General features: G+C 42.5%; 5 protein-coding genes and 8 non-coding genes across 18 annotated transcripts; 8 read left to right on the top strand and 5 right to left on the bottom strand.

Moving 5' to 3' along the window:
• Window positions 1-12,610: 12,610 nt before the first annotated feature.
• Window positions 12,611-19,075, top strand: skor1b (SKI family transcriptional corepressor 1b). Of its 2 annotated transcripts, none has more exons than XM_010864052.3 (8): window positions 12,611-12,863; window positions 13,673-15,475; window positions 15,787-15,883; window positions 15,983-16,090; window positions 16,261-16,323; window positions 16,604-16,678; window positions 16,990-17,064; window positions 18,311-19,075. In XM_010864052.3, exons 2-8 carry the CDS (start codon window positions 13,682-13,684, stop codon window positions 18,403-18,405), a joined length of 2,307 nt encoding a protein of 768 aa, XP_010862354.1. In that variant the 5' UTR covers window positions 12,611-12,863; window positions 13,673-13,681; the 3' UTR covers window positions 18,406-19,075. The 2 variants fall into 2 exon arrangements, with proteins under 2 accessions (XP_010862354.1, XP_010862352.1); XM_010864050.3 differs by having other exon boundaries at window positions 18,308-19,075.
• A 4,990-nt stretch (window positions 19,076-24,065) lies between these two features.
• Window positions 24,066-42,240, top strand: pias1b (protein inhibitor of activated STAT, 1b). Of its 5 annotated transcripts, none has more exons than XM_010864048.4 (14): window positions 24,067-24,276; window positions 27,414-27,477; window positions 28,123-28,558; window positions 28,799-28,883; window positions 29,242-29,289; window positions 29,565-29,655; window positions 29,897-30,031; window positions 30,598-30,703; window positions 31,853-31,926; window positions 32,779-32,939; window positions 33,325-33,455; window positions 35,062-35,251; window positions 39,833-40,010; window positions 40,247-42,240. In XM_010864048.4, the coding sequence occupies exons 3-14, from the start codon at window positions 28,126-28,128 to the stop codon at window positions 40,556-40,558; spliced, it is 1,944 nt and encodes a 647-aa protein (XP_010862350.1). In that variant the 5' UTR covers window positions 24,067-24,276; window positions 27,414-27,477; window positions 28,123-28,125; the 3' UTR covers window positions 40,559-42,240. The 5 variants fall into 5 exon arrangements, with proteins under 5 accessions (XP_010862346.1, XP_010862350.1, XP_010862349.1 ...); XM_010864047.4 differs by having other exon boundaries at window positions 27,395-27,477; XM_010864044.4 differs by lacking the exon at window positions 27,414-27,477 and having other exon boundaries at window positions 24,066-24,276.
• Window positions 42,241-42,436: 196 nt separating this feature from the next.
• Window positions 42,437-52,093, top strand: morf4l1 (mortality factor 4 like 1). Its single transcript, XM_013138734.4, has 12 exons — window positions 42,437-42,578; window positions 43,743-43,789; window positions 43,945-44,012; window positions 44,240-44,326; window positions 44,656-44,754; window positions 47,482-47,507; window positions 47,599-47,690; window positions 47,894-47,995; window positions 50,347-50,435; window positions 50,617-50,789; window positions 50,963-51,047; window positions 51,345-52,093. The coding sequence occupies exons 1-12, from the start codon at window positions 42,539-42,541 to the stop codon at window positions 51,427-51,429; spliced, it is 993 nt and encodes a 330-aa protein (XP_012994188.1). The 5' UTR covers window positions 42,437-42,538; the 3' UTR covers window positions 51,430-52,093.
• Window positions 52,094-57,723: 5,630 nt separating this feature from the next.
• LOC117593436 lies at window positions 57,724-57,842 on the bottom strand. The gene has a single exon (XR_004574839.1). It is a non-coding gene; the product is annotated as a 5S ribosomal RNA (ribosomal RNA).
• A 378-nt stretch (window positions 57,843-58,220) lies between these two features.
• LOC117593435 lies at window positions 58,221-58,411 on the bottom strand. The gene has a single exon (XR_004574838.1). It is a non-coding gene; the product is annotated as a U2 spliceosomal RNA (small nuclear RNA).
• Window positions 58,412-63,193: 4,782 nt separating this feature from the next.
• LOC114829608 lies at window positions 63,194-63,312 on the bottom strand. The gene has a single exon (XR_003777494.1). It is a non-coding gene; the product is annotated as a 5S ribosomal RNA (ribosomal RNA).
• Window positions 63,313-63,687: 375 nt separating this feature from the next.
• Window positions 63,688-63,878, bottom strand: LOC114829643. The gene has a single exon (XR_003777523.1). It is a non-coding gene; the product is annotated as a U2 spliceosomal RNA (small nuclear RNA).
• Window positions 63,879-65,345: 1,467 nt separating this feature from the next.
• Window positions 65,346-76,248, top strand: LOC105005842 (zinc finger protein 436-like). The gene is made up of 5 exons (XM_010864043.4): window positions 65,346-65,424; window positions 65,619-65,736; window positions 70,781-70,866; window positions 72,054-72,590; window positions 73,830-76,248. The coding sequence occupies exons 4-5, from the start codon at window positions 72,080-72,082 to the stop codon at window positions 74,885-74,887; spliced, it is 1,569 nt and encodes a 522-aa protein (XP_010862345.1). The 5' UTR covers window positions 65,346-65,424; window positions 65,619-65,736; window positions 70,781-70,866; window positions 72,054-72,079; the 3' UTR covers window positions 74,888-76,248.
• A 3,011-nt stretch (window positions 76,249-79,259) lies between these two features.
• On the top strand, window positions 79,260-79,450 carry LOC114829645. The gene has a single exon (XR_003777525.1). It is a non-coding gene; the product is annotated as a U2 spliceosomal RNA (small nuclear RNA).
• A 375-nt stretch (window positions 79,451-79,825) lies between these two features.
• Window positions 79,826-79,944, top strand: LOC114829637. Its single transcript, XR_003777519.1, has one exon. It is a non-coding gene; the product is annotated as a 5S ribosomal RNA (ribosomal RNA).
• Window positions 79,945-84,730: 4,786 nt separating this feature from the next.
• On the top strand, window positions 84,731-84,921 carry LOC114829646. The gene has a single exon (XR_003777526.1). It is a non-coding gene; the product is annotated as a U2 spliceosomal RNA (small nuclear RNA).
• Window positions 84,922-85,300: 379 nt separating this feature from the next.
• On the top strand, window positions 85,301-85,419 carry LOC114829633. The gene has a single exon (XR_004574836.1). It is a non-coding gene; the product is annotated as a 5S ribosomal RNA (ribosomal RNA).
• Window positions 85,420-106,515: 21,096 nt separating this feature from the next.
• On the bottom strand, window positions 106,516-107,943 carry LOC114829522 (extensin-like). The gene has a single exon (XM_029114997.2). It carries the CDS (start codon window positions 107,941-107,943, stop codon window positions 106,516-106,518), a length of 1,428 nt encoding a protein of 475 aa, XP_028970830.2.
• Between the last annotated feature and the right edge of the window lie 36,236 nt (window positions 107,944-144,179).

Here is a 144,179-nt window from a genome sequence, read left to right as displayed (position 1 = left end):
TTGCAACGTAAAGTTTATTGAAGAAAAGTTGGGACGCTGCGTAATATGCAAATAAAAACAAAATGCAATGATGTGCAAATCATTTATCCCTACATTTATTTGAAAACAGTAGAAAGACAACATATCAAATGTTGAAACTGCGAAATGTTATTGTTTTTGGTAAAATATATGCCCATTTTGATTTTGATGCCAGCTACACATTTCAAAAAATTGGGACGGGGCATCTTTACCACTGTGTTGCATCACTTCTTCTTTTAACAACACTCAGTAAGCGCTTGGGAACTGAGGAGACTAATTGCTGTTGGTTTTGAAAGTGAAATGTTTTCCCATTCTTGATTGATATAGTTCAGCTGCTCAACAGTTCGAGGTCTCCTTTGTCGTATTATTTGTGTCATAATGTGCTAAATGTTTTCAGTGGGTGACAGGTCTGGACTGCAGGCAGGCCAGTTTAACACCCAGACTCTTTTACTATGGAGCCATGCTGTTGTAATACGTGCAGAATGTGGTTTGGCATTGTCTTGCTGAAATAAGCCTTCCTTGAAAAATACGTCATCTGGATGGCAGCTCTAAAACCTGCATATATTGGTCAACATTAATGTGCCTTCACAGATTAGTGCCATGTGCACTAATGCACCCCCATACCATCATGGGTGTTGGCTTTTGAACTGTGCGCTGATAACAAGCTGGATGGTCCCTCTCCTCTTTAGTCTGCAAGACGCGGCATCCATGATTCTAAGAAATAATTTAACATTTTAACTTGTTAGACCACATGACAGTTTTCCACTTTGCCTCAGTCCGTCTTAAATGTGCTTGCGCCCGGAGAAGCGGTAGCGTTTCTGGATCGTGTTTATATGGTTTCTTCTTTGCATGGTAGAGTTGCACCGACGTACTGTGTTCACAGTGGTTTTTGAAAGTGTTCCTGAGCCCATTCAGTGATGTCCACTACAGAATCAAGTCTGTTTTTAATGCAGTGGTGCCTGAGGGTCCGAAGATCACAACCATCTAATATCGATTTTTGGCCATGTCCCTTGCATACCGAGATTTCTCCAGATTATCTGAATCTTTTAATTATATTATGTTCCATAGATGATGAGATCCCCAAACATTATTCTTAAATTGTTGCACTATTTGCTTGCGCAGTCTTTCACAGAGTGATGAACCCCTACCCATCTTTACTTCTGAAAGACTCATCCTTTCTGGGATGCTCTTTTTATACCCAATCATGTTACTGACCTGTTGCCAATTAACCTGTTTAGTTGTGGGATGTTTCACCAGGTTTTTTCACTACACACATTTTCCATGAATTTTTTTGTCTTTGTTGAAAATGTTGTAAGTCAATCTGTAGCTCTTAATATTAATTAATCACCTACAAGCCTGGTTGTGTTAGCCAGTTCATTAGATAATGTGGGGTTAAGTTCTCAAACCTGCTGGTTTGCAGTGTAATGAAACTGTAAACTTTTTTTCTTTTATTGACATTGAATTGAAAGCCCTAAAAGCACAATGAGGGACTCTTCATGTGCTGAGAAACTTGAGACTTGACCATCATTATGTTATTTATTATTAAATTCATCCAGGACCCGTAGGCCAATACTTGCTAATTGCTTGCATAATTGGGACAGTCCTATATTTGTCAATTTGTATGTTTTAAAATATTCTGTTCTTGTACATTATTTTGTAGGAACATTTATTTGGACCGCCTTAAAACACTCAGTATATTGTGGTTTGACTATTTCTGAAAATGAGTTTGTCTGCAGGGCAGTGGCAGCATCATGCTATGGGGATGCTTCTCTGTTCCAGAGCCTGGAAAGCTTGTGAAGATTGTGCAGAGAAATCCTGGAAGAAAACCTGCTGAAGTTTGCCAATGGTCTGGGACGATACAACTTCCAGCAGGAAAATAACCCCAAACATAAAGATTTACTTGCAGTAACTGTCCAATTGGAATACACTGATCCTGTATAATGGGATATGTTGATCATGCCATAGGTTTCAATTTGTTACCATCAGGCCATTCTAAAATGCCCAAGTAGAATTCTTTTTTGTTCCGCTTAGAACACCTAAGAGTGCATAAATCATCCATTGAGAGAAGGTAGATGAAGATATAGAACATATTGAAGTTGTCTTATTGTTAATAGATGTATGTAATTAACGATGAACACTGAGGTTGTAATGGTTTGAACTATGACCCTGATCATTAGTCAAAGGAGAGGGTAGAAGATGAATCCATCAAAGCAGGTTTTAATGTGTGTGTGTGTGTGTGTTATTCAGAGGATTGTAGAGGCATCAGTCACACAGGGTTTTCTAGTGTCTATCTCCATAAGCCCCTCAGGGACTCATCCTCTAGCCAGTCATCCATACATGGCCGATGAAGAACTGGCAGGCATAGAGAAAGACAGAGAGAGATGGGGGAGGGAGGAGTGTTGAGGGAGAGGAGTGTTGAGGGAGGGGAGTGTTGAGGGAGAGGAGTGTTGAGGGAGAGGAGTGTTGAGGGAGAGGAGTGTTGAGGGAGAGGAGTGTTTGAGGGAGTGTTGAGGGAGAGACAGAGAGTCCATTCAGTAGACCTGTAAAAGCGTCACCTTCTCTGGCTATTGTTAGACTTGCCTGTGCATAATTCATCAACGTTTATTTTCCTCCCTCTGCCCCTCTCTCACCCAAATCTCTCTCACCCCAAATCTCTCTCACCCCAAATCTCTCTCACCCCAAACCTCTCTTACCCCAAATCTCTCTCATACCATTTCTGGGTCAGAATGAGACAAAGGAACTCACAGAGAGCGAATGGAGTACCAAGTGAATATAAACTCTATAATATTGCCTGTAATCTTTTCTGTTCACAAACAGCCACAGCTATTCTCAGCTCCACCAGATAACTGTTAACTGAGCGTGTTGTTTCAGAACAGAGTTGTTCTGAGTTGTTACAGCAGCCTGGACAGTGACACCATCATTTCAGAACACAGCATTGTTTCAGGAACATGAACAGAGTATCAGTGGGTTGTTACAGGACATTGTATCAGGAACATGAACAGAGTATCAGCGGGTTGTTAGAGGACATTGTTTCAGGAACATGAACAGAGTATCAGCGGGTTGTTAGAGGACATTGTATCAGGAACATGAACAGAGTATCAGCGGGTTGTTACAGGACATTGTATCAGGAACATGAACAGAGTATCAGCGGGTTGTTACAGGACATTGTATCAGGAACATGAACAGAGTATCAGTTGGTTGTTACAGGACATTGTATCAGGAACATGAACAGAGTATCAGTGGGTTGTTACAGGACATTGTTTCAGGAACATGAACAGAGAGAGACATGTTTACATTGACTATCTTTAATATTTTTACATTTCAGCAATTTAGCATACGCGATCAAGAACAACTTATACCAGTAAATACATACATTCTCATACTTACTAATACTGGTCCCACATGGGAATCAAACCAACAACCTCTTCTAACTAAGCCACACGGGACCACAAGTGCCTCTCACTGACCCTTTGAAACGACCGCACCAATCAGTCTGCAACCAAACTCTGCTGGCTCGATTCTCACCCAGGTCAGGTCAGCACCTACTCATTTGATGTGGCTCTGTTCAGCAAGAAATGGTGTCATGCTGATCCACACACACATCTCTCTGAACAACAAACACATCTCTCTGAACAACACACACATCTCTCTGAACAACACACACACATCTATCTATGAACCACACACACATCTCTCTGAACCACACACACATCTCTCTGAACAACACACACATATCTCTGAACCACACACACACATCTATCTATGAACCACACACACATCTCTCTGAACAACACACACACATACATATATGACCCACACACACACACACATCTCTCTGACCCACACACGCACATACATCAATAAACCACACACACATTTCTCTGAACCTCTCACACACACACACACACATCTCTCTGACCCACACACGCACGTACATCAATAAACCACACACACATTTCTCTGAACCTCTCTCACACACACACACATCTCTCTGAACCACACACACACATACATGACCAACACACACACACATCTCTCCAACCCACACACACACACACATCTCTCTGAACCTCTCACACACACACACAGACACCTCTCTGAACCACACACACACATACATGACCCACACACACACACACACATCTCTCTGAACCACACACACACATATATGACCCAAACACACACACACATCTTTCTGACCCACACACACACATCAATGAACCACACACACATCTCTCTGTGGACATATTAACCATCCAAATCCATTCCATCAGTATGGAAATACAGGCTCCTCCACAGCAGGAAGCCCACCAAGCGATGTCATCCACTAATAGTTATTATCTCTTTGGCCGTGTTCCTCTCAACACACACACACACACACACACAGAATATCACATCTCTATGGTAATGCCCTACCATACCGCCCCAAGCTACACAACATAGATCGACGGTTGTCATTACCAGGCTATAATTCTCATTCGCCCTCGTGTAGTTCTCATTCTAGAATTGGACCGTCTGGCCGGCGTGCTGGATTCAAACACAGAGGGATGGAGTCTTGGAATCTCAGTCCCAAAAACGGACAACTTAATCTACGTAGAGAAATGAGGAAGTTGTATTAAATTGTATAGTAATGCATTTTATGTATAGTTTTATTGTGTCATATTATTATTAACATATGTTCAGTTGGGTTTTAATATAGTTTGTTACCTGCATTATATTTGAATTTCTCAGTCTGTCTGACATGGAGTCAAAGAATGGGCAAACTAGATATTTTAATGTATCTAATACTTACTAATGTACTCTTTCCTCGTTGGTCATTTTCCATGTGCCAAACATTGTTTGAAACAAACCCCCTTACAGAACTACCTAATGTACAAAAAATTACAAAATTGTATCCACTAATTGCTCTTTTGACAAACCAGATCAGCTAAACAAAATAAAGATCTGCTGTAAAATTATCCGATATGATTGACTGAAACACCAATTAGCGGAGAGGTTAAAACATAATTGGGCTCCCTGTGCTAAAACGGGCATGTCAGTATATGCTATAACCGGTGCCGAGATCCGGGACGTGTTGACTACAGCAGCCCCTTGCTTCAATGAACTAGATTCTTGTGAACCAGACACCGTGGTACGAGAACACAGGAATCTGCCGTCAAGCTAACCGATGAAGCCGGCGGAATCAGACGGAAAGCCACGTGTCCCAGTAGAGGACTCCCAAAGCAGCTCGGGGTGACTGTTGTCATGACGAATGATCCTGGAGGAAGACGGCGAGCACGGTGGAAGCCGCCTGTGTAATTGAGCATGACTGTATGTGTGTTAATGTTTCTGTCAGACGTGTGCAAACATAATGATCTACGTGTCCGGTTCCTTAGGAGTGCAGGCGGAGGACGTATCACTGAGGAGACGAACTACTCACATAATGAATGTGGTGACCCAGTAAACCTCTTCTGAACTGGTTTATTGTCTTTCAGGGATTCAATGCTTTTTGAAAGGAAAAATATGCACAATAAGTAGCATGTGAGAGATAACAAAAGGCTTTCGGCCTAAACAAATATTGGTCAAGAATCTCTAATTTTCTTTGGTAATCCTTCTGCACTTTGTGTTCTTTTTGGGTTTCTCTGTATAGAGAATCGTTCCCTTCCCAGAGAATCTGCTGCTGATATAGTCCAAGGTTACAAATCAAACCCAACACTGAGCAGTTCAAGGAATAGTTTTTATTGATTTTATTTTAGTTATACAGGGAAACCCAGCTGAGACCATGGTCTCATTTACACTGGTGCCCTGGATTACAACAACAAACAATAAAAACATGGAAAAAACATTTTAAAAATGATATAAAACACAATTCAAGTACAATTCACTGTAAAGTTTTCAATCAGACCCTTTTTAAAGTGTGCAGTGAACACTGTTTCCTTAATATCAGAAAATGTCCTTGATGTGAATCACTAGCTGTTGAGTCACACTTGCTGACTCAAGGGATTACTATTGAGCACAATTGCATATGGTGACTTGATAAAGGGCTTAGAGAACAAGTGTTGAGGTTTTAGATTCCAGTAGGTGATTGGACGACACCTCAGGACTACCTGGCCAGTTGACTCCTAGCCGTACCTATCCAAAGTCCTCCTGGTTGTGTTGCAGATCTAGTTACTGCCTTATGGTTTCTACTGTCACTCCCCACAGCCCACCTGGTTGATCCACTGTTCATCTGAATATTAAAAAACATGGATGTGACACAATATGGTCATGTACTCGTGTAACCTTCACCCGACACAGCCAAAAGAGGACAGGTCATCACTCAGAGTCTGGCTCCTCTCTATGTTTCTTCCTAGGTTTCAACCCGACTAGGGAGTTCTTCTGAGCCACAACAACTCATGTTGTTGTATAAGCACTGTGTGACTTTTAGATTTAAAATCGGCTTTATAAAATACATTTGATCAATTGATTCAATAATTCAATGATTCAACATATAAACAAACCGGCCACTCCTAACAAAGGAACCGTGAAGAAAAGAAGGATACAAGAGTGTTTTCTTAATTTGGCCAAAAAAACATTAACATTACAATCTCTTTGCAATTAATACAATTGTATCGTAAGGTCGTAGTCAAAGCAGGGGGGGTTTGGGGTGAACATTGGAACTCTGACAGTGCGTGTGCACGTGTGCATGTGTGTGCGCACGCGTGTGTGTGTGTGTGCATGTGTGTGCGCACGCGTATGTGTGGGTGTGTGTGTGTGTGCGCGTGAGTGTGTGTGTGGACCCTGCGTGAATGCCACCGCAGCCTTTCATTAGAGTGTGTAACGTCCCGGTGATTGTGGAGAGATTGACACGTCTTGTCCTGTGCTGCCTGCATCCCTCCTCTCTCCTCTTAGAGGCTCATTGTCACTTGGGCTCTGTCCCAAACGGCCCCCCTGTTCCCTAAATAGGGCCCTCCGTTCCACAGCAGCTCACAACCACAACAGTGGGGCTCGTGACAAAAGCAACGAGCTACGCAGAGGACATGGTGCCATTGAGCCATTTGGGACGGACTGCAGGGTCTCAGTAGCGTGGCCCCCCTGGACTGGGCTGCAGCTCTCCGGCAGATGAGTCCCTGTCGGGAACAAAAGGGTCCATCGCTGCTCTCTGACGACCCAGAGCCAACCCCCGCATTTCCATTCATAAACACACATACGCAGGTGAAAACACAAGCGCACACACACACACACATGCAAGCGTGCACAGTGACCGCATTTCTCCTGACACTGTGTGAGGAGTGTCCACACACACACACACATTCTAACTAGATTATTTTGAATCCATAAATCCTGTGAATTACCCAGGAGACTCAAACATTTCAGAATACCGATATCTGGACTCTTATGGGAGGTGCACATGCCCCTCTACGGCTAAAGGCAACATTTAACGTGTGTGTATCCTGACAAAGAGTGACGTCTCATTTAGACATTAACCAGATGGAGGATTTCACAGAGGCTGATTGTTTCCCAGGAGTGGTCCTCAAGGGGTCTCTGTTGTCATGACAGCTCTGTCAAGGTGCAGAGATCATGAAGATTTAGGATATGTTAGAACATAGACAGTGAACTATTGATAAGATCTCATCAACAGGATCGTGAACCGGTGTCTCACTCTCTCATGTATAGATACACACTTCAGGCCTCTCACCTCTTCTCCTTTACTCTCATTTTTTCTCTGCCTCTCACTTTCTCTCTGTTTCTCCCTCGCCTTCTCTTTCTTTCTTTCCATTCTGAGTGTTGGCCTCCGTGGAAATAAAAACCATTAGTATGTAAATGTGTTAAGCTCCAGTTATCCAGTTATTACACTGACCCTTTTACCTCGTATATTCTCTCATCCCTTCCTCCTTCTTTTTCTCTCTTCCAATCATTTCATTCACTCTCCTCTTTTTCCTCGCTCTCCGCTCCTCCACTCGCCCCACAGCCCTCTTTTATATTTGTCACATTCTCTCTTTGATTTGACTGTATCTGTCATCTTCACTCTGTCAACAGACTCAGTAAAACAACATTTTCAACACATTAAGGAATCAGAGGGGGCCATCATTGAAACACACTCTCCTGGTGTGTTTTGATGACAAACACACACACACGTGGCATCCATCTATCCTTTCCCTGTCTAATGAGGTGATAACCAGCCACTTGTTATAATTGCTTTAGTCTCCTTTTAATTTCCAGGCATATTAATCATATGTAGAGTTATTTAAGAATGCATAAATTAATCTTAGATTAAAAAGCCTATCAAAGCCTCAAAACAATTAAAGAGTAATGTAGATTTCCCCTGGGCCAAGACTTTTATTTTAATAGAATGTTCAGGTGATTATCATAGTTTGATACAGCACTGTGATTAATACAAAGAAAACAGTTTCAGACAGCAGTTCAATACATTCTCAAAACCAGCGGGCACTTTGTTGAAAGTTGAAGTCAACAGACTAGGTGACATAAGAAATATAAAAGATTTTGCTTAAATATTTAAGTTATGTTTATGTTTAGGTATTAAAGTTAGGTTTATGTTTAGGTATTAAAGTTATGTTTATGTTTAGGTATTAAAGTTAGGTAATGTTTAGGTATTAAAGTTATGTTTATGTTTAGGTATTATTGTTGGGGTTGTGGTTAGGTATTAAAGTTAGGTTAATGTTTAGGTATTAAAGTTAGGTTTATGTTTAGGTATTAAAGTTATGTTTATGTTTAGGTATTAAAGTTAGGTTATGTTTAGGTATTAAAGTTATGTTTATGTTTAGGTATTAATGTTGGGGTTGTGGTTAGGTATTAAAGTTAGGTTAATGTTTAGGTATTAAAGTTGGCATAATGTTTAGGTATTAATGTTAGGGTAATGTTTAGGTATTCATGTTGGGGTTGTGGTTAGATATTAGGTATTAAAGTTATGGTAATGGTTAGGTATTAAAGTTGGAGTCAAGGTTAGAAATTAACTTTAGGATTAACGGATAAAGTTAGGTTTTGATTTATTCATTAGGAACGGTAACGGATTAGGGTTTGGGAAGGGTTTACTAATACAAAAACAATGAAAGTCACAGATTTATTTTGGGGATTAGAATTAAAAACCATTTGTGTTGTCAGTTTAACTGCCCATCCATCTTGCCCTCAACCAAGCCCTACCTGACAGCCAGTGTATTTAGATCCAATAGAGCTTAACATTGCCTGTAGTAGCCAGGTTCAAGTCATATACAGACATTTCCCCAAACTGGACAAACGTCTAATACAGACATTGATTTAGTGTGATTCGTCTCCGTTCCAATTTTAGCTCAGCAACAACTCTTTTAGGACACTTTCAAGGAGAGCTGACATCAAGAAAACTAAAAGTGACAAGTTCATTTAAAAGCCTGCCATGTTGCTGTTTATCTAATTTTCTCATTTGACATTGAAAATTACTAAAGCTGGCCATCACTGTCACAGTCAAATGAAAAAGAGAAAGGGAGAAGAAAGAGGGTGACAGAAAAAAACCTCACTCATTCATATGGCAAAGTGAAGAGGTCTTTGGGACAAGAAATGTGTTTCTGATTCTGATTTATACAGATAGAATCTATGTAAGCATATCGTAATCATTTAGGCCCCACAGCCTACCTGCTTTCATCTACCTCTTACATGATATGTCTTACTAATAAGTTGTTATACAATGATCCAAACCCTGTCCAATTTGATAAGTCAGACACTGCACTCCCAGCCTTGTAAAACAACCTTTAGCAGGATTCCTTTATCAATGTCCAGTAATTAACTGTCAGTTTAATTTTCAGGCCATGCGCTGGTTCTCGCGTGGCAATCCTACCCATAAACGGAACTAATCGAACAGCTATTCTCATCTAATCTGGAACGGAGAAGGCGTTTAAGATGTGGACTAAGTGTTTCCTAGCCAGCGGGAATCAATATGTTGGGAGCAGATTGATTTGAACCTAAAATTTAATGTATTGGGGTCATGGTTTAACTAAGCAATGGGTTACACGTGTTAAATGTCTCTGTCCTTGTGCGTTTAATAACCCCTCCGAATTAAACGGTTCTGTACTCTACCCCAGGTGAATATTATATCATAGCCTACTGTTACCTTTACAGTGGTCAAATGTATTTGTTAGAAATTCTGAATATTTTTTGTTGATTGACCCTAATTTAAAAGGTGTCTCTCAACAACGAATAGGCCTATTTGTAAGCTGTCAATAAGGTTAAATAATTAAAAAAATGTGACGTGAGTTTGGCTAAATCCATTTAAGGTACCGGTAATTATTTCGAATTCAAAATAAGCTTAAAGGTCAGCATTTGATGGTCTTTAGGCTAAAATAATATAGACTAATAATAATGTGTGCTAATATGCCTGTTTAACATATAGTAACCTGTCTTTTCTTTACACCACTCATTATGCTAAAAACTACATACAGCTTTTCCAACGGACGCTACTATCCCCTGTTGACCCGCGGCGCGTGCAAGCAGGCAACGATTTGACAAAGCACTTGCTCCTCCTTTCAGGCAACGTGACGCCTCGCATCCGTCTACCAGATGGGACGGCCGCTGATACCACTCTACAACTCAGTGTGTTATTCATTCACGCCACTCGGCCTGTGAGAAAATATTTTTTTTACTGCATGCGGAAATTGATAATTTGCACAGTCGTCTTGCTCTCTTAAAAATAGGTTGGTTTTGGAGATTAATAGCCTATTATCTTTTGCCTAATTTCTATTTTTTTGTATATTTAATCAAATTTCATTATTTTAACTACTTAGACGTTTGGCATTTTATACTTTCATATGTATTTATTAAATATTTATGATTTACATATTCCTTTTAAAAATATGTTTGTTGTAGTTGTTCACACTTTGTCGGTGTAAAATCACGCTGTCAGCTACATTTCAAAAGATAATTCGTTCAATTATCTGTTTTTCTAAGACTTCAAGTAGACCATGTTCATATCAGACATATGAACATACTACAGCTTTAAGATAATTTGAGGGACGGCCTTGAAAATGTCAAAACTGTCTGGGTCAGGACCTGGGCTGAACTAAACCGAACACAAAGCTCTTCTTGATCCTACAAGATAATGTCCAACATCGGGATATGCATCTTACTCTCTGAATAATTTAAAGTGATTAATAATTACAGAACAAAATTGTCATTATTTTTGTTTAGGATAATTGACAGTATCATGCTCGTGAAAGTCCACAGGGCCGGTGCGCGAGGAGCTATCGGGTTACACACCTCCATCAATATTACAGTGGACCCAGGCAATGGTCGGAGCGCGTGCCAGCTTTAAATGGCAAGGGGCAAAGCAACACTAAGACGACCTATGCACCAACTTACCGCTTTAGTAGTCAAACGAATAACAACGTTTAGGTTACATTGGATGGTCCTATTTTTCAGGCAATCGAATCTAGCTTTTCCACCTTACCTCCCTCCCATACACATACTAACATATATATAGAATGTGTATAAGTTATTGACGGCGACATGTATTACATTTAATAATAAAATGCATGAAAGTTGATATGATAGCTGCCTAATAATTGAACGAGCTTTAGAGCAGCCGGTCCTCGTCAGAACGCATCTGGGCACAGTCGGCTACAGAGTTGAAGCGAGATGCCGTGGGAACTCAACATATGATGAAGGCCTGTACCCCATAAGCATTTGAACACATCAATACTAATGTGCATTTTCCCTTCAGTCTGCCTTTTCCGCATGCCAAATCCCAGCACACATATCATTTCAATAACAATGCATGTTTTATTTGGGTGGACTGTGTGTTAGATAGCATTCAGCCACCAAACAGCTCCAGGCGGGTTGTGTTGTGTGGTCGTCATTATCGTCCCCTGATTGGGTAAAACGTTTAGTTCACCCGGACACCATGATTAATTGCTGACTGTAGAAGACCACGCATAACAACAGAGATCGTTGATAATTTAGTAAATGTATGGAAAATCTAAAAATCTAAGTATTTCTATGCATTGTTAACTAAATGTCTGAGATATTTTTCATAGACAAATATTTTGTTTTGATAACTGACGTAACTTACTAATTAGGAACTTCGAGAGTTGCTTTACGTGTATTCATTGTGTTAAATTGAGTTGAAAATACATCTTAAATGCGCAGTTAACATTATTGTATTGCCTTTCAATTTCTCTGCACATGATTGTATCGGAGAAATTATCTTTTAGGCCTAATTGATCGAACCATAAACGGGTTTAAATAATTCATAGGACACTACAACAAGACATTAGCCTACACATCCACTTTCCATATAGTTGCTTTAATATCCGACGCGTTTCCTGTCCCCCTATGGTAACAAATACCTATCATGCTGAGAGACGATGAATAATCATCCTACTAACCTTGGAATGAAACGCCATTAGGTAAAATGTCATCAATATTAAACACTATATTTATTTTTGTCCCCTTTCTTACATTTTGATCTAAAGAGATTCTGGGCCAAATGTAATTGTCCTTAGGCCTAATAGGCTAATAGCGCTGATATTTTCCGTTGATCCCGAAGGCGAAACGTTAATGTCCTAAACATAGCTAAGTGGGAGTGCCTTGCCAGTTGTCACTTGATCGCTGTCGCGGTCGTCTTGGGGAATGTCGTGGAGGGGGCTGACTGCTCTACCTCGTGGACACTCTTTACGGACTGCACAGACGACACACACAGCACCAGCGTTGAGCTTGAGAGACAGGGGGAGTCAGAGTCAAGTAGACGAGTATTGGTCATACCTTTCAGCATAATTCAATAGTATCTGTTCAAATAACAGGAATACACGGAGTGATGCTGGTCTTTGCATAACTACCACAGTTGTTCGCTGCTTTTGTTGTTACTGGTAGTAGACGGAAGGAGTGTTACACAGTCCAATACGGTAAGCCTCACTTTATATAAAATGATTGACGTTTTACATGTAGCCTAATATTTGTTTTGTCTGGGTGAATCATTTAATATTAAACCATTTAGGCTACTAGTGTAAAAAAAAAAAAATCGAACTAAGATATGTTTATACATGCTGTTATTAGCTATCGTTTTTTGCGTTTAATAGTAAGCTACACCTATGAATTGCATTATATAATTTTTGATGAATAAAAATGCTTGTCAATACAAACATTTTGTTGAAACATCTTAAATTACCCAGCCCTATTAGATTTTTTTTTTAGCAATTGTTCAAATACCCACGAAGCCAACTGCTGTTGTTAAAAAGAAAGCTGCTTACAGGTTTTTTCCTGGTTAAGCTGTTTGAGATGGCTAAATGTGTATTTCCCTTCTGCTGGGTACCTTGTTAGCGTCTTAGCTGGGCCCTGTTCAGCCGTTCTCATCTGCTTCTGGGCCCAGCTAAGGTCAGCTCTCATCCGGCTAATGACTAGTTGAAGCGGCTAATAGACCGAGATCCGATTTAGTAAATAGGGCATTAGAAAATCCTGAGAAACCACGCATCTTTTCTACAAAAAGTATCAAGCAATTTTAAATATAAGTAATTGTTATTATGGTTTATTTTATAATGTATTTTATTTATAGCCTAACCATTATCTAGCTAGGTTGTAAATGTCAGCCTATTCTCATGTAGCCTACTGTTTATAAATTGAAACAAATAACTAGGCTACATCGAAATAATAATCGTACGAGCAACAATACCATTTTCATTATAGTGACAATTGCTATATTTTCACCCACACACAGGCTTCTGTTATGGAGTCTAATGCCACTCAGCTGCCTGGGGGACGCGACTCCAGTTGCTCTCCACCAAGCTCCAAACAAGACCTACCAACATTCAACCCCAATCTGAAACCCAACCAGGTCAGCGAGACTGCCCTGTATGGAATACCCATTGTCTGCCTGGTGATAGATGGCCAAGAGAGACTGTGCCTAGCACAGATCTCAAATACACTGCTGAAGAACTATAGCTACAACGAGATTCACAACCGTCGCGTGGCGCTTGGCATCACCTGCGTGCAGTGCACCCCAGTCCAGCTGGAGATTCTGAGGCGCGCGGGCGCGATGCCCATCTCCTCGAGGCGGTGTGGGATGATCACAAAGCGGGAGGCAGAGAGGCTATGTAAATCCTTTCTCGGAGCTCACAACCCTCCTAAACTACCAGAAAACTTCTCCTTCGATGTGTCACATGAGTGTGCTTGGGGGAGCCGTGGTAACTTCATACCAGCAAGATACAACAGCTCACGAGCCAAGTGCATCAAATGCGCCTATTGCAATATGTATTTTTCTCCAAATAAGTTCATATTCCACTCTCACCGCACACCGGAATCCAAGTACACCCAGCCCGACGCTGCTAACTTTAATTCCTGGAGAAGACATCTGAAACTTACAGACAAGGGTTCACCGGAGGATGTGGCTCATGCGTGGGAGGACGTGAAGGCCATGTTTAATGGTGGCAGCCGAAAGCGGACGCTGCCCATGCACGGTCACGGGACCGAGCGCTCCTCTCCGTTGAAGCCACACCAAGGACCTACCAATCCCCCCCGGAGAGACTCGCCAGATATACCCGCTAAAATACTCCGCTGCGAAGACAACAGGGGAGGAATGGGGAGCACGACGAGCAGCACGCGCAGCTACCCCATCATCCCGGTGCCCAGCAAGAGCTTCGGGATGTTGCAGAACGTGAAGATTCCTCCGCCGCTCTTCCCCCATCCTTACGGGTTCCCGGCCTTCGGGTTGTGTCAGAAGAAGGATGGCGGTTCTTTAATGGCTGGAGAACCAAATAAAGCCAATCTCTCCGGGGTCTTCTCTTGGCATGGCACCAAGGACAGCGCCTACCACTCTTTTCCCATGTTTTGGCCAACCACAGGAGGCCTTCCAATGCCATCCTACCCCCACCCCCGGCCCCAGCCCAAACCACCCACAGAACTCCTGTGCGTCAGGCAGAGTGAGCTGGACGCAGGCGAGCAGAGCGACCGAAGAAGCAACACGCCGAAGGACAGTCCGATGGACAGCGAACGTTGCTCCAGCACCCAGTCTGCACGGAATGAGAACGACAAATCCGGGGATGAGGCAAGGTCGATGGAAGGTATAATGCCCGTTCTACCAAGGAAAAATAGCTACGTCTCAGCTTTTAGGCCGGTCATCAAAGACGCGGAGAGTATAGCTAAACTTTACTGTAACCATGCGACATACGGCGGGCCTCGAGCTGGGTATCTGTCACCTGACTTTCTGAGCGAGAGCTCGAGCTACAGGTCAATGTCGCCAGGCAGCGTGGACAGCGTGGGCGAGCCGGATGTGGACGTGGAGACCAATAAGTCTCAGGAAGACGAGGAGTCCCTTTCGCACTCGGTGGATGACAGCAGGAGTCCCCCTGGCCCTGTTCTAAACCTGACGCGGGTTGCAGGTTCACCCATCGGCCAAGTATCTAAACCTGAGACAGACCAGGCCCCTGTGGTTCATACCTCTCAGAGAATGAACTCCCCTCTACATGTGGTTTTGTCTTCAGATAGAGAGAGGCAGAGCAATACTATCACACCTTTTGATGAAGTGAGTTACTGATATTGGTCCAGTTACTATTAGAAGATCGTGTTTTGTGTTTGGTCTTAATTATTATTCAATGATAGGAGTTAAAGCAACTGTTTCCTTCATTAATTAATGAATTCAACAGTTATCCCCGCAGTCCTTTTATCCACTTAAACATACGTTGGCTTTGTTTGTATAAATAGTAGATTAGAGAGAATTAAGGCGAATTCAATTTCACGATACAATAATCGAATTTGTTTCAAATGTTAAATTATAACTATAGGCATGAAATTTACCAACCATACTCATTATTATTTTGTCCGTTTTATATTTAGGTATATTCACCGGATAGGAGTGACATGCAACAAAAGAGCAGTCCATATGCTTTTGGTTCAGCAACGATTTACAAGACTGAAACTGTGGAATCGAAAGGTTGGATGTTGTTGTTTTTCCAAAATGTTATAATAAAATACATTTTGTAAAACGAACGAGACTCTCATTGATTTCCAATCGATTTGTTGTTGTTACTAGATGACAGTTCACGTAGAGAGGAGCCATCTTCAACAGTGGAGGAAGTTGAAACGAAATCTTATAACGGTCAAAGCAGTGAGGAGAGCGCGAGAGATGAACCAGATGAGGGTAAGGTCAAGTGATGCACTGCTCAGTCGATTGTTAGTAGCTAGAAATATTTGGACTGGAAAACATGTTGACAATTTCAGTTAGAAAATATTTATTTGCTAAATATTTAGCCTTCAATTTTATCTTCTTTATTTGTATACAGTATTTTATGAATACATGTCTCTATTTAGGAGAGGAGTCAACGCACAATGTTAGCGGGGCCTCACAGATAGATATAGAAAAACTGGCAAAAGGTAAGACATTCTGTTATTACTGTTATAAAAAGTTACAATAAAAAAATCGTTGGCGTTTTGTTTAAAAATGATATGCTGTTGATTATTATATATTTTATTTGACTAAATTATTTCTACCGAATAGGCTACAACCGAAACAATAGCTTTTACCCCAGGGCTTAACCAATCACTTAACATGAATCGTTTAACATGAATTAGCCTATACCATTTAGCCTATACCCCGCAGCCATTTTCACCCCGTATTAATTTTCTTTTCAACACATTTTTTCCTTTTCTACAGAGGAATTGCAGAAACAGCTCGTTGAGCAAGTGGAGATCAGAAAGAAACTGGAACGAGAATTCCTACATTTAAAAAGTATAACTGAATGTGCATTTGGACACAATACCGTTTTCATCAGGTGTTTCTCTCAGCAGCATGCTTCTGTTAATTAGCATACTAAAAACACAATTTGTATTACGTTTTCCATGCTTATGTGTTGACGACATGCCAGATTTACATTGCATATAAATAATTGTGCCCCTGCAATGATAATTCAAGAAGCTATTAAAATGTATCTCCCCGAGAACGACGTCTTAATGGAGCTTTCCATATTGATAACGAAATTGGCCAGCATATTGGCTTGTACTGTAGCGTAAGCATGACGGTATATCGCTATTGTTCCCCAGATAATTTCCAAGATCAGATGAAAAGGGAGCTGTCGTACAGAGAAGAGATGGTCCAGCAGCTCCATATTGTCAGAGGTGAGACGTTGTACATTTTAGTCATTTGGCACACGCTTTAACCCAGAGCGAATTTAAATTATTAAATTAATGTATTTGTAGGTAGTGGAAGTGGAACATCCTCAACTGAATAGTTGTAATACCGATGAGGTATCGGCAAAAGTCACTGCTGCAAAGGAGACAATACAAATAATAGCCTAAACATAGGCTGATAAACATAAGCATTAATTCTAGAAGGTAACTGAGTTGGTAGCTGCATTATTTTAGGTAGGCCTGCTCTTTGAAAAGGTCGTGTTTCAGATTGATGTTTTCGGTAAATGGGCGAAGTCGCGTAGACCCTGCCATCCCAACCTCAAGGGGAAGACGGTTCCACCATTGGGATGCAAGCAGACCACGCCAGACATTCAGAATTATAAAAATTAACTAGAACTAGCATTTGGGTCAGTTCCAGTCACACACATTTCTTTTACAATTCAAAATGTTCCAATATGGAAAGCATTGCGACTAACATAGTGTCAGTCAATTAATTTGACTGGATTTAAATGGGACTATCATATGCATTTTGTAATCATCATCATCATCATCATCATCTTCTTCCGCTTCATCCGGGGCCGGGTCGCGGGGGCAGCAGTCTAAGCAGGGATGCCCAGACTTCCCTCTCCCCAGACACTTCCTCCAGCTCTTCCGGGGGGACACCGAGGCGTTCCCAGGCCAGCCGGGAGACATAGTCCCTCCAGCGTGTCCTAGGTCTTCCCCGGGGTCTCCTCCCGGTGGGACGGGACCGGAACACCTTCCCTGGAAGGCGTTCCGGAGGCATCCGAAACAGATGCCCAAGCCATCTCAGCTGACCCCTCTCGATGTGGAGGAGCAGCGGCTCTACTCCGAGCTCCTCCCGGGTGACCGAGCTTCTCACCCTATCTCTAAGGGAACGCCCAGCCACCCTGCGGAGAAAGCTCATTCGGCATTTTGTAATAGTGTAAATAAAATAAAACATATAATATTAGGGCAAATTGGGCTTACAGTTTGTGGACATAATATATAGCACTTGGGTCGGCGAATAAATCTAGTGAAAGATTTATTTACTTAGTCACCATATGATAAATATGAGATAAAACACAAAATAATCAATTAAAAAAGATAGGAAAATATACAGACATTAGTTTGACAATTAATCAAATAAAAAAGATTTAAACAGCCGAGTTCAAAGGACCCAGGAACATTGACTTGTTGACTGTGTTTAGTAATCTACTCCCTTTGTTCCCAGAAGCTCACGACGCACTACACCATTTCTCCTGTAAGATGCTGACTCCTCGTCACTGTGTTGGAACCTGCTCCTTCAAACCACCACTACTTCCACCCTGAGGGCTGATCACGACCACTCTTGCTGTATATATTACATCAGATTATATACAGAGGTACCTGATCCAGGATCAGTTCGACCTTATAGATTATAAAACATCATATTATGTACATCAGATTATATAGACAGAGGTACCTGATCCAGGATCAGTTCGACCTTGTAGATTATAAAACATCATATTATGTACATCAGATTATATAGACAAAGGTACCTGATCCAGGATCAGTTTGACCTTATAGATTATAATACATTATATAGAGGGGGACTTGGTCCATAGATCCGTATAGATAATCACAGAGCTTTTCTACAAACTTTACAAAAAGGTTTTCAAGAAAATCGGGGTAGGAAGTTTCAAAACTTCTAACTAATTTCCATAACGTAGTTGCTTCTGAGAAAGGAGCTCACAGGAATCCAAATAAATAAAAACACACCTTCTACATTTCTGGATAACCTGGGAATATTGGGAAATACCAAAATATGCTTCCCTATTCCAAGTAATGATCTATGATCAGTTTAGCATTTTAGATGAATAACACATACGATTAAATACGGGAACCGGGCTGGCCGACATCGTAATACCAGAAGGAAAGTTAAAGGAAGTGTGTCCTCAGACTGTATAAAGTCATACTCTAAAAGACCACAAAAACATTTTATTTGACCATTACTTTTATAAAGCATAATATATATATATATATATATATATATATATATATATTTAGAGGCAAAGTGCAATGAATATTATTTATTCAGTGTCAGTTGTTTGTTGTATGTAACCATTTAAGTATTATGTTATTTGTTATATATCTAACTAGTTTTTGTTCTCAATGTTGTTAATTACTTACCACTGTTGATCAGCAACTTTGTTTACCTTTGATGCACTTTAAACTAGAAACCTAAATCACGTATATGTGCATTAAAATCTGTGGTTCTGGAGTTATTTGTTGCTGTTTTTTGAAAGACATACATTACTGTATTCAACTTGGAGTTCCAATTAACAGCAATCACAATACAACATACAAGGCCCTGTGTAGCTTGGTTGGTAGAGTGTGGTGCTAGGGTTGTAGGTTGAAGTCACACAGTATGGAAAAAAAAAAAAACTGACCAACTCTCGAAACTTCAGAACAACATAGATGCAGACTAATAATTACCTCACATCATAGACATAACTTATAACATCATAGCATCACAGACGTAGTCCAATAGAGACTTCAAAACATCATAGACATAACTTATGACATCATAGCATCACAGACGTAGTCCAATAGAGACTTCAAAACATCATAGACATAACTTATGACATCATAGTATCACAGACGTAGTCCAATAGAGACTTCAAAACATCATAGACATAACTTATGACATCATAGCATCACAGACGTAGTCCAATAGAGAGTTCAAAACATCATAGACATAACTTATGACATCATAGCATAACAGACATAACCCAATAGAGACCACAAAACATCACAAGCATCATCATCACATGACATCACACACAGTCCGGTTATGACAATGAAACTGATTCAGTTGCGGTAGGGGGGCTAGCTCGTAGTTCAGTACAGAGGTTCAGTAGGTCTAAAGGAACAGGCAGAATCACATAACTGTCCTAAATCTTAAGCGCTATTCACCTATGACAAGAAAGGATATGTACACATTCACTTAATCTGTCAGAGTACAAGGCAATGCTGTTTCAAAAAAAAATCTCCACAAGGAAAAAGGAATTTGGGATTGGTTCATAGGGTAATCTGGGTTATAGCAATAGCGGTCATTTGGGATTGGGCTAAATGGGTCACTTGAAATTAGACTAGAGCAGTCATTTTGGATTAGGCTATATGGGTCACTCGAGATTGGACAAGAGCAGTCATTTTGGATTAGGCTACATGGGTCACTTGAGATTGGACAAGAGCACTCATTTTGGATTAGGCTAAATGGGTCACTTGAAATTGGACTAGAGCACTCATTTTGGATTGTGCAAAATAGGTCACGGGTTGGACTAGAGCAGCGAATTTGGATTGGGCAAAATAGGTCACAGGATTGGACTAGAGCAGACATTTGTTATTGGAATTTAATTATTCCCTACATAGTAAACTACCTTAACCCCACCCTATTCCTGACACCAAAGACCTGGTAAGAATAATACAAATAAATTCCTTTAAGAATCAGTTTTGACTGTACTGGATGGAGCACTCTTAAGACAGCACACATACCCTAATCAGCTTCTCCATCATTTGAAACACAGTTTTCATTGGTGATGTCAGTGGTGCAACAGGGACATCTACTGGCCAATGATGAGAGCAATTAGGGATTCTAGAACCACGTCAGAGTACAGGTAGAATCTCAATGACAACCACCCTAGCCAGGGATCTCTCCTAGTCTTATTTTCAATTTACATTAAGCAAAAATTAAATAACCATGACATGTAAATAAACACTGAGATTCATATGATGAGTCACAAATACACCAGACAGAAAATTAAGACAGATAAAATGTTTCGCTGAGTATCCGCTGAGTGGCCAATTAATTAAGTACACAACACCTGTTCACTAAAATGAACTAGGACAGAAAGTGGGTCATGTGGTCCAGACATGCTATGTATGGAAGGCTGAAAGGCGTCAAGACATTTAGTTACTGTTTAGCTGAACGTTACCATTGGTACAGTGACTGGATCCCTGGACTGTTCACTCTTGACAGTGTCTAGGGTTTACAGAGAACATTTTGACCAAAAAAGGAACCTCCATTCAGCTCCGATCCCATGGGTGAAAACAGCCAGACGAATAGGGAGATGAAGCAGAACGTCAGGAATGGTGCAAGCTAACAGAAGAACCCCAAACAGGCGCGGTAACAATAAAACCGTTACTGCAGCAGGCAACCACAGTGGGTTCCACTCTACTGTCAGAGATTTCCAGCAGATTCCGGGAACAAAACAGTGAGTTTAGTTCACTTAAGTAGCTTGGACAGTCATCAACAAATTGATCAACGTCACGGTTTTTGAGATGGAACCGGCCATTCACAGCACGAATGCACCAATCAGCAAGGTCGTTCACAACATGAATGTATTCCTGTCCAATCATCAGAATCACAAATAGTTTTATTATTAAGTCTCACAACAAACTAGGAATTTTTTCAATTGACCTGATGGTGTCAGCAACTGTGTGATGCTATCAGATCAATATGGCCCTCTGAGCCTGGGACCTCTCTAGGTTTCTTCCTAGATTTCAGCCATTTTAGGGAGTTTTTCCTAGCCACTGAAATTCAAAACTACTGTAGTTTGCTCCTTGGGGTTTAAGGCTGGGTGTTATGGGCTGGCCCCTCCCTACCCTATCACCATCCCCTCTATAATATGTGAGTTGACTGGCCCCTCCTCCATCACTGTCCCATCTATAAAATTACAGTGGACTGGCCCCTCCTCACCCATCACTGTCCATTCTATAATAGGAGAGTGAGCTGGCCCCTCCTCATCCATCACTTTCCCCTCTCTAAAATGACAGTGGAGTGGCCCCTCCTCATCCATTACTGTCCCCTCTATAATACGAGAGTGGACTGGCCCCTCACCCATTCACTGTCCCCTCTATAATATGAAAGTGATCTGGCCCCTCCTCACCCATCACTGTCCCCTCCTCACCCATCACTGTCCCCTCCTCACCCATCACTGTCCCCTCCTCACCCATCACTGTCCCCTCCTCACCCATCACTGTCCCCTCTATAATATGAAAGTGATCTGGCCCCTCCTCATCAATCACTTTCCCCTCTATAATATGAGAGTGGACTGGCCCCTCACCCATCACTGTCCCCTCTATAAGATGAAAGTGATCTGGCCCCTCCTCATCCATCACTGTCCCCTCTATAATATGAGAGTGGACTGGCCCCTCACCCATCACTGTCCCCTCTATAAGATGAAAGTGATCTGGCCCCTCCTCATCCATCACTGTCCCCTCTATAATATGAGAGTGAGCAGGCCCCTCCTCATCCATCACGGTCCACTCTATAATATGAGAGTGGACTGGCCTCCCCTCACCCATTACCAGCCCCTCTTCAGTCAATTCCAGAAGTAGTTGCAACATTCATGAAATGAAGTAAAAGTGAATGCAAAAATAAACAACTCAAACAATGAGCCATATTTTGGGCTCAAATATAAAAGGGTGCTGTATACTTTAATTACAACATAATTTCTCATATACAAAACATTTCAATTTGTGATATTTTGCATTTTAGTCATTTCGCATATGTTCTTATCCAGTGCAACATACAGTAAGTGCATATATTTTAAAATAACAAAGAGAAAGTACACAGTTTAGTAGTATGTGCACTCTAATCAATTAATAAGTAATCTGCAAAGGTCAGTGATGGAAAGTACACCATACAAATAATAAACATAAAAAGTTAAGACAACAGACAGAGGTGGTGGAAGTGGAACTATTTTACATACTCTATGAAACAGTGCGTTTTCAGATGCTTTAAAACAGAGAGACTGCCATCCTTAGCCTCCAAGGGAAGCTGGTTCCACCACTGAGGTGCCAGGACAGAATCATTTTGACGGCACACATCTGGAACTGCCCAGAGGGGGCGGGACAGCCAAGAGCCCAAAGGTGGCTGAACAAAGAGCCTGGGCCGGGATGTAGGGTGGGAGTATTGCCTGAAGGTATGGAGGAGAACCTCCTCCTGCTGCTCTGTAGGCAAGAACCATGGCCTTGCAGTGGATTCGAGCATCCACAGGAAGCCAGTTCATGGTGCCAAGATGGGTGTCATGGGAGAACTTGGGAAGGTTGAACACCAGGCAGGCTTCTTCATTCTGAGTGAGTTGCAGGGGTTTGGTTGCACAAGCCGAGGGCCCCACCAAGAGTGCGCGGCAGTGATGCAGACATGAAATGACTAGTGCCTGGAGAACTACCTGCGCCGCTTCCTGAGTGAGTTAATGTGAACCTGCAGGAGCAAGTCACTGCCTTGATGTTAGCAGGGAACGACAATGTGTCATGTAGGGTCACAGCAAGCTGTTTTGCACTCTGGGAGGAAGACACAATGCAGTTGTCAACCATGATGGACATGTCCTGGAGGGAACAGGCCTTCCTGCGAAAGAAGAGCAGCTCAGCTTTTCAAGGTTAAGCTTCAGGTGTCGGCCAGGCACACAGAGATGACACTGGAGAAACACTGGCCGTGTTTCAAAATGTGTGCTTGTGTTATTTCTAGAGGGTGTAGCAAGAGCAGATGTCAACTGTCATTTTCCAACTGTCATTCCAAACCTAGAAGCGTGAAATGGAAAGTATATACTAAGTTCTTATAGTGTATTTGGGAGGTCTGAAAAAATAAGCATACATTAGTCTACTTTTTCCACATAATTCATGTGACTTTCGGCATTGCACAGGTCCATCCACTGCAAAGTCTCAAACCAGTTTTTAAGCGAAAATATCCTGGCACTTACGGAATCCATTATGCCATCCCAGTTTTACAACCTTATGTCGAAGACTGAACTAAGACCACTTATTTAAACTGTACTGATAGTTCATTGCTGCCATTGATCTGCTTTACAATCACCAACAACAATTTTTTAGTTCTAGTAATTTTATTTCTTTATATTCACTGTCTGACTGGCAAAATCCGATTAGATCCCTTTTGGGGGGAAACAATGCCCGTAGGGTATAGATTAGAGATATCAGAAAAGAAGACGATCATCAGCATGGGATATTGAGAGTCCTGGGAAATTAATTCAAATACAACGGGTTTCGACAAGGATACGAGGAGAATGGACATGCAACTAAATAGAGACGCACCCAAAGTGCAGTCTGCTTCCTCGTCTCCTCGCGTTCTCCCTTTCACGTGCGGGTGGCTATCACGCCTGCGCTTAGAGTTACAAGATGGCGGAGAGTGCGGAACTGAAGGTAAACCGTAGACCGAAATTACATTTGACAAAAAAAAGCTGTATTGTGTATTAAAGTCATCCACATGGATGACATATAGTTGAAATTATATGTATTTTAGGATTTAGTTGACTTATTTTAGGTTATGTTTTTATTTTTGTAGAAATAATACAGTGGAAGTCGTAGCTAGCATTGTTATTGTTAGCTACGAGGTTGAGTATTGCTTACCTCGCAGCTTGCTGCTAGCGAACTAGTTAGCTGATGTTAGCTAGTTGGGTAGTTAGCTTATATGTGACACTAATGTGTTATTCATTGTCCGAATCGCATATTACTTACCAAAACAACAGTATTTTCCCTTCAGTGAACATTTTGTAACTAACGAACCATTTGTAGTATCTTGTTAGCTTACTTAGCAGCTAACCAGTTATATTACTCTACCCGGGCTAATCGGTCAAGAACAGACGGCCGCAAAAGACGTGTAGCGTATTTTGCTAGCTTCCCGGGAGCAACTGCTCTCCAGTTGAATTTGTCGACTGTTCCACGATTATCAGCTAGCTAGATAATTCGCTGATTAACTAATTATGAGAGTGACGTAAAACGGTCACTACAGGTGGGTGGTGTTAAAAAACCAAACAAATACGAGCAACGTTCTTTGCGTTTTTACGTTCTGGAACGTTCAGATAGAAATTTGCTATGTAGAACAAGCATGGCCGTCTGACATCTATAATTAGCAATCACGTCTCTTCTATTTGTGTATTTTCTGTCTGCAACTTTCGAGAGCGTTTTACCACGCATAGTGGCTAGCGAGTAAGTACTGCAGCTTTGTCATAGCTAACAACCATGGTTAGCCATAGCTAGTTGCGCTATCCTACCTAATGTTCCAGTTATCTTAGCCAGAACAGTTAGCAAACTAGCCAGATGCATACGGTGTCAAAATGTTATGTTTGGTTTTAGCTAACTTAGCATAGCGAAATCTAGATTAGGAAGCTAGCTAGGATATAAGGCGTTTCAACCTGCCTAGGGTAGCTGACAGAGTAATACAGACTTTCTGAGCCGCACGATGTCCTCTTTACATGTCACTGTGTTAAATATCTGATATCGAGGGAAAACAAAGACCCAACTATGGTAATAGACTAGTCAATGGGATGTGTGATCGGAAACAACCTGTATGTATTTGCCTTTAGCTGTGCACTGACACCGACTCATTTTCTAAGCAGACCGTTGGGGATTGGGTACAAGAGTCCTGCTCCACCGAAATATTGTAGTGACAAATTAGTACAAATTTGTTCCTACTTCATACCAGTTAACCACAACATATTTCATGTTCATTTGTTGTACAGCCGAAAGAGTTATACCAAAATAATAATAATAATAAAATCCTTGGTAAATCTGATCTACTGTACTTTTCTAGGCCATGCAAAATAGGCCTTCTGTGTATGTGTTACTGGTGGCGTGGTCTATGTTGGTGATTTCGATCCACTGTGCGGTTGTTTTATCGGACACCTCACTAGTTCACCGGGGACAGTAGACACACGTTTTGGTCAAAAACATTTAAAAAAAAAAACGTGAAGCCACACCAAAATGTGTCCAGTGGGAACCGTTGTTTTAGGTTTGCATCAGAGCTGTTGGAATGAATACTAGCCCAGAGCATTGTAGTGAGTCTGATCTGTTGTTTAACCTTGGGGTTGTTTGTGGTTGCTTGGTAGCTTAGTTTTCCAAGGTTATTCATTTGCCCATGCCCCTATCACTTGAATCCAGAGTTTTCTTCTTTCTACGGGTGAATAAATAACACATTAATAAATAAACAAATTAATATGAAAAAAACCCCACATATTTTGTTAAACCCAGATGCTGTTCCTTAATTCATCAAATGTGAAGAGGCTTTTTTTGAATCGTCAGGGGTCAGTTCAGTTAGACCTCCATTCTAGGATTACGTCTGATAGGACTTAGTTCAGTTAGACCTCCATTCTAGGATTACGTCTGATAGGACTTAGTTCAGTTAGACCTCCATTCTAGGATTACGTCTGATAGGACTTAGTTTAGTTAGACCTCCATTCTAGGATTACGTCTGATAGGACTTAGTTCAGTTAGACCTCCATTCTTGGATTACGTCTGATAGGACTTAGTTCAGTTAGACCTCCATTCTTGGATTACGTCTGATAGGACTTAGTTCAGTTAGACCTCCATTCTAGGATTACGTCTGATAGGACTTGGTTCAGTTAGACCTCCATTAGGGATTTGGATTCAAAATTTTTTAATTATGGTTATGATTTGCTATTTTCAAACATGGTGTAAACAGTGTAGATAACTTCACTTTAAAATATAGATTATATCCTATAGAATGTGCTATTAAACTGAATAAGAAACAATTTAAAATTCAGTGTTTTATATTTTGCATATTTGTACCAATTTGAAGGTACAGTCTGTGTCCAAACATTGAACTAGGCTGTTCATTTACCTACTCATTTAATGCAATAGCTTTTGCTGCATTTGCTATACTTGTGTAGTTGCCATAGCTAGTTAGGCAAAATGTCTCAACCATTTAGGTGTATGTTGTCCCATATTAAGTATATTTTAGGCACCGACATTGAAGTCAAAACTTTTAATAACCATGCTGTTGTGTATATGGGACAATATATCTTGGTGCCACTTGCTAACTTGAAGCAGACGTCTTTTCTAGCAGTTGCAGTTTTAACTCAAACTAACATTGAAAATCCATCAAGTATTTAAACAAAATGACCCCCACATAACATTCAGCAACAAGGCTGTTCAACGCTCATTAGTTATATCATCCCATGTAGCCTGCTTCTGACTGTTATCCCATGTAGCCTGCTTCTGACTGTTATCCCATGTAGCCTGCTTCTGACTGTTATCCCATGTAGCCTGCTTCTGACTGTTATCCCATGTAGCCAGGGGCTGGTTTTTCTAAGATTATCTGATTGGATTACCCCAGTCGGCTAGGATTACATTTTAGAAGTTAGAGTTAGTTAAAGTTTTTAACATCAAACATGTGATTCTGATAAATGGGGCTTTGATTTACCCTATAGGGATAAGGGTTTTGTCAGCAAATCTGATATATAATCAAGATTTTAGGTCGTTCTGCGTTTCACAAAATTCGGAAACTGACTATGTTGAATAGATCTCATCCCCCAAAACAGGACTATCTTCATCCCACTAGAAAGGTGAAAGGCAGTACCACCCAAACATTTCAACGTAATTAAGGTGAGGAAGGTTTATGTAACATTTTAACCTCTAAAAACCCAAGGTTCATTATGTTAAATTGACTATTGTGTGGTAAGGTGTTATATTGGTATGTGTAATAGAAATGCCTAAAATGAATTTCTTATGCAGTCTTTATAAATTTTTTAATCACTGCGACTTTACTTCCAGGTCTTCATTGAAAATGGAAATTGGTTCCCAATGGACTTACCTGGTTAAATAACGGTTAAATAAATAAATCAAAATCATGCAATTTTTTATGTTTGTCTCTTCACAGTGTAGAATTAGTACCAAAACCTGCCAAGTAGGCCGGTTCAACTCTAGATAGCAAAAAAAGAGATTGAAAAAATATTTCTGAAAAACTGGCCCCTGTAATGGAGGCTGTATAATGCTAGCAGATCAAGTGACTAAAACAGCAGATTAAGCCTAACAAATTATTTAATCATTGTAAAATATTTATTGAGTACAATGTCCCTCTATCTCATTCGCATACGCTGTCATGTGTCCTGCAACATTCACACAGCCTCCATGTAAATGCAGACAAGCGTGTGTCTTGAATGTGTCGTTGAAGCAGGAAAAACTCAACGTATCCTAGGAAACGCGACGCTGATCGGCTGTCTTTTCTTCCCCCCCCCCCCCCGCGTGCAGCAAATGGTGATGAGCCTTCGTGTTTCAGAGCTACAGGTGTTGCTAGGCTACGCGGGACGCAACAAGCACGGACGCAAACACGAACTGTTGACCAAAGCCCTGCATCTGCTGAAGGCCGGCTGCAGCCCCGCCGTCCAGATGAAGGTCAAGGAGCTCTACAGACGCCGCTTCCCCACCAAGATGGTGTCTCCAGTGGACCTGGCCGTGCCCGGCGTCCACTCTACCTCCAGCCTGCCCGGGGGGCTCACCGCTCTGGGGTTCGACGGCCACGGGTCCCCCTCCCCCCTCTCCCTGCCCGTCTCCCTCCTGGGGCCCAAACACGAACTGGGCCTGCCGCTCCTGCCCCCCTCCCTGCACCCTGTGCACCCGGACATCAAGCTGCAGAGGCTGCCCTTCTACGACGTGCTGGACGAGCTCATCAAGCCCACCAGCCTGGGTGAGTAGGTGCCTGGCGCCGTGCCTCTCGTAACGGGGTGGGCGGATCCCCTCTCGACTGTCTCCGTGTTGCCCTGCACACCCCCGAATCACATCTCTGTTTAGAGGCTGTGGGTCTGCTGAGGATTCACCCTTTTGTTGCCCCTCGCTCTCAGTTTCTAACCCTGTTTGTCTTTCTGTTCCGTCAATCTCCATCTTTGTTCCCGTCTGTCTTCTCCCACCTCCCTCCCCCTCGGCGCAGCCACGGACAACAGCCAGCGGTTTCAGGAGACGTGTTACGCGTTTGCGCTGACCCCTCAGCAGGTCCAGCAGATCAGCAGCTCCATGTAAGTCCGGGGGAACCCGTCCGGAGGCACCAGCTCCGTCTCTACAACACGAGTCACTCAGACATGTCTGTCTCTGCTGTTAGAAACAGGATGTTTGGAACTGGTTTCAGTTCACACACACACACCCACACACACCTGACATTGTTTTCACTATGCAAAAGAGCATATATATATACATGTACACAAGGTACTGTTTATTAAACTGTTGAATGTGTGTTGGCGGTTTAAGTATTTGGCGCTTACATTCGATAACAGCTTCCTGTCTGTTAAAAAGTAGTACAGAATGTGTTCAGTTTTCTCATGCAACGTCTTGCCAACCTATTGCTCACAAAACCCATCTTTGTTTGCCGGCCTGCAGGGACATCTCTGGGACCAAGTGTGACTTTGCTGTTCAGGTTCAGTTACGGTAAGGCTCCTGCCCTGGTATGGTGTGGTCGTACTGTTGCTTCTATTGACAGCAGGACTTGATCACTAAGTACAGTTTAGAAATGCTGGCACTGCAAAATGCTTCTGGTAAATGAGCTGCCCACCTGGTTAAAGGCATAATTTGGAGAACAGAATGGATGGCAGCCTGTATAAAAGAAACAAGTTTAATTGGGTACTGATCTATGATATTGATCTCCAGTACTGATTAGTGTTGTTGGTCTCACATGTTTTGTTAATCAGTTTCTATTCTCTCAGGTTTTGTTTGTCAGAGACGAGCTGTCCTCAGGAAGACCATTTTCCTTCCAATCTGTGTGTGAAGGTGAACAGCAAACCCTGCAACCTCCCAGTGAGTTAACTACCTGAATTCTCCCTGATCATCAACCCTGCTGCCTGCTATGGGGCTACATTACTTCCTCAAGGTCATTACCCGGGACCTCGGGGTCATTACCCGGGACCTAGCTTTAACAGTATACATGTGCTGTTTGTGTATGTGCTCTTTGGGAATTGAACCTGTAAACCTGACGTTGGTCTGATAGCCCCCTGCCCTAACCAAACTGACCCAGTTTTCTCCTCCACTTCTTCCCCAGGGCTACCTTCCTCCCACAAAAAACGGAGTGGAACCCAAGCGACCAAGTCGCCCCATCAACATCACGTCGCTAGTCAGACTGTCCACCACTGTGCCCAACACAATTGTTGTGTCGTGGACCTTAGAGATTGGCAGGGTAAGGTCAGGGGTCACAAACGGGGTGCCTATATTTTTTCAGTTTCACACACATGCTTGCCACCAGTTGCTGGTGTGATTTAGAAATGTTTTGTGTATTTAGACTTTCCCTGAGACTATCTGAGAGTGGTGTGGCAGCCCGGGGATTCAGACTTTCCCCAAGACACTGTCTGAGAGTGGCGTGGCTACCTGGGGATCTGCCATTAATGATGGAGCCCCTGTAGGATTAGATCATTACCATGTCACCAGGCTCCCTGGCAGGATGATTAGAGTTTATATCGAGTCAAAGTACATTCCCCAAATTCCTGATTGTAAGATTCACAGAATCAATCAAACAGGAATTAAATAATTTTATACAGGATTTCATGTAATTATTTTTCATTTATTTGTTATATCATGGTTTTAATGTTTTCATGATTGTTTCTTTATGACATTATTACTGTTGTTTCTTGATGGCTGTGCACCTGTTTTCATTATGATAACACTTCCTGTTTTTTCTCCGTAGAATTTCTTGAAGGCCGTCCCCCTGGTTTCATTATGATAACACTTCCTGATGTTTCTCCGCAGAGTTTCTCAATGGCTGTGTACCTGGTGCGACAGCAGACCTCCACCACTCTGCTACAGAGACTACGAGCGAAAGGCATTCGCAACCCGGATCACTCCAGAGCACTCAGTAAGTGTCCCAAGGCCGTTAGAGGCTGCGTTGGTCAGCACCTAGCAGGTCCATGTGGCTCAGTTGGCAGAAGTTGACGCTTGCAATGGTTATGAGTTGGAGTCCCAAGGGGGAACCATATGATAAACCTTTGACCATAGAGATGCTTAGAGGACTGGGGGAGAGTACTTTCCAGGGTACACATTACCATTAAAAGCATCTGCCATTTAAGTTTTGTCCAATGGGTGGGAATTTAAACCTAATTTGCTGATCGCTCCTGATCTCCCGAATGTGATGGTGATCTATGGGCCCTGCCCCTGCTATTCCAGATACACCGATGAGACCTCTTTCCGTGTCTTTGCTATTGATAGTCACAACATGTGGGTGAATGAGCCTGCTGAATGACTACAATGTAAATCTGGATTGGTCGTCAAGGCCGGTATGTTTAGCTCGTCATGGCCGGTATGTTTAGCTCGTCAAGGCCGGTATGTTTAGCTCGTCAAGGCCGGTATGTTTAGCTCGTCATGGCCGGTATGTTTAGCTCGTCAAGGCCGGTATGTTTAGGTCGTCATGGCCGGTATGTTTAGCTCGTCATGGCCGGTATGTTTAGGTCGTCATGGCCGGTATGTTTAGGTCGTCAAGGCCGGCATGTTTAGGTCGTCAAGGCCGGCATGTTTAGGTCGTCATGGCCGGTATGTTTAGGTCGTCATGGCCGGTATGTTTAGGTCGTCATGGCCGGTATGTTTAGGTCGTCATGGCCGGTATGTTTAGGTCGTCATGGCCGGTATGTTTAGGTCGTCATGGCCGGTATGTTTAGGTCGTCATGGCCGGTATGTTTAGGTCGTCATGGCCGGTATGTTTAGCTCGTCATGGCCGGTATGTTTAGCTCGTCATGGCCGGTATGTTTAGCTCGTCATGGCCGGTATGTTTAGCTCGTCATGGCCGGTATGTTTAGCTCGTCAAGGCCGGTATGTCAAACTGATGTGGGACCAGGAGGTGGGATTCGTGGGGAGGATTGAAGACCTTGTTGTGTTGGTGCCCGTCGCAACACCGTAGCCAGTCAAGCCTGTTCCCAGACCTGTTAGTCCTGTTTAACGCAGTGGGGTGAGTCCATTTGTGTTGGGGTCCCCCAGCTGTTAACATCCTGTGTGTTTCATTCTCTCCCCACAGTCAAAGAGAAGCTGACTGCTGACCCCGACAGTGAGATTGCCACCACCAGTCTTCGTGTCTCTCTACTGTGTCCGGTATTTACAGACTTTCAGTCTCTGTGTCTGTGTTTCTCAGTCCTCTTAAGATTAGCAATACACTTCCAGCAGATATTGTCCTGGTATGTGAGTATTGTCTCATGTTATAATAGGGTCTAGTTAATTTTCTCATTAATTTCACAACATGGATTCATTAATAAATTCACACATGAGCGAGTAAAATGGTACATTTATATATATATAATTACACTGAACAAAATTATAAATGCAACACTTGTTTTTGCCCCCATTTATCATGAGCTGAACTCAAAGATCTAAGACTTTCTCTGTGTACACAAAAAGCCTATTTCTCACAAATATTGTTCACAAATCTGTCTAAATCTGTGTTAGTGAGCACTTCTCCTTTGCCGAGATGATAATCCATCCACCTCACAGGTGTGGCATATCAAGATGCTGATTAGACAACATGATTATTGCACAGGTGTGCCTTAGGCTGGCCACAATAGAAGGCCACTCAATGTGCAGTTCTGTCAGTTTTGAGGGAGCGTGCAATTGGCATGCTGACTGCAGGAATGTCCACCAGAGCTGTTGCTTATTGAATGTCCATTTCAGATTTTTGAACAATATTTGAGAGAAACAAGCATTTTGTGTACATAGAGAAAGTCTTAAATCTTTGAGTTCAGCTCATGATGAATGGGGGCAAAAACAAAAGTGTTGCGTTCATAATTTTGTTCAGTGTCATTACCATAGTGTTTAACTTAAGACGGCATGTTTAAGACCTACCACTCAGGATTGAGCGCGTCGATCAAGTGGAAATCGAGCGATCGTAGAGGAGGTGTGTCTTGTTTATTTTTTTGTTTATTTCTTGTTTCTTTTTGTGTTGCCGTCCAGCTGGGGAAGATGCGCCTGCTGATCCCGTGCCGGGCGTTGACCTGTTCCCACCTGCAGTGTTTCGACGCCACGCTCTACATCCAGATGAACGAGAAGAAGCCCACCTGGGTGTGTCCTGTCTGCGACAAGAAGGCCCCCTACGAACACCTCATTATCGACGGGTCGGTTCTTCTGCGGCGTCTCTGATGTCTGGCGCCCCGTTGGGGTTTTGATGACAAACATTTGTTTACATTGTCAACACTTTCTCCCTCCTGACCTCCCTGTCACCTCCCTCCTGACCTCCCTCCTGACCTCCCTGTCACCTCCCTCCTGACCTCCCTGTCACCTCCCTCCTGACCTCCCTGTCACCTCCCTCCTGACCTCCCTGTCACCTCGGTCTCCTCCCTCCTGACCTCCGTCACCTCGGTCTCCTCCCTCCTGACCTCCCTGTCACCTCCCTCCTGACCTCCCTGTCACCTCGGTCTCCTCCCCTGTTGTTCTTTCACTTTTTTTCCCATTTCTTTCTCCTCACTTCTTTTTAACACCCCTCCCTGGTTGTGTTTTCAGGTTGTTTATGGAGATTCTCAACAGCTGTGTGGACTGTGATGAGATCCAGTTTAAGGAGGATGGGAACTGGTATCCCATGAGGTCGAAGAAAGAGGTCACGGAGGTTTCGGCTTCGTTCAATGGAGATGACGGTTCGTAGCTTTGGCTGGGTAGTTGGGCTCAAGTATGGCTGCACGATTAATGAAATTATCATTGAAATTGTGATATTGACATATGCTATATCCAAATCGCCAACTTATGTGATTTACAGCTCTAAAAAAGATGAATGATATGCACTTCACGCGAGGCTACGGGCATGCATCGTACATCCGTAATAGTTTTTCTTGTGGGTGCAGTAGATATTTTTGTAGATTACTTCGATTCCTGGACTAATTTTGTTTAAATACTTGATGGATTTTCAGTGTTAGTTTGAGTTAACATTGAAACTACTAGTGAAGACATCTGGTTCAAGTTAGCGAGTGGCACCAAGATATATTGTCCCACATAGAAAACGGCATGGTTATTAAAAGTTTTGGCTTCAATATCGGTGCCTACAAACAAACTTAATAAGGGGAAAAAATACACCTCAAGGGTTTTGCCTAACTAGCTATGGCAACTACACAAGTATAGCAGTAAACGCTATTGCATTAAATGAGTAGGTAAATGAACAGCCTAGTTCAATCGATTTCAATTAAGTCAACTCAGGGAGTGAGCTTGAATTCCACTTTCCTTTCCTAATCGAAAAGCAATTCCAAAAAAGACTAAGCTGTAATGGTATTTTTCTGAACCTGATCAGTTTCACTCCCATGTATGCGGTTTAATACAAACCGTTTGATGGATGAAGGATGCCAGGTGATATTAGACAAATGAGGAGCAGAAAACAACCTCACACTCTTTTCTTCTTACCTTGTGTCAGACAACAGTTTCAAATTCATACCCCAGGCAACGAGGAATAGGCAAGTCTGGAATCCTCTAAACAAGATTCTGTAAAGTCACTGGAATCATGCCCCCCCCCCCAGGAATGACTGTGTTGTAATGGAATACTGAGGGCTTCTCTCTCATGCCCCCCCAGGAATGACTGTGTTGTAATGGAATACTGAGGGCTTCTCTCTCATGCCCCCCCAGGAATGACTGTGTTGTAATGGAATACTGAGGGCTTCTCTCTCATGCCCCCCCAGGAATGACTGTGTTGTAATGGAATACTGAGGGCTTCTCTCTCATGCCCCCCCAGGAATGACTGTGTTGTAATGGAATACTGAGGGCTTCTCTCTCATGCCCCCCCAGGAATGACTGTGTTGTAATGGAATACTGAGGGCTTCTCTCTCATGCCCCCCCAGGAATGACTGTGTTGTAATGGAATACTGAGGGCTTCTCTCTCATGCCCCCCCAGGAATGACTGTGTTGTAATGGAGTACTGAGGGCTTCTCTCTCATGCCCCCCCAGGAATGACTGTGTTGTAATGGAATACTGAGGGCTTCTCTCTCATGTCCCCCCAGGAATGACTGTGTTGTAATGGAATACTGAGGGCTTCTCTCTCATGCCCCCCCAGGAATGACTGTGTTGTAATGGAATACTGAGGGCTTCTCTCTCATGCCCCCCCAGGAATGACTGTGTTGTAGTGGAATACTGAGGGCTTCTCTCTCATGTCCCCCCAGGAATGACTGTGTTGTAATGGAATATTGAGGGCTTCTCTCTCATGCCCCCCCAGGAATGACTGTGTTGTAGTGGAATACTGAGGGCTTCTCTCTGTCTCCTTAGATTCGTGCCGGACAGTCGAGTCGGAGCACCAGAAGAACAGCTCGTCCCACAGCCCTAACAACCAGAAGGTGCAGGTGATCGACCTGACGCTGGACAGCTCTTCAGACGATGACCTAGATGATGAACCCCCCCCCAAAAGGGCGTGTCCCTCCTCGTCATTGTCGCCAGCCTCGCCGCCTGCTAGCAAGGGGTAGGAGCCGTGCGAACATCTAGACACCCTCCTCTGTCCCTGCCCGAGTCACAGCCACAGGAAGCCCAATAACTGTAGGAACAATAATACAAAATGATACAAAACAATACAAAATGATACAAAAGGTGCGTGCGTCTCCAACATCGATCCTCTGGTATTCATTTTGTAGCTTAAATAACGTCTACACTGTCCAGTGCCATTGATGTTTTTTTTGTCTATTGAATAAATGTATTTCCCAGTTCTTTCTCCAGTCAAATTATATTCAAATGGAATAGTTTCTTTAAACCTAAATGATGCTGTGGGTTTCCCCAAAGAAATTCTAGAACATGGCTAGAGTAAGAATCTTAAGTATATAACCGTCTTTTTAGAAATGAACAGACGGCCAAATTAATAACAACAAAGCCCCGGGCGAATGCAGGTCACAGAGCCATGCTTCTCATAATTTCAGTTGTCTTTAATGGCTCCCTGTTCTTTGAAGACCTGAACACCTACTTCTGGCCACCATCCAATGTAATATATTTTTGGTTTTGTGACTATCTTTATGTTATGGCCTGTGTTCTGGACAAACATTGCTTTACTTGCAAAGTAATCTCTTGTGGACACATTCTTGTGAAGAGATTGCCTGGCAGGAATCTGTCAAGGCCTAATACGATCGCAAGATGGAGGCCTTTTAATTGTACCTAGAATTTCTAAACGAACAGCCGGAGGCAGGGCCTTTTCTCATTTGAGCTCCACTACTGTGGAATGATCTGCCAATTAAGGCTAGAAATGCAAACTTTCAAGTGTCTACTAAAGACTCCTCTCTACAGCATGGTCTATGATTAAGTGTAGTCTGGCCCAGGGGCATGAAGGTGACCAGAAAGGCTTGATACTGTCCACCCTTGCTGTCTGGCCAGGTGGGCTCTCATTGCCACTGGGATGCCCTCCCTCCAATGCCTTTCGGGGGAAGAGTCACTGGCTTGTTGTTGTCTCTCTGTTGCGCACTTGTGCAATTGGGCTGTACTCTGCTGGCAATACTCGGCCCTCATTCAGGGGGGTTGCGGTTGGTGGGTGTCCCTTTGGTTGATGCCTGGCAATGTGGGTGGATTGATTTCCTGCCTGTTGGGCCCTGTCCGGGGCCTCCCCCGGGTAGGGCCACAGTGTCACCGGACCCCCCCATCTCAGTCCCAAGGTGTTACACTGCTATATTATTGTGCTGGGGGAGTAGGGTCAGTTCTCCTTCCCAAGTTCTACTTCTCCACTATAAATCGTTGTTGATATGAGGAATGCATTTTCTGAATTTTCCCAGTCTCCTCCCGTTTTAAACTTTAGGAGGACATGAGGTCATGGTCCACACTTGCGGAGTACCTGGTTTGGGGGAACCGTTGCTGTCCCTGTCCAGAGTCCTCCAGGTTGTGTTGCAGATCAAGACGATACCTGACGATTTCAGCTGCCACTGTGCTGACACCTCCCCCGTGTTGTCCCTTTCCTTGTCCATCTGGTCATGCTTCCGACCTGGACTTAATTTAAATAGACTCTGGATTTAGCCCACATGCATTTATTAATTATTCCAATTGGACTTAATATCTCACCCGGCACAGCCAGAAGAGGATTGGTCACCCCTCTGAGCCTGGGTCCTCTCTAGGTTTCTTCCTAAATTTCGGCCTTCTTAGGGAGTTTTTTCTAGCCCCTGAAATTCAACACTATACTGTTGTTTGCACCTTGGGGTTTAAGGCCAGGTGTTTCTGTAAAAGCACTTTGTGATAACTGCTGTTGTAAAAAGGGCTTTATAAATAAATTGGATTGATCATGATTATCAGCAGCAGTACTTCCTGGTTTGGTTTTCCTCATATCCTTTGCAAAGCTGTGATCATAATTGTTAACAGCATTCCCGAACCTTCCTCCACATTGTTGTATTTTAGACGGAAATTGTGAGAATTTATTTTGTTTGCAATCAGTCTACACACAAAACCCACAATGACAAAACAAAAATGTATTTTTAGAAATGTGGCAATTTATTGACAATAAATATTATATACAGTTGTGCTCAAGTTTGCCTACCCTTGGAGAATTGGTAATATATGTACCATTTGTAAAGAACTTGAGTGAGCAGGCAAACACGTCTTTTATTTCTTATGGGATTCACATTCACCTGTAGGACATAACAGAATGGCACAATCATAACTGTCGTGCTGGAAAGTCCAAGAGCGTCCCTTGTGCAGCTTTCGTGCAGAATAATGCAAATTGTCTTTTCTGATAACATGCTTCATTCATCTTGCCATCAATTTTCTCAAGATTCCCCGTGCCTTTAGAGCTCACATCCTCAAAACATCAGTGAGCCACCACCATGCTTCACTGTGGGGATGGTATTCTGTTCACCATAGGCCTTGTTGACCATTTTCCAAATCATAGCGCTTATGGTTGTGACCATAAAGCTCTATTTTGGTCTTGTCACTCCAAATTACAGTGTGCCAGAAGCTGAGGCGCGTCAAGGTGTTGTCGGGCATATTTTAACCAGGATTTTTTGTGGCATTGGTGCAGTAAAGGCTTCTTTCTGGCAACTCGACAAGTTGCAAGTATCATTGTATTGTGCTCCTTGAAACAACCACACCATCTTTTTCCAGACCAGCCTGTATTCCTCCTGAGGTTACCTGTGGGTTTTTCTTTGCATCACCAACAATTCTTCTGGCAGTTTTGGCTGAAATCCTGCTTGGTCTACCCGACCGTGGCTTGGTATCGAGATCCCAGAATTTTCCACTTCTTAATAAGTGATTGAACAGTAGTGACTGGCATTTGCAAGGCTTTGGGTATCTTTTTATTTCCTTTTCCATCTTTATAAGATTCCATTACCTTTTTACGCAGGTCTTTTGACAGTTCATTTCTGATCCCCATGGCTCAGGATCTAGCCTGCTCAGTGCATCCATGTGAGAGCTAACAAACTCATTGACTATTTATACACCGACACTAATTGCAATTTAAAAAGCCACAGGTGTGGGAAATTCACCTTTAATTGCCGTTTCACCTGAGTGTGTCACCTTGTGTGTCTGTAACAAGGCCAAACATTCAAGGGTGTGTAAACTTTTGATCAGGGACATTTTGGTGATTTCTGTTATCATGATTAAAAAAAAAAGGAGCCAAACAACTGTGATAATAAATGGCTTCATATGATCATTATCCTTAATTAAAAAATGTTTTTGCATGATCAGTCATATTTTCAAAATCAGTGCCAAAATTTCACAATTTATGCCAGGGTATGCAAACTTATGAGCACAACTGTATAGTAGATTTGGGCAGTTTCTCCCATTCTTCCTTGCAGATACTCTCAAGCACTGTCAGACTTGATGGGGACCTTTGGTGAACTGCATTCTTAGGTTCCCCCTCAGATGTTCAATGGGGTTCTAGTCTGGGCTTTGGCTGGGCTACCCAAGGACATTCACAGACTTGTCCCAAAGTCACTTCAGGGTTGTCTTTCTGACAGGTTGTCCTATCTCTCCTGAGAAATTCTGTCAAATAGGCCATTGGGTTCTTGGTTGCCTCCCAGACTGAGGCTATTCTTGCCTCAGCTGTTTGGCCAGATGGCCAGCTTTAGGAAGAGTCTTGGTTTGAAACTTCTACAATTTCACCATGATGGAGCCCACTGTGCTCCTGGGAGCTTTCAATGCATGTATAACCTTCTTCAGGGCTATGGCTTCACACATCTCAGATGTCTATGGAGAGTTCCTTGGGCTTCATGGTTTGGGTTTTGCTCTGTTAAGTGGAACCTTAAGGACAGGAGTGTTGCTTTCTAAGTCATGTCCAATCAACTGAAATTACCACAGGAGAACTCCAAGTTCTAGAAACATCTCAAGGACTATCATAGGACACAGGATTCATCTGAGCTCAGTTTGGAGTGTCATGGCAGAGTTTCTCAATACCTATGTTTTTTATTATTGTTTTTATTTTTCCATCATCGGAGGTTCTTAGATTGATGGGGAAAGGAATAAATGTTATCAGTTATAAATGATGTCAATAACACAGCCAAGCATGCAGATGGTGAGTGGATCTGAATAGTTTCCAATGGTTACTGATTATTATCCAATATACAAGTGTGTTAAAATAGGACGCTGTTGCTGACATCTGTCTCACCTGAATGTGCTTAAAACCTAGTTTGTTTCAACATGTTTTTAAAGTGTTTTTATTGACAGCTGCAAGGATGAGGTTCACATTTGCAAACTGCAGAGCATTTCCATTAAGATAAAGCAACTTGATTAACTGTTTGTATTTATATCGTCTGCTATGATGCCAATAAACCAGGCACATATTAATAACATACTTTGGATTGAGAATGTGTCTGTTTTTTTGCCATTTGACCAAATCATTCAACTTTAAAAGAGAAAACGTATTTTTGAAGGTTGTGCTAATACAACCAACTGAAAATGTATTCACGGAGTCCTCTGTCCATCTCTATGATGCTGTTAGTGGCCAAGTGGAGTCCTCTGTCCGTCTCTATGATGCTGTCAGTGGCCAAGTGGAGTCCTCTGTCCGTCTCTATGATGCTGTCAGTGGCCAGGTTGAATCGCTTGTCTTTCTCTGTGATTCTGACCAGGCATTCTGTCCCTGCAGGGTGTTGAACCTTCACAGCCAGGCATCTCCGGTGGTCAGGGCTCCCAGCATGCCTCCGGTTGAGCCCAGTTACATCCCTCCCCCTCCACCACTCATACAGGACTACCGCCACTACTACCACACCCCCAATGACCTGGACCTCAACTTCTTCTCCTTCCTCCAGGGGGACAACCATCAGGTAAATGTACAGTCGCCACTTTCCGTGGGTGGTGTTGGGCATTGATTTGATCCTCACCCGCTGACCAAAGACACGCCTGGCTGGTCCTGCTGAACGTGGGCCTCAGGACAGGTTTCCATGCAGCACAACAGGCTGTGGGAATAAATGCACAACCAATAGTTTGCGTCATGGTTCTCCCTCTGGTTCTCCCTAGGGCCTGGTAGTTTGCGTTATGGTTCTCCTCTCTCCTCCCACAGCATTATAATATGGTGATGGCAGCAGCTGCGGCAGCCTCCGCCTCGTCTTCGGACGACCACGACCTTCTCCTCAACCGCTTCCTGCCCTATAGCTCCTCCCAGATGTTCCTGGACCAACCAGGGACCCCTGGGGGCGGGAGCAGTGCCCTGGCACCAGCCAACGGGGGCAGCAACAGTGGCAGCAGCTCCAGCCTGGTGTCGTCCGGCAGTCTGAGGGACCGGGATCGGGACAGAGACAGTCACTCCAACCGGTCGGATCCAACCGGAGCAGTCATCTATGGCTCCATACCGGACGTGATCTCGCTAGACTGAAAGGGTCGGGGCATCGTCCACAGAACTGAAAAACAACTTGAGGGAGGAAAATATAAACTGATGTTTTTTTCTGTAAATATCAGAAGAAAATGAAACAAGAAGAAAACAATGCTATGTACAGAGAGGAAAAATCTATTTTCAATTTGACTTCTGTATATAAACTTTCAACAGGACGCCGCTCAATGGCAACGTCTGTGATGAGTAACTTCAGTTGATATTTTTCTGTGAATACTGAAGATTTTTTCACGCCCTCTTTCTCCACGTGGTCCCTGATTATATTGTACCTTTTGTACTTCGTTTATACTCTGTTTTATTTGAATATTCCATGTTGATGGCATTATTTCTGTCTCAGAACATGTTTTGACTGTGCTACAGAGCGAGAAGAGAATCTGTCCAAGTTTGTTTTGTCATCACTGTAGATTATTTTCCTTTAAACATTCATTCATTCTGTGGTCAATATTATTATATTTAATAATTTTCAATGTATTATTTATGATGCTTTTAAGTTATGTTGGCTCAAAGTGTGCTGTTTAAAAGCATTCCCTGTCATGTTCCCTGCTAAATGTCACTTTGTCACCAGGAATACACAGGCTAGTCTGGTTTCAAGTCTGTCACTGGTGTCATAATGGAGTGGAATGATGACACAGACCGGCTGCATACTGGCTGGTTGTGGATCCACTGTGTTGGGTTTTCTATCTCTCATGACATCCAGCTTTTATGGAGCTGCTCAATCCTCATTTTCCTACAGTCCATTCTTGATTGTTTTCACGTAATACCCAGGCTGTATTTTCTGGTAAAGTCTAATTTAAGTAGTACCTACAGCAGATGTACATTTGGGACTCTCATTTCTCAAGACAGTTTATTTATGGAGCCTTTATATGAAATGTAAGCACTTATCTTTTCACCTGGGGTGTTTCTTTGACTCGTTAATGATCACTGCTCACCAAACCAAAATGCATTATGATAGCATTTAGTTTGGAACAGAGATCTGCTTGGCTTTGTATACATGCCATCTGTGTCAGTCGCTCTCTCACACACTCCCCCTCTGACCCCTGACCCTGGTGGATCTATAACCAGTCCTTATCCCTGCCTTGTCCTGAGGGTCTAATAGTGGTAGTTGTCCTGTTCCTCAGTGTCTGTGCTATAATGCCATTTGAATACCTGACAGAGGTTGAGTGTGCGCTAGCCTAACTCACCTCATGGACCTGAGCGGCCCTGCATTGGCTTAGGTGTTTTCTCTTTACGTTGCTCTTTGCCAGACTGTTGCAGCAACTAGGATGGACACAGAACCAGGCTGTAGGTCACATGGTGGTATCTCCTAAAGTCACTGCCGCCATTACGCTATCTTAAGGTCCGTTTGCTCCCTTTCTGTGTACTCAGTATTATTTATTTCCTTTATATTATTTTGGCATTTTTGGTTGATTTATCGCTACACATTGCTATTGTATATGATGTTTCTTTTGTAATGATATGATTCATGCTATTTAAAGAGACCATTGTCACTTCATATGCACCATTGTAACAAACATCTTCAGTTTTTGCTTTGTCTTCTGTCTGTTTTGCTATTGAATGATGTCCATATCACAATAGTGGCTTGGAGCATAATGACTGCCTCTATGGTCTACTGTGCTGTTTGATCATTGTATGTATTAAACAGATACAAGAAGTGGACAACCAGTGGATATGGTATGCTCTGGACTCATTGCAAAATATAGCTTTTTATTTATCATTTGTGAGATGTGTTTTTACAGAAGTAACTGTTTCTGATTTTAAATGTTACTGTTTTTAATGTTACAGTTGTAGACGGTATAAATTGATCTGTGTTTCCCCCAATCTTTAAACGCAGCATGTTTATATTATGGTGTCGCGACTAATGTACGTCACGGACATGGCGACGTTTTGTCGCGCCTTTACGTTTCTGAATCAAGGAGCTTGGAGATGCCTGAATTTGATGTTTCAGATATTTTATAGTTTAAATGAATGGCGCCAAAACAGGACCCTAAGCCTAAATTTCAAGACGGTAAGGAACCTCTAAATATGATATCTGGAGGGGTTTTTACATCGACCTGAGTCGGTTTGGTGCACTCTGCCATGTAGGCGCTGCTAGATAATAGTAAACAACCACCACCCATCTAAAATTAGCATATTTAGCTAGGAACGTTGGTATAACGCTACCGTATTTCAACGAGAATGAATTCCCCATGTTATTGTACCACGCAATCTGGTTGAATTGACAAAACTCCAGATTGCGTAAAAACATTTACTCTATATAATTTGCGCAAGGGCTACCATTGAACTAAGCCAGATATTGATCAGCGGCTAGCTATCTAACGTAGCCAAAACAACACACTCTATCGTATGTGTAATTTGCTAGAGTAGTACGTTAAGAACAACATGGCATTTTAGGAACACAAGAGTATAATAATTCAGGAATCTACCTTGTTTTGAATAAAAAAAATGCTTCAGGTGGAACTCTCAGCACTGCCCTGTGTCGCCTCCGTGTGGACAGGTTGATTATGACGAATCCACACTAAATTGGGATTTACATGATAACCGACGTTGTTAGGTAGAAATAATAATAATATTTTCTTCTCCATTTTGTCCGTCGGGTGATTTGACCACCAACTGCCACCGACAGGCGAAATTGAAATTATTTGACCTCGCCAGTTTGGTTTATTTATGGTCAGAATGCGCCGCCAAGCGCAGCCATGCCTTCATTTAAAACAATGTTTTTCCACGACGGAATTACGTTTTTGATTTACAATTCAATCAACTTCAACACTCCTGCTCTAACCAATCAACCGCGTTATCTTGCTTGACGCTGTCAGAAAACTAAGTAGAATTTTCACATTTTGAAAAGTTATCCAGAAACTTATTAAACCAACATCCAGTAGCTATTGGCTGCTCTTGTGCATGACGCAGCGCGGAGTGCCTAGATAGAGCCTTTTACCCCCGAGGTGCCTCTTGCTACAATTAACCAGTTACCATTGTAACACCAAAAACATTTCTGGGTCCTGTGACATTATATAGTGTAATACCAAACCATTTAGCCTATTAGCATTCGGGGCCCAGTAGGGTTTAAACTTTACTGATCTTAAGAACATAGGCCAGTGTTGACTCTGAACATCTTATTTGAAGAATGTTGCCTACATAGATGCAGAATTCTTCTTCTCTTTGTTTTCAGGTGAACGAGTGCTGTGTTTTCATGGGCCATTGCTCTACGAGGCTAAGGTATGCTGCTGTGTTCATGAATGTATAGGTATTTAATATTACAGAGCATTTGTACGAAGTTATGATTGTACAATACCCTCCTTTTTTGAATGCGTGTTTAAGAGCAAAGTTGATACTTAGTGTTTTTTATACTCTATACACCTTTGTTTCTTTAGTGTGTTAAAATAAACATCAAGGAAAAGCAGATCAAATACTTCATTCATTATAGCGGCTGGAATAAGAAGTAAGTAACCAGACAACATGCCTCTTGTATTGACTGATGCAGATGAGGTTTGAATTTGTTCAGTTGTCTTGGCATTTCGGAAATGCTTGTCACATGCAATTCCTATTACTCTCAATCCAAATAAACAAGTTACAAAACAATTTTATTGTAAAGAGAAAAATATTGTCTCAAGCAGATGTCTTAGCAGAGTTGGTTTGAGTACCTGAAACAAAGTTCTAATTTTGTAGCTGGGACGAATGGGTTCCTGAAAGCCGTGTACTTAAATATGTGGACAGCAACCTGCAGAAACAGAAAGAGCTCCAGAAGGCTAATCAGTAAGTCCCTTTTCAGTTCTCAGAATCTTCAGTGCTGCACAAACCATCTCAATTTCTCAAAGTCCTACTGATGAAACAGATTAGCTTATTAATTGCCAATTTCTGACCATTTTACAGCAATTATTTGTTTATAGAAAGTCGGTATGGGGATTAAATTGATACCACAAAACAACAACATAAAAAAGCATAACATTTGATCAGAAATATACAGTTCTTTATTGTTATTTTGTGGAATTTAACCATTTGTTTGTTGCTTGTTGTGGGAGAAACATATTGTTGACATAACATTTTAATCTATCACCGTTTGGTGGCTGTGTTGTGTTTTTCAGAGACCATTATGTTGAGGGAAGGATGAGGGGACAGGGAGTAGCACCAAATAAGAAGATAGCTGGCGGACCTGCGCCGCAGCAGAAAAACCTGGATATGACGTGAGTATGAAATCAAAGTTTAGAAGTCGTATGCATGATGAATGGTCCTGGTTGACCACATATGACAGGGACCAATGAAACGAGCAGACAAGGATACGGTGCGGTTGGCTTTACGTAATGGTTTTTATCTCCCGGCTAAACTTGATAGAAAACATTTCCTGAACATTTTTAGTTCCTACCTAGGTTTCAACATCAGGAAAAAAAGCATAGATAAAGGAAAAACTGAATTCTGGTTTTGGAAGAGCTGTGCTCTTCATAAGATCAAGTCAATAAAGTTATCACAACTTCTCTGCTTAAAGGCTGTGCTGAAAATGTTTTGGCGTGCCTTCCTACCGGCTGTGGTAGCAGTTGAATTCATCAAGCACGGCCGACAGTCTGTGATTTACTGAAACTGAAAACGGATAGGCCAGAGATGGGCCTACTAGTAGTGATTTACTGAAACTGAAAACGGATAGGTCAGAGATGGGCCTACTAGTAGTGATTTACTGAAACTGAAAACGGATAGGTCAGTGATGGGCCTACTAGTAGTGATTTACTGAAAATGAAAACGGATAGGTCAGAGATGGGCCTACTAGTAGTGATTTACTGAAAATGAAAACGGATAGGTCAGAGATGGGCCTACTAGTAGTGATTTACTGAAACTGAAAACGGATAGGTCAGTGATGGGCCTACTAGTAGTGATTTACTGAAAATGAAAACGGATAGGTCAGAGATGGGCCTACTAGTAGTGATTTACTGAAACTGAAAACGTTTTTGTCCAATCAGGTTTGTGTTCTGAGCGTCAGCATACACATGTCCAAGAATGACTGAGGATGAGAAAGTGTTATTATCGTGAGCACCTGTATAAGCCCCTCCCAAGCGATGCATTTGACTGGGTTAACGTGTTTTGAGGCGTTAGCCCAAGCGATGCATTTGACTGGGTTAACGTGTTTTGAGGCGTTAGCCCAAGCGATGCATTTGACTGGGTTAACGTGTTTTGAGGCGTTAGCCCAAGCGATGCATTTGACTGGGTTAACGTGTTTTGAGGCGTTAGCCCAAGCGATGCATTTGACTGGGTTAACGTGTTTTGAGGCGTTAGCCCAAGCGATGCATTTGACTGGGTTAACGTGTTTTGAGGCGTTAGCCCAAGCGATGCATTTGACTGGGTTAACGTGTTTTGAGGCGTTAGCCCAAGCGATGCATTTGACTGGGTTAACGTGTTTTGAGGCGTTAGCCCAAGCGATGCATTTGACTGGGTTAACGTGTTTTGAGGCGTTAGCCCAAGCGATGCATTTGACTGGGTTAACGTGTTTTGAGGCGTTAGCCCAAGCGATGCATTTGACTGGGTTAACGTGTTTTGAGGCGTTAGCCCAAGCGATGCATTTGACTGGGTTAACGTGTTTTGAGGCGTTAGCCCAAGCGATGCATTTGACTGGGTTAACGTGTTTTGAGGCGTTAGCCCAAGCGATGCATTTGATTGGGTTAACGTGTTTTGAGGCGTTAGCCCAAGCGATGCATTTGATTGGGTTAACATGTTTTGTGACGTTACTGATAAAAAACGTTTTCCCACCCCTTTGCAACTAAAATCCTATAGTTATTCCCCAGGCCTAGCGACGTTGTAGGCCCGGTTTAAGAGGCTGCCTGGAGGGTTACAGCACCATCTTTAATAATTCCTCTCTCTGACTGACAAGCAGCACCTGTTATAAAGGGTTGCCAGTTACAGCTGGGCGGTGCTGCTGGCTCTTCAGGTGTAGATATACTAGCGTGGCAGGGTCTTGAACCAGTGACATTTTGCTTAGCTACTGGTTATATTACCCAGTGTTGCATTTGGAGGGGTGAATATTATCTTTCCTTTTTCCCCCCTGAAACATGTGGACGACAAAACTTTGATTCATGGAGCAGAAGTGTATTCCCTTGAATCCCAAACGAGACGTCATTCCTTGTCCTGGGTGTCCTTCATTGTCGTGTTTTGGTGACAAACTCCTGAGAGGGCAGCTGCTCGCGGATTTGGGATTGAACATTCGTTTGACAAGGAATGGTAGAGGGTGATTTGGGATCCAACATTGGTTTCACAACGTGGAAGAGATTACAGCGAAACACTGACAGGAACCCCTGTGATGGGTTGTTGCAGGGCGTTCGCATCTGGTGATTTGCATTCTCATGACGTCTAAATGGTTTCCTGGTTCCCAAGCCTCAGTCGTACAGCTCGGCTTTGCCCTGCACAGATTGCTAGTCGTCGCTACGTTGTCATTGGAAATGAATGGCAGCGGAGTTTCCGCCACACGTAGCCTGACCTTTACGCTCTGTTCAGCCACGGAACAGTCACCGCCACACGTAGCCTGACCTTTACGCTCTGTTCAGCCACGGAACAGTCACCGCCACACGTAGCCTGACCTTTACGCTCTGTTCAGCCACGGAACAGTCACCGCCACACGTAGCCTGACCTTTACGCTCTGTTCAGCCACGGAACAGTCACCGCCACACGTAGCCTGACCTTTACGCTCTGTTCAGCCACGGAACAGTCACCGCCACACGTAGCCTGACCTTTACGCTCTGTTCAGCCACGGAACAGTCACCGCCACACGTAGCCTGACCTTTACGCTCTGTTCAGCCACGGAACAGTCACCGCCACACGTGAGGTTGCCGTGTCAACACCACAGAGACATGCGCCCAGTCATATCTTAATAGTGAAATGTGGCCTGTGAAAACTGTATTTTAAAGATGATTTGAGAATTGTCTCCCCAACAGGAAAACGAAAAAGAACAAACAGAAGTGTGAGTATAGTTTCTCTTTTTTTTAATGACTATGTTATGTATCCTCTCATTGTGCATAATAGTGGGTTATAATGTGTCTGTCATCATCCAGCTCCTGGGGGAGGTGAGGGGACCAGCGCCTCCGGGGAGGTGCTCCACCCTCCGAGGAGGAAGAGGGCACGCGTTGACCCTACTGTGGAAAGTGTACGTTCACGTCGTCTGGTGCCTACATAGATTCCCCAAATATGAAAATCCGACTTCATACAGGCAGTGGGTTATGCATGACTGTGTTGGTGAGAGTGAGCACCCGTCCGAGGTCCGGTTCTGGACAGGAGCTTGTATGCGCTCAGAGTTCTGCTGAGGTGCATTCAGGAACGCATACGTTGAGTAATTGTTCTGTCCTTCAGGAGGAGACGTTCTTGAACCGAGTGGAGGTGAAAGTGAAGATCCCGGAGGAGCTGAAGCCCTGGTTGGTGGATGATTGGGACCTCATCACCAGGCAGAAACAGGTTGGTGGATGACTGGGACCTCATCACCAGGCAGAAACAGGTTGGTGGATGACTGGGACCTCATCACCAGGCAGAAACAGGTTGGTGGATGACTGGGACCTCATCACCAGGCAGAAACAGGTTGGTGGATGATTGGGACCTCATCACCAGGCAGAAACAGGTTGGTGGATGACTGGGACCTCATCACCAGGCAGAAACAGGTTGGTGGATGACTGGGACCTCATCACCAGGCAGAAACAGGTTGGTGGATGACTGGGACCTCATCACCAGGCAGAAACAGGTTGGTGGATGACTGGGACCTCATCACCAGGCAGAAACAGGTTGGTGGATGACTGGGACCTCATCACCAGGCAGAAACAGGTTGGTTATGGAGAACCAGAAGCCTCAGGGCACCAGTATGCTGGGTCGTTGGTCTACTAGTCCAGGCCTGACTGGTTTCCAGTGAAATTGGTTGAGAATCTGTTGACTCATGTTGACTAAAAAACCTAAACTGGCATGTTTTCTGTAGATGGGCTCTGACTGGCTAAGTACAGTTTTACCTCAGTTGCTGGCTAACTTATTATATAACACAATAAAATAAATCCAAGATCAGTATGCAAAATTGTTACAGTCAAATCCAGAAGTATTGGCACCTTTTATGAAGTTGAGCAGAAGTGAATGCAAGAAATATACCAAACATTTAGTTATATTTTGGCCTCAAACTTTAGGGGAAGCCATATGCTTCCATTTCAACACAATCTGTCCAACACAAAACATTTGAATTTCAAAATGATTTGCACCCCTATAGTCTTTGGCCCTCATTTATGAAATGTAAGTCGTAAGTTGGGAGAAACATCTCTAAGTGTCATTCACGAAACTGTTGCACCTGGTCGAAATGTCCGTATATTTTATCACAGATTGATAAATCGTAATAAAGCTGTGGACACGAAAACGTGCTGTACTTGTCCTTATTTACATATGACACACCTGTAATTTACACGGGACAGATGATCAGCAACCTAGGAATTGACCGATTTCAACATCAATTAGAGCCTGAAACGGCTAATAAACCAATTGTCATTCTCCAGGACGAAATCAGCGCAGTTACGGAACACTTTCGCGTCTCAGCCCAGAGCCGAGGACCTTAAAAAGAGCAAGCACCGCCATCATTAGGGTAACTGCTCGATGAAGAACCACTGGTTTATTTATTCTCTCACTAGTCAATTTAAGACCTGTCAGCTAATCAAGATGCCTGCCACTGAAATTATAACGACCATTAATGATCTCCAAGTACGTCAAAACGGCCTGAATGACTCAGGAAAAGCAAGGCAATATTATATACACAAAGGCATTTCAAACCTTACAAACGCAGAATAAAGTGAAATAAATAAGGCCACAATAATAGCCTACGGTAGTGACACAATATTTAATATTGTGGTACGTTTGTGTGCTATATTCCTCGTCATCCTTATATTACCTGTTATTATAATTATAGCTGTGGTGGTTACTAATGCTGTGCGTGATAATGATGGACTTATTTCGAATCAAGCGTAATCTTATCTGTTTACTCGGTCTCCGACCAGACGTGACTTGGATCCTAAGGACAAAACAACGATGATATTGATGAATACCAGCCCTGTAAGTGAAATGGTCATACCATCATTTTAAGATAAATTGTGATCATATGCACGTTTCATAAATGAGGGCCATTGTCTTGTTGAAAGGTCCATCCATGGTCAAGTGTCAATATACTAGCACAGCCAACCAGGTTTTGCCCTAAAATATACTGGTACTTACTGAAGTTCATTATGTCACTGAGCTTAACTACAACCCCTGGACCATTAGTTGCAAAACAGTCCCAAAGCATCATTGATCCACCACCACATTTTAGTGTGTATGAGGTGCTTTGCCATGTATGTAGTCAAATACTTATTTTAAGTATTCTTTAGGGGTGCCAATACTTTCAAAACGTTGGTCTGTAAATAGAGGAACTTTACTATACATCTCTGGAAAACATTAATAGACCACTGCACCTCTTTCTTTCCTTTCCAAAAAAGTTGACAAGGAAAGTTTTGAGTGAGGAACAGAAGCGTTCAATTTGTAGTGGTCTCTTAATTCTTTCCGGAGCTGTATCTAGTTGATTCATGTGTTTTAGACAAGTTAGCCCATACCATCTACTGGCTGTCCTGGTAATCTAGTGTCCATTGTAATCGTTTTAAAAGCATGATGGTTTTTACCCACTTCCACCCCCTTTTCACAGATGGTGAAACAACCTGTTTTACTGACTGATCAACCTGCTTTCCCTAAATGTACTCATTTATGTGTGAGTGTGGATTACCCCTTTAACAACCACCTTCCACATCTACTTTCAGCTCTTCCACTTGCCAGCGAAAAAGAATGTTGAATCTGTCCTGGAAGATTATGCAAATTACAAGAAGTCGAGGGGTCACTCTGACAACAGGTAAAACACTCAGACGATGAGTCAAGGATGTAATGATGATGATATTAGTAATTAATTTACTATTAATGATATTAGTAATGTGTATAATGATGAAATTAGTAATTCACAAGATTATTTATGCTATTTGTAATGTGTATATTGATGAGAATGAGGTTGGTGATGTAATGAGGTCCCTTGGCAGGGAGTTTGCTGTGAGCGAGGTTGTATCCGGTATTAGAGAGTACTTCAACGTGATGCTCGGGACCCAGTTGCTCTATAAGTTTGAGAGGCCCCAGTACGCTGACATCCTGTCCAACCACTCGGACGCCCCTGTGTCACAGATCTACGGAGCTCCGCACCTCCTCAGACTGTTCGGTGCCGTTACGTTTTTTGTGGTTTGGTGTAACACCTAACATTTGTTACATTTCCAAGTCTTACGTTTATCAGATGTTTTTGTGTAAGGAGTCGGATGTATTCCAGCGCTGTAGTGTGATATTTCCTGTGCTGTTGATCGTGATCGGTCTTCTTCGTGTTACTGCGTCTGACAGTGAGGATTGGTTCCATGCTGGCCTACACGCCTCTGGACGAGAAGAGCATGGCCCTACTGGTCAACTACCTACAGGACTTCCTCAAGTTAGTCTTTACCTCACTTAACTGGGTCATGTCGATTAGCACATAATGTAGCAAAAACCTGTATTACAGGGTCGTGTTCTTTGAAACACGTAGCGAAACACGTAGCAAAATATACTTTTCACTGGGTCTTGTTCATTAGTTTCAAAAAATTTAATACAGAAATGTGGAAATGTTTTTTTTCACAACAAACTTACTGAACACAACCCAGCGTTAGATTATTTCGTGAAGTTGCGTATTTGGGGTCTAATGTCGGTCGGTCGGCAGCAATAAGTGACATGTATCCATGTTTGTTCCCAGGTATCTTGTGAAGAACTCCACAACCCTGTTCAGTGCCAGTGACTATGAAGTCGCGCCCCCAGAGTATCACCGAAAAGCCGTTTGACGCCGACGTACCAATGGGAGAATGAGGTGCTCTCTGTCGGTCATCGTATCCACAACATTTCTTACCCACACAAGGGAAGTTACCTCAGAGGAATCTTTGCGTAAACCGAAGGTTTGAACAGATGAAGACTTGTGTGTCCAGAATGGTATCCTATTCCATACTTCTGACCAGGGCCAATGGGTTATAAACTGTACTTATGGTGTTGGGTGCCTTTATGGAATAACATTTCATTCATATCTGCGTTGTATGCTAATTCATACCTGCGTTATCGGTATGTTCTGTAGTACCACTTTAGACTCTAGCGCACGTTGCTGCCTACTCGCTCTGTCCACTGTTAAACCAAACCAACTGTGTGTCTGCACCATGTCTTTGGTCATAAGCTGGGTGCTTTTTTTATTTCATGTTTTTGTCTTAAAGTTAGCTGTTTAAAAAAAAAATATACAAATTATAATAAATGTTTTTCATTCTCGATGGAAAGCGTGCTTTTGGATTTGTAAGTCTTTGGTAAGGCCCAGTGAACAAGCTTACTGTTTTTGTAAAGTTTTGGTTTTGAAATCAAACTAACTCTTAATATGTTAAGCCTCCTGTTATCCTGTTATTATAAATGAAAACCTTAATTGTCTAGCCTGGTTAAAAAAAATTGTTAAATAAATCATTGGAGTCATTTCTGTGGTGTTAATGGGGGTAGAGCTGATGTTTTATTTGACAGAACAACTTCTTAAGCATGTCTACATGGGATGTTAGAGATATGCAGCACAAAATGTAAGAACTGCAAAGGTTTGGTGACATTACAGCTGTTTGTAGAAAATGGTATTCAGACTCCTTCAATGTTTCCACATTTTGTTACAACCTTTTTCTAAAATGGATTTAAAAATAATCCCATTACTATTTACCTTTATACCCAGTTTTGACCAAGAAAATAAAAAATGAAGGAAAATGAAGGAAAAGTCAGCATTGTCAAGGCACATTTCAGGAGAACCAAAAAGTGTGTGCAGCATTGATGGTCCCCAAAAACACAGTGGCCTCCATAATTGTTAAATGGAAGAAGTCTGGAATCAGTTAATTTATTATGAATATGTAGAGCAGGGTTACTCAACTCTTACCCTATGAGGTCCAGAGCCTGCTCGTTTTCTGTTCTACCTTGTTATTAATTCCATGCACCTGGTATCCCAGGTCTAAATAGGTCCATGAATAGTGAGTTACAATGGAACTGGCTTCCAGGTACAGAGTTTGAGGTATACAGAGAATAAGCTGGATAAATTAGTCTGGATAGACTCTCCATCTTAGTAAAATACAGTAGCAAATTCATAAATGCCTACTATTTAGAATAGTTTGACTCCATCCATGTGGGAGTAATGCAAGTTGTTCTGAAGTGTGTGCTAAATGACCACTGAATGTGAAACCATCATATCATTCCAACAGTCCATCTGAAATGTTCGATAAAAATCCCAATACTAAAAACCTTCATAATGCACCATATTTTTATAACCTAGAATAACCAGGACAAATCTGATTCTGTTTTTTAAAAAAAAGTGTGTCATTTGTGCAATCCACTGAGGTTCAGCAATCACTTGGGTAAACGATTTGTAATCAACATTACAAATAATTTACATAGGGTGTTAATTGTCTATATATTGCTTGTCTTTCCCAGGTTTAGGTATGGTTATAATCCCTTATGTATCACAGTTTCACACATTCCTTTTTCTCAAAAAAATACAAGAAAATGACAAAAAAGGTTTTGGCCAAAGGAGATTCATTTCTTTAAGTTATCAGGTAGAGAATAATGCTACATTGCCTCTATACTTTGACATTGCTTACCTGATCCAGTTGTAAGGTGTTTCTCCCATTGTCTGCTCTTGATCCAAAAGAAACATCTTCCTGTCGGTGATGGGCGTTTGCTGATACATGAGCACCCCCTTGCTGATTAATAAGCTTACAACACCTGGTATTCCTAGGCAGTCACCCACCCAAGTACAATCCAGGCCTGACCCTGCTTAGCTTCCGAGATTGGGTGTATTCAGACTGATATGGCCGTAAGTGAAAAACTGTCTTTCCACAAACTGCACTGCTCAAAAAAATTAAAGGAACATGTAATCATCACAGTATAACACCAAGTCAATTAAACAGGGATATAAATCTGTCCAGTAGAAGCATAAGCAATTGTGAATCAATGACAGCTGTTTTGGTTCAAATGAAAGTGACAACAGGTGCACTGGAGAGGCAACAGCCATACGTGCCGTCGCAAGGTTGGCTGTCCCCCCCAGTACAGTCTCAAGAGCGTGGAGGAGATACCAGGAGAGACAGGGCCGTAGAAGGGCATCAACCCAGCAACAGGACCGGTATCTGCTCCTTTGTGCAAGAAGGAACAGGAGGAGCACTGCCAGAGCCCTACAAAATGATTTTCAGTGGGCTACTGGTGTGCATGTTTCTGTCCAAACTGTCAGAAACAGATTCCATGAGGGTGGCATGAGGGCCCAACGTCCTCTAGTGGGACCTGTGCTCACAGCCCAGCACTGTGCATCTTGATTGGTATTCGCCAGAGAACACCAGAAATGACAGGTCCACTATTGGCGCCCCGTTCTCTTCACATATGAGAGTAGGTCCACACTGAGCACATGTGACAGATGTGAAAAGTCTGGAGACGCTGTGGTGAACGTTACGCTGCCTGCAACACCGGTTTGGCGGTGGGTCAGTGATGGTCTGGGGAGGCATATCCTTGGATGGTCACACAGACCTCCACATGCTAGCCAACGGTACCCTGACTGCTATTAGGTACTGGGATGAAATCCTCAGACCCATCGTCAGAACTTATACTGGTGCAGGACAATGCCTGGCCTCATGTGACCAGAGTGTGTAGGCAGTTCCTGGATGATGAAGGTATTGATGCCATTGACTGGCCCTCACGTTCTTCAGACCTGAATCCAATTGAGAACCTCTGGGACGTTCTGTATTGGTGCATCCGAATCCATCAAGTAGCACCACAGACTGTCCAGGAGCTCCCTGATGTCCTGATCCAGGTCTGGGAGGAGATCAGATGTTGTTGGGAGTACATACAGGCACATGGGGGTCATACACACTACTGAGTCACATTATGAGTTGCTGTGATGAAATTCACACAGGTTAGAACAGCCTGTGATTTCAGTTGTTTACTTAGATTTTCTGTGTGTATTTGAATCCAGCCCTCAGTCGGTTTGTGGTTTTGGTTTCCATTGACCGTTATTACGTGATTTTGTTCTCAGCGAATTACACAATGTACAGTAAAGATATTGATCTTTAATATATTTTGTTAATTGAGACTGTCACTGTTTAGGAGGCGAGACACAGGTGCAGAGTTCAAGGGAATCATCCTCTTAATATTCTTCTTTAATAACTTAAACAGAAAACAACAAAAGAGGCAAACTGAAGCACATAACTCAAACAATGATCCACAAACTAAGGAAACAAAGAGCAACTTAAATAGGGTCCCTAATTAGAGGCAACATGGGGCAGCTGCCTCTAATTGGGGACTATCAAAACTGGCTTCATAAAGTTTGGTTTTGATAAGAAAGATAAGAGTCACTATTTACAACATCTGTGTCTCTTCCACATTTTGTAAATGTAGTTTAGTGACCTGTTCATAAGTCCATTTTACATTTTCCCCGATCAATTTGGCATTTGAACATTCTATGCCCAAACATTTATCCCTGGTGCAAGAAGTATTCCGTTTCAAATAACGATTGCATAATGTAGCATGTAGCAGAAGACCCTTGTGTACTACAAACCAATTAAAATCTTTAAGTCTGTTATCCAAGCCTTTCATTTGCACACACAACCAAATGGAAGAAGATATACATATAATGTCTGTAGGACGAATGCTTTCAATCAGGTTACTATACAACATTTTGTGGTTAAGAACTTTATCCTTTTCTTTACAGACAGGGGATTTACTTGCCTATTGAATTATTTCCTTAAAATGCAGGGAGACAGACTCTGCTTTTGTCCCACTTCACTAGAAATCTTAAAGGTGCAGAGAGACAGAATGAGTAATATTTCACATTTGTGTAGGCCCATTGAGGTGAGAATACCCCAAATGTTTGTGTAAAACAAGGTGTTACATTTAAAAGGGAAATTAGAGGATACATCCAATCCCTGCGAACGTACTCGTATCCTCCCCAGAAGAAATTAAACATTGCCCGTGTGAACATTTTCCTTAAGCCCACTGGTATTGGAAAGACATAAGCAAGGTGGAGCAAAGAGGGCAGAATGTCTGCCTTCAGCACTAATACCTTGCCAATAAAGGATAACCTCCTGACTTTCCACAGTCCCAACCTCCTATTTACCGCCTTTATTTTAACCATCCAATTAGCCAAATCATCCTTCATTTCATTCTCAAGGGACACTGAGCAGTAACATTGATTCCCTTCACCTAGACAACCCACACAACCTATCCGTTCTCCATTTCCACTGTCCTATACATTTTATTTAGTTTTTTTCTTATTTATTTTAGACCCAGCGGCCACAGAGAAATCATCAATAACTTTAACTGAGTCTCTTAGACTCTGGTCATCCGCTAAATATAAAACTGTGTTGTCAGCATACTGAGAAATGTTTAAAATATTCCCTCCAGGCAACCTGAGGCAACGAAATGAAACTTCTCTCAAAGGCTTTGTCATGTAAGATGTTAATATTAGTCTTCTAATACCCTTTCCCGAAAGCAATACCGTTTAATTTCACAGAGACTGAAATGCAGTGGTGATCAGAACATAAAACTGGTGTTACTTGTGCACAGGACACCCTGAGTCCCCGTGAGACAAAAACATAATCCAGATGGCTTTTGCGCCCCTGCTGTTACCCCATGTGAACCCTGGATCACCCACATGCACCACTCTGTAGGCATCAAACAGGTTATACTTCGCTATCATACCTTTAAGTGAAAGTCCTTCCAGATGATCCCGGTCAAATCCCCCTGAACCCATTCTCTGGTGAAACGCTCCGCGTCACGTTGATCTTTTAGATGCACCTCTTGCAACAGACACACTGAGAAAGCAGGTCTAATTGAGGACAAATGAGAGAAAACAGCCGCTCTTTTTACTGTGTTTTTTAGTCCCCTAACATTTACTCTAGTGACTCTAAAAAGAGACGACATGGGAAAGGAAAACAGACATTTGTATTTGACACAAAAAGGGAAAACACTATTTTACTGTCGGGGAAACAGTGAACTCTTGGGACTGTCCACACAGTCGGTGTCGGGGTTGGAAAAGCGCAACTCACATCAGACTTCTCAGCTTCCTCTTCACCGTATCCTTTCTCCTCTCTCCCACCACGGCTCAGGCTGCAGGCTCCAGAAGGGGTGAGCGGGCTCATGTAGCAATTCAACCAGGTCGCTCCAACTCTCATCCAGGGCTCCACTCACCTCTTTTAGACTTTCCTCAGCATCTCGTGGAGTTTCTGCACCGGGTCTGGGTGCAGGCCTCAGCAAGGTGATCGAAGGTATTGCATTTCCTACAGTAAATGGGTTGTCCCGCATAGAGGAGATAGCCCCTGTCAGGTCCAAACGAAAAAGACGCTGGAGTGTGTAGGTAGCCATCATGGCTGCTTTTGTCCTCCTTCAACAGTACACTGAACTGTCTCTTCCCGGTCCAGATACCCACGTACCTGCTAAGGTAGTGGACCAGAGTCTCGTCAGAGACCCATGGGTTGTACATATGTACAGTCAGCACTCGCTGGTTATGCCTGCACGTGGACTCCACATGGAAATCCTTGAGGGCTGGAGATGAAGCACATTTACAGCAACATTTGAGCAGCTAACAAATACAGTCGGTTACATTTTATGGTAATATAGATTATATATAGATATAGATTATTTTATACAAAAAATGTACCTAGGAGCACTGTTAACAAGAGAACCAAATCACTGGAGAATGACCCACTGCGGTGTGAGAGACCCTCCGCGACCGTCGGTTTGACTTTCCCTCTGTGTGTTCAAACCTATATGAATGATGAACGATCACTTGATCTCTAACCCCACAGCGTCCAATTTATTAAAAAATCGGTCTGATTAATATGAGGAATGGATCAAAAGAATGTCCAAATGAAGTGTTAAAACTGAACCAAACTAAATGTAGTATTTTTCTTAAATAAAAGAGACACAACTGTCCATTAGTTTGTCTTGGTTTTCAAAGTGAGTAAAAACAGCCAGAAGGTCATCGACTAAAACATCCCAAAAGGTTGGAAAGAAACTGAAAGAACGTTGTTGTATAAGTCAGTTGCTGCCTGATAATAGAAGGATAGAAGAGCACACCCTGCTGGTGAAAAAGCTTACAGCACCTGGTATTCCCAGGCGGTCTCCCATCCAAGTACTAACCAGGCCCGACCCTGCTTAGCTTCCGAGATCGGACGAGATCGGGCGTATTCAGGCTGGTATGGCCGTAAGCGAAAGAAGTTGTCTGTGCGAACTATATAAAGTTGATTAACCCCACACAAGTGCCCAAGGTAATTAAATTGACTTAGTATGTGCAGGCGCATGCAGATGGTAAACATTATTTGGATATCCATAACTACAAGAAATAACATTTTATGTTCGAATTGAGACACATCAGACAAGCAACTCACCGTTTCATTTCTTTACTTTTGTTTATTGTGTTTGAAAATCTAATTCATGTTTTTATTTGTGGTCATACAGAGCACTACAGTAAATGAGACCTCAGTCTTAACTAGTTTTCCCTGAATAAATAAAAGAAATCTGTCGCTACGTCCAAGCTAAGCTGACATTTTCGGAAGTCATCACAAGTATTACTTTTTGTACAAAGAGAGGGGGGTGCACCGTTCCTGGAGGTACTGCAATACCAGGTCGATGCGTGGAGTGGACGGAGCAAGCCCCTATTCCATCTCCCTATTCCAAAAATCAATTTAATATATGGTCCCCAGATAGGGGACGTATCAGATATTAAACTGATAAGAACAGATACTACACTTGATCTTAGCCAAAAGGCCGAGAAGCGATACCGGTATGACGTTCGGAAGGAAGGTGCCGTTCTCGGACACGTCAAACTCCATGACGGTTGCACCAATACTAGCTCTTTAGACTTCCCTGGAATATCTCATGTAAGATTTACAAATACTGTACTGTTAACATCGGGCATTGATCAACATTCGAAAAAACTGCTTTTGACACCGTTTGACACCCAGAATCTAAACTATTCTTCCTGGGGAAAATCACGTGGTCATCTGCCGTCCAATCGGAAATGAGAGGAATAGTTATTGGATTCAAACCAATTCAACGGCTTCACTGGAATAATTCATTGTCCAATCGGTGACGGGAAACCAACGTCAGATGTCTGTCAAATTTAGAGACGATCAATATATTTCAAGAAATATGTTATCCCACATTGAATAGAAATTGAAGCACAAAGGAGCTGAAGTTCTTCATATGGCCACCAGGTGACGCCTGAGTTCCATTTGCTGTGAGTTGCCTGCAGAGATCCTTTCAAAATACACAAAGTGGAACAACTGACTTCAGTACAGCAGCCCCAAATAGGTGGGGATTTTATTTTTCAGCATTGTAATGGAGCTCAGCATGATGCTTTTATGAAAATTTCATAACAACATACAGCAAGGTAAAGGCCAAGCTCAGAATTAGGATGGATTCAAACAATTCAAGGTCAAAAATGTTTTAAGGGAGAATGTCATAAGGTTTCAAATGAGAATGGATGTGCTGGAACCCTTCACATTTGAAATGTGTTTGTAGACAGCGCCGGTTATATCCCATCCTTTGTAAAACAATGCATGTAGGATAAATACATTGACTGGTATAAGTTCTTCAGTAGTAACACGTTTCCCTCTGTTTTTGTGATTGTTTTAAATGTATTACATTGAATGGAGTAACTTACCCTGTATTCCTCATAACAAAGCAGACATTCGTAAACAGTTGACGGCTGATGGAAGCTGGTGATGGGCATTCCAATTCTTTTTGTTAAGATGGCTCTTCTGGCTCCGTTAACCTGAAAGTCTCGGCTCTTTTGGCTCACGAATGTGCTATTGTTTTTAAATCCTTGTAAAAAATATAAAGCTACAAAAATGTCGAATGTAAATGCGAAAAAGTTGTCAATATTATATTATTGGCCTATAATATAATATAGACTATTATATATTATCTATAATGTCAAAGCGTGAAATATAGTTAATATAGTTCCCATCTTACCTGTTCCAATTATTAGATTGACTGCTGTTGTCTTTATTGTATACATTTTAACCTTTTTAAATTAAGCGATTTGGTTCCTAGTGTTCACCAAAAAGAGCTGTTCGTTTGCAATCGACGAATCACTAACGTCAATGTTGAACGCTGGATGGCTTTATTCTAGTAGGTAATACGTCCGCCTTCATACAGAGACGTTACTCTGAGAACATTTCACAAGAACTTCATGAAGACAGGCCCTGGAGTGTGAATGTCATATGACATTTTACCATAATATCCTTTCTGAGAGATGTCAAAATGCAATCAAGGTGTTGTTACAAACCATTTTAAAACCTTAATTCAGACTCACAAATTTATTTCAATGTCTTACCTTTCAAGCAGCATCAGTCAGTTCAATTGTTCTCCTCAGCGCTTTGTGTGAACGAGGATCTCAGATACACCAACCCTGAAAAACGACGGTTTTAAATCCCTTTCTAAAACTAGATTAGAGTAATTCTAAGACTGCAAAAAAAAAAAGAAGCATGCACAATAAAAACATCACACTGGACCAAATAATGTGTTATTAAACATCCTTTGTCATCTTATTGTAATGCATGCCCATGTAATTATAATGCATTGTCATGAGGCTATAAGGGAGTGTCAACCTCCATCATTCATTATCATTCTGTTCTAATGCATTATGAGTCGTAAACATGTACAGTACGACCCAGTTGCAAGACAATATAAAGTTCAATCTACAAAGCCGTTGAAAACGGTTAGTTTTACCTGAGGTAGTCTGAGCCAGCAGATTTGTTGTGGCCAGGTGAGGTAGAGAGGTCAGCAAGGTGAGAACCAAGGCAAGAACACAACAGAGGCGGACCTGAAACCACATCTCCACATTGATGAGACCAGATCTAACACACACAACGGCCTACAGGTACAGGGCGACATGATGCCAATTCTGAATAAACACTTATAAAATTAGCCATTCAAATACTAATACATTTATTTTATTTTTTACACTTACCACGCGTGGTGAGTCCATTTGTAAGCACATACTCCAAGGTAAATGTGTTGAAGACAACACATTTACCTTGGATTATGCCTTCCTTAAAGTTTTGTTTATGTTGCATTCTTCGTAACTTTGATCCTTAATTTTTACCCACATGCTTTGTAAACTTGGTTTAAATGAGAATTATGGATTGGTCAAAAGCTTAATCCAAGGTTTGCCAGAACAGAGCTTTAAGCTATTGTAGTAGCTTTGTTGGTCTATTGTTCTTTAGACAAGATGTAGGCAGCTTCAAACATTCTCTAACAGCCTAATTCATACTCTCAGAATTTTTCCCACAATATTCTGGTTTGTACTATATTAGTTCATCCATTACATTCTTCTAACACACAATATTATTACATTCTACAGCTAGTAAGCATTATTTTGTTATTTTTATATGACAGCAAGTTTAGCTTTAATGTGTATGAGACCATAATGCTTGATTGAATGAGGTGTCTTGTAAATTTAACATAAAAACACATTTTAAATCTCAGGTGTGTGGGATACAATTACTGATACTGTATATAGTGATCTGTAGTCAGTCTCACATACTGTAGATAAAGAGCGCCTATACAGCCTGACTCGTGTAGAGATATACACACAAAAATGAATTGACAAGCATAGACTTGGAATAATTTTGCTTTTGTCAAAGAATCTTGCAATTGCAGCAATTACAGCCTTGACAAATGTTGGCATTCTAGTTGTCAATTGGTTGAGGGAATCTGAAGAGATTTCACGTTCCATCATTGGATTGGCTTGATGGGCACTTCTTATGTACCATACAGTCAAGCTGCTCCCACAACAGCTCAATAGAGTTGGAATCCGATAACTGTGCTGGCCACTCCATTACAGACAGAATACCAGCTGACCCCTTCTTCCCTAAATACAGTTGGGTCCAGAAATAATTGGACACTGACAAAAGTTGTTTTATTTTGGCTGTTATCAAAATATATTCAAGTTACAGTGGTGAGCTCTTGAACACAAAAAGGCCAGGATGTCCACAGAAGACAACAGTGGTGGATTATCATAGGATCCTTTCCATGATAAATAAAAACCCTTTCACAACATCAAGCCAATTGAAGTACACTCTCCAGGAGGTAGGCATATCATTATTCAAGTCTACCATAAAGAGAAGACTTCACGAGAGCAAATCCAGAGAGTTCGCCACAAGTTGCAAACCATTCATAAGCCTCAAGAATAGAAAGATCAGATTCAACTTTGCCAAAAAACATATAAAAAAGCCAGCCCAGATCTGGAACAGTATTCTTTGGACAGATGAAACTAAAGGTCAACCTGTACCAGAATGATGGGAAGAAAAGTGTATGGAGAAGGCTTGGAACGGCTCATGATCCAAAGCATACTACATCATCTGTTAAACACAGTGGAGGAAGTGTGATGGCATGGGCATGCATGGCTTCCAATGGCATTGGGTCACTACTGTTTATTGATGATGTGACAGAAGACAGAAGAAGCCGGATGAATTCTGAAGTATATAGGGATATATTTTTTGCTCAGAGTCAGCCAATTTCAGTGAAGCCGATTGGACAGCGCTTCACTTAGATACTGCGAAAGCAACCCAGGAGAATTTTATGTCAAAGAAGTGGAATATTCTGCAATGGCAGGGTCAATCACCTGATCTCAACCCAATCGAGCATGCATTTCACTTGCTGAAGACAAAACTTACAGCAGAAAGACCCATGAACAAACAACTGAAGACAGCTACAGTAAAGGCCAGGCAAAGCATCATGAAGGAGGAAACCCACCGTTTGGTGATGTCCATGCGTTCCAGACTTCATGCAGTCCAGGGGCCCCTTGCATTCCTTCTCCCCATGATAAGATGCATCACAATTGTGGCACTTCAAAAGGGCAAACAACCCGCCTCGGTGTTGAGCTGATCAACATCGGGAATAACCACCCTGGACTGTAGCAACGTAAATATTTGCAGGTTCCAAAGTCACAAGGTCTTCCCTCCATAGTGACGTGGTTATCTGTCCTCAAAGAGAAAATGAGAAGAATCAGTGTTGAATGACACGCATTTACATCAAAATGTGAGCAGCTAACGAATACAGTCGGTTACATTTTATGGTAATATAGATTATATATAGATGATTTTATACAAAAAATGTACCTAGGAGCACTGTTAACAAGAGAACCAAATCACTGGAGAATGACCCACTGCGGTGTGAGAGACCCTCCGCGACCGTCGGTTTGACTTTCCCTCTGTGTGTTCAAACCTATATGAATGATGAACGATCACTTGATCTCTAACCCCACAGCGTCCAATTTATTAAAAAATCGGTCTGATTATTATGAGGAATGGATCAAAAGAATGTCCAAATGATGTGTTAAAACTGAACCAAACTAAATGTAGTATTTTTCTTAAATAAAAGAGACACAACTGTCCATTAGTTTGTCTTGGTTTTCAAAGTGAGTAAAAACAGCCAGAAGGTCATCGACTAAAACATCCCAAAAGGTTGGAAAGAAACTGAAAGAACGTTGTTGTATAAGTCAGTGGCTGCCTGATAATAGAAGGATGGAAGAGCACACCCTGCTGGTGAAAAAGCTTACAGCACCTGGTATTCCCAGGCGGTCTCCCATCCAAGTACTAACCAGGCCCGACCCTGCTTAGCTTCCGAGATCGGACGAGATCGGGCGTATTCAGGCTGGTATGGCCGTAAGCGAAAGAAGTTGTCTGTGCGAACTCTATAAAGTTGATTAACCCCACACAAGTGCCCAAGGTAATGAAATTGACTTAGTATGTGCAGGAGCATGCAGATGGTAAACATTATTTGGATATCCATAACTACGAGAAATAACATTTTATGTTCGAATTGAGACACATCAGACAAGCAACTCACCGTTTCACTTTTGTTTATTGTGTTTTATTTATGTTTTAAAATCTCATGTTTTTATTTGTGGTCATACAGAGCGCTACAGTATTTGGGACCTCGGTCTTAACTAGTTTTGCATGTATAAATAAAAGAACTATCGCAACGTCCAAGCTAAGCTAACATCTTCAGAAATCATCACAAGTATTACTTTTTGTACAAAGAGAGGGGGGTGCACCGTTCCTGGAGGTACTGCAATACCAGGTCGATGCGTGGAGTGGACGGAGCAAGCCCCTATTCCATCTCCCTATTCCAAAAATCAATTTAATATATGGTCCCCAGATAGGGGACGTATCAGATATTAAACTGATAAGAACAGATACTACACTTGATCTTAGCCAAAAGGCCGAGAAGCGATACCGGTAAGACGTTCGGAAGGAAGGTGCCGTTTTCGGACACGTCAAACTCCATGACGGTTGCACCAATACTAGCTCTTTAGACTTTCCCTGAGATATCAAACAAATATTTAAAAAATACTATACTGTTAACATCGGGCATTGATCAACATTCGAAAAAACTGCTTTTGACAACGTTTGACACCCAGAATCAAAACTATTCTTCCTGGGGGAAATCACGTGGTCATCTGCCGTCCAATCGGAAATGAGAGGAATAGTTATTGGATTCGAACCAATTCAACGGCTTCACTGGAATAATTCATTTTCCAATTGGTGACGGGAAACCAACGTCAGATGTCTGTCAAATTTAGAGACGATCATTATATTTCAAGAAATATGTTATCCCACATTGAATAGAAATTGAAGCACAAAGGAGCTGAAGTTCTTCATATGGCCACCAGGTGACGTCTGAATTCCATTTGCTGTGAGTTGCCTGCAGAGATCCTTTCAAAATACACAAAGTGGAACAACTGACTTCAGTACAGCAGCCCCAAATAGGTGGGGATTTTATTTTTCAGCATTGTAATGGAGCTCAGCATGATGCTTTTATGAAAATGTCATAACAACATACAGCAAGGTAAAGGCAAAGCTCAGAATTAGGATGGATTCAAACAATTCAAGGTCAAAAATGTTTTAAGGGAGAATGTCATAAGGTTTCAAATGAGAATGGATGTGCTGGAACCCTTCACATTTGAAATGTGTTTGTAGACAGCGCCGGTTATATCCCACCCTTTGTAAAACAATGCATGTAGGTTAAATACATTGACTGGAATAAGTTCATCAATAGTAACACATTTTTCCCTCCATAGCAAACAGCAAATGTATTACACTGAATGAAGCAAATACCCAAGTGTTAGACTTTTCCATCATATAATCAGTCCGTACACTCTCCTTAACATTTACTGCAATATATTCACTGTGGCGTATTGAATAGGTTTTTTGTCCTGTATGAGTAAGTATGTAAGCCCCGAATGTATTGTGAGCCTAGCAATGCCTCTGCTTGTACTTGTTCAATGACAATAAAGTTGAATCTAATGTAATCATATTCCCCATTTTACAATCTTTATAATTCCTGCTAGTTTACATGCTAATGTAATTTAGTTTTTGCTTTATATGTTTTGAAATTCTTATTATTCCATTGTTCAGAATGACTACTTTGAATAGTTTACTCGATCTACACATTTTCTATGTGCTCCACCTTACAAAATTGTTGATCCTATGTGAACAACTATTTAAACAAAATTTTTCTTTAGTTTATTATTATGTTTTAATATGTAGATATAGCTTTCATCTATATATTTACAATATACACGAAGCAAAGCGGCAAAATAGATTTTTAATATATAGATTTAATATAATTAATATCGTGATTTACCGCCGACCTTTATTCTGAAGGCAAAATCCGAAAACCGGAAGTCTTATTGTTGCTACCGAATCTCTAATTTTGCCAGCATGACGCTAATACAAGACACTGATTCTTTTAAAGACATCATGAATTCTTCCGACGAGGTGATTTAAAAATGCCCCATCCTAACATTAGATAACTACCTAGCTCAGATAATAATAACACAGAAGAAACAGAAAGCCTTCAGTTTCTATTATCTTTCAGGATAACAATACGGAACCTTTATCAGAATAAACATTAAGCTAGCTATTTGATATGTTTTTTGCCCTATTTATGATTTGCTTCTGCATCCCACCAGGGTGACTTCGAGGATTTGAAGAGATATTTCGCAAAGATATAATGGACGCGTCTATTGAAGTGTGAAAAAGTGAGTTACATAAACATTAAGAGGAACCATCTGGACATGTTGGTTAAAGGTACGTTTCCCATATTGAGACAGAGGCTGTTTCAAAATGCATACTTGTTATTTCTAGGGGGTATAGCAAGTACAGAAGTGCGATTCCAAACCTAAGAACGCGAAATGGAACGTTTACGGGAAGCTCTGTTAACGTCTTTGGGAGCTTCTGGAAAACGAAGCTTTTTCACGTACTTCGCTCCCAGTATTCATTGCGACTTCGCACAGGGAACCATAGACATAATAAAGAGTAGACGCTGCATCGACCGCTACTTCCTACTGGCGCTGACGAGTCGTGGGGCCGCCACCTTGGACCGGTCAGCCACTCCACTCCATGTAATCTGTTTTGGCAGGTGAAATGAGCTGTCAGCGAATTTAATTGATCGTACCTCAGTGAATACCTTACTGATTTCCACGCGTTTTTTTTTTGCTGCAAAGGTCATACATGTAGCTATGATACAGGACACATGGTTCGGCGTATTTTAATATTGATAGTGGGCTTAACAGTAATATAATATTCTAATATATGATATAAAGTGACCAGACTTCCGAGATCAAAACTGGGAACATAATTCTCAAAAGGGAGAAAAACAGGGACATTTCCAGTTTGACTATCATTCTGATTGAAACACCTAATGTGTAAATAGTGGCAGTAAAGTCATATATATTTTTTCCTCTCTCTCTCTCTTTCATTTCGCAGCCCCCCTCCCAACATACACACACAGTTCCCAGTACTCAGTCTAAAATAGCAGGATGAAATGAAAAGTGACAGTCTTTATTTAAACTCCACATTTACTTTGTTGAAACTCCCTTGAAAAGTCTGTAAACTTAATGTAGCAATTTTCAAAACACAGTTACAAAGTGCTTTACAGAACCCAGAGGGAAAGAGATCAGGGTTAAGACAATCACAAACACAATGTAAAGATAAACTTCACAATACACAATCTCGCAAACCCAATGTAAGGCAAAGGAGACCAACATTTTTATTCCTGAAGACACACCAGGAAGGTAGAGTTCATGAAACACAAACAAACAGAGGTATTTACAGACCCACCAACACTTACAATTGTCGTGGAACCACACACACGCTCTAAAACCCCTGTAAGAGGACAGTTTTGCAGAGCTTCTTCCTCGTGCTCCCTTTCTGCAGTTCAAGAGAGGTGAGTTTGGTAATGTGGTGCAGCCTTATGTTGAGAAACACAGACACAACCAATGACAACAAGTCAGAATGATGGTTGTCGATGCCAAACTGTGTCTCCTCAATGTGTACCCCAAGCAGTAAAACATCCTCCGTTCCAATCTCCTCCCGGACGATGTCTGTGACTGTCGACACCTTAGGAACTGGCATTGGTGAAGCTTGGCGGATCACCCTCTCTGCACCTTATTAAAATAATAATTAATAAAAATACATAATATTTATATAGCGCTTTACACAGTGCTCAAAGACACTTTACAAAACAGAGAAAATAAGAACAAAGCAACCTTAATATACAAAGATTTAAATAATAATAAAAAACGAGATAATAAAATCAAACCTTCACTGTGCTTTGTGATGGAATCACTAGGCCGCCGTTGTTTTTCAGGGTTAGAAGGTGGTAGCTCTTGTCAAATGACGATGGTACAGCATCTCTGACCAAGCTCGCATGGCACACATCACAGGACAGTTTTCGTAGAATCTGCTGGACTACAAACCCTGCTATGTAGACCAGAGCATTTGCCACCAGACCACCAAACCGAGTGGGGAGATAACTGTGGTCACAAACAAGGGCCGAAATGTTGGCGAATGGAGATGGGTGCTCTTCAGCAGTTTCAGGAGAGGACATCTCCACAGCAGACAGGGACACAGTGTTATCCTGGGCTGCCACATTGCCTGTCTCACCAGGTGAGACACCACACCGAACCATCAGCCGGCGGAAGATGGCCTGGAACTGGCGTGCCGATGGATTGTTATTCCAGCCGCCTCGCATGGAAAACAGGCATACAAAACAGGCATACAAAACATACATTAATCACAAGGCAAAGATATTCATTAGGTATATTTTACAAATTAATTGTAATTAAAAGAACACCAACCCTACCTGACGCTCTGATTGAATTAAATAGGAGCTCCAAGTGATCTTGGCTTAACCTGTAGGTGAGCACATACCGCTGAACTTTGAGCAGTTCAGGAATCATCAGCATCAACGTATCGATATTGGTGACAAATCCGATGACCGACAAGTACCTGCAAAAGAAAAAAGTTGTATTACTCTGGTCATGGCGAGAAAAAAAAACACCCAAAGAAAGCCACATGTGATTTTGTTAATTCAAAGCAGTAAAGTTAATTTTCCATCACATCCATCAGTAATGTGTAATCACCCAGTCTTGAGTGTCTATCACAGGGGTGCAAACTCAAAGAGAATGAAAATGGTAAACAGCTACCAGGTCAGATAGATAATAAGTTTGCATCCATGTTTTTAGGAATGGGATCCGTTTCTTGTTTAACTTATACAGTATACTTGTACACAAAGGAACATTAACTTGTAACGATGTAATTGCAGAACTGGGATAACTTGAAAACCACACATGCAATACCTACCCTTTTGACACCTACATGTACTTGATGTTGTGTAATACATACCATTTAGAAACATCCAGGACCTGTTGCCTTTATTTTAAGTGGGGTGGGTATGAGGTCTAGGACCTGAAAAACACACTGAATACAAGATAATTCCAACAGAAACAAAACTGCATATTGAAAAACATTTAAACAAGATAACATCATATCAACATACATACCATCTTTCTGACACCTGCATAAAGTTGATGTTGTGTAATACATACCATTTAGAAGCATCTAGGACCTGTTGCCTTTATTTTAAGTGGGGTGGGTATGAGACATGAGAGGTATCTTACTTTTGTTAGGGTGAATTTCATGTGAATAATACACAGTGTTGGGCAAACTACTTGGAAATTGTAGTGAGCTAAGCTATTAGTTACCCTGCCAATAATAAAGCTTCACTACACAAAAGCTACCACCCAGTCAAATGTAGCAAGCAAAGTAACACAAACATAGCAGTAGGCTAGTTCATTACATAGGAAGCTACTTTAAGTTGTGCTAATTTCACATGACAAGAAAAGTGTGGCTTGTGTGGCCAAGCTACTTGGTAAATAAAGGAGTTACTACTACTGAAAAGTTACTTGATTCTGGAAATAGTGAAGCTACCACCAAAATACTAAGTTACTAGCTAAGCTAGTACTGTCCAACTGATAATGCCGTCTTTTATATATGATACAGTCTGTGCCACTTGTGTAAAATTAGCTGGCCAATGTTATACCAGTAATATTTATTTTATTTGTACAATAGCGTTCTTGTGTCAGTTGTAATCTAAGTCAGTGTTATATAATATGACTTATCAAGTCTCAGTTCATAGCTGGGTGAACACTGGCTGGTGCAGTAAACATAGCCTAGCTAGCTGGCTACGATTTCAGTACAGTAATATCAAAGATCCTTGCTCCTTCTCAACTCTCTGGTAATATTCTAGTCCCAAAATACAACCAATAGTACGGTAATGTTAAATCTTACTTGTGAAAAGTAATCCCACGAAACCTGCTTTCGATGGTCCGCCGATTTGAGCAGGAATATGCTGCACAGTGCTCCGGCATCGTTGCTTCTGCTTCTACGCAACTAGGAGTATGCCCGGTTCAAGATGGCGTCCGTATTTCTCGCGCCGAGCAGCCAATGCGGCGTCTACTCTTTATTATGTCTATGCAGGGAACAGTTCTTCTACTTCTTCGTTGACGTTTAACTGCGGTCGATATCGAACTTCAGTAGTGCATTACCGCCACCTACTGTACTGGAGTGTGGGCCAGAGATCTTTAATTTAATCTTTATTATTTTTTTTTTTTACACACAATGTAGGCTGTCACTAAAGTCGCATTGGCAAAAACATTTTGTGAGGGTGCCTGACATCCCTTTCACTCAGCAGTGAACGTCATGCTTCAGTTCACCTTGGCCATCTAATACTGGCATGCAACAGCTGTTGCCATGGATACGTGGCTTCATTCACACAATCAGGCACTTGAACAGTAGCAAGCCTAGTTTTGCGGGCACAAGTGGCAACAGTTGAGGCTTCCCAATTGTATGATACTTGTGTAAGAACTTTCACAGGCGTAGTGATTTGTACTTGTGCTGTGTATGTCTGGACACAATGCAGAAGAGCTCAACTGTGTGGGAGCACTTTAAATTTAACAAAGATAAGACATAGGCTGTCAGATATGTGATTTAACACTGGCCTACGACAGTGGACAACAAGTTAAAAAATAAATAAAATAAAAACATTCACCTGAATGCTGTAAGTAGCCTACTAAGTTGAAAATGGTTGTAACATTAACGAAACCCTTAACATGAAAAATCAGTTAACATGGAATAATATTCTGGCCCTGACAAAATGCCATGTAATTTCATACATTTATTTTCTTTTAACAAAAAACAAATAAAGCTAAAAACCAAGATATTTCGCTCTCTCTTTGGTTGCGCTTTATGATTATTAGGGTTTAAATGCGTTGTTTGGTTCAGCAATAAACCTGAACTTGTGACTGGCTCTCCCTCCTTCTGCATGTAACATTGGGATTCATTTGTTTATTTGCAAGATTGAAAAGATATTGTTTGTTTATTGAAATGTGTATTTTGCTGCTGTTAGTATAACTGCGCTAATTGCGCTACCTCCCTTGTTTTATTTATTACAGTTGGCTGCACTGTTGCCCACTGCTGGGTATGGATGGGTGATGGTTTAAGTGTTGAGGGCAAATGTCATTTCAATGTATGCCATACTGAGAAATGACAAAGATTTATAAATCTTAGAAATACATCTTACATTTCTTGGGTCTTCTAGGACTATGTTGTTTCTGAGCTTCTGTTTCACAGCGCTTGGTTAGACTTGTCTCGGATTTTGAGGCGATTATTAGGAGTGTTTCTGTCTGTCTATATTTGTCAGTGATATGTAAAATTGTAGAACATTATTTACTACTTAAACTGAAATAAAATTGTTGCATTGCTGTGCCGTCTGTTTCATCCGACACCACAGATATGTTGCAGCACAACAACCCCGCCACCGAAGCTCCAAGTATTCACTGCTGATCACTACCGAAGCTTTGGAGCCCCAAAAATATGGTATTCGGGACACCCCTAATATTAAATATTTTTAATACAAAATGTTCATTCATAATGTCGATTATATATTTTTTCTACATCGTGATGACTGTATCTAATGTTAGCAAGCTTGTTCAGGTCATGAACGTTAGCATACTTTTTATTGTTTTTAAAGTTAGCTTACCTTTAGCTAATTTCTTTAGTGTAATGTCAACGGAATTATTAAAAGCCTTGTTTGCCGACAAGGGTTGAACAAACATCAGGGAAGAGAAACGGTGACATGTCAGATTGGTTGTTAGGGAAATTAGTTATGTTAATTTAGCTATGTTTCAGATGTAGACAGTATGTGCTTCTACTATCACATAACCATTGGTCTACACCCACATAACCGCCGGTTCATAACCGCCTGTCTAATATGTTAGACACTGTACACTTTTGGTCTGTGAACACAATCATAAGGGAGAATGCCTGTGTTAGCGTGAGTATTGAAGATCCTCTCTGGAGATATGAGTGTTGTCAATGGGAGCATGGAAAACCGTCTTTATGACAGAATGCAGATGCGGTCAAGACAGTGGTCATTTAGCCAACCAGATCTAAATGAAATCACAAAGACGCCCTGGGAGATGCAAATAATATCTCAGACAGGAAGTGCCAGGAGGCGGCCTCGAGGCTTTTGCTACCTAGCGTAATCCTCGCTAACGTGCCCTCACTGACGAACAAAATGGATGAAATACAACTAAGAATCACAAAAAAGGATTATGGATTGCAGCTTCATGATTTAATGTAAATGTGGCTTAACAACTGCACACCCGACAACATTCTCAAAGTTGAGTCTAATCTAGTCTGCTGTTATGCTTTGTTTTAAGCTTTCTTTTCTTACATTTTGAGGCCACTGTAGACTTGCAAATCTGTATCTTGCCATTAACAAGGGCCTAAACCTGGGCCGAGTCTTTTGGAGACCGGGTGTCTGGAGTGAGCAGGGCTTGATGGATACACTTTTTTTTTTACTCCCTGAATCTCTAATTTTTTTGTAGAAAAATTTAATCATTTAACCTCTGGTGAAGACTAGCTGACCTCAGAAAAGCCAAACCTCTGGTGCAGAAAGCTACATTTTTAGTTTATATAATTTTAGTACCTAGCTTGTTACTAGATGCTAAAATGATTATTGATAATTCCTACAGTGTGTACCAATGTCATGTGTCCCTCAGGGCTGAACTCTCCAGTACCTGGGTTTATGAGGAGAGGCAGATCTAGACTAGAGAACATGGATCCACTTCTATCACCCAGTGACTCAGAGGAGAAAGATGACTGGACCCCTCGTCTGGAGAGATGCTGGAGTGATGTAGTGAAAGGAGAGGAGGAGGAGATGACCGTCACAGTGAAAGAAGAAGAAAACGGAATGAAAGAAGATGATGCTAAATTGAAAGGAGAGGATTTTTTTGTGAAAAAAGAGGCGGCAGTTTTTGGTGTGAAAGAAGAAAAGGATGAGAAGGAGATACCTGTCTCAATGACAGGAGAGAAAGAAGGTTTCTGGTTTAAAGAGGAAGATGTTTCACTGAAAGAGAAAGGCATTTTGGGACTGAAGGTGGGAAGTAAGGAAGAGGTGATGCTTGTCACAGTGAAAGAGGAGGATCGGGAAGAGTTGGAGCAAGAGGAGGGGGAAGAGGAGGAGCAAGAGGAGGGGGAAGAGGAGGAGCAAGAGGAGGAGGAGGAAGATAATTTTGGATATCTGATTTCCTCTAGCAGTAAGTACCATCATCTTAAAACGGGCAAAAAACTATATTTGATGTGAAAGGGCTGTTAGAGATAACCCAGGATAGTTGATAGCGGTCACTACCCCCATGTTTCTTCACATGGTTTTCCTCATACCAGGTATTTTGCTCATGTCAGCTTGTTCCACTTAAGTTAACAGAGGTTCAATTGTCCTTGGCTCCATGCCCACACCTCTTGGCACCTCGATGCTCCTATCTGGTCGATCTTGAAATTGGTAGTGGACGTGTTACTCATATCAGCGCCTCTTTCCTAGAACATACTCAAACCTCTGGTTGCATTGAAGAATAATCCATTGTATACAGTGCCCTACAGAATGATTGGCATCTGATCAGAAAAGGCTGTGAATTATTTTATTTTTTATCACCTTGATGTTACGCTCCAGGGGTCTTGTGAATGTAACCCTTTCAACTCAGCCCACATGTTTTTCATCAGATTTAGATCCACCACCATTTTTTCTTGTGGATTTGGAGGTATGTTTTGGGAGTATCTATTTGGAGGTGTGCTTTTGGAGTATCCAAATGTGCAAATCATTTATACCTATTTTTGATTGAAAATAGTACAAAGACAACATAAAATATTGAAACGGAGAAATAATATTGTTTTTTTTAAATACATACCTGGTTTGAATTTGATGCCTACAACACATTTCAAAAAGTTGTGACAGGGGCTTTTGGTAAGTGATTTTGTTTTGGTAAGTTCTACCTGTGATAGGCAATGCATTAACTAATGGTCCTGAAGATGGTGCCACAGCACTGTTACATCCAACCACTGAGATAGGTTTGCAGTGTACAATTTACAGCTTGCATAGAGTAACAGACTGGCAGTTATAAACATCACTCAGCAGGTGTGCGAGACTTGATTTTGGCAACATAATGTCATGTTGTTTAGCCAAGAAATCACCTGCAAAAGTCAACAAGTGTGAAAGGTTAAAAAGTGGGAATAGTCACAAGTGCTGAATATAATAAAGATGTATAGGTTTGTTAAAACACTGCAACTTGGCGGGTGAAAATTCAAGGTAACAACATTGCCCTTGTCTTCTTTTTGTGATCCCAGACACATCAACACAGTTTGTCTGTTTTTCTCTCCTAACCTTCATACAGAATGCAGCAGCTGCGAAGACACATTGATTTTTGAACAGCATTATCTGATGTATTATCATATTTCCTAAGACATTTTTGTAACTGTGCTGTTTTCCTCTCTGTCTTTCTAAGATGCAATTGCTGAATCTTCCCAGTCCCAGATCTTCTCCTGTTCCAGGTGTCCAGTCTCCTTCACCTCTCAGATCTACCTCCATAAGCACACAAAGAAATTTCACCATGAAGAGTACATTACATTATTGAGGAGTGGAGAGATCAGAGCAGATAGTCTCACCTCCTCCAGCACTTTACAGCCACATTCAACCACCTTACATGCCAGCAAGCCACCTACCAACCTGAAACCCAGAGACACAGAGAAGCCAAGACCTCACCACTGCTCCCTATGTGGGAGGACTTTCTGTAAGCAAACAGACTTAAAAAGACACCAGACCATTCACACGGGAGAGAAGCCACACAAATGCTCCCAGTGTGGCAAGGGTTTCACTAACAGCAGTAATCTCAGAATACACCAACGCATTCACACAGGAGAGAAGCCGTACCACTGCTCCATGTGTGGAAAGACTTTCAGTCAAGCAAGAAATCTCAGAACACACCAACGCATTCACACTGGAGAGAAGCCATACCACTGCTTCCAGTGTGGGAAGAGTTTCATAGACAGCAGAAATCTCAGAACACACCAACATGTTCACACAGGAGAAAAGCCATACCACTGCTCCCAGTGTGAAATAACATTCAGTCAAGCGGGTAATCTCAGAAGACACCAACGTGCTCACTTAGGAGAAAAGCTGTACAACTGCTCCCAGTGTGGGAAGGGTTTCACTAACAGGAGTAATCTGAGAGCACATCAATGCGTTCACACTGGAGAGAAGTTGAAGCCGTATCACTGCTCTCAGTGTGGGAAGACTTTCAGTCGAGAGAGTCATCTTGGAACGCACCAGCGCATTCACACAGGAGAGAAGCCATACCACTGCTCCCAGTGTGGAAAGACTTTCAGTCAAGATAGTAATCTAAGGAGACACCAGCGAATTCACACAGGAGATAAGATGTATCACTGCTCCCAGTGTGAGAAGTCTTTCAGTCAAGAGATGAATCTTAAAAGACACAAGCACATTCACACCACTGAGAATTCATACCACTGTTCCCAGATTTTCAGTCAAACAAGTGTTCTTTAAAGCCAGATGTAACATAAACATATGTATTTTTAAACGCCTCTTAAAAGTGTACCTAGTAAACAGTCATTTTCCGGGGACTATAATTGTTATACCAATCGTATGGCGCAGTGGTCTTTGTCACTGCCTTATATGTACAGCTGCTTTATTGTGATCAGTTGATCAAATCCTGAGGGAGAGATCCTAACAAGGCACCATCTACGTTTTTTTGTCATTGGCATTGGAAGAATCTATCCGGAGTAGTCTGTGGTGGTTGTCTCGTCATATATAAAAACACCATGACCAAATGGTTGGCGCTACAAACCTGTAACCTTTTTTAGAATCAGGAGATTCATTGTAATTTCCTCATTATCTTCCATTATTTTTGGTAGAAAGCAATGTATGTCCATCAAAATGCTAAATCTATGAAAAGAAAATTAAAATATTTGCACATGTTAACTCTGAACTAACCATAATTTAAAGACAATGAATGCCTTGGACCTGAATACATAGGGTCATACATACGGTAATTTCCTTGAATGGGTTAAAATATTACAGATTTTATGGCAGTTATCTTAGCAACTATGTGACACTACCTCTCAAATTCAACATGTTAGGTTGATGTACGTCATATTTGTTCATGCATTAGTGATTCAGATCTAATGCTTTACTTGATTGAAACAGTTACAGCTGACAGCTTTTTTCCATTGTTGTTAGCAAGGTGTTTCATGTGAGGTCATGACTAAATTAAATCAAATTAGTGACTCAAATATATTTTTCTCATCGTTGAAGTGTAGTTTTTATCAAATCAGATTTGTGGTGCACTTAGCTAGCTAAAATGCTAATGGAAGCTAACTAGCAAACTTGCTACCTTATGTTCCTGCTAGTTAAGACAATGTTTCATGTTAAAAATTATTCTGTCGGATATTGCAAGCAGTTGGAGTTATGAGTTGGTAATCCTGTTAAATCTTAACGGGTGGTTTCAGAGACAAGAGTGTAGGTAACTGGAAGGTGGGTAAAGGTTAATATAATCTTATCACATTTGATTGTGTTGTGAAACAGTTAGCTTACATGCTAACTGGAGCTAAGTGGCAAGTTACTTTGCTACCTATTGTTTCTAGTTAATGTGATTCTAGTTCATGTGAATTAATGTCCAAATGTGTATTTGATTCTGATATTTTCAGCAGTTTGAGTTGCAGGTTGGTAATGCCATTAAGCCTTAATGTATAGTTTCAGAGGCTAGTGTTAGTAGTATTATCATGTTGGATGTTTTCTGATGCTGTTATCTGGATCTCACTAACTAGTGCTTTTGATTGAATAAATCAACATAGGAAAAATTCTAAAATAAAAAATAAATAAATAATCTGTACGCCTGTAACAAGTTACATTTGCCCACTGTCTGCTTTGAATAACAAATAATGAAGTAATTTTAATGCTGTCTGATGTTGCAGAAATCAGGAATGAAATTGCATGCGTCATTATTGAATTCCAAGGTGTACAAGGTGCTGACATGTTAGAAGAACTGTTCACACATACTTTTTCTCAGCCAACAAGCCAACTAGGACTCCCAAACTGTGAAAGCACCAGCCAATGGTGTCAATGTACTTAAGCACTAAAACCGTTTCGCCTACCAACTGACCGGCTTGCTGTTACAAACAGGCCATTTCCATCTGACTTTGGGATCGCTGTGGGAACATTTATATAACCACTGCCAGGGATGTACTAAGATGAGCCAGTTTTAAATTTAGCTGATATTTTTTTGGGATTTGCATTTGTTGAAATTAGAAGCATCGGAAGCATTTTTTATTTAATTTATATCAGGGTCCACAGGTCCAGAAAAAAAAAATTATATCTATATTCATATCTTTGATTGGTATTGACCAGTCATGTTATTGTCATTGCATCCCTGGTATGAAACGACAGCGATGACTAAAACTTTTAAATTAGCTCTTAGAGTCACATCTAATTTTCAATCATGAGTTAACTTTTCCTTGTTGTTTATTCCCTATATGTATGCATTTCCATATAATCTTTATTTTATAAACTTATAATGTTCCTTTTTTAAAGCTATGCATGAACTCCTGTAAGACCTGTGATTTATACATAAGGTAATTTCCTTGTGTGTCAGTTGCTAAAGTCATTTATGTAAAAAATATCCATGTTGCTACATTTTAATAAACATTAGATATTTTATCAAATCTGTGGACCTTTTCTTTAAATTTTACCAGCAACAACATCTACCCACTACTTTTAATCTTCTAAACATCTATAGTTGTCAGTAGAGCCTGTCTTGGTGATATCTATACATTTAAACCTTCTTGGTGATATCTATACATTTAGACCTTCTTGGTGATATCTAGACATTTAGACCTTCTTGGTGATATCTAGATATTTAGACCTTGGTGATATCTAGACATTGACAATGGGAATGAGTCTGACACATTTTTAAGTTATATTCATCCTCAATGAGGGGAACTGTGGTCCAGTGTTAACGATGCCAGCTGTACATATGAGGAATCATGCCTTAGACTGGGGTTCAAAACCCGTCTCTATCCTTCACAAATGACTTGTCTTTGCCTGTCTCCTCCATGTATCCACTCTCAATGAAAAGCCATGAGGAGAAAATGTATTAGTGTATTCAGTTTGCTCAAACTAGTCACCGCTCAGCCCGATAATATAAAGTTGCATTGGTTTGTGAACGTGCATTTCATGCTCTGACATAATAGATATGTAAATATCTATTATAATATAGTGTAATAAACCTCAGACCGCCCTCAGCTGGGGCGGTCACTGGATCGAGTCTAAGAGGGTAATGTTGACGCTGCCACCACCTTTTTTTCCCAGAAGTCCGAAGCTGGGACACAATGAGGCAAGAGCACTTATACAAAACAGCCTTTATTGAAAATAATTCATAGGGATACCTCATAATACAGTCATAACACGGGCTAAACGGGATGGGTTAAACCGGTCGGACCAAGACTAAGATAAGAAGCACAACACACCATAGAATAAAAAACACTACACACTAAGATCAATAACACGGCACACTACGGAATAAATAGCCTCCTGTAGAACCAACTCCAGGAAAAGAAGCCCTAACCCCACTCGATGTCCCTCCTGTCAGCTAGTGTCATGGGTTTATAAGGCAATCCTATACAAACAAAACAAACATAACAAAACAATTAAGTAAGGGATTTTAAAAGTACTTATCTCCCAGAGCCGATGAGACCCCACCCTGGGAGCTTGTGCATCTTTGTTGGTCAGCGCAGCAGGCCAACATAGACTAGAATTTTGCATTTACATTAGACATTTGTTTACCTTTATATTTTTTACGAGGATTTAAAAAAAGAACACATTCATGAGCCAAAAGAGCTGAGACTTTCAGGTTAATGGAGCCAGAAGAGCCATCTCACCAAAAAGAATTGGAATGCCCATCACTAGCTTCCATCAGCCGTCAACTGTTTACGAATGTCTGCTTTGTTATGAGGAATACAGGGTAAGTTACTCCATTCAATGTAATACATTTAAAACTATCACAAAAACAGAGGGAAACGTGTTACTATTGAAGAACTTATTCCAGTCAATGTATTTATCCTACATGCATTGTTTTACAAAGGGTGGGATATAACCGGCGCTGTCTACAAACACATTTCAAATGTGAAGAGTTCCAGCACATCCATTCTCATTTGAAACCTTATGACATTCTCCCTTAAAACATTTTTGACCTTGACATTATGTTGGAAATTGTTTGAATCCATACTAATTCTGAGCTTGGCCTTTACCTTGCTGTATGTTGTTATGAAACTTTCATAAAAGCATCATGCTGAGCTCCATTACAATGCTGAAAAATAAAATCCCCACCTATTTGGGGCTGCTGTACTGAAGTCAGTTGTTCCACTTAGTGTATTTTAAAAGGAACTCTGCAGGCAACTCACAGCAAATGGAACTCGGGCGTCACCTGGTGGCCATATGAAGAACTTCAGCTCCTTTGTGCTTCAATTTCTATTCAATGTGGGATAACATATTTCTTGAAATATAATGATCGTCTCTAAATTTGACAGACATCTGACGTTGGTTTCCCGTCACCAATTGGAAAATGAATTATTCCAGTGAAGCCGTTGAATTGGTTCGAATCCAATAACTATTCCTCTCATTTCCGATTGGACGGCAGATGACCACGTGATTTCCCCCAGGAAGAATAGTTTTGATTCTGGGTGTCAAACGTTGTCAAAAGCAGTTTTTTCGAATGTTGATCAATGCCCGATGTTAACAGTATAGTATTTTTTAAATATTTGTTTGATATCTCAGGGAAAGTCTAAAGAGCTAGTATTGGTGCAACCGTCATGGAGTTTGACGTGTCCGAAAACGGCACCTTCCTTCCGAACGTCTTACCGGTATCGCTTCTCGGCCTTTTGGCTAAGATCAAGTGTAGTATCTGTTCTTATCAGTTTAATATCTGATACGTCCCCTATCTGGGGACCATATATTAAATTGATTTTTGGAATAGGGAGATGGAATAGGGGCTTGCTCCGTCCACTCCACGCATCGACCTGGTATTGCAGTACCTCCAGGAACGGTGCACCCCCCTCTCTTTGTACAAAAAGTAATACTTGTGATGATTTCTGAAGATGTTAGCTTAGCTTGGACGTTGCGATAGTTCTTTTATTTATACATGCAAAACTAGTTAAGACCGAGGTCCCAAATACTGTAGCGCTCTGTATGACCACAAATAAAAACATGAGATTTTAAAACATAAATAAAACACAATAAACAAAAGTGAAACGGTGAGTTGCTTGTCTGATGTGTCTCAATTCGAACATAAAATGTTATTTCTCGTAGTTATGGATATCCAAATAATGTTTACCATCTGCATGCTCCTGCACATACTAAGTCAATTTCATTACCTTGGGCACTTGTGTGGGGTTAATCAACTTTATAGAGTTCGCACAGACAACTTCTTTCGCTTACGGCCATACCAGCCTGAATACGCCCGATCTCGTCCGATCTCGGAAGCTAAGCAGGGTCGGGCCTGGTTAGTACTTGGATGGGAGACCGCCTGGGAATACCAGGTGCTGTAAGCTTTTTCACCAGCAGGGTGTGCTCTTCCATCCTTCTATTATCAGGCAGCCACTGACTTATACAACAACGTTCTTTCAGTTTCTTTCCAACCTTTTGGGATGTTTTAGTCGATGACCTTCTGGCTGTTTTTACTCACTTTGAAAACCAAGACAAACTAATGGACAGTTGTGTCTCTTTTATTTAAGAAAAATACTACATTTAGTTTGGTTCAGTTTTAACACATCATTTGGACATTCTTTTGATCCATTCCTCATAATAATCAGACCGATTTTTTAATAAATTGGACGCTGTGGGGTTAGAGATCAAGTGATCGTTCATCATTCATATAGGTTTGAACACACAGAGGGAAAGTCAAACCGACGGTCGCGGAGGGTCTCTCACACCGCAGTGGGTCATTCTCCAGTGATTTGGTTCTCTTGTTAACAGTGCTCCTAGGTACATTTTTTGTATAAAATCATCTATATATAATCTATATTACCATAAAATGTAACCGACTGTATTCGTTAGCTGCTCACATTTTGATGTAAATGCGTGTCATTCAACACTGATTCTTCTCATTTTCTCTTTGAGGACAGATAACCACGTCACTATGGAGGGAAGACCTTGTGACTTTGGAACCTGCAAATATTTACGTTGCTACAGTCCAGGGTGGTTATTCCCGATGTTGATCAGCTCAACACCGAGGCGGGTTGTTTGCCCTTTTGAAGTGCCACAATTGTGATGCATCTTATCATGGGGAGAAGGAATGCAAGGGGCCCCTGGACTGCATGAAGTCTGGAACGCATGGACATCACCAAACGGTGGGTTTCCTCCTTCATGATGCTTTGCCTGGCCTTTACTGTAGCTGTCTTCAGTTGTTTGTTCATGGGTCTTTCTGCTGTAAGTTTTGTCTTCAGCAAGTGAAATGCATGCTCGATTGGGTTGAGATCAGGTGATTGACCCTGCCATTGCAGAATATTCCACTTCTTTGACATAAAATTCTCCTGGGTTGCTTTCGCAGTATCTAAGTGAAGCGCTGTCCAATCGGCTTCACTGAAATTGGCTGACTCTGAGCAAAAAATATATCCCTATATACTTCAGAATTCATCCGGCTTCTTCTGTCTTCTGTCACATCATCAATAAACAGTAGTGACCCAATGCCATTGGAAGCCATGCATGCCCATGCCATCACACTTCCTCCACTGTGTTTAACAGATGATGTAGTATGCTTTGGATCATGAGCCGTTCCAAGCCTTCTCCATACACTTTTCTTCCCATCATTCTGGTACAGGTTGACCTTTAGTTTCATCTGTCCAAAGAATACTGTTCCAGATCTGGGCTGGCTTTTTTATATGTTTTTTGGCAAAGTTGAATCTGATCTTTCTATTCTTGAGGCTTATGAATGGTTTGCAACTTGTGGCGAACTCTCTGGATTTGCTCTCGTGAAGTCTTCTCTTTATGGTAGACTTGAATAATGATATGCCTACCTCCTGGAGAGTGTACTTCAATTGGCTTGATGTTGTGAAAGGGTTTTTATTTATCATGGAAAGGATCCTATGATAATCCACCACTGTTGTCTTCTGTGGACATCCTGGCCTTTTTGTGTTCAAGAGCTCACCACTGTAACTTGAATATATTTTGATAACAGCCAAAATAAAACAACTTTTGTCAGTGTCCAATTATTTCTGGACCCAACTGTATTTAGGGAAGAAGGGGTCAGCTGGTATTCTGTCTGTAATGGAGTGGCCAGCACAGTTATCGGATTCCAACTCTATTGAGCTGTTGTGGGAGCAGCTTGACTGTATGGTACATAAGAAGTGCCCATCAAGCCAATCCAATGATGGAACGTGAAATCTCTTCAGATTCCCTCAACCAATTGACAACTAGAATGCCAACATTTGTCAAGGCTGTAATTGCTGCAATTGCAAGATTCTTTGACAAAAGCAAAATTATTCCAAGTCTATGCTTGTCAATTCATTTTTGTGTGTATATCTCTACACGAGTCAGGCTGTATAGGCGCTCTTTATCTACAGTATGTGAGACTGACTACAGATCACTATATACAGTATCAGTAATTGTATCCCACACACCTGAGATTTAAAATGTGTTTTTATGTTAAATTTACAAGACACCTCATTCAATCAAGCATTATGGTCTCATACACATTAAAGCTAAACTTGCTGTCATATAAAAATAACTAAATAATGCTTACTAGCTGTAGAATGTAATAATATTGTGTGTTAGAAGAATGTAATGGATGAACTAATATAGTACAAACCAGAATATTGTGGGAAAAATTCTGAGAGTATGAATTAGGCTGTTAGAGAATGTTTGAAGCTGCCTACATCTTGTCTAAAGAACAATAGACCAACAAAGCTACTACAATAGCTTAAAGCTCTGTTCTGGCAAACCTTGGATTAAGCTTTTGACCAATCCATAATTCTCATTTAAACCCAGTTTCCAAAGCATGTGGGTAAAAATTAAGGATCAAAGTTACGAAGAATGCAACATAAACAAAACTTTAAGGAAGGCATAATCCAAGGTAAATGTGTTGTCTTCAACACATTTACCTTGGAGTATGTGCTTACAAATGGACTCACCATGCGTGGTAAGTGTAAAAAATAAAATAAATGTATTAGTATTTGAATGGCTAATTTTATAAGTGTTTATTCAGTATTGGCATCATGTCGCCCTGTACCTGTAGGCCGTTGTGTGTGTTAGATCTGGTCTCATCAATGTGGAGATGTGGTTTCAGGTCCGCCTCTGTTGTGTTCTTACCTTGGTTCTCACCTTGCTGACCTCTCTACCTCACCTGGCCACAACAAATCTGCTGGCTCAGACTACCTTAGGTAAAACTAACCGTTTTCCACGGCTTTGTAGATTGAACTTTATATTGTCTTGCAACTGGGTCGTACTGTACATGTTTACGACTCATAATGCATTAGAACAGAATGATAATGAATTATGGAGGTTGACACTCCCTTATAGCCTCATGACAATGCATTATAATTACATGGGCATGCATTACAATAAGATGACAAAGGATGTTTAATAACACATTATTTGGTCCAGTGTAATGTTTTTATTGTGCATGCTTCTTTTTTTTTTTTTTGCAGTCTTAGAATTACTCTAATCTAGTTTTAGAAAGGGATTTAAAACCGTCGTTTTTCAGGGTTGGTGTATCTGAGATCCTCGTTCACACAAAGCGCTGAGGAGAGCAATTGAACTGACTGATGCTGCTTGAAAGGTAAGACATTGAAATAAATTTGTGAGTCTGAATTAAGGTTTTAAAATGGTTTGTAACAACAACTTGATTGCATTTTGACATCTCTCAGAAAGGATATTATGGTAAAATGTCATATGACATTCACACTCCAGGGCCTGTCTTCATGAAGTTCTTGTGAAATGTTCTCAGAGTAACGTCTCTGTATGAAGGCGGACGTATTACCTACTAGAATAAAGCCATCCAGCGTTCAACATTGACGTTAGTGATTCGTCGATTGCAAACGAACAGCTCTTTTTGGTGAACGCTAGGAACCAAATCGCTTAATTTAAAAAGGTTAAAATGTATACAATAAAGACAACAGCAGTCAATCTAATAATTGGAACAGGTAAGATGGGAACTATATTAACTATATTTCACGCTTTGACATTATAGATAATATATAATAGTCTATATTATATTATAGGCCAATAATATAATATTGACATCTTTTTCGCATTTACATTCGACATTTTTGTAGCTTTATATTTTTTACAAGGATTTAAAAACAATAGCACATTCGTGAGCCAAAAGAGCCGAGACTTTCAGGTTAACGGAGCCAGAAGAGCCATCTTAACAAAAAGAATTGGAATGCCCATCACTAGCTTCCATCAGCCGTCAACTGTTTATGAATGTCTGCTTTGTTATGAGGAATACAGGGTAAGTTACTCCATTCAATGTAATACATTTAAAACAATCACAAAAACAGAGGGAAACGTGTTACTACTGAAGAACTTATACCAGTCAATGTATTTATCCTACATGCATTGTTTTACAAAGGGTGGGATATAACCTGCGCTGTCTACAAACACATTTCAAATGTGAAGGGTTCCAGCACATCCATTCTCATTTGAAACCTTATGACATTCTCCCTTAAAACATTTTTGACCTTGAATTGTTTGAATCCATCCTAATTCTGAGCTTTGCCTTTACCTTGCTGTATGTTGTTATGACATTTTCATAAAAGCATCATGCTGAGCTCCATTACAATGCTGAAAAATAAAATCCCCACCTATTTGGGGCTGCTGTACTGAAGTCAGTTGTTCCACTTTGTGTATTTTGAAAGGATCTCTGCAGGCAACTCACAGCAAATGGAATTCAGACGTCACCTGGTGGCCATATGAAGAACTTCAGCTCCTTTGTGCTTCAATTTCTATTCAATGTGGGATAACATATTTCTTGAAATATAATGATCGTCTCTAAATTTGACAGACATCTGACGTTGGTTTCCCGTCACCAATTGGACAATGAATTATTCCAGTGAAGCCGTTGAATTGGTTCGAATCCAATAACTATTCCTCTCATTTCCGATTGGACGGCAGATGACCACGTGATTTCCCCCAGGAAGAATAGTTTAGATTCTGGGTGTCAAACGGTGTCAAAAGCAGTTTTTTCGAATGTTGATCAATGCCCGATGTTAGCAGTATAGTATTTGTAAATCTTACATGAGATATTCCAGGGAAAGTCTAAAGAGCTAGTATTGGTGCAACCGTCATGGAGTTTGACGTGTCCGAGAATGGCACCTTCCTTCCGAACGTCTTACCGGTATCGCTTCTCGGCCTTTTGGCTAAGATCAAGTGTAGTATCTGTTCTTATCAGTTTAATATCTGATACGTCCCCTATCTGGGGACCATATATTAAATTGATTTTTGGAATAGGGAGATGGAATAGGGGCTTGCTCCGTCCACTCCACGCATCGACCTGGTATTGCAGTACCTCCAGGAACGGTGCACCCCCCTTTCTTTGTACAAAAAGTAATATTTGTGATGATTTCAGAAGATATTAGCTTAGCTTGGACGTTGCGATAATTTTCTTTTATTTATACATGGAGAACTTAAGACCGAGGTCCTATTTAATGTAGTGCTCTGTATGACCACAAATAAAATCATGAGATTTTAAAACATATATAAAACACAATAAACAAAAGTACAGAAGTGAAACGGTGAGTTGCTTGTCTGTGTCTCAATTCGAACATAAAATGTTATTTCTTGTAGTTATGGATATCCAAATAATGTTTACCATCTGCATGCGCCTGCACATACTAAGTCAATTTAATTACCTTGGGCACTTGTGTGGGGTTAATCAACTTTATATAGTTCGCACAGACAACTTCTTTCGCTTACGGCCATACCAGCCTGAACACGCCCGATCTCGTCCGATCTCGGAAGCTAAGCAGGGTCGGGCCTGGTTAGTACTTGGATGGGAGACCGCCTGGGAATACCAGGTGCTGTAAGCTTTTTCACCAGCAGGGTGTGCTCTTCTATCCTTCTATTATCAGGCAGCAACTGACTTATACAACAACGTTCTTTCAGTTTCTTTCCAACCTTTTGGGATGTTTTAGTCGATGACCTTCTGGCTGTTATTACTCACTTTGAAAACCAAGACAAACTAATGGACAGTTGTGTCTCTTTTATTTAAGAAAAATACTACATTTAGTTTGGTTCAGTTTTAACACTTCATTTGGACATTCTTTTGATCCATTCCTCATATTAATCAGACCGATTTTTTTAATAAATTGGACGCTGTGGGGTCAGAGATCAAGTGGTCGTTCATCATTCATATAGGTTTGAACACACAGAGGGAAAGTCAAACCGACGGTCGCGGAGGGTCTCTCACACCGCAGTGGGTCATTCTCCAGTGATTTGGTTCTCTTGTTAACAGTGCTCCTAGGTACATTTTTTGTATAAAATCATCTATATATAATCTATATTACCATAAAATGTAACCAACTGTATTCGTTAGCTGCTCACATTTTGATGTAAATGTGTGTCATTCAACACTGATTCTTCTCATTTTCTCTTTGAGGACAGATAACCACGTCACTATGGAGGGAAGACCTTGTGACTTTGGAACCTGCAAATATTTACGTTGCTACAGTCCAGGGTGGTTATTCCCGATCAGCTCAACACCGAGGCGGGTTGTTTGCCCTTTTGAAGTGCCACAATTGTGGTGCATCTTATCATAGAATGCAAGGAGGTCCAGGGTCTTGTCTTTTAGGGCTGCCCGGCTCAGCGTTTGACTTATGCTGATGCAGCTGGTGGGGTTGGGGACTCTTCATCGGTGAGATTTTGGCGGATGTGGAGCCTTCTGCTCAATCTTTGGAGGGGTTTGATCTGCCGGTCTTAGAGGGAGTGGAGCTGTCGTCTGGGATCTGGGCTGAAGAGATGCTGAGCAGGCTGCCTCTAGGAGGAAGAGACCTCTTTCTGCAGGGGAGGTGTTGGTGTCCTCTGCATCCGAGAGGGCCGGTCCCGGTGTGGTTTATACTCACAATCTACTTCATCCAAATATTCTAGGGATTGACTCGTTCAACTCTGAGTGGTTTACGGGAATTGCTTCTCTGCATTTTGGCTAAGGTCAAGATCCACGTTAGTTTATCTCGTCTTCTCGTTCTTTTTTTCTAGGGCCATGGTGTCATCATCCTCTTCCCAGTCAGCGATATCTGGGCTCAAAACACCGAACACATGATGGAGAGTTTTACTTGGGAAGGATGTGTTTTTTGATTTACTTAAATGAAGTTATGCGCTATAGAGGAGGTGGTGCGCAAGCTGGAGGAAGAGAGGGGACCATGAGATGCTGAGGATAGTGCAAAAGAGACGCCACTACTGTCATCATGCGAGTTGAGTGGAGCCCTGGATGAGAGTTTGAGCGACCTGGTTGAAAAGATTACGGTAGCCCCCTCACCCCTACTGGAGCCTGCGGCTTGGACCGTCGTGGGAGAGAGGAGAAAAGCTACGGTGAAGAGGAAGCTGAGAAGTCTCGTCTCCAGTCCTTCACAGGCAGACGTGGGGGAGCTTCCACAGGGAGACAATCGTTACTCTATTTTGGCTTTGTCGCAAACAGAGGAGAGGAGAGATGTAGATTTGCACGGTTTTGACGACACCTTTGCTCCGCTTTCCTCGTTTGGAGGAGGCGGTGGCCTCCCTCCCAGTGGCGTCCCTGCTACGACGCCGAGTGAGGGAGGAAAGTCTGAGGGGAGCTGTGTTTTTCCAACTCCGACATCGATTTGTGAGGACAGTCCTCCCCCAAGAGTTCACCGTTTCCCGGACAGTTTTTCAAATGAGATACACTACTTAAAGTGAGTTATTTTTGGGTCATAGACAGCTGTCTGTTTCTTTCTCCTTTCCCATGACCTGCTTTCTCAGTGTGCCTGCTGCAAGAGGTGCATCTAAAAGATCAACAGGACGTGGAGCGTTTCACCAGAGAATGAGTTCAGGGGGATTCAAGGTGGAGTGTCGGTGGGCTACATTCATCCGGGGTTGGTATTTTGTGTGGGAACAAGGATTTAAAGATAGTAGGAAGTTTCTCTGCAGTTCAGGGGAGGGTTTTAATAGCAGATATTGATTGAAGTGTCTCAGAATAATAAATGTTTATGCACCTCCAACACCCAAGGACAGACGGGTATTGCTAAATGGTTTGGACACAATATTTATGACAAACAGGCAGGTGTTTATGGGAGGTGATTTTAATGTCTCCTATGACCGGGGTGATCTGGGAGGACACTTCCTTAAAAGCCTTATAGACAAGTATAATATGGCTGATGCCTACATAGACAAGTATAATATGGCTGATGCCTACATAGACAAGTATAATATGGCTGATGCCTACATAGACAAGTATAATATGGCTGATGCCTACATAGACAAGTATAATATGGCTGATGCCTACATAGACAAGTATAATATGGCTGATGCCTACATAGACAAGTATAATATGGCTGATGCCTACATAGACAAGTATAATATGGCTGATGCCTACAGATGTATGTGGGTGATCCAGGGTTCACATGGGGCAGGGGTGGGCAATTCATTTTTACAAGGGGCCACATGAGAAACCTGAATTGTGTCAGAGGGCCACACCAACGATAACTTTAACTTAATTCTGCTCAACTTTCTTCCATTGTAAAATGCACTAAATTATAAACAATAACTAGTAATGTTTTCCACCTCATTTTACCTCTTCAGTGAGAATAATCCAGTCTGTTCTGGGCTTGAACAAGGGCATTGAAATCTGGCTGAATGTCTGAGGTGGCTATGCGAAGGACAGCTGAGAGGTGGTCATCAGTGATAGAGGATCTGTGTTTGGATTTGTTGAACTTCATCACTGAGAATGTCTGTTCAGATACATAGGTAGATCCAAAGAGGACTAGAATCCTCTGAGCATGCCTCCTCAGGTGTGGAAAGTTCTCCTCTTTGAGAGAGGAGTAAAAGTCCAGCAGTGAGACTGACCTGAAGTGCTCTGCCAGAAGTGTGTCAGACTGCAGGTCAATGAGTTCCATCTGAACATCACTTGGTGCATTATCCACACTGCAGTTGAAGGGAGAAGAAACCATGTGCATTTCACTCTCAAGAGTTTTGAAATCGCCTCGAAACCTCTGCATGCAGTGCTTCTAACATGGTTGAGTACTTGTGGAGGTGATCGGCTGATCATTTGGCTTCCTTTAGTGTTGGCAAGTGGGTCAGTATGTTGTCCATCACTTGGCTTGAGATAAGCTGCAACTTTCTCATGAAAGCCTTCACTGCACTGTACATCTCGTGCACAAAAAGGCCCTTGCACTGCAGTTTGACATTTAGTTCGTTCATTAGTACAGTCACATCCACAGCGAATCCGAGGTCTGCCACCCAGTCTTTATCTGAAAGCTCTGGGATGTTATGTCCTTTCTTATCACAGAAATCCTGAATCTGGTCTCTTAGGTCCCAGACACTTTTCAGTACTTTGCCAAGGCTGAGCCTCCAAAAATGCAACAAATTGTCTGTGATTTAATGCTCCCGCTCGGATGAAGTTAAGTGTTTTAGTTACAGCATCAACAACATGGTTAATTTTTAACACTGTCTTACATAACACTTCCTGATGTATAATACAATGCAAAAATGTCCATTTCTGCAAAGCGTTCATTTCTGTCACTTTATCCTGCATTCTCTTTAAAAGTCAACATTTTTCCCAGTCAGATTTGGAAAACCGTCTGTTGTCACACCTGCCAGCTTGTCCCATTTCAGTCCTAACATGTCCAAACATGCATTTACCTCTGTGAACAAGTCATTACCAGTGGTTGTCCTTTTCATTGACTGCATGGCTGCCAACTCCTCCGTGATTTGAAAGTCTGCAGTTATCCCACGTAAGAAGATGAGTAGCTGGGCAGTGTCACGAATGAAACACATTCCCTCTGTTCTATCACATGTCCTGGGCTTGACACAAGTCACATGTTGTCCTCCCCCATCTGATTAACTTTCTCAACCCTTGAGGGGGACCTTAAGCATCTGGACAAACAACAGAGACACTAAAGGGTTATACAGATGGGCAGATTTACGATTAACCCTACAATCTGCTGGTGCCGGTCAAGGATGCCCCCCTAGGACAAATACCAAATCCCTCTTAGCATCTCTAACTAGTAACTCATTCATTCTCACATCCAAACAATGGGACTCAGTCCTTTAAACAGTAAGAATGCATCAGGTTTCAGAATTTCCACAACACACATCAGCGCAACAGAGTCCAATAAGCACACCTTAATAAACTCTCCATCAGAAAACGCCTTACTTTTTCTGGCGATTTTGTGAGAAATGACATAACATGTCCTGACGGCTGCATCTCTGGGGGTGTGAAGTTTCGTTAAAAAGTCCTTGTTGGGTTTGCAGTTTTGCTAGCAACGCATCAGACTCCAGCGCACGCTCTTCATCAGACAGATTTCTGTATTTATCCTCATGCTTGGTCGTGTAATGGCAATTCAAATTATAAACCTTTAACACAGCGACCTGTGTAACACAGATGAAGCACATGGCTTTACCTTCAATTTCTGTAAAGAAATACTTGGCAGTCCATGTCTTGTTGAAAACATGGCATTCGTTTTCTTAGCGTGAGCCGACATCTTCAGGGTAACCTGGCTAGCGTCACTTGTCGCTGTTCACCTTCACTCACAGCTCACGCACGCATATACGTTCAAACGTCCATTCATAAGTAATATAAACGTAACGCTTTTCAAAATAAAATTTCAAAATAAAACCAAAATAAAACACAACACAGATATTTGTTGAATTTATGTTGTAATTTATTAAGGATGCACCAAAATGAAAATTCATGGCCGAAACCAAAAACCAAAAATGAGGAAACCAAGGCCGAAAATGTTTCGGTGCATCCCTATAATTTATGATTGGCCTCACGCGGGCCGGACAGGGACGTACAACGGGCCGGATGTGGCCCGCGGGCCGTAGTTTGCCCAGGTCTAACATGGGGTAACAGCAGGTGCGCGAGAAGCCGTCTGGATTATGTTTTTGTCCCACAGGTCCTGAGGGTGTCCCCAGCACAAGTAAACCCTGTTTTTTATTCTGATCACGACTGAATTTCAGTCTCTGTAGAATGAAACGCTATTGCTGTTATGAAAGGTGAGAAAGGACCCAAAAGCGAAATGCAATAATGCAATGTCTTTCATAATGAAAGAGAAATAGTCCAGATGAACAGAAAATCCTTTTCTTGAAGTTATCAACAGAAACTGCCATCAATACGGGCATTAGACAAACTAAAAATCTCTTCTAGTAACAGAGGCAGAGCACAGCAGAAAGACCAGGCCTGGCGGCGTCAAGTCTCGGATCCCATAGAGAGGATACGGTTTACAGCTGGCGGAGAAAATGTTCAGGCAGGTCGTCGGCAGCAGGCAAACTGGACAGAGTGTAGAGTAAGCAGCAATTCAGCAAATACAGAGTGGTATATCTACAGACCAGATCCAGGCAGGACTCAGACAAGACGGGAACATAAGGTAGGAGAGAAAACCTCTGGAATGGGTAACTCATGGAATAATTTGGCAAAGAAGCAGGGAAAAGGGGAAGCTAGAAGTAGCCAACACAATCAGAGGGAAGGGAGAACAGGTGTGGGAGAATTAGTGCGATCGCTGGTTGCAACTAGAAACAGCTGAGGGTGAGTAAAAGGTGAGTGTGGTTGTGTGTGTGTGTGGTTGTGTGTGTGTGTGTGCGCGCAATGGTGAGAGTGCGTGTGTGTGTAAGTGCGAGTGTGGCCAGAAGAGGGAGAAAGAGAAGGATACCAGAGTCATGACAATTGCTTTTGGGAAAGGGTATTGGAAGATTACTAATGACATCCTTCACGACAAAGCCTTTGAGAGGAGCTTCATTAAATCTTTCCAAGGTTGTTTATCGATGAAAGGTTTCTACACTTCGGCCATTGAATGGTAGGAGAGTACAAAATGTAGAATTAGGTATTTCATCCAAAATTATTGTAGAGATAAGATGTGTAAAAAACACAGAGACTTTTACCAACTGCAGAAAAAATTTGAGGATCTGTACATCCAAAGTCATTCAAATGGCGAAGTCCTAGATGTAGACAAGCTTTGTATTTTTAAGAAAAAACAACTCTTGTTTGAAAGGAAAGCACACGGCTACATGTTCAAAATACAGCATGAAATTTGGGATGAAGACGAAAAGTGCTCTGCTTATTTCTTCAAACAAATTAAATCGCGCAACAGAAGCAGGACTATTTCTGCACTCTGTGGTGTTGATGGGGACACAGTTGGGGGACACAGAATGCTTGAGGTGGCAACATATCACTTTTCTCAGCTCTTCCAGAAAAAGGTAGTTGATTATGAAAAAGGAAGTACATTTTTAGATTGTAAGGAAGCTCGAATACCTTTAGACATCAGGGATGATTTGGATGAGGACTTGAAAGAAGCAGAACTTTTTTCTGCCTTAAAGACCATGAAGGATAACAAGGTGCCAGGAGTGGACGGGCTCTCCAAATAATTTTATATTGTCTTCTGGGAACAAATTGGAGAGCATTAGCTAGAAGTCTTTAGAGCCATTTTCCTTTCCAAGTGCCTGGTGGGGTCGATGTCGGAGGGGGTCATCTCCTTACTCTATAAAAAAGGTGATCCAAAGTTATTAACTAACTGGAGGCCCCTGACAATGCTAACTGTAGATTATAAAATCTTAGCTAAAGTCCTAACTAACCGTCTGTCTTCCGCCATGCCCTACATTGTTGGTTTAGACCAAACATGTGGTGTGGGGGGAAGAAAATGTAATTGGAATTTACAATTGCACAGGGATATCCTGGCGTACGTAGAGGAGAGGAATCTGTCAGCGATTATTGTAAATGTGGACCAAGAGAAAGCCTTTGACATGGTAAACCACGATTTTATGTTTAGAACTCTGAATAACTTTGGTTTTGGAGAAAATTGTATTAAATGGCTAAACATTCTTTACACAGGGGTTGGGAGTAGGGTAAATGTTAATGGTCATTTAGGAAACTTGGTGAAGCATTCTCGAGGACTTAGGCAAGGGGACCCTCTCTCTGCTCTCCTTTATGTCTTGTATATTGAACCTTTGGCTTGTGCGATTAGGAAAAACCAAGAGATCAGAGGTCTCAGGTTGCCCGGAGGGGAAACCTTGAAAATCTCACAGTATGCTGACGACATGGCCTTATATTTGTTAGATGACCAGAGTTTGAGAGACTCAATTAAAGTTATGGATGATTTCTCTGTTGCTTCTGGGTCTAAAATCAATAAGAATAAAACTGAAATCAAATTGGTAGGTCGGTGGAAATGGAGAACGGATCGGTTGTGTGGGTTGACGGTGTGCAGGGGACCGATGGTAGTGCTTGGGGTGTCATTTGGGAATGAAATGAATGATGATTTGGCTAATTGGATAGTTAAAATAAAGGCGGTAAATAGAAGGTTGGGACTGTGGAAAGTCAGGAGTTTATCCTTTAGTGGCAAGGTATTAGTGCTGAAGGCAGACATTCTGCCCTCTTTGCTCCACCTTGCTTATGTCTTTCCAATACCAGTGGGTTTAAGGAAAATGTTCACACGGGCAATGTTTAATTTCTTCTGGGGAGGATACGAGTACGTTCGCAGGGATTGGATGTATCAGACTATTGAAGCTGGTGGGAGGGATTTCACTCATTCTCACCTCAATGGGCCTATACAAATGTGAAATATTACTCAAATTGTGGCTCTCTGCACCTTTAAGATTCCTAGTGAAGTGGGACAATAGCAAGCCAAAAGCACAGTCTGTCCCCCTGCATTTTAAGAAAATAGTTCAATGGGCAAGTAAAACACCTGTCTGCAAACAAAATGTTGTATAGTAACCTGATTGAAAGCATTCGTCCTACAGACATTATATGTATATCTTCTTCCATTTGGTTGTGTGTGCAAATGAAAGGCTTGGATAACAGACTTAAAGATTTTAATTGGCTTGTTCTACGCAAACGTCTTCCAGTAATTGCTACATTATACAATCATAATTTGACACTGAATACTTTTTGCCCCAGGAATAATTGTTTGGGCATAGAAACAATTCCCCATGTGTTGTGGGAATGTTCATATGCTACATTGATCTGGTAAATGTTAAAAATGTACTTTGATATTTTAAAGAATATGGATTATGAAAAGATAATTGAACTACAATTGAAAAATGTGGAAAAGGCACAGATGTTGAAAATAGTGACTCTTATCTCTCTCATCAAAACCAAACTTTGGGAAGCTAGATGTAGTGTGGTCAATGACACACTCAAGTGGTCATCAACAGGTTTAGCTAATTGTATAAAACAAGAAATTCAGAAGAAAATGCATTGTGAAATTAATAAGTGGGGTATTGAGTCTGTGAAGAACAGATGGAAAGGGATATATCCTTCATTGTAAATGGCTGTCAAAACGGAGTGGACAAGTTTCACGATGTGTCCTTCTACACAGTAACAAGACTGGAGGGAGTGAGAGGTCTCTGTAGGACTAATGCTTAATCTCCAGCCCTCAGGGATTTCCATGTGGAGTCCATGTGCAGGTGCAACCAGCGAGTGCTGACTGTACATATGTACAACCCATGGGTCTCCCAGACCCGGTGCAGATTTCTGGGAGAGCGTCGGGGGGCAATGATAAATGTGGATAAAACGGAGGTTATGTAAGTGGGGCAGGTGGGGTGCAGTCACAGTTTTAAGCAGACTGATGTGTATATTAAGGCACTTGTGTGTATGTTATGAGTGCGCTGGACATGCCGGAGTGGGTGCTGAAGGGGTTGGGCCTGGTCAGTACAGTGGATGGGACACTGCCTGGGAATACCAGGTGCTGTAAGCCTTTTTCACCAGTAGGGTGTGCTCTTTCCATACATTGGAGTTTGGGCGACGGCAGGAAGAAAATTGAGAGAAGCAGACTTTTTTAAATACTCAAGAGATATTTGAGAACGGCAATTATCTTAGTTAGTGAATGTACTCTGCTCAAAAAATGAAGGGAGCACGTAATCATCACACTATAACATCAAGTCAGTTAAACTTTAGGGATAAAAAATGTCCATTTAGGAAGCATAAGCGATTGTGAATCAATGTCACTTGTTCCCCAAAAAGGGAATGGTTTTGCAGGTGTTGGCCACAGACAATTGCTCTCTCATTATCCTTCCTGACTGATTCTTCTCTAATTTAGCATTTTGCTAGTGTCCTTGTCACTACTGGTAGCATGAGGCAGTACCTGCAGCCCCTTCAGGTTGCACAGGTAGTCCAGCTCCTTCAAGATGGCACATCCATGTGTGCCGTCACACAAAGGGGATGGGCCGTTACACAAGGAGAGCTGAAAAGGGCTGTGGAAGGGCATCAACCCAGCAACAGGACCGGTATCTGCTACTTTGTGCGAGGAGGAACAGGAGCACTGCCAGAGCCCTACAAAATGACCTCCAGCGGGCTACTGGTGAGCATATTTCTGACCAAACTGCCACAAACAGACTCCATGAGGGTGGTATGAGACCCCGACGTCCTCTAGTGGGACCACAGCCCAGCACTGTGCAGCACAATTGGCCAGAGAACACTAGAATTGGCAGGTCTGCCATTGGCACTGATGAGAGCAGGTTAACACAGAGCACATGTGACAGACCTGAAAGAGTCTGTAGACACTTGGGTTCCTCCTGGTACAGGACAATGCCCGGCCTAATGAGGCCAGAGTGTGTAGGCAGTTCCTGGATGACGAAGGCATTGATGCCATTTGAGATCTAATTGAGAACCTCTGGGACATTATGGATTGGTGCATCCAAAACCGCCAAGTAGCGCCACAGACTGTCCAGGAGCTCACGGTTGCCCTGATCCAGATCTGGGAGGAGATCCCACAGGATATCATTGGTCGTCTCATCAGGTGCATGCCCAGACATTGTTGGGAGTACATACAGGCACATGGGGGCCACAAACACTACTGAGTCACATTATGAGTTGCCATGATGAAATTCACGCAAGTTGGAAAAGCCTGTGATTTCAATGGTTTACTTTGATTTTCAGTGTGAGTTTGAATCCAGTCCTCAATATGTTGGTGATTTAGGTTTCCATTGACTGTTGTTATGTCATTTAGTTCTCAACGAATTACACAATGTACAATAAACATTTTTTATTTTAATAATTTAGTTCATTGAGACCTGATGTGTGATTTAAGTGTTCCCTTAATTATTTTGAGCCAAGTATAATGCTAATTCAGAATACAATTTGTAAAAGCTCTTAAAAAAGGGAAAATGCCATTTCCATAGACACATAGTAACCCTGGTAAATGGATGCAACTGGAAGATAGTACCCACATACGCCCATGAAACATTTTGTAGATCAGGCCATATAATGATGACTTACTCTCTAACCTTACATTTTCCATTTATTTACAATTTGTGCAAAACTATCATCATTGGGGAACTGTGAAGCCCTTCTACACCTTCAAACATGTCATAAGGATTCATACAACTTTGTTCATATCATTATTTTCTGTTATTTAGTCCTTTTTGTTATTATTGCTCTTATTTTTGAGTCTTCTGATGACATTTCTTCAAACAGAAAAAAAATCCAATCAGAAAACGGTTAATACCAAATAGAAAAAATATCAGAATAATCAGAATCTTTCTTGGGTTGTCTTTAGGCAGCTCTGCTAGAACTAAGCCAGAAACCATCTGCCATTGAACTGTAATTGACAAGCATTTTCGACATTATTTTAGGGGCATGGCCATTTGGCCTTCGATGTCACAAAATGTTTAGGGCACAAAGGCCACTGAGTGAAATAAGAGGATTTGGAGCTAACAAATAAACAACTTGAATTGCTAATGAGAAAAAAAACATGCATGACAAAAAACATACATTATTCACTTTTAATATCATAATTTAATATTAACTGATTAGAACTGATATGTTTGAATCTGTTTTATATCTATTATATCTACTTCAAAATTTTTAAAGATTCTGGAATCTGTTTCATTTTAGAAATTTTAGTTGGGAGCATTCACATGACGACAACATCAGGTAACATTTTGACAGTTAAGTAACGTTAAGGCTAGCTAGCCAGAAGGATGACATTACCTCAGTTACCCAAAAGTAAATCGCTAAGTATAGCCTACTTGAACATCACAATCAGCTGCGCAAAAGAGTACGGCCAAAATAAACAAAAAAAGGAAAATGTTTGCTTTATCTGGCAACACTTTGTGGTATGCACCGCTATCAATCGATAACTACCTAACTTGCTTACTTGCATGTAGTCCGGTCTTGTGGTTGTTCTCAGTTGCGAACAACAAACAAACTTACGAATAAACTGCTGACCGCAAGATTTTGAGAGTAGCAGGGACACAAAGGCAATGGTGGCCGTAGGGCGTACAATGATTTTCGGGGCATCACGGCAACGACCTCCTTCGTGAAATTCCTACGCAGCACTGTTCCTTATTCACCAATGACTCTAGAATTTTTGCCAAACAGTCAACAGATGATGGGCCGATAATTATCCAATTCACAACCATCACCTCCCTGTTTTCCAAGCTTCAGGAATCCTCTATGACTGGTGTTAGATAGAAGATGTCACTGTACTAGCAATGACAGGAGTGGCCCACTTCAGTAAATATGGATCCAGATTGTCAGATCCTATCGATTTCTTACAATCTATTGCAGATAATGTAAATAAGACCTCACTTTCTGTGAATTTTTGGAAATTTAAAACTGGGTTTTTGTTTCTCTCTTCCCCAGAGGGCCGAGGGGCTGAGGAAATATACTGGTCAGGATTATATTGCCATTTTTTCTTTCAAAAAGAAAACCAGCATAGATAAAGAGCTTATTAATCAAGGTTCTTAGTGAAGTGAGACAATTGCAAGTCAATCCCCCCGCATTTTAAGGAAATAATTCAACGGGCAAGTAAATCCCCTGTCTGCAAATAAAAGGATAAGGGACTTGATTACAAAATGCTGGTTGAAAATATTCTGTGATGTCTACTCCTCGTGGCACCGCAGCTCCTCTTCCTCTCCGGCGCTCCAGCTCGTCGGTGTACTAACCACTCCCCGAGGACGCACCTGTTTTCACTTAGTCATTAGTTCAGTGTACACACACCTAAAGGATTATTAGGAACACCATACTAATATTGTGTTTGACCCCCTTTCGCCTTCAGAACTGCCTTAATTCTACGTGGCATTGATTCAACAAGGTGCTGAAAGCATTCTTTAGAAATGTTGGCCCATATTGATAGGATAGTATCTTGCAGTTGATGGAGATTTGTGGGATGCACATCCAGGGCATGAAGCTCCCGTTCCACCACATCCCAAAGATGCTCTATTGGGTTGAGATCTGGTGACTGTGGGGGCCATTTCAGTACAGTGAACTCATTGTCATGTTCAAGAAACCAATTTGAAATGATTCGAGCTTTGTGACATGGTGCATTATCCTGCTGGAAGTAGCCATCAGAGGATGGGTACATGGTGGTCATAAAGGGATGGACATGGTCAGAAACAATGCTCAAGTAGGCCGTGGCATTTAAACGATGCCCAATTGGCACTAAGTGGCCTAAAGTGTGCCAAGAAAACATCCCCCACACCATTACACCACCCCCACCAGCCTGCACAGTGGTAACAAGGCATGATGGATCCATGTTCTCATTCTGTTTATGCCAAATTCTGACTCTATCATCTGAATGTCTCAACAGATATCGAGACTCATCAAACCAGGCAACATTCTTCCAGTCTTCAACTGTCCAATTTTGGTGCAAATTGTAGCCTCTTTTTCCTATTTGTAGTGGAGATGAGTGGTACCCGGTGGGGTCTTCTGCTGTTGTAGCCCATCCGCCTCAAGGTTGTGCATGTTGTGGCTTCACAAATGCTTTGCTGCATACCTCGGTTGTAACGAGTGGTTATTTCAGTCAAAGTTGCTCTTCTATCAGCTTGAATCAGTTGGCCCATTCTCCTCTGACCTCTAGCATCAACAAAGCATTTTTGCCCATAGGACTGCCGCACACTGGATGTTTTTCCCTTTTCACACCATCCTTTGTAAACCCTAGAAATGGTTGTGCGTGAAAATCCCAGTAACTGAGCAGATTGTGAAATACTCAGACCGGCCCGTCTGGCACCAACAACCATGCCACGCTCAAAATTGCTTAAATCACCTTTCTTTCCCATTCTGACATTCAGTTTGGAGTTCAGGAGATTGTCTTGACCAGGACCACACCCCTAAATGCATTGAAGCAACTGCCATGTGATTGGTTGATTAGATAATTGCATTCATGAGAAATTGAACAGGTGTTCCTAATAATCCTTTAGATGAGTGTATATTGGTTCTGTTAGTCACAGTTCATCACAGATTATTGTTTGCTTGTCATTACGTGAGGTGTGTTTTTCATAGATAAAGATGGGAACCGTTTCTGCTCGTGTTTTTTCTCCTTTTTTTCTTAATTTTTACGCACACATTACACTCACACTGTCACAGAATAATCTGTCACCTACGAGGTCATTTTATATTTTTCCCTTTTGCTTACCTTTGATCCCTTTTTCTTTTTGCCTTTTTCTTTTTCTGCACTTATCTCTGTGTCCCGGAGGGTGCATGGTCGATTGGTGATCACCACTCCTGATCACCACTCCTGATCACCACTCCTGATCACCACTCCTGATCACCACTCCTGATCACCACTCCTGCCACAGGCCATCCGGGCATCGGTCGGACCCTTGAGGTGCTCAGGGCGAAGTTTTGGTGGCCCTGGAATGGGGAGGACTGTGCGCACACGGAGCAGGACATGACAGCGCCGCACAGTCCTCCCCATTCCTGGGCCACCATTACTTCACATGGAACAAAACGATTACTTCACATGGAACAAAACGATTGGTTTCCAACGCTCACCAAAAAGAGCCGTTCAAAAAGAGCTGTTTGTTTGCAAATGACCCGTCACTAGTAAACTGAGGTCCTAGAGGTGAAACATTAATTTACTTAAAAATTGGTTGTTTTGTTTTACATACATTTTGTAGTTAAGTATCAAGTACCCTTAAAGTAATATGTAACATCTGTATTATCTACTAATTTCAAGTTTTCCAACACTTTTCTACGGTTCATCAACTTCATATAGTTTCAGACAGTCTTCTGCTCATGGCCATGCCAGCCGGAATACGACCGCTCTCAGATGCTTAGTCAGGACAGGCCTTGTTTGTACTTGAATGGGAGTCCGTCTGGGGATATCAGGTGCTATAAGGTTTTTTAATCAGCTAGGGGGTGTGCTTCTCTGTCTGCTGGTTTGAGGTGCTGATGGAGAGATATCCTGCAAATCTGTCATTCATCTTTTCCGACACTTGCTGGTATTTGTGTAAAACAGTAAACAACCTGAAGACAGTAGACAGCCAAGTGGCAAGACACTGTTTAAAAGAAAACGATCTGTTCTCATCAGTAACTCTTTATTTGTGAAATTTATAAACACACACTCAGGTACATGGGGTTGTTTGTTTGTTTGTCCCAACATAAGATATTCTTGCATTCGCAGGGTCAAACTACAGTTTACATGCTGGCTTATCAAAGATTAATTAACACACATAATTATGTCTTAGTGACAACGTTTTGGCAGTGTAAAACGTTTTTTGTGAAAGTAATGCTCCATGGAGTTCAATTAAACATGTTTATTTATTCTAATTCTGTGGATTAGCCATCTGTTATCTTTTGATGTATGTAATGTTACATGCTATCAATAATTTTTTATTTGTAATTAATTTAGGAAAATTTGTATATTTTATTGTTCACTTTGACTTTATGGATTTTTTGTGATCAGAGACAATCTCCTAATTACATTTTGATTTAATGTTGTGACACAATAAAATGTGGAAATGTCTACAATGTGGTGAAAATGTTTGTGAGCCACTGTATCTGCCTGTACTTTTGAGTAATGATGTTTATTTCCTCCTACACTTTTTTCGGGGAACACCAACTTCATAGCGTGTAAGGAAAATTGTTCTTTCTAATTGCGGCCATACCAACCTTTCACTCTAAGAAAGTGAGCCACTCAGCGGTGAAAAAAACCTTTGTAGAATAAGAGAAAACAAACATGGGTGTGTTCCAATTGGCACTCTTTTCCCTTTACCCTGTGGTCCCGTACCTAAAGGGTGAAAGACGAGTTTGTGTTTCTGAACCACAAACACAGCTGGTATTACTTAGTGAAATATTCTCCAATTACAGAGAGAGGGAGAGAGAGAGAGAGAGAGACAGGAAACTGGAGAAAGAGAGAGAGAGAGGAAGGCAAAAGAGCTGTTTCATTCTCTTCATCTGCTTTCAATGAGGTGGTTCCATAAGCAGTGGTTTGTGTTTGAGTAAGTCTTTGCAGCATGACAGTAGGCTGTGTTGAGGTTTTCAAGTGTTTTAAGGCCTTGAGTTGATTAACTAGCATTTGTCCCATCATCCTTGTGATCTAACACCGGGGGGGGGGGGGGGGGGGGGGGGGGGATAGTAATAATCCTGGGATCCAGCCATTTTCTTTATTTAATCCTCTCCTTCTCAGTTTCATTCTAGCTGAGAAGAGCCACAAACTATCAACAAAATATTTGTTAGTAGATAGATAGTTGAAATGTTATTGATCATCAGCAGATAATCTGTAGAGCATTTTCGGGACTCTTGAAATAAAGTGTTACTGTTCCTAGACCACTCTTTGCCCATCTGCCCACCTCTGGCCATTTCTCTCCTGTAGAGGGCGAACTAGACCAAAAAAAACCAGCATGAATCATTCAATGGCTTCCATACCAAAGAAGGGTTGTGGTTTGAGGCTTTCCCCTCAGATTCCGTCTCAGTGAGTCAAAGTTCACAGCCATGATTAAACGGATTTGTTCCGACTAGACCACCAAGACAAACTGGCCGGGATGTGGGAAGGTAAATGGAATGATGGTATTCTGGTGAAATGTTACTGTAAATATGAATGTCTCTCTGTCTGCAGCAGTGATATATATTATACCAAAATGTGTATTTATAGATTCAAAGTTAAATGTAATGTGAGTTTGGTAACTATTTCAAAAGTCCATCTGTAGGTAATTTACTTTCAGTAACATTTAAAATGTCTATCCCTAGTCCTAAACTTTAAAAGACCCCATTCCAACTCTGAACACAAACTTTGATTAACCCCTTGTTTAAACATGAACTTATTAAGCGGTAGCTTATCCCCATATAAATACAACACAGTTATAGAAAACAAAAACACAACACCAAGCCTCCTCCAAATGGTAAAATACTTAGCTTCACTATATGCCACTAAAACCTGCTCATCTCACGTCTACAGCAACAGTATCTCACAAAAGTGAGTACACCCCTCTCATTTTTGTAAATATTTGAGTATATCTTTTCATGTGACAACACTGAAGAAATTACATTTTGCTACAATGAAAAGTAATAAGTGTACAGCTTGTATAACAGTGTACATTTGCTGTCAAAATAACACAACACACAGCCATTAATGTCTAAACCGCTGGCAACAAAAGTGAGTACCCCCCTAAGTGTAAATGTCCAAATTGGGCCCAAAGTGTCAATATTTTGTGTAGCCACCATCATTTTCCAGTACTCCCTTAACCCTCTTGGGCATGGAGTTCACCAGAGCTTCACAGGTTGCCACTGGAGTCCTCTTCCACTCCTCCATGATGACATCACGGAGCTGGAGGATGTTAGAGACCTTGCGCTCCTCCACCTTCCGTTTGAGGATGCCCCACAGATGCTCAATAGGGTTTAAGTCTGGGGACATGCTTGGTCAGTCCAACACCTTTACCCTCAGATTCTTTAGCAAGGCAGTGGTCGTCTTGGAGGTGTTTTTGGGGTCGTTATCATGTTGGAATACTGCCCTGTGGCCCAGTCTCCGAAGGGAGGGGATCATGCTCTGCTTCAGTATGTCACAGTACATGTTGGCATTCATGGTTCCCTCAATGAACTGTAGCTCCCCAGTGTCGGCAGCACTCATGCAGCCCCAGACCATGACACTCCCACCATCATGCTTGACTGTAGGCAAGACGCACTTGTCTTTGCACTCCTCACCTGGTTGCCGCCATAAACGCTTGACACCATCTGAACCAAATACGTTTATCTTGGTCTCATCAGGCCACAGGACATGGTTCCAGTAATCCATGTCCTTAGTCTGGTTGTCTTCAGCAAACTGTTTGTGGGCTTTCTTGTGCATCATCTTTAGAAGAGGCTTCCTTCTGGGACGACAGCCATGCAGACCAATTTGATGCAGTGTGCGGCGTATGGTCTGAGCACTGACAGGCTGACCCCCCACCCCTTCAACCTCTGCAGCAATGCTGGCAGCACTCATACGTCTATTTCCCAAAGACAACCTCTGGATATGACGCTGAGAATGTGCATTCAACTTCTTTGGTCGACCATGGCGAGGCCTGTTCTGAGTGGAACCTGTCCTGTTAAACCGCTGTAAGGTCTAGGCCACCGTGCTGCAGCTCAGTTTCAGGGTCTTGTCAATCTTCTTATAGCCTAGGCCATCGTTATGTAGAGCAACAATTCTTTTTTTCAGATCCTCAGAGAGTTCTTTCCCATGAGGTGCCATGTTGATCTTCCAGTGACCTGTATGAGGGCATGTGAGAGCAATGACACCAAATTTAACACACCTGCTCCCCATTTACACCTGAGACCTTGTAACACTAATGAGTCACATGACACCGGGGAGGGAAAATGGCTAATTGGGCCCAATTTGGACATTTTCACTTAGGGGTGTACTCACTTTTGGTGCCAGCGGTTTACTGTTATACAAGCTGTACACTCACTACTTTACTTTGTAACAAAGTGTCATTTCTTCAGTGTTGTCACATGAAAAGATATAATCAAATATTGACAAAAATGTGAGGGGTCTACTCACTTTTGTGAGATACTGTATGTGTACAGTTGACCCTAAAGGTGATTCTAATTCTAAACATTTGAATTATGTTTTTTTTTATTCCACAAGTTTGATACAAATAACCTAGTGTTAGCCATTCCTTACACTAGTTACATTCCTTACAAGTTACACCAGGTACAGTACCAGTCAAACATTTGGAGACCCCTACTAATTTCCTTTATTTGACTATTTTCCACATTATAGAATAATAGTGAAGACATCAAAACTATGAAAAAACACACATGGAATCATGCAGCGACCGAAACGTTGTTAAACCGGTCAAAATACTTTTCATATTTTAGATTCTTCAAAGTAGCTAGCCTTTGCTTTGTTGACAGTTTTACATACTCAACCAGTTTCATGAGGTAGTCACCTGGAATGCGTTTTACTTTTAACAGGTGTGCATTGTTAAAAGTTATTTTGTGGAATTTCTTCTTAATGTGTTTGAGCAGGTCAGCTGTGTTGTGACAAGGTAGAGTTGGTATAGATAAGACCATCATTATGACTGTACTGTAGTAGTCCATATTATGGCAAGAACAGCTCAAATAAGCAAAGAGAGACAATAGTCCATCACAACAGGCCTTCGTGGTTGAATTGCTGCAAAGAAACCACTACTGAGGACCCACTAAGAAGAAGGGACTTGCTTGGGCCAAGAAACCCAATAAATGGATAATAGACAGATTGTAATATGTCTTTTGGTCTGATGTGTCCATGTGTTGTTGTGAGACACCGAGTGGGTGAATGGATGATCTCCACATGTGGATCCTTTCGTGAAGCATGGAGAAGGAGGTGTGATGGTGTGGGGGTGTTTTGCTGATGACACTGATTCATTTACAAGGCAGACTCAACCAGCATGGCAAACACAACATTCTAAGTTCGATACTTCATTACTGTCTGGTTTGCACTTACTGGGACTATCTTTTGTTTTTCAACAGGACAATGATCCAAAACATACCTCCAGGCTGTCTGTCTAAGGGTAGTTGAGGATGTTGGATGCAGCCGGAGGTGTTATAAATAGCAAAGCATGGATCTGCAGTTTTATTCACTAGTCTTTCATTTCTCACTTTCTAGTTAGCAAGGCATTTTTGTGTGTTTTAAACTGTTTGCTAGAAATGTATAATAATGTTTTTAAATAATGTTTTTACCGGACCCCATAAGCGGTCAAGAAGAGCTTATGTCTCTTAATGAGTGAGTGAGTGATCGACTGACTGACTGCCTCTTGCTAAATAGCGTAGTGGTTAGAGAAGCGGATGTGCAAATGATATATCCCACAGTTGAATCTCGCCACAGTCAAAGCAAATTATGCATTAAGATTTATTCTGGATAGACAAAAACTTTGCTGGCTACAACCTTCAGTAGCTACGTTATAGTAAACCTAAAATGAACGTGTTTACAGTTATGCAATGTTGCAACAATTTCTGGTGGATTTTTGAAGTGTGCATCCGTGCATGCTTTTTGGGGTAATATAGGCTTTATCCAAACCCCTTTGGCAGTAAAAGAGTAGGGGTTTCCACGATTCTCACTTCTTTTCACTTATTATCACCTAAATTGATAGTTATTTTATCAATGTCATTCACGAATGGCTAATAAGCTGTTAAAACGGCCCGTGGCAAAAGTCATACAGTTCATAGATGCTGTTTGTGGTGGAGGTAAACTTAATAAGAAATGTTAGTCAGTTTAAAACAATGCTAATGGTGTCTAGTGACATTTTCAAACTTGGCGTGATGTCAATGCATGACAAAATGTATTAATGTGGAGATGCTATACCAACACTCTGCAAACATATAGTGGTAAATGAACAGCTTCAAATGTATAGCGTAGTGGTTAAAGGCTTCTCTCACATGGGCGACCCGGGTTAGAATTCATTTTTAATTGTGGGCTGGCTGAACTAGGCTTGCCTGGTTCCTTATCTGGTTATTCCACTCGCTGCCTAATGCCTGTACTATATATTGTTATGCACTGTGATAAACTGCACTCAGTGAACTAGCAGCTGTTCTTAAACAGAGGATACACATTCTCTACTCATATATACTTACAAAATTGTGATTTGTATTAAGTTAACATTTGGAATTGTTTGAAGTTGGAGATGGATTATTTAACAATTTGATACACAATATATTTAATATTAACGTGAAATTTGCCTTTAATTGTTTGAAGATGGAGATGGATTATTTAACAGTTTGTTGCAAAATATATTTCAGTATGATTTAATTTTAAAGTGAAATTTGCCTTTAATTATAAAACACAACAATAAAACACACGTTCTAGCCATAACAGATGATCCCCAAAACATTTTCAGGAAGTTAGTTTTGCTGTGCAGATGTTAGAGAAAACTTTGATCAGCTTCCATATTGAAATTTTTATGCATTTATTTTATTTACAACTTGGAGAGAGTGAACATTTCAAGGAGGGATTCATCGCCTGGCCCATAGCTGAGAGCAACAGAACATCATGAATTATTAGTATTGCTGCCTCTGCCTGGCAGATGTTCACAGACCCAAACACACATGAATCTGTAGTAGAACTGGCAGGCTTCGCTGTCTCCCTCCCTCCTCCTCTCCCCTTCTCCATCTCTCCCTCTCTCTTTCTCTCCCTCTCTCCCTCTCTCTTCCACTCCCTCTCTCCTCCCTTTCTCCCCCGTCTCCTCCCTGGACCTCAACCCAACACACTTCAAGTTTCTGTCCCTGAAGCCAAACCCCTAACCACTGAGTGCTTGATGCCGTAGAGACCCGGGAGCGGAGTGGTTATCCTGGCCGGTTTACAGCTGCAACATTAATCTGAGATGTCAGCACCCTGCCACCAACATGCTGGAAATGATTCCACTCCTTAATATGGGACCTTCAGTGGTGCAGGGTTACTCTCAGGGCTGAGTTCCAAACAGCGTTCTGTTCCCTAGTCAGTGCACTAGTAAAACAGCACTGTTCAAATGAGTCGATGGGGTGAAGTGCACCTTGCTGGTGTACGCATGGTGGTGAAGGCGAGATTCTTGGGGGGTCTGTCATCGCGTTGCCGATCTCTGACGGTGGGCCTTCGGTGCGTGGAATATGGTGTGTAGCGAAGCACTCTTATTGAGCCACCAGATGAAAGGAACATGTTAACGGTTAAACTGAACCACAGCCTGCCACTTCCAGCTGGCGGATAATGGTAAACGGCGCTCAGCCAAGCAGCAGTTGTTGGTAATGCAAAGACACCTCAAGACTTGGGTGACTTGGTGCTGTCACTGTTGACACAGCCTTCATTAAAATTTTGTTTTCATATAGGCTCTGCTTGTAGGGGGGTTTTGGCCATGCTGGTGGGGTGGTATAGGGCCTGCTTGTAGGGGGGTTTTGGCCATGCTGGTGGGGTGGTATAGGCCCTGCTTGTAGGGGGGTTTTGGCCATGCTGGTGGGGTGGTATAGGCCCTGCTTGTAGGGGGGTTTTGGCCATGCTGGTGGGGTGGTATAGGCCCTGCTTATAGGGGGGTTTTGGCCATGCTGGTGGGGTGGTATAGGCCCTGCTTGTAGGGGGGTTTTGGCCATGCTGGTGGGGTGGTATAGGCCCTGCTTGTAGGGGGGTTTTGGCCATGCTGGTGGGGTGGTATAGGGCCTGCTTGTAGGGGGGGGTTGGCCATGCTGGTGGGGTGGTATAGGCCCTGCTTGTAGGGGGGTTTTGGCCATGCTGGTGGGGTGGTATAGGGCCTGCTTGTAGGGGGGTTTTGGCCATGCTGGTGGGGTGGTATAGGGCCTGCTTGTAGGGGGGTTTTGGCCATGCTGGTGGGGTGGTATAGGGCCTGCTTGTAGGGGGTATAGGCCCTGCAGGTGGGGTGATATAGGCCCTGCTGGTGGGGTGGTATAGGGCCTGCTTGTAGGGGGTATAGGCCCTGCAGGTGGGGTGATATAGGCCCTGCTGGTGGGGTGGTATAGGGCCTGCTTGTAGGGGGTATAGGCCCTGCTGGTGGGGTGGTATAGGGCCTGCTTGTAGGGGGTATAGGCCCTGCAGGTGGGGTGATATAGGCCCTGCTGGTGGGGTGGTATAGGGCCTGCTTGTAGGGGGTATAGGCCCTGCTGGTGGGGTGGTATAGGGCCTGCTTGTAGGGGGTATAGGCCCTGCAGGTGGGGTGATATAGGCCCTGCTGGTGGGGTGGTATAGGGCCTGCTTGTAGGGGGTATAGGCCCTGCTGGTGGGGTGGTATAGGGCCTGCTTGTAGGGGGTTTTGGCCATGCTGGTGGGGTGGTATAGGGCCTGCTTGTAGGGTGTATAGGCCCTGCTGGTGGGGTGGTATAGGGCCTGCTTGTAGGGGGTATAGGCCCTGCAGGTGGGGTGATATAGGCCCTGCTGGTGGGGTGGTATAGGGCCTGCTTGTAGGGTGTATAGGCCCTGCTGGTGGGGTGGTATAGGGCCTGCTTGTAGGGGGTATAGGCCCTGCTGGTGGGGTGGTATAGGGCCTGCTTGTAGGGGGTATAGGCCCTGCAGGTGGGGTGATATAGGCCATGCTGGTGGGGGTGTATAAGCCCTGCTTGTAGGGGGGTATAGACCCTGCTTGTAAGGGGGTATAGGCCCTGCTTGTAGGGGGGATAGGCCCTGCTGGTAGGGGGGTATAGGCCCTGCTTGTAAGGGGGTATAGGCCCTGCTTGTAGGGGGGATAGGCCCTGCTGGTAGGGGGGTATAGGCCCTCTGGGACCCAGTCAAAATCTGTCTCATCGCACTCCCCTCTGGGACCCCAGTCAAAATCTGTCTCATCGCACTCCACTCTGGGACCCCAATCAAAGCCTGTCTCATCGCACACTACTCTGGGACCCCAGTCAAAGATGTGCCCCAGGCAGGGTGCTATTTGGACTGCAGCCTAGAAGTGGAACGTCTCTACTTGGTTCAGATCTCCAGGGGATACTCCCACGAGGAACCATTTTTAAGCAGAGATTATATTGCTGTTTCATTACATGAAGTGAAACATAAGAGCTGTGTCAGTGGGCTTCAAAGTGGATGCAGTTCTCAGATCACAGATGTGGGAATGAAACAGACACTTTTGTCAGGGACTCTAAATGCACTTTGAGATTGACTAGCTTTCAAAGCATTACATACCAACCAGGAAGTGTGTGTTGTTGTGTGTGTTGTAGTGTGTTTATGTCTGTGTGTGTGTGTGAGTTTTAAAGAAGGCAATATTTACATCTAAAATTTTAGGGCAAAATGTACCAATAAGAGTAAAGTTGGAGTTAGGGTTTGGGTTAGGGGTTAGGGGTTAGGGGTTAGGCCAAAGGGATAGGGAAAATGTATTCCTAGGTCTCAGGTCCCCACAAAGTTAGTAAAGCAAGTGTGTGTGTTTGTGTGTGTGTATTACAGTTCCTCTGATAAGGCTTCTAGTCATGTGGACTATTTTGACAAAACAAAGCCACAGAATTATGCTAACTTTTCAGGTTCAATGGAATCTTTTCAATATTTTCGCCTTCCAGTTTCCTCTCATGTTTAGATACGTGGGATTTCCCACTTCTGCTACCTGTGCAGAACTATGAAAGATAAACCAACCAACTGTCACATCACCCAGGTGTGAGTGTGTGGACGACTGTGTGTGTATTTGTGTGTGCATGGAGGCCGGTGTGTGTGTATGTGGGTGTTCTTGTTTGTGTGTGTGAGTGCCTGTTGTATGTGTCCTAATTTTTTTCAGTTACGTTGTTCTTTTCAAACATAATAATTGCCTGATACTATATCCCTTATATTGCCAAAATACTTCTAATGTATTTCAAACAATACTCATTTAGAGTGAAAAACTAAAAAGTTAAAAAAAGGATTATTGGAAAAATTATACTTTGATCAACAAATACAGAATGTTTAAAAAAGGTCACTGGACAAAGAATATATTTGTTAAAACCCCAGCTCAATTATCCTCAAATCTCCTAACATCTAGACCCATATGACACTAAAGTAGTCCTGACATCTAGACCCATATGACACTAAAGTAGTCCTGACATCTAGACCCATATGACACTAAAGTAGTCCTGACATCTAGACCCATATGACACTAAAGTAGTCCTGACATCTAGACCCATATGACACTAAAGTAGTCCTGACATCTAGACCCATATGACACTAAAGTAGTCCAGACATCTAGACCCATATGACACTAAAGTAGTCCTGACATCGAGACTCATATGACACTAAAGTAGTCCTGACATCTAGACCCATATGACACTAAAGTAGTCCTGACATCTAGACCCATATGACACTAAAGTAGTCCTGACATCTAGACCCATATGACACTAAAGTAGTCCTGACATCTGGACCCATATGACACTAAAGTAGTCCTGACATCTAGACCCATATGACACTAAAGTAGTCCTGACATATGGACCCATATGACACTAAAGTAGTCCTGACATCTAGACCCATATGACACTAAAGTAGTCCTGACATATGGACCCATATGACACTAAAGTAGTCCTGTGTGTCTCTGTTGATGAAGCGTGGCAGTTACGGCAGTGTTTTGAGTTTGATTCCCATAAGGGGAACCCAAAACAGTCCACCACTCTGGATAAGAGCATCTTCTACAAGACTGAAAATAAATGAAGTAGCAGAACATACACTATTCTACTGGATTGGACGTCTGGGCTGATAGAAGGAACCACTTTACCAAACCAATAAAGTGCTCAAACCGTCCTCAAATTGTAGATTTCAAAATAAAAGGAGGCTGTAGAATCCATGTGGCGCAGAACTGCATTGGTTACATTTGCAGGTGCAACAGTTTTTATCTAATTAATAATTTTATGTTGTATGTGTACAACAATTTAGTCTTATGAACAAGTTGTATGTGTACAAGCATGCAAAGCTAGGGCAGGATGAGGGTAAAGATGCAGAAGTTTTAGACCTTACTTCCTATTTTCTCTCATGTTTAAATAAGTGGTATTTCCCACTTCTGCTACCTGTGCAGAACTATGACAGATAAACCGATCAACTGTCACGTCATCCAGGCGTCGATGTGTGTGTTTGTGTATGTGCGTGTTTGTGTGCATGCAAAGTTGTGTGTCCGGGCCCAGACAAAAACCATTTGTGAAACCGTTTAGGACAATTTAGAAAACATTCCGTAATGAAGAAAAAACACATAGATACATATACACACACACACACACACACACACACACACACACTGACATGCACACTGACATGCACACACACACACACACACACACACACACACACTGACATGCACACACACACACACACACACACACACACACTGACATGCACACTGACATGCACACACACACACACACACACACACTGACATGCACACACACACACACACACACACACACACACACTGACATGCACACACACACACACACACACACACACACACACACACACACACACACACTGACATGCACACACACACACACACACACACACACACACACACACACTGACATGCACACTGTTTCCAAAGAATTTGGGACACTGCGTAAAATGTAAAGAAAAACAGAATGCAATGATGCGCAAATCATTTAAACCCTATTTTCAACAAGAAAAAAGTACGAGAAATACAAAACGTTGAAACTGAGAAATATTATTGTTTCTTGAAAAATACTGTATATGCCCAATTTGAATTTTATGCCAGCAACACGTTTCAAAAAAGCTGGGATGAAGGCAGCAAAAGACTGGAAAAGTTGTGTAATGCAAAAAGAAACCTGGTGGAACATCTCATCTAACTAGGTTAATTGGCAACAGGTCAGTAACATGATTGAGTATAAAAAGAACATCCCAGAGAGTCTTTCAGAAGTAAAGATGAGGAGGGGTCACCACTCTCTTTAAGACTGGGCAGGCAAATAGTGCAACAATTTAAGGTTTCTAAATGGAAAATTTCAAAGAGTTTGAGGTTCTCATCATCTATGGTAACGAATATCATTAAAAGATTGAGAGAAGCCGAAGAAATGTCTGTATGCAAGGGACAAGACTGAAAACCTTAACCAAAAACTAACCCTATCATTAGGAAGAAAGGAAAATGAGTAGATGTACACAAACAATCACAAACACTTCACAAACACACCCACACACACACTAGCACACACACTAACACACACACTAACAGACACACTAACAGACACACTAACACACACACTAACACACACACTAACACACACACTAACAGACACACAGTGATGAATTAAAGCTTTAAGCACGCATCCTTCTGATAGTGAACCAAAAACAAACAAAAATCCCAGAAGTCAAAAAATGCAAACATCACATCACAAGTTTACATCAGTGCCTTTTAAAGCCATGTAGGTCAAGAAAGTGGCATCACGACATGTTAGAGCAGAAACCATAAACGGAAAGAGTTTTGCAGTTTTTCAGTTGTAACACACATTTCTGAAAACCCACACCATGTTGATTAAAACCCAGAGTTCTCACACAAAATGAGACTATACTCAAAACCAAATAATCAGTCATATAAAGTATTCTTTACCCTCAGAAGTCAAACAAAACATCAAATAAAATCATACTTTGGAATTGAAAACGTCATTATATCAAGTATACATGAATCAATAACCGTAAGGTGTTCATTAATTTTGCACTTGGCATGATAATAGAGGCTGTAAATTATGTCTAGACAGTACAGAAAACAGAGAAATACCATAATTGTCCATTTTTGTGCCAGGTTTGGAAATGGAATTCACCTACACTTGGTATTTAGCCTATGAAGGCAAGAGGGGGTATGTGATCTTACACATTAATAAGGTTATAGTCATAAAATAAACATATTTATTCTCACCTTTTTCCGGAGATGTTCACCTACATCTCAATCTAATTCTTCTGACTATTTCAGAGAATATGAGTACTGATACCGTACTATTCTGCTTGTGCTAATAAATACAGATTTGAGCACAGAAAAGAGGGTGGATTGTACAATAGTCAATTAAGCTCCCTTTCATAATTTCTCCAGACAGTTGATGTAACAGTGAAACAGTTAAGATTTGGCTGATCTCTCATCACAGCTTCCTTCACTGACATACCAGTTACACCAAAACTGTACTTACCAGGTACACCAAAACTGTACGTACCATATACAACAAAACTGTACATACCATGTACAACAAAACTGTGGCACAATCTCTTTAGAGCATTCTTCTTCCTCTTCCGCTCTCTGGTCCACTTCCTCTCATTCTTATTTTCCCTCTTCCTCTGTTATGTTGTCATCCATTGTTCCAAAACACAGGTTGTTTTACCTGTGGCCCTTTTCATTCATACCAACATCCTTATTGCTTGTTGATTAATTACACTTGTAAATGTTTACATTTTGTAAACTGTGTGTTGACCATGATAGAATTACAAAGATTTGAGTTTTGTTTCTGAATGGCAGTTTTCTACCTGACAGCATGGTGACACTTGTGGGTTTTGCAAAAATAGTTGATTGCACGATTGATTGAAATAAATATGGATGATATTTTATAAAGCACTTTTTGCATCAGCAGGTTTCACAAAATGCTTATACAGGTACCCAGCCTGAAACTTCAAAGAGCAAGAAACTACAGTAAATTGATGAAAAGTGACTGGGAAACAATCTCTGGTAGTCTCTTTAGGATATTTTACAGTGCAGAGCTGTATCAAGAAACTCAGATTTATTGGTAGAATAGAACATATATTACATAATTGTATTGATTAAATATATTGTGACAATAAAAACTATATGTATTTAGTATGAAAAAAGAGCATCTGTTTCTTTGTGGAGATATCTTTAATTAGCAAGGAACAGTTAACATCAGGTAGGGAAATAAAAACTTTACTATGTACAATGTAATATGCAATATGATTCCAATGTGTTGCATTTCATATTGAGAGTCCCAATGTCTTTGTTTAGATGCACATTGTCATACTACTATCAAACTACATTGATGATTATATTAGATTTTCTTGTCATTTTTTCAGGTTTCAAGGTTTATTTTGTCAAATGCACCTAACACCTCATCCTGCATTAAACAAAACTGAAGTATAGACTCATGAAAGAAAACATAAGGAGTGTCCCTAACAATAGTCTGCAATGTGAAATCTGACCCAGGGCCCAACAACTCATTATTCACTTTGAAACATCTATTTATTTATGTTTATAAAAAGGAAGCAGTTTTATATTTGCAAAAATATGAGGGCTAAGAAAGCAATGTCAGAATGGAAAATGTTCCTCCTCACAACCTGTAACCTAATTTAACTGAAAGAGGCACATATTCTTTCTTACAAACCCAGATACATCTGCTTGTAGACAACACAAAGCTGGCTCTCCAGGGCCACACAATATTAATGGCCATGATCCATCTCAGTGAAGGCTGGGTTGGGGAGGTGGGAGCTGGTCTGGACCAACTTCAAGTGTGCTTTGTTGTTCCCCCAGAACCAACACACTGTCATGTTGCCACCATCCGTCACACCATCGCACAGCGGCTCCACGGCCTCTCCTGGATCACCCTACTCTTCTGTGTCATTACAACAACTGCAGACTAAGAGCTCATTGGTATCACAATATGACATGATGCCGTCTGTCCAGCACTCTTTCCCACTCTGTCCAGAGTCTGCCTGAGTCAGGTTGTTGATCTGGAGAGATGAATTTGGCTTCCGTTCCAGTCTGTCTCTAAACATTGGAGCCAGGTTTGAATTCACTTGAAACTCAAGTGAAGTTTTAGAAGTGTTCCACCAAAGCTGGATGTCTTCTGCTGATGATCTGTTCAACAAGCAGTAGTCTCCATAGTTATTCATGTCTAAGGAAAAGCTGTCTCCTTCCGCTCCCAAGAACTGTAAGGGAACTTTGCCGTTACCTTGCATAACTTGATCCTGTTCATCTCTGATGGTCTGGCCTGTAAAAACCTTTCTGATCAGAACAGCCAGCAGAAGGATACACTTTACTACCCAAAACATTCCACTGTTTGATGTCTATCTGTCTGTCTTGAAATGCCCTCTGTTTGCTCTGTTGGTGTGTAAGTGCTAAAATATCTAACCCAGTGATCTTATGAGTGATTTATGTGATCGTTGACCTAGATTATACCACAGCTGCTAAAGGTGTCAGAGTAGAGCTAGCAGGTGTGGAAATACTACAGTTACAGAAGAACAAGGATGCCCAATGAGGCTTATGGAAACGTTTGAGGTGTTTTGTTGTTGCTGAGATCAACCCACTTCTGCTGTAGCTAGGTGCATTACACATACTACTTAATATTCTACACACATACACTACTTAACCCTGACTGGAAATTTCTCCCTGAACCTAATCCTGATTGGAAGTTTCACCCTACACCTAAACCTGATTGGAAGTTTCACCCTAAACCTATCCCTGATTGGATGTTTCATTGCCTCATGTGGGCCGACATTGCCTCATGTGGACCAACACTGTCTCATCTGGACCGACACTGAGACATCTGGGCCGACACTGAGACATCTAGACTTTTACATGACATCTGGGCCGACACTGAGACATTTGGGCCGACACTGAGAGATCTGGGCCGACACTGAGACATCCAGACTGTTACATGACATCTGGGCCGACACTGAGACAACCAGACTGTTACATGGCATCTGGGCCGACACTGAGACAACCAGACTGTTACATGGCATCTGGGCTGACACTAAGACATCCAGACTGTTACATGACATCTGGGCCGACACTGAGACATCCAGAATGTTACATGACATCTGGGCCGGCACTGAGACATCCAGAATGTTACATGACATCTGGGCCGGCACTGAGACATCCAGACTGTTACATGACATCTGGGCCGACACTGAAACATCCAGACTGTTACATGACATCTGGGCCGACACTGAGACATCCAGAATGTTACATGACATCTGGGCCGGCACTGAGACATCCAGACTGTTACATGACATCTGGGCCGACACTGAGACAACCAGACTGTTACATGACATCTGGGCCGACACTGAGACATCTAGACTGTTACATGACATCTGGGCCGACACTGAGACACCTAGACTGTTACATGGCATCTGGGCCGACACTGAGACATCCAGACTGTTACATGACATCTGGGCCGACACTGAGACATCCAGACTGTTACATGACATCTGGGCCGACACTGAGACATCCAGACTGTTACATGACATCTGGGCCGGCACTGAGACATCCAGACTGTTACATGACATCTGGGCCGACACTGAAACATCCAGACTGTTACATGACATCTGGGCCGACACTGAGACATCCAGACTGTTACATGACATCTGGGCCGACACTGAGACATCCAGAATGTTACATGACATCTGGGCCGGCACTGAGACATCCAGACTGTTACATGACATCTGGGCCGACACTGAGACAACCAGACTGTTACATGACATCTGGGCCGACACTGAGACATCTAGACTGTTACATGACATCTGGGCCGACACTGAGACACCTAGACTGTTACATGGCATCTGGGCCGACACTGAGACATCCAGACTGTTACATGACATCTGGGCCGACACTGAGACATCCAGACTGTTACATGACATCTGGGCCGACACTGAGACATCCAGACTGTTACATGACATCTGGGCCGACACTGAGACATCCAGACTGTTACATGACATCTGGGCCGACACTGAAACATCCAGACTGTTACATGACATCTGGGCCGACACTGAGACATCCAGAATGTTACATGACATCTGGGCCGGCACTGAGACATCCAGACTGTTACATGACATCTGGGCCGACACTGAGACATCCAGACTGTTACATGACATCTGGGCCGACACTGAGACATCCAGACTGTTACATGACATCTGGGCCGACACTGAGACATCCAGAATGTTACATGACATCTGGGCCGGCACTGAGACATCCAGACTGTTACATGACATCTGGGCCGACACTGAAACATCCAGACTGTTACATGACATCTGGGCCGACACTGAGACATCTAGACTGTTACATGACATCTGGGCCGACACTGAGACACCTAGACTGTTACATGGCATCTGGGCCGACACTGAGACATCCAGACTGTTACATGACATCTGGGCCGACACTGAGACACCTAGACTGTTACATGACATCTGGGCCGACACTGAAACATCCAGACTGTTACATGACATCTGGGCCGACACTGAGACATCTAGACTGTTACATGACATCTGGGCCGACACTGAGACATCCAGACTGTTACATGACATCTGGGCCGACACTGAGACAACCAGACTGTTACATGGCATCTGGGCCGACACTAAGACATCCAGACTGTTACATGACATCTGGGCCGACACTGAGACATCTGATTGCAGCGTTGCATGCCTTTAGCAGTTGTCAGATCTCTCTGTCCATCCAAGGCTTCTGGTGGGGGAAGGTCTTTATTAGTTTATGGGTGCTGACATTGTTGGTGCAGGTGTTGATGTAATCCAGAACGGAGGAAGCAGATGTTTCAATGTCCGTGTGGGAGTCAAGGGTGGCTTGAGTGGCAAACAAACTCCAGTCTGTGTGTTGAAACTGGGGATGTAGTGAGTCTGACCCTTCTGGCCACACTTTGAATGTCCTCACTGATGGTTACACACGTTTAATGAGGGGTCGTATCTGGGATGACTCCATGACATCTGGGCTGATATGTCACCTCAGCGTAATGAAACCTGTGTGAGAGGTGACACACAGCTCACTGGAGCACAGACATCCGCCACAGTAACTGTTCTGAACCAGATGCTGCCACATCTCTGGGTTGATACCTCTGGTGTGTGAAAGCAACAGGCAGGCCAGATCCTGTGACATCTGGAGTCAAAGCTCCTCCTTGTGACCCAAGGAAAACACTGTCAGATTAAGGGATTTTTCTAGATTGTCATGTTGATATCCACCAAACATGACTAGATATATAGACTGTAGATCATATACATCCCATAGGTCATCCAACAGCATTGTCACAAGGCAGGTGGTGTAGTGCAGTGTTGCATGGACAAGGAACCAGGTGCAGGCAGGGGTAGTCGGTGTTGATACTTTAATTTATAAGAAATAAACAAAACACCGAGCACAAAACACACAAAGCAAAGGGCTGACTAAAGCAGCAAAAACGACAATAAGAAATGACACAAGTACTTACAAATACCGGCAACACACACGACATCCAAACACGACAAGAACAATGAGCCACAATGTGGGGCGTAGAGGGGAAACATATATACACATACAAACGATTCAAATTGGGACCTGGTGTGAAGGATTGGAAACATGTGACAGTCCAGGATGTGTTCGTGAGAATATGGGAACTTGTGAAAATATGGCACGGTGGCGCTGCTGCTCACCGCACCATGACAAGCATGTATGATTTTCTATTCTATTCTGGCTTCTGACAGTCCTATTACTGAAAAGTGTAGCATATCTATTTCTACTAAATACACTGAAAGGCAGAATCCTTGTAAAAAAAACAAAAATAAAGAAATACAAATAAATTGGTTTCAGAAAAGAGTCTGTCAGTGACCAAGCAGACCTGAAGGCCCAATGCCTCATAATTCCCCGTAAGATATACTTTTATGTCCCCAGACCGTCCCCAGCAGAGCACAGATCGTCCCCAGCAGATCACAGACCGTCCCCAGAAGAGCACAGACCATCCCCAGCAGAGCACAGACCGTCCCCAGCAGAGCACAGACCGTCCCCAGAAGAGCACAGACCATCCCCAGCAGAGCACAGACCATCCCCAGCAGAGCACAGACCGTCCCCAGCAGAGCACAGACCGTCCCCAGCAGAGCACAGACCGTCCCCAGCAGAGCACAGACCGTCCCCAGCAGAGCACAGACCATCAGTGAAGAGTAAACTCTGTAGAACGTGGAGTTGATGCCAAAGGGGTCCCACACCAGTAAGAGGGACTTAGTTACTGGGACACACACCCCTTCATAGAAGACACCACACCAGTACTGTTCAATAATGAAACCCCTTGCAGTCGCTGGGAAAACACTTCCATTCAACAAGCAAAACACTTGAAATTGGCAACACCCACAGACATATTACAACATTTAAACTGTAACTGAACACCAATCAGTCATACTAACCTTTCTGGATGTATTACACACTGCAGTTACACAGGACAGAGCAGAGTAGCCCAGGTTAGTTGTCATCATTTGTTAGTCTTCATCGGGCTGTTCTGGTCAGGATCTGGTTCACCAACCACAATCATTTCACAGTTTTATACCTGCCCCCTTATTCCCCTTTTCTCAATATGGTGAGGAAATGTTTTTGGCTTGGCGTTGGAAAGAATATGACCACCAATGACATGTCTTTCTGCCTCTTCTGCAAGCCATGGAGGAGGCATGCAGAGACACTGAGGTGGGTGGATCCATGGAGGAGGCATGCAGAGACACTGAGGTGGGTGGATCCATGGAGGAGGCAGAGACACTGAGGTGGGGTGGATCCATGGAGGAGGCATGCAGAGACACTGAGGTGGGTGGATCCATGGAGGAGGCATGCAGAGACACTGAGGTGGGGTGGATCCATGGAGGAGGCATGCAGAGACACTGAGGTGGGTGGATCCATGGAGGAGGCATGCAGAGACACTGAGGTGGGTGGATCCATGGAGGAGGCATGCAGAGACACTGAGGTGGGGTGGATCCATGGAGGAGGCATGCAGAGACACTGAGGTGGGGTGGATCCATGGAGGAGGCAGAGACACTGAGGTGGGTGGATCCATGGAGGAGGCATGCAGAGACACTGAGGTGGGGTGGATCCATGGAGGAGGCATGCAGAGACACTGAGGTGGGGTGGATCCATGGAGGAGGCAGAGACACTGAGGTGGGGTGGATCCATGGAGGAGGCAGAGACACTGAGGTGGGTGGATCCATGGAGGAGGCAGAGACACTGAGGTGGGGTGGATCCATGGAGGAGGCATGCAGAGACACTGAGGTGGGGTGGATCCATGGAGGAGGCAGAGACACTGAGGTGGGTGGATCCATGGAGGAGGCATGCAGAGACACTGAGGTGGGGTGGATCCATGGAGGAGGCAGAGACACTGAGGTGGGTGGATCCATGGAGGAGGCAGAGACACTGAGGTGGGTGGATCCATGGAGGAGGCAGAGACACTGAGGTGGGTGGATCCATGGAGGAGGCATGCAGAGACACTGAGGTGGGGTGGATCCATGGAGGAGGCATGCAGAGACACTGAGGTGGGGTGGATCCATGGAGGAGGCAGAGACACTGAGGTGGGTGGATCCATGGAGGAGGCATGCAGAGACACTGAGGTGGGTGGATCCATGGAGGAGGCAGAGACACTGAGGTGGGGTGGATCCATGGAGGAGGCATGCAGAGACACTGAGGTGGGGTGGATCCATGGAGGAGGCAGAGACACTGAGGTGGGTGGATCCATGGAGGAGGCAGAGACACTGAGGTGGGTGGATCCATGGTTGGATACGACACGCAGGATGATATTTTCCCCGTTGCCTGGCCAGGGAGGACATCACTTGTGATGTGGATGAGGTGAGCCAAATTCTGCATTTTGTTTGATAGCAGTTGGGAAAAACTGTACTAACTATAAATATTTTTTATAGTGGGTCATTGTTGAACAGGGCATTTTTTTCAACTTTATTATTTTGGTCTTTCTCTCCGCCAGATATTCTGAGGAGAATGTGAATTATCCATTCCAAGAGATATTTAAAACCCATTTCAGGATTGCAGCCACTGAGCAGCAGTTCAGATATGGTGAGATGGGGTGGTGTGTACGTGTGTGTGGTGTGTGTGTGTGTGTGTGTGTGGTGTGTGTGTGTGTGTGTGTGTGTGATGTGTTTGTGTGTGTGTGTGTGAGAGGGCATAGTCTACTGCAATGATGGCTTCCCCTGGCCTATTTAAGGTGATGAATACCCAAAATAGAAATACGAATTCATGAATTGGAAAGAGATTATTTAAGCGAAGATCAATTTAAAACCCTTCAACTCACAGACTTTGCACAAGAAAGAAAATAAATCTTCTACTACTGAAACAAATTAATGCTCTAGTTCTGATCAAAATCAGGTAATACATTTATCTGAATGGGTTGTCTTTCCCCAGCAGTTTAAGGGCAGGGCAAACCACTCTGAAAACGCTAAGATTTTATACAGGTTCAGCAACATTTCTAGTAAAACTCTACACACTCTTTCCATTGCATTATCTTAAAGGAACATTTATATATATTAAATTAGATATTCTTCCTGTTATATATGCAACCTACTCCACATTTCCAAAGATTTTTTTCAATTGTATTTTCTAAATTAATACACAATTTTTATCTCCTACTATATATGTTGACATAGGTCTACACTACTAACCCCTCCACTAAACAGATGGGTCTACACTACTAACCCCTCCACTAAACAGATGGGTCTACACTACTAACCCCTCCACTAAACAGATGGGTCTACACTACTAACCCCTCCTCTAAACAGATGGGTCTACACTACTAACCCCTCCACTAAACAGATGGGTCTACACTACTAACCCCTCCACTAAACAGATGGGTCTACACTACTAACCCCTCCACTAAACAGATGGGTCTACACTACTAACCCCTCCACTAAACAGATGGGTCTACACTACTAACCCCTCCACTAAACAGATGGGTCTACACTACTAACCCCTCCACTAAACAGATGGGTCTACACTACTAACCCCTCCACTAAACAGATGGGTCTACACTACTAACCCCTCCACTAAACAGATGGGTCTACACTACTAACCCCTCCACTAAACAGATGGGTCTACACTACTAACCCCTCCACTAAACAGATGGGTCTACACTACTAACCCCTCCACTAAACAGATGGGTCTACACTACTAACCCCTCCACTAAACAGATGGGTCTACACTACTAACCCCTCCACTAAACAGATGGGTCTACACTACTAACCCCTCCACTAAACAGATGGGTCTACACTACTAACCCCTCCACTAAACAGATGGGTCTACACTACTAACCCCTCCACTAAACAGATGGGTCTACACTACTAACCCCTCCACTAAACAGATGTGTCTACACTACTAACCCCTCCACTAAACAGATAGGTCTACACTACTAACCCCTCCACTAAACAGATGGGTCTACACTACTAACCCCTCCACTAAACAGATGGGTCTACACTACTAACCCCTCCACTAAACAGATGGGTCTACACTACTAACTAATCTCTCCTTCCCTCCCTCTTTCTGTCCCCTCTCTCTCTCTTTTCCTCTGTCTGTTATCACATCTCTGCCAGCTACTCTGATTTACAGAGCTCATTAATGTCTAGACACCATGAACAGAGTAGAAGGAGGAGAGGCAGATGGGATGAAAGTCAACCCCCTCTCCCCCTCTCCCTCTCCCCTCTCCCCTCTCCCCCCTCTCCCTCTCCCCTCTCTCCCCCTCTCCCCTCTCTCCCCTCTCCCCTCTCTCCCCCTCTCCCCTCTCCCCTCTCTCCCTCTCTCCCCCTCTCCCCTCTCTTCCTCTCTCATTCTCTCCCCCTCTCTCCCTTACTGTACCACCCCATCTCCCTATATTCTCCTCCTCACCATCTTTCCTCCTTCCTCTCATCTATCCACTCTCATCTTCTCCTACCCCTCCCCCTGTTCCCCTCCTCCTTTCAGTATTCTACTAATTGGTCTCGCTGTCTCATTTCTATTCAGAACCCAGCAGAACCAGTTAGATTTCCCTGACTCGACTAACTACAGGATGTAGAACCAGTTAGATTTCCCTGACTAGACTAACTACAGGATGTAGAACCAGTTAGATTTCCCTGACTAGACTAACTACAGGATGTAGAACCAGTTAGATTTCCCTGACTAGACTAACTACAGGATGTAGAACCAGTTAGATTTCCCTGACTAGACTAACTACAGGATGTAGAACCAGTTGGACGTCAGTTCGTTAAATCTATAAGGGGCATGTTTTCTAAGATTCTAAGATACTCTAACATCTTATACAACAATGTAAGAGTCCACCTTTTTACTTCGATTGCAGATGGTCGTAAGTCTGGGTGGTCGTAAGTCTGGATGGTCGTAAGTCTGGGTGGTCGTAAGTCTGGGTGGTCGTAAGTCTGGGTGGTCGTAAGTCTGGGTGGTCGTAAGTCTGGGTGGTCGTAAGTCTGGGTGGTCGTAAGTCTGGGTGGTCGTAAGTCTGGGTGGTCGTAAGTCTGGGTGGTCGTAAGTCTGGGTGGTCGTAAGTCTGGGTGGTCGTAAGTCTGGGTGGTCGTAAGTCTGGGTGGTCGTAAGTCTGGGTGGACGTAAGTCTGGGTGGTCGTAAGTCTGGGTGGACGTAAGTCTGGGTGGTCGTAAGTCTGGGTGGTCGTAAGTCTGGGTGGACGTAAGTCTGGGTGGTCGTAAGTCTGGGTGGTCGTAAGTCTGGGTGGTCGTAAGTCTGGGTGGTCGTAAGTCTGGGTGGTCGTAAGTCTGGGTGGTCGTAAGTCTGGGTGGTCGTAAGTCTGGGTGGACGTAAGTCTGGGTGGTCGTAAGTCTGGGTGGTCGTAAGTCTGGGTGGTCGTAAGTCTGGGTGGTCGTAAGTCTGGGTGGACGTAAGTCTCATCGATAGTAAGTCGACGACTACCTGTACAGTGATTTATTGTGTGTTCTTGGCCGCCCATGACCCTAATGCATGTTCACCGCTTTTCCTTCCTTGGACCACTTTTGATAGGTACTGACCAATGCAGACCGGGAACACCCCACAAGGACTGTAATTTTGGAGATGTTCTGACCCAATCGTCTAGCCACAGTGTCAAAGTCACTGAGATCCTTATGCTTTCCCAGTTTTCCTACTTCTAACACATCAGCTTTGAGGACAGAATGTTCACTTGCTGCCTAATATATCCCACCCACTGAGTGTTATTCACTTCACCTGTCAGTGGTCATAATGTTATGGCTGATGGGTGTATCAGTGTTATTCACTTCACCTGTCAGTGGTCATAATGTTATGGCTGATGGGTGTATCAGTGTTATTCACTTCACCTGTCAGTGGTCATAATGTTATGGCTGATGGGTGTATCAGTGTTATTCACTTCACCTGTCAGTGGTCATAATGTTATGGCTGATGGGTGTATCAGTGTTATTCACTTCACCTGTCAGTGGTCATAATGTTATGGCTGATGGGTGTATCAGTGTTATTCACTTCACCTGTCAGTGGTCATAATGTTATGGCTGATGGGTGTATCAGTGTTATTCACTTCACCTGTCAGTGGTTATAATGTTATGGCTGATGGGTGTATCAGTGTTAATCACTTCACCTGTCAGTGGTCATAATGTTATGACTGATGGGTGTATCAGTGTTATTCACTTCACCTGTCAGTGGTCATAATGTTATGGCTGATGGGTGTATCAGTGTTATTCACTTCACCTGTCAGTGGTTATAATGTTATGGCTGATGGGTGTATCAGTGTTAATCACTTCACCTGTCAGTGGTCATAATGTTATGACTGATGGGTGTATCAGTGTTATTCACTTCACCTGTCAGTGGTCATAATGTTATGGCTGATGGGTGTATCAGTGTTATTCACTTCACCTGTCAGTGGTCATAATGTTATGGCTGATGGGTGTATCAGTGTTATTCACTTCACCTGTCAGTGGTCATAATGTTATGGCTGATCGGTGTATCAGTGGTCATTGAAATGTTATGAACATTTGATGTTCCAAATGTCACTACTGCCTGTATGATTACTCTGGTGAACTACTTCTGATCAGAGCCTGCTGAATCCTGGTCAAAAGCAATGCACTCTGTTGTAGACAAAGCCATTTAGGACACATGCTGTTGTTCTGTCTTCCTGATCAACTCATAAATAATGTTGCTGTTGTTTTTGTACTAGTCATGTTTGAGTTGTTTACTGTGTTACTTTGTTTTCTGTTTGAGGGTTTGAAGAGAAGTAACATTGCATTATTGATGCTGGGAGCCAGGGAGCAACAAACGTCTAAACACAGACACACAAACACACACAACCATTTAAATGATGAAGGCACATGTGAAATCTTTCTCTCTCCCCTCCCTCCTTTTGATAAATGCCTGAGGCAGTCGATGTAGGATGTTGAAAGAGAGGGTTTCACAGAGCTTCTAACAAGCATTTTCCCGGAATGAGATGAGGGAGAAGACATGTTCCTATAATCTGAGATAAGAGAGAAGACATGTTCCTGTAATCTGAGATGAGAGAGAAGACATGTTCCTGTAATCTGCCTCATTTCCACATTTGAGAGAAGAAAGCTGGATCACATTGTTACCATCTGTCTAACCTAGCAGCATCATCCTGTATGACCTTTCACCCGCCTTACCTAACGCCACCCTCCTGAATGACCTTTCACCTGTCTTACCTAACGGCATCCTCATGTATGACCTTTCACCTGTCTTATCATGTATGATCTTTCACTTGTCACTGAGAACGTGGACATTCTCTGAATATGAACTTGTGCTGATGGGATCATAAGTGATCAACCTGATATTTAGAGGACTATTTAATCAGACTATCTTGTTTGTATTTTCAAATTAGAAAGACATTAATTTACAGAAAAAGTAGGGTAGACAATACAAAGCTGTGATGTACTCCTCTACCAAGTTTTCTGTCCATCAGTGAATACACTGGATAAATTTTTACCTTGGTAATAGAAAATAGCGTGGACAATTATTCCCTTGTGAGATAGACAGATCATCTTGTATGTATATTTATGTATATATATATATCTATATATATATATATATACCGGAATAAGGCAAATTTAGTCCTGTATATAATATATCAGTGGGTTTAACGATTGACAGACGGATCGGTGCAGCTTCTGCAGTAATGCAGTCGATGTATCGGTCTGTCGTGGTGAAGAAAGAGCTGAGCCGCAAGGCGAAGCTCTCGATTTACCAGTCAATCTACGTTCCTACTCTCACCTATGGTCATGAGCTTTGGGTCATGACCGAAAGGACAAGATCCCGGATACAGGCGGCCGAAATGAGCTTTCTCCGCAGGGTGGCTGGGCGATCCCTTAGAGATAGGGTTAGAAGCTCGGTCACCCGGGAGGAGCTCAGAGTAGAGCCGCTGCTCCTCCACATCGAGAGGGGTCAGCTGAGGTGGCTTGGGCATCTGTTTCGGATGCCTCCGGAACGCCTTCCTGGGAAGGTGTTCCGGTCCCGTCCCACCGGGAGGAGACCCCGGGGAAGACCTAGGACACGCTGGAGGGACTATGTCTCCCGGCTGGCCTGGGAACGCCTCGGTGTCCCCCCGGAAGAGCTAGAGGAAGTGTCTGGGGAGATGGGAAGTCTGGGCATCCCTGCTTAGACTGCTGCCCCCGCGACCCGGCCCCGGATAAGCGGAAGAAGATGGATGGATGGATGGTTTAACCATTTAAATAAAGGGGGGGTGGTTTCAGTGAAAGAGAGCATCCTACCAGTTGAGGGGGTGTGGTTTCAGTGAAAGGCAGCATCCTACCAGTTGAGGGGGTGTGGTTTCAGTGAAAGGCAGCATCCTACCAGTTGAGGGGGTGTGGTTTCAGGGAAAGGCAGCATCCTACCAGTTGAGGGGGTGTGGTTTCAGTGAAAGGCAGCATCCTACCAGTTGAGGGGGTGTGGTTTCAGGGAAAGGCAGCATCCTACCAGTTGAGGGGGTGCGGTTTCAGTGACAGTGTTAAGAACATGTTATCCTCTTTCATGTTGACTGTGACCATATGTTAACTGAATACATAGGAGGAAAAAGCAGAATGATAGCTTGGAACGAAACACATTCAAATACACACACACATACATACCCACATATGCACACAGACACACACACACATAATTAAATTGTCATTCATCCCTCAGGGTGTTCTAGTGTTTGTAGAGGACGTGTTATTATCCTAATTGAGACATTTTCATAATTAGAACAAAATGTGTTTTTATTATTATTATTATTAGAGAGGAAGAAAAAGAGAGAGACTGAGACAGAAACAAAGACAAAAGATGGAAAGGGATGAAGGGTTTCACCTTTTCTTTGTTTTGTCTTCATTCAGTTTTATATAGCTTTAGCTTCATTTTTGCTTTAGTTGTATTTAGCTTTATGTTATTTTGTTCTATTTTTGTTTAGCTTCACCTTTAGTTATTTTAAACTTTAGTTTCAGGTCTATTTATCTATGTATTGATTCATATTTTACTTTTGTTTTATTTAGTTGTGGGTTTTGTCTAAATAAGCTTTATTGTCAGTCAGTGGAATCCGCAATAAATACTGTAATATGTATGTTTACGTAAAAAGTGTTGTGATGTCATACCTGTGGTCTCATATGTCATGGCAATCAGCAAATCAGCATTAGGGATTCAAAACACCCAGTTTAGAAGAGTGTTTTCTCCTCTCAGACGATCTGTTTCATGAAGAGTGTTTTCTCTTCTCAGACGATCTGTTTCATAAAGAGTGTTTTTTGTTCTCAGCAAATATTTTTCTGCTATTTCTTTCCACAGGAGGACTGTTTGCCAGAGAAAGAAACATGTAAAGCAAGATGGAGGAGAAGGGCTGAAGATGGAGGACAAGGGCTGAAGATGGAGGACAGGGGCTGAAGATGGAGGACAAGGGCTGAAGATGGAGGACAAGGGCTGAAGATGGAGGACAATGGCTGAAGATGGAGGACAATGGCTGAAGATGGAGGAGAAGGGCTGAAGATGGAGGAGAAGGGCTGAAGATGGAGGACAAGGGCTGAAGATGGAGGAGAAGGGCTGAAGATGGAGGACAAGGGCTGAAGATGGAGGACAAGGGCTGAAGATGGAGGACAAGGGCTGAAGATGGAGGACAAGGGCTGAAGATGGAGGACAATGGCTGAAGATGGAGGACAATGGCTGAAGATGGAGGAGAAGGGCTGAAGATGGAGGACAATGGCTGAAGATGGAGGAGAAGGGCTGAAGATGGAGGACAAGGGCTGAAGATGGAGGACAAGGGCTGAAGATGGAGGACAAGGGCTGAAGATGGAGGACAAGGGCTGAAGATGGAGAACAAGGGTTGAAACATTCAGATTTACTAAGTGTTTTACTATTTCTATTTTAATAATTTGATACATACGTTTTGCATACTTCAGTTTAGATGCCCTCTCAATGGCAACATTTTCAGTTTGGTCCAGTAGTCTGTCAGGTTAATCCAGTAGTCTGTCAGGATGGTCCAGTAGTCTGTCAGGATGGTCCAGTAGTCTGTCAGGTTGGTCCAGTAGTCTGTCAGGATGGTCCAGTAGTTTGTCAGGAAGGTCCAGTAGTTTGTCAGGTTGGTCCAGTAGTCTGTCAGGATGGTCCAGTAGTCTGTCAGGATGGTTCAGTAGTCTGTCAGGATGGTCCAGTAGTCTGTCAGGTTGGTCCAGTAGTCTGTCAGGTTGGTCCAGTAGTCTGTCAGGATGGTCCAGTAGTTTGTCAGGTTGGTCCAGTAGTCTGTCAGGATTGTCCAGTAGTTTGTCAGGTTGGTCCAGTAGTCTGTCAGGATGGTCCAGTAGTTTGTCAGGTTGGTCCAGTAGTCTGTCAGAATGGTCCAGTAGTTTGTCAGGTTGGTCCAGTAGTCTGTCAGGATGGTCCAGTAGTCTGTTAGGTTGGTCCAGTAGGAGGATCCAGTAGGATGGTCCATAAGGGTGGTAGGATGGTCCAGGAGGGTGGTAGGATGGTCCAGTAGGATGGTCCAGGAGGGTGGTCCAGTAGGATTGTTCAGTAGGATGGTCAAGTAGGATGGTCCAGGAGCGTGGTAGGATGGTCCAGGAGGGTGGTCCAGGAGGGTAGTCCAGTAGGATGGTCCAGTAGGATGGTCCAGGAGGGTGGTAGGATGGTCCTGGAGGGTGGTAGGATGTTCCAGTAGGATGTTCCAGGAGGGTGGTAAGATGGTCCAGGAGGGTGGTAGGATGGTCCAGGAGGGTGGTCCAGGAGGGTGGTCCAGTAGGATGGTCCAGTAGGATGGTCCAGGAGCGTGGTAGGATGGTCCAGTAGGATGGTCCAGGAGCGTGGTAGGATGGTCCAGTAGGATGGTCCAGGAGCGTGGTAGGATGGTCCAGTAGGATGGTCCAGGAGGGTGGTAGGATGGTCCAGTAGGATGGTCCAGGACAGTGGTAGGATGGTGGTAGGAGGAGGGTAAAAATAGAGAGGACGAGGGATGGGAACAAGAAGAACAGAAGGATAGAGAGAGAGTTGAAGTGTGAGAGTTAGAGGGAGAGTTAGAGGGAGAGTTAGAGGGAGGGTTAAAGGGAGAGTTAGAGGGAGAGTTAGAGGGAGAGTTAGAGGGAGGGTTAGAGGGAGGGTTAGAGGGAGAGTTAGAGGGAGGGTTAGAGAGAGAGTTAGAGGGAGGGTTAGAGGGAGAGTTAGAGGGAGGGTTAGAGGGAGAGTTAGAGGGAGAGTTAGAGTGAGGGTTAGAGGGAGAGTTAGAGGGAGAGTTAGAGGGAGAGTTAGAGGGAGAGTTAGAGGGAGGGTTAGAGGAAGAGTTAGAGGGAGAGTTAGAGGGAGAGTTAGAGGGAGAGTTAGAGGGAGGGTTAGAGGGAGAGTTAGAGGGAGAGTTAGAGGGAGGGTTAGAGGGAGAGTTAGAGGGAGAGTTAGAGGGAGAGTTAGAGGGAGGGTTAGAGGGAGAGTTAGAGGGAGAGTTAGAGGGAGGGTTAGAGGGAGGATACAGGCTGGAATCTTAATGAGTACTGAGGGGAATATCAGATACTATTCTGGCAGTCTCCTCATACACACACACACAAACATGTACATCCACACACACATGCATACACACACGGTCACAGGCGCCCACAGAAATCAGGGCACACACAGTTTTGCCGCTGCCACGTTCTAAATCAATGTCACACAAACAAGCTAGGTCCCATCATGCTTAGTGTTTTGGCGGTTAACGGTGTCATGTGGCGGTGGCCACATAGACACACACACACACCCACACACACACACACCCACACACCCACAAACAGACACACCCATATGCATCCCCCTCCTGCTCAGCTGTCTTAATTGAAGAAATGATCTGTCAATTTGTCATGTGGATCTACTTCAGAGCCCTCCCCTTTCTCCTCCAGGAGTGTCAGGTCATTGTGGGTCCAACCCCTTCTTCTCCTTCAGGAGTTTCTGGTCATTGTGGGCGCACGCCCCCTGTCTTCTCCTCCAGGAGTGTCTGGTCATTGTGGGACGTCACACTGCAGATGTTCTGTGCAGATGTGGCTCTGTTTTTATGACACATCTAGTCATTACTGAATTATTCATCAATGCATTCATGTCTTTAGATAGCATCTCTCTCTTTTACTCTCCCTCCTCATACCCCCCCCCATCCCCCCCCCCCATCTCTCCCTCCCCCATCTATCCGTCTCTCCTCACTAGGGAGAATGTTATTATTCTCGTCTTCTTGGCAGCTGAACCAATGTACAGCGGATAAAAGATAATTGCCTGGTTTGACTCACTCCATTGATATGAAAATGGGATTTAAATTATTTGTCTCTCTGGGTTTAAAGGTTAGCTGAAGGTTATTGCTGAGGGACAGAACAGTACAACAATGAGAGGAGGAGAGAAGTGGCTCTCATTGCATTGTTCAACAGCGTGCTTGCTGAGATGAGAGCAGAAGCACGACTGACACACACACACACACACCTCATCTCTCTGAGAGGCTAATTTGCCAAACCATGCTGCCTGACAGGCAGAACTCTCATGAATAAACTGAAAGGCTCTCCAGAGATCCCAACACGGAGAAGTCAATTATTTAGAAGAAAATTATGTCAGCTCTTTTTCTTTTTTCTTTTTTTTTTTTTTTTGCATAAACATGATTTCTTGTCAACAAGGCAGTGAGAGAGAGACTTACAGCTACATAATAATTTCCCTTTGTGGTGATAATTATGATTTTATTCATCGTCTGTGAATGAAGACCTCAGTGGTTGAAAATACGTCCACTGAAATTCAATGTGTTCCATCTAGCACCATAATCTGGTTCACAACTGTCCTACGACAGGGAGGGATCTGGTGGAAGTAGTGCACTGCATAACAGAATAGGGTGTGATTAGGAATGTGTGTGTTTGTATTTACCATTCAATGTCTAACTAGAAGATCAAAAGCTACGTTGGTGAAGAAACACTAAGTTCAAAATCATTGGTTGGACTCCAGGTGGCTGAGAAGTCCAATCCTCATAGTTGTGGTCAGGAGTTCAAATTCAGACTGTCCAGGATTGGTGGAGTTGGTGACAGACTGTCCAGGATTGGTGGAGTTGGTGACAGACTGTCCAGGATTGGTGGAGTTGGTGACAGACCGTCCAGGATTGGTGGAGTTGGTGACGGACAGACTGTCCAGGATTGGTGGAGTTGGTGACAGACCGTCCAGGATTGGTGGAGTTGGTGACGGACAGACTGTCCAGGATTGGTGGAGTTGTTGACGGACAGACTGTCTAGGATTGGTGGAGTTGTTGACGGACAGACTGTCCAGGATTGGTGGAGTTGTTGACGGACAGACTGCCCAGGATTGGTGGAGTTGTTGACGGACAGACTGTCCAGGATTGGTGGAGTTGTTGACGGACAGACTGCCCAGGATTTGTGGAGTTGTTGACGGACAGACCGTCCAGGATTGGTGGAGTTGTTGACGGACAGACTGTCCAGGATTGGTGGAGTTGGTGACGGACAGACTGCCCAGAATTTGTGTAGTTGGTAATGGACAGACCGTCCAGGATTGGTGTAGTTGGTGACAGACCGTCCAGGATTGGTGGAGATGGTGACGGGCAGACTGCCCAGAATTTGTGCAGTTGGTGACCGACAGAGTTGTTTTGCCTTGTTTCGCTCTAGCAAATGTATATAGCTATTTGAGTTGTTTGTTGGTGAATGCCTATTCATCCAAGTGTATAGGTGCTGGCATGTACTTCCTGGTTCATTTAGCAATGTGATAATGTCGCCACTGCCCACTTAACAGCCAGTGACACACCAGTTATTTTGGATTCCCAAAACAGGCATCGAATTGAATAAGCTTTATTATAAATTCATGGGGACAAGATAAGGGCATGAATGGGCATGCTGCTATTGCTTCTTCTGAGACCTATGTAATTTGAGGGGATTCACAGGGTAGCAGCTACCATAGTCATCCCTTAGATGACACTTAAGATACTAGTTTGGAAATAGATTCACTCCAACCAACAATAATGGACACAAGTCCCAATCACTGCATGTCAGAAACACACATCCCACTTATGTGAGCAGCCAAGCTTGTACACACCTGGTCACAACGGAGCACACTAAGTTACACCACATTATCATGTTTAACACCACAAGGGTATCATCTGGCTAGTGTTTGGAACCCATGGACCACTACACAGGATTTCCCCAATCATGGATTTGACTGACTCTAATATAATGGATGTGTTTGCATTTCTGGTGTGATGGATATAATCTGAGTTTGACTGTGTTTTTTGGTGTGATGGATGTGATCTTGGTTTCACTATGTGTCTGTTATGATGGATGTGATCTAGGTTTGACTGACCCCCCGAACCCCCCCAGACCCCCCCAATACAGTGAAACTGCACATTTTAGAGTAACCTTTTATTGTGGCCAGCCTAAGGCACACCTGTGCAATAATCATGATGTCTAATCAGCATCTTGATATGCCACATCCGTGAGGTGGATGGATTATCTCGGGAAAGGAAGAAGTGCTCACTAACACAGATTTAGACAGATTTTTGAACAATATTTGAGAGAAATAAACCTTTTGTGTACATAGAGAAAGTCTTAGATCTTTGAGTTCAGCTAATTGAAAATGGGGGAAAAACAAAAGTGTTGCGTTTATAATTTTGTTCATTGTAATTAGGTCAATTGGCAACAGGTCAGTAACATGATTGGGTATAAAAAGACCATTCCAGAGAGGATGGGTCTTTCAGAAGTAAAGATGGGGAGGGTCAGAAATGGGCAAAAATACATCAAAATGTATTTTAAAATAAGATACCAAATACTTAATTTTAAGTGTATCAAAATAAACTACAAAATACGACAGCCACACCGTGTATCAAAATAAACTACTGTATTTTTGTATTTTAAAAATACTAAAATTACTTTTACAAAGGAGCATGAAGTCACTTTGCAAACCTTCCATTGATCTGCCTACTTAATCTATCCCTTCACTAGTACACTGACTCAGTTGATTCCATCTATCAGTCTATTTGATCCATCCCTTCACCAGTAACTTGACTCAGTTGATTCCATCTATCAGTCTATTTGATCTGTCCCTTCACTAGTACACTGACTCAGTTGATTCCATCTATCAGTCTATTTGATCCATCCCTTCACCAGTAACTTGACTCAGTTGATTCCATCTATCAGTCTATTTGATTCATCCCTTCACCAGTAACTTGACTCAGTTGATTCCATCTATCAGTCTATTTGATCCATCCCTTCACCAGTAACTTGACTCAGTTGATTCCATCTATCAGTCTATTTGATTCATCCCTTCACCAGTAACTTGACTCAGTTGATTCCATCTATCAGTCTATTTGATTCATCCCTTCACCAGTAACTTGACTCAGTTGATTCCATCTATCAGTCTATTTGATTCATCCCTTCACCAGTACACTGACTCAGTTGATTCAGTAGACAATGTTTGATAGCAACAGCTTTTCTCTGCCTAACGAGTCATGCGATAAATCTGACATATGCAACCAGTTAACGGATCAAATGTTCACATATCTCTGTGATCACGCAGATGAAGGTTCGTTTTTAAGTAAACAACAGATTAATGTTTAACTAACAGTTTCCTAATGACTCATAATTGTATCCTAATTTAGTTACTTGGTGTTTGGTAATGAAGGGTCTACTCTGCATCAGCAACACTGACTCAATGACGAACAAGTCATTCATTCATAAGAAGACAACTAATTTCCTATAGCAACTAGAATTCATTGATCATTTGATTGTTAATTTTTTTGTGAAAACCTCCTTCCATCAGCAAGGGCATTGAAGATGAAACGTGGCTGGGTCTTTCAGCATGACAATGATCCCAAACACACCGCCCGGGCAACGAAGGAGTGGCTTCGTAAGAAGCATTACAAGGTCCTGGAGTGGCCTAGCCAGTCACCAGATCTCAACCCCATAGAAAATCTTTGGAGGAAGTTGATAGTCCGTGTTGCCCAGCGACAGCCCCAAAACATCACTGCTCTAGAGGAGATTTTCATGGAGGAATGGGCCAAAATACCAGCAACAGTGTGTGAAAACCTTGTGAAGACTTACAGAAAAGGTTTGACCTCTGTCATTGTCAACAAAGGTATATAACAAAGTATTGAGATTAACTTTTGTTATTGACCAAATACTTATTTTCCATCATAATTTACCAATAACTTCATAATAAATCCAGGTCCCAATACTTTCTGAGTTCACTGTGTTTCTCAAAAAATACCCACTGGGAATACTCACCAAATGGCAAACTGAAAGATAATCACTCACACTCATTTGGGATCGGGAGACAAAATAAAGGCTGAGAAAATAAACTAATTAAAAACCAACGCCAGATCAGGTTTTATTTCAATATGTCAAATAGATCCTGAATATTCCAGAATACTTTCCGTAAAGATCTTTGCTCTCTTTATGTTGTTAACAGTTGGCCATTTCAATGGAGGTTGTCACAGACTCTCCCCTGGCCCATCCCCATGGTAACATCGTGAACCACCCCCCCTTGCCTTAAACTTTTTTTCCTGCTACTCCTGACTCTCTCTCTTTCTGCCCCCTCTCTCCCTCCGTTCTGTCCCTCTCTCCCTCCATCCTGTCCCTCTCTCCCTCCATCCTGTCCCTCTCTCCCTCCATCCTGTCCCTCCCTCCCTCCTTCTGTTCTGTCCCTCTCTCCCTCCATCCTGTCCCTCTCTCCCTCCATCCTGCCCCTCTCTCCCTCCTTCTGTTCTGTCCCTCTCTCCCTCCATCCTGTCCCTCTCTCCCTCCATCCTGCCCCTCTCTCCCTCCATCCTGTCCCTCCCTCCCTCCTTCTGTTCTGTCCCTCTCTCCCTCCATCCTGTCCCTCTCTCCCTCCATCCTGTCCCTCTCTCCCTCCATCCTGCCCCTCTCTCCCTCCATCCTGCCCCTCTCTCCCTCCATCCTGCCCCTCTCTCCCTCCATCCTGTCCCTCCCTCCCTCCTTCTGTTCTGTCCCTCTCTCCCTCCATCCTGCCCCTCTCTCCCTCCATCCTGTCCCTCCCTCCCTCCTTCTGTTCTGTCCCTCTCTCCCTCCATCCTGCCCCTCTTTCCCTCCATCCTGTCCCTCCCTCCCTCCTTCTGTTCTGTCCCTCTCTCTCTCCATCCTGTCCCTCTTTGACACTGTCCCACATTATTGAGTCTTTCTGAAGATCTAAACTGCTGGTGTCACTACAGATCAATAACAGCTCTGCCTCGCCAACTCAATGACTCACCCTGCTGCTGACACAAACACTTACACACACACACACACACACACAGACACACACACACACACACACACACACACACACACACACACACACACACACAATCACACACACACACACACACACACACACACACAATCACACACAAACATACACACACAGACAAACAAACACACACACACACACACAGAGAGACAAACAAACACACACACACACACAGAGACAAACACACACACAATCACACACAAACACACACACTTTTGGCATAGGTAATTGGTACACAAATCCCTGCTGTGACATTGACTGGCCCCAGAAGAGACAATTTCACTCTGTGTTTCTGTGTCATTTGCGTGGAAATGAGTCCACGGTGGTCGTCAGTGGTGAGGCATGACACATTGTAGTCTAGTGAGCTGGTTTGTCTTTCCTTCTAGACTTCAACATGGAAGGAAAACCAAGTGTTTGTGTTTATATGTAATGATTTAGTTCAGTGAAAGGTACATTTGTTTTGTGAGGCTGGATATTCCCACATGATGAAACATGGGAAACACGTTGGAGCGACCGGCATTACAAAACATGTTTTTTTAGTTAGATCATATCTTTATGATGTTAAGTTCATGACGCTAAAGCATTGTTTTCTTTTCCGGTGTCTGGACAAAGAGAATATTAGCTGAAGGTTTGCATCTGAAATTGAGGCTTCCACTCCGAGAGGAAGACACACCCTAAACACGAGAGTCGACCCGCAGCTCCGCGGCCTCATTGTGATGCTAGCTTAGCAACACTGTGACAATTACATTACATAGCCGTCAAATGGCTACATAATCAGTTCCTGGCTTTTACAGTTTTTTACAGTCGCTAGGACACATTTCCCAATACTTTGGTCACATTTTCAAATCTCTTCACACAGTTCTCCAAACCAACTTTCAGCTCGGCACAGCAGTTCATTTCACTTTCAAAATGCACTAATACTACCAAATCACTTCATACATGTCTCAGATCAACTCATTCTTCCAGAACACTAGCAAAGGTTGACAGACAACAAACACACTTTTTCACCCACAAAACAATGACCTAAAAAACACTAACAACAGGTAGCATTTTACAATGTTTTCTTGTGTAAAACAAGAACACATCTCTGTTTATAATTCATAATTCATATGTTACTGGAATTAATCAGAGATGATGCAGAAAGCCACAATATGTTTTATGTCTTTTATACATTTAAATTTTTTTGCACTGAGTAATTCCAAAATACAAGAATTTGTATACACACCATCCACTGATACAGATACAATAGTAATGCTAATCTACTCGGTCTTCTCCATTTGGCCACAGGTTCTCATCCACATCACATCAGGTCATCTAGGGCAATACACCTAGGAAAGAATCTTCTGGCATGCCTGATCCATCCCTGACAATCTTCTGCTGATATGTCCAGGCATCCAGCATTCAGGGAAAATAATTCCTCTATGGGTTTGAGGAATGGAGAGTAAGGTGGGAGGAATAGTGACATCATTCTGGGATGGGCTGCAAACCACTTGGTGACTGCACGGGAGTGGTGAAATGCCACATTGTCCCCTACAATTATAAATGTTGGCTGATTTCTTCTCTCCATCCCTTTCCTCACCTAGCACAACCCTTCCATAGAGGTCATGCAGGAACGCAAGGAGACGTTCAGTGTTGTATGGCCCAATTAGTGGTTCGTGTAACAGCAGTCCATCAGTGGATATTGCGGGGCACATTGTGATGTTGGCACCCCTCTGGCCCGGGACATCCACTGTGGCTCTCTTCCCAATCATGTTCAGAGTTCCTCTCAAAAGGCACAGTGCACAACTGTTTCATCCTTACCTGATGTTGTTTCAGGACTCTACAAATAGTTGTTATGCTTACACTGTGAATATTTGCAAAAGTAACGTTGTCTGCCAAGACTCTGTCTCGAATCTCAGTGAGTTTTATGCCATTGTTTCTGATGACCATATCAACAATGGCAGTTTCCTGCACATCAGTGAACATCCTTCCTCTCCCACCTGTGTGAGGTACCCATTGAGTCCTAAGCAGATATGCAAAAGCAATTACACACAAGTCTATTTACTTCTGTAATGTGCAACTCAGTCAAATGCCCGTGTAGAATACAAGTTACCTGTTGGTTTGCCGGAAAACTCTAACAATAGATGCCACTGTTGAGTGTTGCAGATTTGGCTGCACTCTCTGACCAGCCTCTCTCATTGAGAGACCATGATTTACTACATGATCAATTACAGTAGCTCTGATCTCATCTGAGACTACAGCTCTTGATCGTCCTCTTATTCTTCTTCCACCACGCATACTTATTCCTCGCCCCCTCCCAGCCACACTTCTTCCTCTTTCAGCCTATTTCTGGCTGGGTCCATTTTCTGGCTGGGTCCACATCACAATGCAAAACTACTCAGCAGTTGTCTCCTTTTGCAATGAAATTGAAAGAGTAACAACTGTGTAGATGTTCATCTACAATGAGAATCAGCTGTGGTTGGTCCAATTGTTTTTATAGCATCTAATTTTAAGATTTAAAATACATTTCATTAAAATGTTAGAATTGTAGCAAATTGCTGTCTTATTCAGTTTTGTATTATGTTATTGTTTTGAACTTAAGTTTAACAGTTTTGAAAACAGTATGCAAGCATGTGCAAATTTGCTTGTAAGTACACAGAGGTTTGGCGGTTGTTATGTCGAAGTGAGAAAATAATGAATGTAATTTGAAAGATGTAGTCATTGAATGCATTTTGTGCCAAAGCAATGATAATTGATCCTCAGTTTAGCCCACTTATACTTCTGTTGTGCTCACTGTGTGAAGAGTTTTGAAAAAGTGACCTAAGTATTGGGAAATGTGTCCTAGCGACTGTAAAAAACTGTAAATAGAGGGTTTCATCAGCTGTGATGGACAGCATCCCATGGACAGCATCCTTTGGAAAATGACCATAAATGACCCTTAACACTAAATGCCTGGCTCAGCTCCGAAACACGTTCCTATTGGATTGGACATAAAGGTTCTTCTGAGGTCCTACACTCCCCCACTGCTCTGAAACCAAAGAGAGAGTCTTTCACCACTAAAGGCCCCGGCACGGGGGGGGGGGGGGGGGTGAGTCATGTGACAGAAATGCACTGCTGTAGGTGGGAATGTTTTTAATGATGTTTTACATTGTAAGAAGCATTTGTAAATGGCAAAATAACGAGAAATAAAAGTATCATAAAATGTTGAGGTGTCTTTCCTATCAAATTTTACTAGACTGATATTGGACCATATTTTCATGCTTTTCTAAGGAACTGAATCCATACAGTTCAACTGAAATGCAGGGATAGCAGCAGGGAACATGTGTTTTATGAAGAAGAGGGATCTCACGAAGAAGTCCAAGACCAACTCTATATTCAGCATCAATGACTTCCTCATCCAAGAACTGCCTACACACTCTGGTCACATGAGGACGGGTATTGTCCTGCACCAGGAGGAACCCAGGTCCTACTGCACCAACATAAGGTCTGACGATGGGTCTGAGGATTTCATCCCAATAACTAACAGCAGTCAGGGTACCGTTGGCTAGCACATGGAGGTCAATGCGACCCTCCAATGATATGCCTCCCCAGACCATCACTGACCCACCGCCAAACCGGTCATGCTGGATGATGTTGCAGGCAGCAATACATTCACCATGGCGTCTCCAGACTCTTTCCAATCTGTCACATGTGCTCAATGTGAACCTGCTCTCATCTGTGAAGAGAACAGAGCGCCAGTGGTGGATCTGCCAATTCTGGTGTGAAGAATCAGACAGGGAGGATAAGGAGAGAGCAATTGTCTGTGACCACCACCTGCAAAACCATTCCCTTTTAGGGGGTTGTCTTGCTCTTGCCTCTCCAGTGCACCTGTTGTCACTTTCATTTGTACCAAAGCCGATGACATTGATTCACAATCGCTTATGCTCCCTAACTGGACAGATTGATATCCCTGGGGTTGAATTGACTTGGTGTTATACTGTGATGATTATTTGAGCAGTGTATATTCTGATGTGTGATAGGCTGCTCTTTAACCTTTACACAGGATGTGGTGATTATATGCCAATCAAAATAGCTCATTAGCATTTACAGCCGTCATCCATCCCTCTCCAGAGCATGGGTATTGACCATCTCTCTCCTTCAGTGTTTCCTAGGGAACAGGTTGATTAGCCAACCAGGTTGGATTAACAACATTCATTCTGCTTCTGCCTCATCAATTATGCCTGAGAGCGCTGAGCCAGTTTTTTGGTCAACCTCAAGGGCTTTGCAAGTTGTCATTGATGCAGCTGGGATGGTGTCAATGAAACACAAGGAGAGCTGGTGGAGAATCTGTTTCCATGGCGCACACTTCATTTCCACGGCACTCAATTCGTTTCCACGGCGGTCACTTCAACTGCGCTCACCTCCTTTGAATTAAGCACCTAATAGTTTTAAGAGTTTTGTCTCCCTCCGGTGGACGGCAGCATCATTGCAGGCTTGAGAATGACGTCGGAGCTCAACCTGAGTGGTGCTTAGAAATTGTAATTCTTAAACCATGAAAATGTATTAGTGGGGACACTTGTCCTCTCCCCATTTAGAAAATGTCAATTTTATGTTAAACTGTTTTAGATTCAGGGTTACAATTAGGGTTAAGAGTGGAGTTTGGGTTTTTCCAGGTGTAGTTAGATAATGGTTAGGCATAGATTTAGTAAACGAGATGAAATAGTTGATATCCCCATTTATAGATACATTAACTGTCTGTAAATGTGTGTGTGTGTGCGTGTGTGCGTGTGCGTGCGTGCGATATTGTGTGGTTATGTATACAGATAGGCCAACAGAGAAAGAGGTGAATTAACACAGATTTGCTATCTGTGAAATCAAATCAGTGTATATTTTCTGCCTGACTTGAGAAATGTGGCATTGGCAATGACAAAACTGGACCTTGAGATGTACAGTTAAATGACAGGACGGCCAGTTGTGGACAGTTTTCAGATGAGCAAATAACATCTGAGCCAATGAGCCAATCATCTGAATCAGCTGTTGGCCTCCTTTCAAACTTGTGTGTGGTTTAACGATTTAGAAAGACCTCTTCTTAATTACCAGACAAGACACTCCAAATGGTACCCTATCTACTTGCTGTTCAGTGCATTACTTTTGACCTCTCCTTGCTCCCTCCCTGCTACTATACAGGAAGTAAATGGGCTGACCTCAGGCCCTGTCATCTATCAGCAGAGGACAGGGGCTGAGGAGAGAGAGGGGCGGGGCTGAGGAGAGAGAGGGGCGGGGCCTCTCCGTCAATTACACACATTTTTCAGCCTTGACAGGACATGATGGTTTTCACGCCCTAACCTAAAGGCCCCACCCACCCCCACCACACCCTACTTGCTACACACACATACATGCACATTCATACAAACACACACACACACACACATACACACTCATACAAACACACACACACACGCATACATGCACACTCATACAAACACACACACACATACACGCACACTCATACAAACACACACACACACGCATACACTCACACTCAAACAAACACACACACACACGCATACATGCACACTCATACAAACACACACACACCCATACACTCACACTCATACAAACACACACACACATACACGCACACTCATACAAACACACACACACATATACACACACTCATACAAACACACACAGAGACAAACACAGACACACACACAGAGACAGACAAACACACAGACAGTCACACACACACACACACACACACAGAGACAGACACACACACACAGAGACACACACATACAGACACACACACACAGACACACACAAACACACAGACACACACACAGAGACAGACACACACACAGAGACAGACACACACACAGACAGACACACACAGAGACAGAGTGGTGTGGAGTGATGGGGGCAGTGGTGGGAGGACAGGAAAACAGGACAGGCTATTGATCAGAGAGACCATTATCAGACCTGGGGGTGTTTATTAGGCTGTCTGTCTGCTGGACTGGAAGGCTTTAATGATCTGTAGCACAGCAACCCACCCCTCCCAGACAGACCCGCACCCCTCCCATACCCCTCACATCTCAGGGACCTTGTTGCACTACTCCCTTGTACTACTCTTGCAAAGCCTGATAATGGACATTTTCAGTCGTTGCAGGTAGGTGTCAACCTCGGGAACCTCACTGCTGCTATCCCTGCATTTCAGTTGTACATACACCTTGCACATTCAATTTGCCTCTTTGCACATTTAGAATTGTCATCGTGCTTGCATTTTTACAGTTGTTACATACACATGTCTACTTCAGGGACCTCAGTGCTGCTATTTCTGCATCCTGGTTGCACATGGTACCTTACAGGGTACCATGACTCAATCCAGTTGTTGTTTTTAGGCTTTGACACCAATAATTTAATAATTATATATGTGGCAGATAATGATAGATAGAGTTCAATTAAAATACTGTAAAGTTTATTAAGGAGTTCCCCAAGGTTCTAATTTAGGACCATTTCTGTTGTGCTGTATATAAATGAAATTAAAGATTTTGAAAATGCTTTCTCAGACCGTTATGATAATTCAACAGTGGTTTACATGAGGCTATAATTTAACAAATGACTACTTCATATGGATTCTTATCATTACAAATTAACTGATGTGGTTAAAGATTTGCATAGAATATAAAACGTACATTAAATGTAGATTTGTTGAAGCACCTTTTGATTTCATTAAAACACTCTATTAGGAGTCTATTAGCATGGCACAGCTTGACGTGACAATATTTGCCCAGTCTTCTTTGCAAAGAAGAATCAGATTGCGAGGACATCTCCTGTGCACAGCCCTCTTCAGATCACCCCACAGATGTTCAATTGGATTCAGGTCTGGGCTCTGGCTGGGCCATTCCAAAACATTAATCTTCTTCTGGTGAAGCCATGCTCTTGTGGATTTGGATGTGTGCTTTGTGTCGTTGTCGTGCTGAAAGTGAACTTCATCTTCAGCTTTCTAACGGATGCCTGAAGTTTTTGTGCCAAACTTGCCTGGTATTTGGAACTGTTCATAATTCTCTCCACCCTGACTAAGTCCCCGGTTCCAGCTGAAGAAAACGAGACCCAAAGCATGATGCTGCCACCCCTACGCTTCACTATGGGTATGTTCTTCTTTGGGTGATGTGCAGTGTTGTTTTGGTGCCAAACATACCTTTTGGAATTATGGCCAAAAGGTTCAATCTTGGTTTCATCAGCCCATAACACATTTTTCCACGTGCTTTTGGGGAACTTGATTGTTTTTGCAAACTTCAGCCGGGCTTGGATATTTTTCTTTGTAAGAAGAGGCTTCTGTCTTGCCACCCTACCCCAAAGCCCATTCATATGAAGAATACGGGAGATTGTTGTCACATGTAGCACACAGCCAGTACTTGCCAGCAATTCCTGCAGTTCCTTTAATGTTAGCACACAGCCTCCCTGACCAGTTTTCTTCTCGTCTTTTTATACATTTTCGAGGGATGTCCAGTTATTGGTAATGTCTCTGTTATGCCATATTTTCTCAAATTGATGATGACTGTCTTCACTGTGTTCCATGGTATATCTAATGCTTTGGAAATTATTTTGTACCCTTGTAGATCCCTCTGATGCTTTGGAAGCGCTCTGCGGACCATGGCTTTTGCTCTGAGATGCAACTAAGAAAATGTCAGTAAAATCCTACAAGAACAGCTGAACTTTGTTTGTGATTAATCAGAGTCACTTTAAATGATGGCAGTTGTGTAATGACTTCTATTTAACATGAGTTTGAATGTGATTGGTTATTTCTGAACACAGCCACATCCCCAGTTATAAGAGGGTGTGCACACTTATACAACCAGGTTATTGTAAGCTTTTTTTTTTTTCATTTTTCCACCTCGAAGATTTCAGTTTGTTTTTCAATTGAATTGTTCATATTATAGGTCACATTAAAAGTGGAAAAGGGTCTGACATGATTTACGTCACAATAACCTCCCATTTTAACAGGGGTGTGTAGACTTTTTATATCCACTGTAAATGTGCACACATTTAGAATCTTAGACGAAACACAAATGTAACATGTTCCCTCTAATGAATGCAGCATGTTAGCAGAAAATTCTGGCAGACAATTTGCATTCTTCTGCACGAAAGCTGCGAATGTGACGCTCTTGGACTTTCCAATGACCCTAAATGACCCTAAAGTCTCCTGACCTTAATATCATCGAGCCACTCTGGGGAGATCTCAAATGTGTGGTTCATGCAAGACGACCAAAGACTTTGCATGACCTGGAGGCTTTTTGCCAAGATGAATGGGTAGCTATACCCCCTGCAAGAATTCGGGGCCTCATTGACAACTATTACGCTGTCATTGATGCCAAAGGGGGCAATACACAGTTTTAAGCACTAAGGGTATGCAGACTTTTGAACAGGGGTCAGTTTTTTCTTGGTTGCCATGTTTTGTTATATGATTGTGCCATTCTGTTATGATCTACAGTTGAATGTGAATCCCATAAGGAATAAAAGATGTGTTTTGCCTGCTCACTCATGTTTTCTTTACAAATGGTACATATATTATCAATTCTCCAAAGATATGCAAACTTTTGAGCACAACTGTATATGCCTTGGCATGAGGTTCTGCTGTTCTGGGGTAACTCACTGCCATGATGGTGTATATGATACTACTAATAACGATGTCAACACCATAATATCATTCATAACATTTCCCGTAGGCAATGAGGAAAGTACAGAGTGCTCATCCGCCCCTTAGAAGGAAACTCAGAGCCAAACAGGTTGAGGCCAGGGTGGTGGCTGTGTTTTGCACAGTATTTGGTTGTTGCACATCCTTTGGCAATGAAAATTGCAGTTACAATGTTTTTGTTTCTCAAAAGAGTGTGTGTGCTGTGTCATGAGTTGTGTACACATACAGAATTTTTGTGTGCTGTGTCATGAGTTGTGTACACATACAGAGGTTGTGTGTGCTGTGTCATGGGTTGTGTACACATACAGAAGTTGTGTGTGCTGTGTCATGAGTTGTGTACACATACAGAGGTTGTGTGTGCTGTGTCTTGAGTTGTGTACACATACAGAAGTTGTGTGTGCTGTGTCATGAGTTGTGTACACATACAGAGGTTGTGTGTGCTGTGTCTTGAGTTGTGTACACATACAGAAGTTGTGTGTGCTGTGTCATGAGTTGTGTACACATACAGAAGTTGTGTGTGCTGTGTCATGGGTTGTGTACACATACAGAGGTTGTGTGTGCTGTGTCTTGAGTTGTGTACACATACAGAAGTTGTGTGTGCTGTGTCATGAGTTGTGTACACATACAGAATTTGTGTGTGCTGTGTCATGAGTTGTGTACACATACAGAGGTTGTGTGTGCTGTGTCATGGGTTGTGTACACATACAGAAGTTGTGTGTGCTGTGTCATGAGTTGTGTACACATACAGAGGTTGTGTGTGCTGTGTCTTGAGTTGTGTACACATACAGAAGTTGTGTGTGCTGTGTCATGAGTTGTGTACACATACAGAGGTTGTGTGTGCTGTGTCTTGAGTTGTGTACACATACAGAAGTTGTGTGTGCTGTGTCATGAGTTGTGTACACATACAGAAGTTGTGTGTGCTGTGTCATGAGTTGTGTACACATACAGAGGTTGTGTGTGCTGTGTCTTGAGTTGTGTACACATACAGAAGTTGTGTGTGCTGTGTCATGAGTTGTGTACAC

Source organism: Esox lucius, chromosome 19, assembly GCF_011004845.1.
Source record: "Esox lucius isolate fEsoLuc1 chromosome 19, fEsoLuc1.pri, whole genome shotgun sequence".
Taxonomy (NCBI): domain Eukaryota; kingdom Metazoa; phylum Chordata; class Actinopteri; order Esociformes; family Esocidae; genus Esox; species Esox lucius.
Note: the sequence above shows the minus strand (reverse complement) of the source record. Positions and strands in the feature narration are given on the sequence as shown.

Excerpts from the sequence above, each read along its gene's own strand:
- LOC105005842 (XM_010864043.4), top strand. The coding sequence starts at position 72,080 with ATGAGGAGAGGCAGATCTAGACTAGAGAACATGGATCCACTTCTATCA. Across the intron at positions 72,591-73,829 it reads ATATCTGATTTCCTCTAGCA|ATGCAATTGCTGAATCTTCC; the intron begins GTAAGTACCATC and ends TGTCTTTCTAAG.
- LOC114829522 (XM_029114997.2), bottom strand. The coding sequence starts at position 107,943 with ATGAGACAGATTTTGACTGGGTCCCAGAGGGCCTATACCCCCCTACCA.
- skor1b (XM_010864050.3), top strand. The coding sequence starts at position 13,682 with ATGGAGTCTAATGCCACTCAGCTGCCTGGGGGACGCGACTCCAGTTGC. Across the intron at positions 15,476-15,786 it reads CTATCACACCTTTTGATGAA|GTATATTCACCGGATAGGAG; the intron begins GTGAGTTACTGA and ends TTTTATATTTAG. Across the intron at positions 15,884-15,982 it reads TGAAACTGTGGAATCGAAAG|ATGACAGTTCACGTAGAGAG; the intron begins GTTGGATGTTGT and ends TGTTGTTACTAG.
- pias1b (XM_010864044.4), top strand. The coding sequence starts at position 24,253 with ATGGCGGAGAGTGCGGAACTGAAG. Across the intron at positions 30,704-31,852 it reads GGATCACTCCAGAGCACTCA|TCAAAGAGAAGCTGACTGCT; the intron begins GTAAGTGTCCCA and ends CTCTCCCCACAG. Across the intron at positions 33,456-35,061 it reads TTCGTTCAATGGAGATGACG|ATTCGTGCCGGACAGTCGAG; the intron begins GTTCGTAGCTTT and ends CTGTCTCCTTAG.
- morf4l1 (XM_013138734.4), top strand. The coding sequence starts at position 42,539 with ATGGCGCCAAAACAGGACCCTAAGCCTAAATTTCAAGACG. Across the intron at positions 43,790-43,944 it reads CATTGCTCTACGAGGCTAAG|TGTGTTAAAATAAACATCAA; the intron begins GTATGCTGCTGT and ends TTGTTTCTTTAG. Across the intron at positions 51,048-51,344 it reads TACCTACAGGACTTCCTCAA|GTATCTTGTGAAGAACTCCA; the intron begins GTTAGTCTTTAC and ends GTTTGTTCCCAG.